A 144,179-nucleotide genomic window follows, 5' to 3' on the forward strand; every position below is an offset into this window, starting at 1 on the left:
TGCTCTGGTGCCCAGAGGACATCGTTCGAGACTCACTACGTAGAGCCTTTCACCCATCGGCACGATAGTTCCCACCTCGGGTTACGGTTGCATTTCGTACGATGTCGCAACACCACCAAGTGTAAGTGAAAGAGAAAACGGTGTTGGATGTTGATGAGTAGTCGAATAAATGTACATGTTGTAATTCATGTAGTGTACCTGGTGTAGTATACGTGTATAGTGAAATGTATTCTGCAGCTAAGCGAGTAGTGGAAAGAAAAGCTGCAGAGGCTAGGCCCGTGGGGACGCCAACCCCCAAAGTCTTAAAGAATAAGACTCCCCTTCAGGGAGTTAAAAATAAATAAATATAATTAGAATAAACTGAAACTGTCTGAAGTTGAAGTTGGTACCTAGATAAAGAAAATATTTGAATGATTAAATTGAAACAGATAAAAGGACCAAATAAAATTCATATAAATAATATTTACAATTGTTATTAAAATTTATTATTCTATTTTTTCACATTCATCCGTAACTAAAAAACAAAGCATATTATAACATAATTAATTTAACTGTTCCAAAATACATAAAAATAGATATTGTAATGTATACTTATATTACAAATATAAATAGTTAAATAATATTTAAAATCAAAAAATAAATATAAATATTAATTAAATATAATAATAATTCTTATATAATATATTCTTAACATAATGTATAATTTATTTATTTGTAATAAATTTGGTATTAAATTAATATTTTGATGATTCGATTTTATAATGAGCTACCCTGACCCCTAATATTTCCAGTATTGAAACATTAAGATAACTATATACATTATTTCATTTTTCCGTTTTATTACGTAACAAACAGACTTATTTAATTTTTTTTCTATTTATTTATTTTTATGTTTTGAAACAAAATGTTTGATATTTTATTTAGTTCGATAAATCATTAAAAAAAAAACAAAAAACCAAACAAAAACCGATGTAATACAATTTTGAAAACAAAATAAATTTTTATAAAAAAAAAAAAATAATAATAATTTTGGAACTTTACTAATAAATTTATTTTTTATTTTTATTTAAAGAAAATTCTATTTCCAATTTAAGAATCAATTTTATACATCATTGAATTACAATATACAAAATTTTATTTCAATTGCTTAACATACTTTATATTATTTATTATTTGGAAATTTATTTTAATATAAAACAATAATAATAATGTTAAATTTCGTAAAATTTTAATTTTGGATTCATAAATTATTTATATATTTTTTAATATTTCTATTTAAATTATCTTCTTACAGATTTCTTTGAAATTAAATAGAGATGTTTTTCCACTTCAAAAATATAGTACTAGTTTTCATAATTATTTGAAATTAGCGCACGTTCAATTTGTTTTTTGTTTGTTCTTTATTTTAATAATAGATTTATCAAATAAAATATAAACAGAAAATAAATTATTTTGTTTCCTACCACATTATTATTTTTAAAAAAAATTTTAGATTATTTTTAAAATCTACACCATTTACGATCTGCCTTAAATGAAGCTCCAATTCAAAACTGTTGAATTGGATTACATTATTAGCTGAATTAATTATAAATAATTAATAACAATAATTGTAATTTTTTATTAGCTGGTTTAATTATTATACATTAAATTTCTTAAGCATGGTTTCAGCAGATAATTTTTTTTAATAGAATAAAAAATAACTAAAAATTTTATATTCACCTTCCCAGCGAAAAAGATGGTTTTCTCGTGGTCTTTAGTTTTATTTCAATCCATCATCAGCAGATAAAAATAATATAATAAGTCAAAAATTAAAATAATTACAGTTATGACTGTTTGAATGTCAAAAGTATACTCAATGAGTATATACTTAGAGAAATACTTAGACTATTACTATTAGAGTAAGACTTCTACTATTACTATTAGAGTAAAACTTAGTTTTACTTACAGTGATGAGTATATACTTACAGAGTATACTTTTGACATTCAAACAGTCATGACTGTAATTATTTTAATTTTTGAGTTATATTAATTTTATCCTCTTGATGATGGTTTGAAATAAACCGAAAGATCATGAGAAAACACATCTTTTTTGCTGGTAAGGTGGATATAAAATTTTTAGTTATTTTTTATTCTACTATATATTAACTGGTTTATATTATTATTATTAAATTACTAGTCTTGAAATATATAATGAGAAAAAGGTACAAAGTCACCCCCAAGAATATCAAAATTGGAAGACGTAGAGACAACATAAATTTAAACTGCCTAGGATTCGGAGACGATCTGGCCCTTCTGGCAAATAACATACAAGAAACTAAACAACAAATAAAATCACTACAAGAGAGAGCACAAGGGATTCGGTCTCAAAATATCTTTTGAAAAGACAGAAATAATGTTAATAGAACCCCCTCTTGCAAATAAAACTTCAGTAAATGGCCAGGAGATTAAAATTGTAGATAAATTCAGGTATCTTGGAGAAATTATAATATACAATCTCAATGAAAAATCAGCTTGGCATAACAGAATAAACAGAGTGAGTAGGGTGCAGCATTTTACCTACAACAAAAAAGTCTCTCAGTAATAACAAAATTAAAACATTATAAAACCATCATCAACCAGAAATTGCAAATGCGAGTGAGACCATTTTCAAAATAATCAATACTGCAGCAATAGACAATCCTCAAAATAGAAAGAAGGTTAGTCAGAACGTGCATTAACAAAAAATATCAAAAGAATGAACACCGAAGGCTTGCTTTAAATGAAACAGTCTACAAAGAAATAGACCAGTAACCGGCACAATTAAAAAGAAACAGATCTCATTCTTGGGACACCTAAACAGAACACCAGAATATAGAATCATCAGGAAAATAAAAAAAAAATTATGGAATAGCAAAACCAACATAATATGGATTACAGAAATCAAAGAAGATATGAAGGAACTTGAAATTACACTGGAAGATTTGAAGAACAAAACAGACAAAATTAAGAAACTCAAAGACAAACAAACTAGACTACAAATGAAAATCAACAGACAAATAATAGGAAGGGTGATTTCAGACCAAGAAAAAAGTTGAGATCCGAAAAAATGAAGAAGTACTGGGCTAACAGGAAACTGAATAACCCCTCCTATAAAAATTGGGTCCAATGTAGGCCAAACAATTAAAAAAAAAAAATTATATTAAATGGACACGGTCCTCATTTTCACTTGAATTTGTTTGTTTTTTATCACACATATTTTTTCTTTTTTGTAAAATACAAGAAGAAAAAATTTGTTTTGTTATAAAAAAAAATTATTTTACCCTTTTATAAAAATTAAATTTCATAAAAATGTAATAATAAGATTTTGCTAATAAGATGTCATCTCCGATAATATTTTATGTATATGTACTATTAAACTGCAATATATTTCTTGATAATTAGGATTATTTAAAAATCAGGTTACTGAATCAATTTTCATCAGATTCAGTATGGTGCATACTTATTCCATCACTTATGAGTAACAAATTCCTTTAACAAAAAATAAATAAATATAAATAAATGTCTACATTACAAACTTTTATTATATTTACTTATCTTTGAATATAATTTATAAAAAGTGAACATATTTTTCTTTATACTACAAAAAATTGATAACAACAATATTCAACAATAAATTTATTAATTTAAAAAGGAATTTTTACGCAAATTAATTACTGTATTTAATTCAGTCAATATTTATTTTACGGAATGAACCTTCAATTTGATCTAATGAATTGAATTTTGATAATCTTTTCTTTTCATCTGTAACTAAATTTTCTTGTTGTTTGAACCATTCACGATGAGCAACCAAACCTGCATATGTGTTTTCTGTAAAAAATAAATACATAAATAATAAACAATTTTAATTGTATTTTATCTATTTGTTATAATAGTAATTATAAAAAAATATATTAAAAGTTTTTGTTAAATGTTTCTTATTCTTTGTATAAATAAACACACACAACCAAATGCCAATGTCATTAATTAATAAACAAATACTGCATCGTAGAATTTTATTATAGTATTTTATGAAATATGTAACTATTATAAGGTCGAATTTTGTCTGATATTCATGTCAATTCAATTTTTGACAATTTGCAACCTGATTTAAATCAGAATTCTCAGGCAGATTTCTAGGTAAACCCATCTTCACCAAATATCCAAACACCAAGATTGTGAAGTAACCCTAAGAAGTAGCAACTTCCTTTACCGAGATCCAGTAGAGGTTTAGAAAAAAAATTAAGGAGGATTTAACGATTAAGGGTAAGGATAAAGCTGGTAAAGTATTGCATGACTTCACCGGCAATGCTGGTCATGTCATACCTTGCAAGCTTATTCAATATAAAACCTTTCAGGTTTTTTTCTCAATTAAGTCATTAAAAGTTTTATTTTTATTTTCTTAATAAACATTCAAATATTCGTATAAAACAAAAATAAATTTTTTGTAAATTTTCAGGGCTCCTTATCAATGAGGCTTTTTTATTCATTATATTGATTATCAAAATAAGATTTAAGCATTAAAATATCCAAATACCAAATGAAAAAAAACATTATCTTGGAAGGTGTCTGCAAACAATTTAATAAAAGTTTTTTTGTGAAGAAGTAATCCTTAACAAAAAGTTAAAAAAAAAAAAGTATGACTTTTATGAGTACAATGAAAAAAATTGCTTCTTATTTTGGGTCCAAAGTACATTATGTAGGCCAAAACTGTTTAAATTTTAATTGCCCTTAAATTAACAAAGCAAAATAATTTTTTTCTTTTAATAATAAAAATGAGAAGATTTAGAGCCAGAAAATAAAAAATAAGTTATATTTTTTAGAAATGGAGAATAAATTTAAAAAAAATCTAAAAATATTCATAGGTTAAGCTTAACAGATTTGTTTAAACAAAGTTTTCCTTAAATCTAACAGCCTCTCCAACAAGATTTAAATAAACATAAAAGTTTTCAAAAAACTTTTGTGTTTAAGGAAGGAGGTTTTAATTTTTGAAAATTGTAGACATTTTTTGATAGAGAATTTTATATGTATAAAATACAAAAAAAACTATTAAAACCGAAGGGAGATGATAGAGCAAAAGAACAAAAAATATTTCAATTTTAAGAGGTGAAGATTGATTTTAAAAAAAATTGAATTATTATATATACATTATAGGTAAGAAATCTGCCAAAAAAGTGTTTTTTTTAAAGTTCTGAAAAAAATAGAAATTAATTTTTACACAATATCCATCCTCTCCCTGAACGAATTTTGAAAAAAAATAATATGATCAATGATTCATATATAGAAATATTTTTGCTAAATTTGAAGAAAATATCTTGGTTCAATCCTGAAATATAAATCCAAAATCAATCTGACACAAACATAGTACATTCATAGGTAACATATATACATTTTTTTAGTCTAGATGAACTAGTTGAACCCTAAAATGTAAATATTTGCTAAAATCCCAATATCCCATTTTGACCCAATCACAGTCATGTTTGTTCTCTAAGCTCACAAGAACCAACCAATTGATTGCTTTCAAATTTTAAGAATATATTAATGTTACCGCAGGAAAGGTTTAACGTCATAGACAGAGGCCCTAACCCCCCTTTGCTGATATGTGGCCAGTTAAAGAAATTTATTATAGAAAAAAAATTAAAAATTAATTTCTGTCATCATGGTAACAGAAATAAGTTGTGAATCTTTCATCAACAAGTCTGTGTACTTTAGTCAATGGTTACTACTATTCTGTCTTTTGTAATTAAGTTTCTTTTTCAGATTTCTATAAAGTCTGAATACTCTATTAATTGTTATTTATCATTATTAATCTCACAACCATGAGGATTACAAACATTGTGGGGTTAGAAGGTAGTGTCAAGTGAGGTAACCTCTGTGGCCCTTAGGAGTCCTTGAGTCACCCCGGGGCTTGCCTCCCCCAATCTGGGACATAGCGGTCCAGGGAGCTTCAACCCCTACACCTCATGGCTAGACTCCATCCTGGCTGGACAGTTGGCACGTGCTTTGCTGGGCTCTATCAACTAGTGTATATATATATACATCTTTATATATTTACCTTTGAGTTCATTCATTGTCATGGGGAAAGTACCACCATATTCAGCTGGTAATATTTCTTTTGGTATAAATTTATGCAAAGATGTCATATCATGATGCACGTAAGTCTGTAAAAGAAAATTCACACTTAATACATTTTTTTACCATCATATTTAAACAATTATTATATTTATAAATGGCTAATAGGAAAATGACACTAAAATTAAAAATGAAACGAATTGATAATTCAGAAATGGATAATTCAGAAATAAGGAAGTGTAAATCAAAACCGATAATAACTGATATCTCAGTACATAAGATAAATCAAAAAGAAAAAAGTTTTTACAATTTTTAATGAAAACAATATACAAAGGAATGGTGAAAATATACTTAGGATAAAGAATAATGAAAATTATTTAAGGGTCTACTTTTCCAAACAACTATTACAGAATTGGTAGAACTATATAATTTTTTTTTTAAGAATGTTCAAATAAACCTGCATTTTTTTATTTCAAGTAATATTTAATTTTTATTATTTTAGTCATACTATTTTAATATAAGCTAAAAAATAATTTTTAATATAGTGTTAAAATTAGCCTTTTTTATAAATGCCATTAATAGCATTGTACTTAACTAGTAGCTGTTTTATAAACTCTTATGAGACTATCTCTCTCTTTTTTTGAAAAAATTACATAACTTACACTTCATTTACGTTTACATCTTTCAACTTCTTGTTTCCCTTATTCCATTACTAAACACACACTTTTCAAATAATGCTAAGTTCTTATTCTAATAAATTCACTTTAGATAAATAAATAAATCTTTTATTCTGATCGGTACATAATAATCCATTATAAAGATCACATCAGGAATTAGTAAATACTACTAAATGGATAAAACAAGGACCTATCTGAGAATTTGCCGGGTGAATCAAGGAAAATCGTGGTAAACCCTTATCAGAGGACCTCACAAAATAAATAATTAATTATAAAATGATATATAGATGCAATTCAAGTTCATATTAATTAGTTAAAATATAAACACATGAAATAATGCTAAGAGATTCATATATAAAGATATTAGTTGAACTAAATTCCGGTGTTGTTTTAAACTGTTAATTAATATTATTTAAAAATTCTTATTATTTTGCTAAAAGAGAATCCTGTAATTGTATTTTAAATAAACAGGCTGGAATATTATTTAAATGGTTCAATAATTTTTTAAAAATAACAAGGAAAGTTTAATAAGAAACTTATCAAAAACGAAATATCATGTTGGTAGTACAAAAATATTTTTTTGTTTCTGATTTGAGAGAGATTTGTTGTATTTTAAGGTTAAGTGGATATTCTCGTTACTAAAGACTACACATTCATAAATATAAACATAAAAATAAGTTTACGATTTTAATAATTGGAAGATAGAAGAATATAATTGGAATTAGTGCAAACAGTTCTAAGCAGGTGAAACCTAAAGTGTGAAAATTATATTTTTTATATATTTTAATTTTAATACATATTTTTGTTGAAATACCGAAGTAGAATCATACAAAAACTAGCTGAAATACGTTTAGGAACATCATAAAAGTCAATTGAGACAGGAACCTCTGACATAAGGAGGATGTTTGGGCATGTAATGAGAATGAATAAAAATAGCAAATCGTCAAAATTCATTGAAGCAAGACCAATGAAAATATTAGGAAGAGGTTGATCTTAAATTGAATGAGAAAAGTATACTTGTATATTAATTAGTAAAACAGAAAAGATGAGGGAGAAAGGAAAAAATCATGTTACTTTGAATGCAGAGGATTTGCCTTCGATATATTTTAGAGGAAAATTAAGTGGAGCATTTAAGAATTACTAAAACAATTATTCCATTTTTTGAATAAAATTTTGGTATATGGGACCCATGATGATCTTCCTACCTACTTGGTCAATTGTAATTCAAATTAAATGACATCAATGCTATATTTTATAATCATATGATCATCAAGCCTATGCTCATGCATATGCTTATGCATATGCCTATGAGCATATGAGCATATGCTCATGCATATACATATGCCTATGCATATGCTCATATTCAGAAGTCATCGGCAGGATTTCACAAAAATCAATCAATTCAGTCTGAAGATATCAAGCAAAATGAAAGCTGATGAAAAAAGTTTTAAAAGAACAGCTTATTATCTACCATACCTGAATGAAATTATCCAAATACATAACCACTAAACTGACATAATAATGTAATAAAATAAAGTAATTAGTATAAGAATATGTCTTTGAGTCCAGAAAAAAGAAATGTAGCTCCTACCTCTTTATGGGGTTTGAATAAGACTGACACCATCAGAAAGTGCCTTAGCTTGCTCAGGGGCATTAAATTATATAAAAAAATGTCTTTCCCATCAAGTAAAATTGTGAAATACAGGATCCATAAAGTCACACCTTCCTATCTCCTTCCACAATTGTAACCATAATTAAATAGTATCAATATCCCATATACAGAAATCATTTCTACCAAAGTTCATCTGAATTGGTACATCGAGATTAGAGATATTAAGGTTTATATAAGATGTATAAACCTAAGTAGTTATGTACAAAAATTCTTACAATGCTATATAATGCTTTTTTTCAATGCTAAAATTGTGTTTTTGGTCAGAGGAGATTATAAAACATTAAAATCTCCAAAGATCCCATCATACAAAACTTGACCATATTAATATACTTTTCCTTATGCTATACTATATAGTAAAACTATGCTGCTGGAAAAGTAAAAATTTATTAACTGTAAAATATTTTATTTAGTCCATTTATTTTTATTTACATTTTGGTACAGCGCTAATTTTCACTAGTCTATCCTAGACTAAGTCTGGGGTATGAACCAAAAATGAGTTCACTAAGGGGACTAGGAGTAAATTCCGTTGTTGCAAGCAACATTGCTGGTGGTATGCTGTTATTACTATTGCCTCGATCTAAGCGACATTTACAAATTGGCTCTGTAAAATGTAGAACTACGTGTGGGGTTTATGCTTCCACGAACTCGGTTAGTTAGTTTAAAGGGCAATGATATAGGATATTCAAGATGTCCATATGAGGCTTGCAGTGAAGGCAAAAGCTGAGTTAAAAAATCACAACTGATGCCTGGCATCGGGTTGGCTTATTACTGTGTGCTGAAATCAGTTAATGGTCCACAAGACAACTCACGTTAAAGCCCATCAGGGCTATGAACGGTGGGGAGGGGGGTGGCGACCAAAAGCGTCACAAGGTGGGCATCTTCGTTCCTCTACAGGGGTTTGATGGTCCATCCTAGAATGAAATTAAAAAAATAACTGAACTAAGCCTTTGGTGCCATTAAATCTTAGTTCATAGAGCTTATATTATTGACATACAAATAAACAATATTTATGATCTTTTCCCCTGCCAGCCGTGATCAACCAACTAACTTTAATAATTTAACTTATACACTTATCAAATTGTGAAACACTAACACAACTCCATCGTGCAAGTGCCCTAAATTAGAGAAAGTCCTGTATATAAAATACCTAGTTGTTACAATTGACTCAACTTAAGGTGGGATCATCATATAATCTTTGTCGTAAACTTAAATATTAATATTAACTTAATATTTAAATTTGACAAAATAAAGAAATTAAAAGATGACAGAATATGCAGGTTAATTTACATTGCATATGGTTAGTCAGTATTACTATACTGCATAAGGGCACTTTAATAAACTTTTCTTCACAACACAGAAGTATATATTAAAAGCAGCCTTAGGAAAACTCAGGCTTTACTCCCAGTAAACAAATGTTTTAAGAATTCTGTGTCTAATAATCAGGGAATTATATATTAATAATCTATTGTTATAAATAAACAAAAATAGATGTTCATTTGTTTGTTGTAATCCATATTATACGTATTATATAGTCTACGGCCATTATTTAATACTTTTTCTGTTATAAATACTTTTAATATTATTTATTTTGTAAATTCTTGTACTAACTAAAATGTATGTGGAAGTCATTTTAAGTATATCTTGCATAAATTAATCAATTATGTTCCACATCATTTTGTACCCAGAATCTCACCAAGAAAGTCATAAAAGGTATGGATGAATGAATTATATCTACTGAAGTTTTTAATTTTGTATTCATTTAAAATCTTAGGTAGTCTTTGGTTCTTTACAATCTAATTTGATGTAACTTAGTTATTAGGTACGTTGTCTGTAATCATATATACAACATGTCGACAAGTCTATATCTTAAAATACACATTATGTATGTAACATTACGCTGTATAACATTAAAAAAACATGTAATGTCAGACGATGCTTTTTGTTAGTTTTACAACAAAGTTAAAATTAAGCATCAACTTCCTTAGCTGTTACGTTTGACATTGATTATATTTTGATATTATATTTCATATATTGATTTAAATTTTTCTTTTCTCTAATTTCATATATTTTTTTATTAATTTATGTATTTTTATTGTAAATATAACATGAGGGGACCAACTTATTGAGTTTTGCACGAAGTATAATTTAGTATTTAAAAATCATAATAGAAGAATATACACATGGAAAAAGCCAGGCGATACTGCAAGTTATCAGATAGATTATATCACGGTTAAGCAAAGATTTAGAAATCAACTAACTGACTGCAAAGCATATCCAGGAGCGACATCGATAGTGACCAAAAATAATTTAATGATAATGAAATGTAAATTGGGGTTTAAAAACCTGAAGAAAAGGTGCCAGATGAATCGGTGGAATATAGTCGGTGAAAGATAGCAAAGAATTCGTAAGGAGGTGGGAACAGATATGTTGGTCTGGGTGTCAGGGTTGAGGCCGGCTTAAGGAGCATACTACAAATTTACATGAAAATGTTTAGTAACTATACTTTTTATAATGTTACTGACCCTCTTGGACAATTTATCCTTAAGGAAAGATTTTGCCATACTTATTAATGATTCAGCAATACTTGGTGCGTTGACAATGTGAAAACCGGAATATCTTTGTGGCATACCAACCTGTTAAACAAAAAAAAATAATTATCAATTGATATAAGTGTTTAAATATTTAACTTGTAGAATATTTATAGCGATTAAGTTTTACAAAATTTCTGTTCATTTATTTAGTTAATACCAAGGAGTAAAAATAGTCAGATTGAATGACAAATAGATAAATCATTTAATATAACCTCTATTTTGGGGGGGACCATACCACTATATAAGTGGTATGGTCCCAAAATATCTTGAAAAGGAAAAAGATATTTTTTCAATTGAATCGTTGGATCCAAGTTAAATTATCCTGTTAAAAAAAAATAGAAGATTAAAATCCTTTATACTGCACTTTAGGATAAAATTTACGCAAACCTTAAGATTTTGTAAAAGCCTAATTTAGATTGAAAGATACTCCGGTAAACCTGACCTTAAATTAAAATCTATTGTAATACATTTAAAAATGTTTCTTGTTTTCCATTTTAGAATTTTTCCTTGATGCTTTTTAACAGTTTTTATTATTTGAAAAAACCGCTGAGAAAAATGTATTGAAGTACATGTGCAGCATTTTGAGCAACTCTTGTAAGATTTTTAAAAAAATGTATAATAAATTTTACTACGTGTAAAAGATTTATTATTGATTTTTTAGAACAGGTATTTGGTTTCAGCTTCTGAAAAATTTTATTTCTTGGTCAACGACTTTTGGGACACTCGGTATATAAATATATATATTTCACTTCACTAAACATATTTTAGATATACAAACGACTTCTGTTTAAATAATTCTATCGAATTTATAACTATCTGAGAATTCTATCTGAATTCTTAGATAGTTAATATAGATTTAGAAGAGATGACTGTTGTGAAAAGAAGATACTCTCACTATAAACCCATGAGTTTTTGTAGTTTTATTTTATTGTTAAATTTCGACTATTTACTTAAAATAAATATAGAAAATAAGTTAATATTCGTAAAATAATGCTGTGAGTTCTTCTGTTAGGTAGTGGATTGTCTTTTCTTTTTTTTTCAGCCTCCGAGATCACCGTTACGTATTTTTTCAGAAGACGAGATGAAATGATATGCCTGTGAAAATGTCATGTCTGACCGAATCCGGGACATCCGGATGAAAGACGTTATCACTTACACTAAGGAGGCCGACAGTTAGGCAAAGATTTAGTGAAAGTTAACCGTCAGTTTACGCTCTTCTCAACAGCTGCACTGGCCACCATTTTGAAACGGAAATTTTTTGGAAAATTGTTACATAACTATATGTCGTACCGCCAAATGATGTTAAACATAACAAAAATTTATATAAATTAGAAATTATCTCCGAATTTCATATTTTAACTTAATTATCTTTATTTGGCGATAACTTTGTTAAACACACAAACCGATAAACGCTCAAGTTAATGGCTCACTTCGCTTGATCAGAAGTGTTTTGAGATTTTTAGGAGATACTAGAACAGTATCAATTACCAATATAGAACATATTGGTAATTATAATATGTATTCTTGACGTATTCAAAGCGGATTGTTTCGTACAAAATTTGTTGAATAAGTATCACAGATAAAAAAAAAAAAACAGTAATTGATCTTATAGAACATTTCAGCTAGTATATTATTTATTTTAAAATTTCCAACTTTTTTTTATAATTATTCAAAAAACGTCTTATGACAAGACTCGACATTTTCTGTTCTACGCTAACATTTAAAATTTTTATATTGTTCTTGTTAATTTTAACACAAATATACACATATTATTTCTAAATATTTTTAAAAATTAAATTTTTTTACCGAAGTAATTTTTTTACTCTACATTACCTGTAAATTATTTGGAAATCTATACGATTCAATCAAACGATCGATTAACACTAATCCTGCAAACTTCAATATCCGGTTCACAAAACTACATTTTTTAATTAGAAGGCTTAAAAAACAAATAAATAAAATACATAGTTTTATTTCATTTTTACTCACCAATCCGCTGCTGAAGAACTTTTTTATTATAGGAATTGTCAGAGATGCAACGTGCCCGATGCTTCCACCTTGCATGTCATATATTAATATATGACTTCTACACCTTTCTTCGGAAACATGACAGTCTAACGCCATTAAACCAGATTTAAAAAGAAGAGTAGGATTGTATTTACTCACATCTGTGTCGAATATTTTAAATATACATACTCTATCGTGCTCCGGTGTAAGTTTTGGAAGCCCACAGAAAAACCTGAATAAACAAATAAATATTTATAAATCGTAAATGCAATAATTAAATACTTTATACAAATCATTTACGAAAAATATAACAAACTTTTAGGACACGTTCTACTGGTGAAATAAAGAAGAAAGTTCATATAAACATAGGCACGTAAACGCTTCGATAGTGAGTGTCGGTTGCGCAAAAATTTCGGCCTGATTTCTGTGCCTTCGATAAACTTAAGTCAAACTGTAATTCTTTGGACCCAAATTAAGGTCTAAATTTAGTACTTTTATTTGAAATCTGAGCTGAAATATTGGAAAAAAGTAAGTACCAAAATTGTAGTTTTCGTGAAATTTGCGGTAAAGGCAAAAAAATTGGAATTGAAAACAATATTTTATATTTGAAGTAAAATAATTTTATTAAATTGGATATAAACACGTAAAAATATCAAATAAACTTGTAGAGAATTTTAATTTAATTAAAATGGTATGAATAAAGCTCACAGAAACTAAATACAAATGTAAAAATTATAAAGTTCATTTAAAAACAAAAGAATTGAAAATTTTAGAGAAATAGGCAATCAAAATTAAAAAAAATAAATAAATAAAATAAAATAATTTATTACAAATCTTTAAATTTAATTAAAAATTTTATTTAGATTTGTTACATAAACCTGCAAACTTGGATGAAAAACTAAGGCACTACCAATCTGCCACAGAAATCTTACAGTTTTATTTTTTTAAATAAATTAATTCTCTTAAAATAGATACAGAAAATAAGTGCTAAACGTGATATAAAGTACGAGTACTCATAAATTCAATTGTTTCCAGTCGATTGGTTCATAAAACAGGTTTTTGTTAAGTACGCATTAAATAATTTTTCAATAATCAAAAATTTAATACAATTAAGATAAGTAAAAAGAAATCTTTCAACCGACAAAATTTTTCTATCCATAATTTTGTTAAACATTAATTTTTTATTTTAAGACAAGAAACATTATTTTTATGTTTACTGTATTTTTTGTGTTAGGTTTTGGTTTCGGTTAGTAACAATATCTGGCATTCCTCACTGGAACAATACGTAAAATTAGAGAGGAATCTTCTTACAAATAGGATTTCTTCTCATGAGTTAGCGATTACTGAAAATTAACAAAAACAATGCAAGCTCTATTTAAAGATACTTTTAATAATATTTTATTATTTATATATAGTCTTTATACAGTAATAATATTACGGAACAAAATTCCTTTCATAGTTAAAATGGGAAGATAATTTTACGAATTTTCGAGAATGTTATATCATGTTATGTTGTGTGTGTTGGTATCAAACAGCAGTTAACGTTTTATTTTTACTGTATACGTGGAGCAATCGAGATTAGTAGAGTACTGACGAAAAAAATTAGCTTTATCATACATTTTTTATCCTATTCATAACAGAAGTATTGACAACGTTAATTTTAAATTTGTTATACAACTTAACATATCATATATCACCTATACATAATTAAAATTTAACAATTTTTTTTTTGTTTTAAATAAAGTTTTTGCACTTGATGTTATTTTAGTTTAAATTTATTTACATTTTTATTTTAAAGCCAACACCAATCGAAATTTTCTGTACGTAAAATTTGCGGCTTCGAGCTAAATTGCGTTCGTTTATATATAGGTAGGTAAACAGTGTACATGGTTAACGCGTCTTCCCAAATCAGCTGATTTGGAAGTCGAGAGTTACAGCGTTCAAATCCTAGTAAAGCCAGATATTTTTACATGGATTTGAATACTAGATCGTGGATACCGGTGTTCTTTGGCGGTTGGGTTTCAATTAACCACACATCTCAGGAATGGTCGAACTGAGAATGTACAAGACTATACTTCATTTACACTCATACATATATCATCCTCTGAAGAATTATCTAAAAACGGTAGTTACCGGAGGCTAAACAGGAAAATAAAGTAAAGGTAAACAGTGTATAAAAAAAAATTTTCGGGAGGAATTGGCGAAAAAAATTCTGTCGCCAGGGGGTCGAATCGTGGCACGTGCAAGGCCAGGGAGGCAGCCTGTTTGCTGAGGGCGTTCGAGTCCAGCAGATGGCTGGATCAGGACGTTCTGTTGACGCATTGAGGATCCTCGAGGTTTATGAGGTAGGCGCGCGATTCAGGGGGTATGCGTGGGATGCATACCCAGTCCTAGAGTGAGGTGATAGAGAAGGATAAGGGTAGCCCGCTTCCCAGAGAGTCACCATGGCAACGGGGAGGGATGTAGTGATGTCTCAATGATCCAAGAGGGACCCCGTCGGAAGATCAGCTTCAAGCTGCACTAAGGAGGGGCTAGTCTTCAGCCACGTCACTTGGGACCGATCGAAGTAACTCGATTGCTCTCAAATGGTAAAAAAAAAGAAAAAAGAAAACAGTGTGTAAATTAAAATTTAGAAAAATATTTTAATTTTTGTTCCATTACAATCAGTATAATCGATTAAATAATATTTAGGGTTGAAACTGTCCGGTAGCAGTTGTTTTTTACATTTGCTTATTTTTGAGGGTTTTAGGATGTCTAGAAGTCCATTTAGGATATTTAAAAAAAATTGTTTCCCTTCTTCGTGAAAGCTTTATTATAAAAAGAACCCATCCGCAATAAAGTATTCTAATAAAAAAAAAAATTGTAAGAAATAATAATCTGCGAACACATATGATGGTATGAAATATTAAAATTATAAAAACGTACAATTAACAATGGATATGATCATTACGTAATTTTGTGATGATGACAGATTATGAACTATTTTTAAGTCGTTGTTCATTGCAGTCAATTCAATGTAAAGTGTTTACACTGCCTTCTTGATAAACTACAGAGAGATGAGGTAGATAACCTGCGACAGTGACAGAGCACAGACTACGATGAAAATTGAAAAGAGGCTGTGGCGTCAGGAATGAACTTCTGTTATGAGAGGGTTGCGTTTAGCGGTCAGAATATTCTTAGACTAGTATACGAGTATATGTGTTCGTTTTCTATAATAAATAGTATAATCGATTAGTGCTGTTTTACTGATAAATTAGACTACATCGTGTTTATTATTGCAATGAAATAAATAGTGGCACATGTTTTTCGTTGTTATTTTTTTAAAGAAAAGAAAAAACTATTAACAGTTTAAAAACGACATGAAACAGAAATTCAGTTAAAAGTTATGGATTTAACGTAAGTTAAACATAAAAATATAAATTTTAACGTAAATTATGACAATTCATTTTCAACTTATAACATACATAAATATTCATTTGTATCCGAACATTTTAACAACGATTAAGAAAAAAATTTATCTAACTGATGTAAATAACATTTAAACATAAAACTTTACATCTTGACATCATATTAAACATTTTCGTAATTATTTATAAAGTATGATCTACAGATTAGATAGATTATCTTTTTTGGTTAGAGCGTTCAGAAACTTTTTTATTTCTTTAACGCACTTGGGTTTTTTTCAGAATGATTTTTGACTTTACGAGTAATTTAATTAAAATTTAATCACAATGGAAATGAGTAATGTTATATGAATTAATACGTCTTTTATCAATCGTTCATTAATTACATGTTATTACTCAGACTACGACCGTGTTTGTGAGCGCGCGTACACGTGTGTATGTTTGTTTGTGTGGGTGAGCGTGAGATTATTTCTGTTTACAAAAGTTGTAATTTTTAAATATGTAAAATTTAATTTATTTTGTAAAATAAAACGCCCAAATAGTAAAAGAAAACGTTTTTATTCGACTTTGTTACAATCCTTACTGATTGTAATGAGATTTTTACACCGGAGTTAGTAAATATTAATACCGTTGTTATTTTTTATTAAGCAGACACTTTTCGAACATAGAATGTGATTTGAATTGAATCTATTCATTTAGTATATATCTATATAAATAAAAATTTAAATGTTCGTTTGTTCAGAATCTTAAATCTCCGAGAGTTCTTCACCGATTGCTTTGACATTTTTATACAACGTTTCCATTCGAATACGCGCGTGTTTTTATACACCTAAGATGTCACATTTGTGACAAGTAAAAACATGTTTTTTTTTTTTTTAAAAACAGCGCTATCTGTCGGACGTAAAAGCAACACACGCTATACTAAATATTTTACGATTCCATTTCAATGTTTCCGATATGTATGTCCGCTGTAGACTAAAAAACTACTGGACCGATTTACGCGCGGGGAAAAAGGAAGAAAGGAAAAAATCACAAAAGGGAAATATTGAAAAGGGAAAAATCGAAAAGGTAAAAGGGAAGAAAGGGAAAATGGAAAAAAGAGGAAAACAAGGAAAAGAAAATGGAAAGGAGAAAAATAAAAGGAAGATGGTGCGGGGAGGAAAGTGAAAGGGGGATGAAAAGTGGGAAACGGCAAAGGGGAATATGAAAAGTAAAGGGAAATGGGGAAATTGATAAAAGGGAAACGGAAGGGGGAAAAGGGAGAAATGGGAAAGGGAAAAGGTTAAATTTTGTGAAGTTCCGTAATGTTCATTTTGTTAATGTTTTTCAAACCTTCAATTTTGTTCATTTAATCTATATATATATATATATATATATTTAAATCTACCAATAGTGAAGCATTGCTGGGTCTGCTAGTTTTAGTATATTAATATATTTCCTAATATTTTTATATCAGTTAAGATGTATTTATTTTTTTGATATTTTTGTACCCCATTATTTTGAAAAATATAAAATATCATGAAATAGTTAGACCTACTGTCGATGTTTTACTTTTCTATTTGTTAAATGGTTTATTAAAAAAGAAAAGTGGAGCTATTGATCATGAAATGATCCCCAGAAACTCAACTTCTGGTATCCCCTGACTGTAAGATACAAAAATTATGGTAATAATTCTGTACATAAGTTTGTATTATGGGATCTATTTTTTATTTTTATACAGAATGTTAAGAAAGTATGCCAATCGTAAATATTCAACAGATGAACGTAGAAAAAAAATTTAACAAATGAATCTACCTCGAAACGAATTATTTTTATCAATAAGGTCACGATCCTCCAATTACCCTCGGGGGAGAACTCGAGAATTTTAAATGGAAAAGTATGGTTGTAATATATTTTATTTTTTAAAATATTGAAAAACAAAAACTTGTTCAGATTTGGGCTACAACACTATCAAAATGGTGGCTGTTTGGTAGTTTTTACAGTTAGTTTCAAAAATATTCTATAGCACATTGCAGTCAGTGATTTTATTCTGAAAAATAGATTATTTCAAGGTAGGAGAATTCGCTAAATTTAATTTTTTTAATATATTTCAATGATTTAATATGCAGTTATAAAAGTTTTTCAGTGGTTCAGGTATTAGAGGAATAAATTTCATTTAAGTTTATTCTTTTTTTTAATTCTAATGAAAGGGCTCTCATCAAAGGGGTTGGGCCTTTCTTATTTATTAATTATTTGTACAATAGCAACAATGGACTTATGCCCATTTACAGTTACTGATGAATAATAATGAATTTTTATAACACGCCTAAAATGCCATGCCTGTCTAAAACGTTACGCTAGCCTGCTTTTTATCTTAAGTAATATCATTTTCTAATATTATTCTACCTTTACGGTAGAATGGTAATACTTAAAATTTTCATCCATAATTTTATGGTTTCGAATCATTGTCAGGCTTTGTTGTTTTAAAAATATATGTAATTAGTCATAAGTTTGCAGTATCACTAGGAAAAATAAACTACACCATTAGTTTTTGATAATAACTTCCCTCACAAGAATTTTTAAAAAAATTATCTTTGTTTCAATTTTGTAATTTTTAAAATGTTAATTAAGGAAAGGGTACAGTTTTCAAGTTACCTTTGTTGAAGAGAGAAAATTTTAAATTGTTAAAAAAAAAACAATTTTTATTAAATTAATATTACTGTTCAAATTAAGAGAAGGCAATGAATGATTCTGGTATTAAGTTAATTTTTTTTTTTTAATAATGTTTTTCTTAAATATAAAAAATAAGAATTAATTCATGATTATTTAAATAAATGATATTAAACAATCATTATTTTAATAATAAGGTATCATGGAAAAGATGAGTTCTCTGATGTCGATATCACTGTTTCAATATCTGTCATTTTAATCCTTTGATATCTTCTTTTGCTTTTACTTCCTTTTTATCCTTTAGCATAGTTTTTATTATTACAACTAATTACATTTTGACTTTGGATTCGTACCTTGTAGAATTATTTTCTTAATCATTGAAAAGTTTCATTCCTTATTCCATCTATTTTCTTTTTTATCTTTCTTTTATACTAAACATTTTTTTCCAGTACTGTATCATATATCAAAATCATAAAACGTGATTTAGAGCTGTCATATACTATTTCAGTCTTTTCATACAGTTCAAACTTCTTTTCTTTATTGAAACCTTTACAATCTGATCTCCTTAAATTAAATATTATATCACCCAAATTGTTATTTTTTTCAAACAATTTCTCTTTTCACGGAAAAGTGAAAAAACACAATGTTAATGAAAAAGATTTTATGCATCTGCAGCAGTTTAATAAAAACTGGAAAAAAATATTATATTTAAACTCTTTTCAAAACAGTTATACATTCAGGTTCAGAAAAAAAAACAATTTCATCGTGTTAAATAGGGCTTGGGCACTGCTTTTAGCTTTCTTTAATGAAGGAAGCTAGAATGAAGTATTAAAACATTTAATCCACTTTTTCAAATTGATGTTCATCTGGGAATAATAATTGATATGGTATCAGAGGTTCAAGCCCTAGCTGTCATCCAAATTTTTTAAATCTCTATACTACTTTCATTTGCATAAATGAAACTTAGTATCACTTAAAATTTATCTTCTGAACACTTAGTATTTTAAATGTTCATAACACATTTTTTTTCAAGGATAAGTAAAATACAGTAATATCAGAGAGACTAGAGACCTCTTGCCACCTTAAGCCTCCTATTTCTTGTTCAGTTACAGAAAATATTTTAGTTTTGAAGGTATTGCAATGTTTCAGTCACTCTTTTTTTAACTACTTTTTTAACGAGAAAGATACTCAGTGATTTAAAGATGGACAGTCCCTCTTTTCACCCCATAGCACCTTTTAGGAAAATTTGATATCCTTCAAATTTAAAAAAAAATATTTTTCAACTATTTGAACTAATAAATTATTTTAAAAATAACATATTTTTTTGTTTATATTAGTTAGTGATGAGTTTCAGATTTTAAGTATATGAAATAATTCTCCTCGCTCAGATCTATCAAATAATCATACAAAACATACTGATCATGAAACAAATAACAATATACGTATATTGTTGAATAAATAATTTTACCATTAGTCAATTCATTAAAAAATAAAATTCTTTCTACATTTACCACTCATTCAATTATTAGACTACATTATGTAGAACGTTTTATTTGTGTGAAAAATAATTTTAGGTTTAGTTTAAAAAAAATATTTTTTAACAATTCTGCTATCTTTATAACCCAACTACATAAAATAGATTTTTAAAATAACATATTTAATCTTTTATTTCACAAAACCATTGAATTTTATTTTTGTAAATGTAAATGTTCTGTTAGTATGTAAATATGTGCACATTTAAGTTACAACAAGAAATAATAGTCAATGTTACTTTTTTGAGTGTAATGAAGTTCCTGGTACAGTATTCTCTGATGTGGATAAAGTAATGATGTCACTTATTTAACTAAATAAATCAAATATAGTAGGTAAAAATGGCATGGTGTTGTTAAAAATTATATTCTCCTTATTGAAAAAAGTAATAGGAAAAAACTCCCAATTTTCATAATAATTTTGAGATTTTTATTATTCTTGAGAATGGCTACGTCATTTTCATTAATAAATAATGACTGATTCTGGTTACTGAAAAATATTTTTCTTGTAGTATATTCTATGTATTTTTAGATAGGCAACTGATTTTTGAAGTCAAGAGTTCTAAGGTTCAAATCCTTGTAAAGGCAGTTGTTTTTATATAGTAGACTGAATTATACTGGATTTGAATACTAGACTGTGGATACTGGTGTTCTTTGGTGGTTGAATTTCAATTAATCACACACCTTTTTAACCTCAGGTCAACCTGAGTCTGTTCAGGACTGTTTACTGGTACATTTGCATCTGCAGGCCTGGCAATACGGTAGCAGTAATTGCATTTACCTATACATATATATATATATATATATATACACACACACACACACACCCAGATCTGGCAGCAAGCTGGAAAAACTGGTTGAAATATAATGATTTTTTTTTATTTTTTGCTAAACATTTTTACCTTTAGAGATGTTTTTGTGTATTATTTAAAAATGTTAACAAAAATTAAATTAAATGAAATTTTTATATGTATTGCTGTAATCTATAATCATCTTAAATTTGAACTACAAATATAAAATGATTACTAATTACTTTTTATTTGATTACCGATGTGTACATTATCCTTGTTCTAAATTTTATTGATAATATTAACACATTTAATTGTTAGTTTAAATATTTTAATGAAAAATTGTCAGTATCATTTGATCCTTTTTTTTATAATGGTATTTTCTTATAAACATGTCATGTACAGGTGACATAATTCAAAATATAATATAAGCATAATCTACCTTAACATGAATAAAAATATAAAATCACTTTTTTTTACAACATATGCTAATAAAATTAATATCTTATTTAATTGACAGTTTGAAGCAGGAAGTTTTGCCATAAACTAATTGTCAGTATCAGTTTTCACTATTGAATTACTGAACGTTATGTAATATAATTCACTATGAATTAAATTGATTTAGTTTTAAATGATACTGTAACAGATTTAGATTTATTATCTATGCTACATAAATTTTAATAAGATTGTCTACTTCAGTTACATTTTGTAAATTTGATATTGTTTTTTTTTTTTAGATTGTGATATTGCAAATACTCAATATAATATATCGTTTTGTACACATAGTGATTATTATTTGATTGATGAATATTAAAGGATTAAAAAATGAGGATTATGTAAGTTTTATTAAAAATAATAATAATAAAAATAGGTCACAGACTTTGGAGGAGGATTTAAGATTTAATAAACATGACATGTTTGTGTCAGATAATATTCAAAACTTGGATACTTGTATGCAGAATAACTTTTTAACAGTTTCAATCAATTCAAAGAGTGACATTGTATTGTTCTAGTTAGTCTAGTTATATCACATAAGAGTTTTTGTTTCATTTTTATTTCTTTTATTTTGTTCTCTTTGTTCTAATTTATGAAATAAATGTAAAGTTTTATTAAAATTATTACAGTTATGTTAGTAACACTATCGTTAAGTAGATTTTGCTGTTCAATTTATAAAAGGATGATTATATTAATTTTTAATCAATGTTTCCATTTGAGTGTGCAATCTTTGCTTTAAATAAAGAAGAAAAGAACATATGATTTCAATGCACAGGAAATGGCCTTAATATGTTTCCATTACCGTTTTTAATATATTACCGACCGACCTATAAAGTAAAATTTTAAAATTTTCTTTGCTGGTTTATGGTATATATAAACATTCGTATCTCAAAACTCATTTTCCTTACTGTTTTTGTGAGATAGGATCAGATATGGGGAACTGTCTATCCATCTTTTCATACTGTAACATTCTCCAATTTCAGTCCAATTCCTATCCATGGAGTCTTTTGTTTTCCATTGTCATCTTCAGTCTATCCTTCCTTTACAACTTCATTCTGTTTCATGTCCTTCAATGAAATTCCTAATGAGTAACTCAGGAAATATATCTCTGCTGCATATATATCATCTGTTATTTCTTCCAAAAAATAGCCTAACACTTGCAGCCAAATTACAAACTCGATCTTACAACCATCTTGTTCTAACTACTCTGACTTTGATATCCTCGTAACAACTCCTATATGAACTCAGTAACTGCTGAAAAATATATTGCAGCTAAACAAAATAATCTGTAAAAAATAATGTTATTTTTTGTTTTTGTTTGTAATTTCTCTTCTCTTTGCTTGTTTCATTGCTTCTTTGTTATTATTAATTAATTTACATTTGTTACATCATTAACTTCTACGGTTATCAGTTATATAATTTACAGCAGCACAATTTCCAGTAGAAAGTAGCAGTTCCAATCCCTGTGTACTTTTACTTTGATGTTCCAAATAAAAATTTTTTTAATTATTATTATTTTTCTTATTCAGCTACAATGACATACGCTGTTTCAGCAGTTATATATATAATGAGAAAGTATATAGATTGATAAAAATTGGTCTTTTTTAAGTTTTGTGCCTTAAGGAGACATTTAAAGAAAATTCAATTAAAAAAAAAATAGATTTAAATAAATTATAAATAATGTGTCAAAAATATTTTATTCCAATACTTGCAAGTCCAAAAAATTTATTTTTGTCAGATAGAAGTTTGTGTGATGTTGGCTTGTATTTAGTCTTATAACTCTGGATCCTGTGAGCAATTTTCTTGAACTTGGTAGACATATATTACTTTCAGAGGGAAAATATTTATTACATTTTGTAAAAATTGGAAAAAGATGTTTTGGCCAAAATAAAATTTCAAACTTTTACTGGGGCACTTAGAAAAAAGATTTTTCTTACAAAAGTTGAAGTTTTTTTTCTAAATCATCAATTACCAAAATATTTTTTTTTAATATTTTAATAGATTTTTTTTTGAATCAATATTAAAATTAAATCTATCTCACAAGTTACCCGCTGCATTTAAAATATAAAAATCTTAATCTTTTGAGAGCACTCTTTAATATTTTTTGAAAAAAAAAAATACCCAAAAATCATCACCCCGCCATTCCAAGAAAATTAAAACTTTTGTTTATTTAGAATTATGGTTATATCTTTGCATTTGTTAAAAATTTTAATGTCCATTTTTTAATTTATCACTGCTGTTGATTATTTTATTATAAATTAATTTTATCTGAATGCTTCCTCTTGAGTTTGGAAGACCAAAAAATGAAAAATAAACTTTTGCAATATCAAGTTTTTAAAGCTTAAAATGTATTGTATTAAACAATAGTCACTAAAATAATTAGGGGAGAACCCAAATTTTTAAAATAATTAAAAAAAGTTTTTTTTTTGATTTTATTTAAAATTAAATTTACTGAATATTTTATGCATCAAAAATCTTAACGAGAATTCTATACAGAAGAATTGAGAGGAGAGTGGAAGAAGTGTTAGGAGAAGACGAATTTGGTTTCAGGAAAAGTATAGGGACAAGGGAAGCAATTTTAGGCCTCAGATTAATTGTATAAGGAAGATTAAAGAAAAACAAACCGACATACTTGGCGTTTATAGACCTAGAAAAGGCATTCGATAACGTAGACTGGAATAAAATGTTCAGCATTTTAAAAAAATTAGGGTTCAAATACAGAGAGAGAGAAGAACAATTGCTAACATGTACAGGAACCAAACAGCAACAGTAACAATTGAAGAACATAAGAAAGAAGCCGTAATAAGAAAGGAAGTCCGACAAGGATGTTCCCTATCTCCGTTACTTTTTAATCTTTACATGGAACTAGCAGTTAATGATGTTAAAGAACAATTTAGATTCGGAGTAACAGTACAAGGTGAAAAGATAAAGATGCTACGATTTGCTGATGATATAGTAATTCTAGCCGAGAGTAAAGAGGATTTAGAAGAAACACTGAACGGCATAGATGAAGTCCTACGCAAGAACTATCGCATGAAAATAAACAAGAACAAAACAAAAGTAATGAAATGTAGTAGAAATAACAAAGATGGACCATTGAATGTGAAAATAGGAGGAGAAATGATTATGGAGGTAGAAGAATTTTGTTATTTGGGAAGTAGAATTACTAAAGATGGACGAAGCAGGAGCGATATAAAATGCCGAATAGGACAAGCTAAACGAGCCTTCAGTAAGAAATATAATTTATTTACATCAAAAATTAATTTAAATGTCAGGAAAAGATTTTTGAAAGTGTATGTTTGGAGTGTCTCTTTATATGGAAGTGAAACTTGGACGATCGGAGTATCTGAGAAGAAAAGATTAGAAGCTTTTGAAATGTGGTGCTATAGGAGAATGTTAAAAATCAGATGGGTGGATAAAGTGACAAATGAAGAGGTATTGCGGCAAATAGATGAAGAAAGAAGCATTTGGAAAAATATAGTTAAAAGAAGAGACAGACTTATAGGCCACATACTAAGGCATCCTGGAATAGTCGCTTTAATATTGGAAGGACAAGTAGAAGGGAAAAATTGTGTAGGCAGGCCACGTTTGGAATATGTAAAACAAATTGTTAGGGTTGTAGGATGTAGAGGGTATACTGAAATGAAACGACTAGCACTAACTAGATAATCTTGGAGAGCTGCATCAAACCAGTCAAATGACTGAAGACAAAAAAAAAAAAAAGAATATTTTAATCATTATGCCTGATGCATAAGCTCCCAACTTTTCAATAAGTTGAAAAGATTTTTTTTTTTGAAATTGTGATGCAAAAATACTAATATTAAACATCTTTGTAATTGCTTTATTTTGTTGAGCATCTTGGTTTTAAAAATTAAAAGATTTAAATATTACTAAAATAGATTTACATGTATATTCAATTCATTGAATTTCAATACTTGATTGCCATAGCTGGGAAAGTTATTCACAAGTTTTTTATAGCCAGGAAAGTTATGTGATTGCCAGCATTTTTTAAATCAAATTTTTTTTATGTTGATATCTAAATACCTTCCCATTCCTATTCATTCTCTGTTCTTTTATTTATTTTATTTTTATTAACTACTTTGATTCCTAAGATTGGTAACTAATAGATTACAATAAAATGGAATTATCCAACCGGAAATAGAACCTCCTACCAGGAATCTTTTTTTAATTTGATTATTCTAGAGTAATCGGTTTAATGAGGCTTTGACCAATGTCAAATATTCTTATTTCTTATTCTTTTACTTATCAATACCTTGCTCTCTGAAACATTCTAGTAAAGGCATTGAGTTGATAGGTGATTTAGTTTCTCTCATTCTCTTTCCTGTGGGTATGTAAATGTTCCTACCCAGAAAATTAAAGAAAGTAGAATCAGAATCAAAATAATCCACCAAATATTCTTAATGGAAGGCGTACTCTGATTGAGGAATAATTTAATTGCTTGCTCAAGTTTGATAACACTATTAAAACAGAATTTCAGAAAGCAATGTCTTTCCCAAAATCATTGTAATCCTCTTTACATATGACATCACTATCAAAATGGGTGGTCAATGGTAAAAATAGGATAGTATTAATTTTTAAATTCCTATACGAAAAAACTAGATTAAAAAAAATAATTATAAAATCTTCATTTATAGCAGCTTCAAAAGTACATAGTAACTGGAATTACCACCATTATATAATAACAGTATATTTGTGATTGTTGCACACATGTTAAGTTTTTTCTTAAGTTTCCAATATTGAAGTCAATTGTTAATTAGCTTTGTTAAATTTTAAATTTTGGTTAAGTTAGATGATAAATATTCATGAAATAGGTCACATTAATTTTATTAATTTTTATTAATAGGTCACATAAATATTAACTAATTATGCCTAAATACACTAACATCTAAAGTATAATATTAAATTTAAGAACTTTTATACAAATTTACAATGAGTTTTTAGAATATAAATTAAGTTTTCAGATTTTTCTTTTGTACTGGTAATTGTGATTCATCAAAACCAATTTTTAATAAATTAAAATTTCCATTATCTATATTTATGAATACACAAACTTTGCAAAAAAAGAAGATGGTCATTAATTATAAAAATAAAAAATAACAATAATCACTTGTATGAAATCAAATGAAAGAAATATTGGTACTTAGATATTTACTTATTAACCTGTCAACCGATAAATTTATACTTTTGGGTTATCGTTAATATCACCCGATACAATTACATAACCATTTTTATAACCATTTATATTTATTTTTTTATAAATATAATTTAACCAACCTTAACTTACGCTCGCTAACCTTGACTAATTAACACAGTAATGTTTTGAGTATTTAAATAATAAATTCAGTAATCATTACAATTATTTATTATTTAAATAATCAAAACAGTACTAGTAATTAGTCGAAGTTAGCGAGCGAAACAAGCGTAGGTTAAGTTTGGTTAGATTATATTTACAATTTTTATCTATAATTATAAGCATTTTATATTTTTAATAAGTAAAATATGTTAATGATCCTATAACTTTGTATTATTTTCAAAATTGCTGGATCATTACGACTATGGTCGACGGGCTAATACGTAAGTACCATATTATTTTTAATATTACACGTATTACTCAACCTACAAGAAATATTATGATACAATTTCTGTTTTTAGTAAATGATAAAATTAAATATTTCCTTACAGAAATAATATTATGCTATTGATGATTTTAAAAAAATAATACTAATCAGATAAACCTCAGTTTTCATTCTCATTACCTTTTAAGTCCTAGTGATGCACTCGTACGCCTATTGTCGCATATACACTTTTTGAAATTCACTGTCTAATTAACTATTTTATCTAATGATGAAATAAACGGCGAAGAAAATCATGTTGCCAGCCACTAACCTCAACTCATACGGAACGGCGGGAACGTGTACTAGTTTGTTGCAATTTGTAGACAGTGGCCGTTACAGGTTTGTTTTCGTTTATTTCTAAACGTTATTGAGACAATTTAGCGGATGAACATGAAATTTGTGAAATATTATTAGATGTACAATAGGATGGTGAGTTTAGTGATAGTGATCTAAAATCCGCATACTTTTTTAGCCGCCGACAAGTTATAGAAGACTAAGGTGTTTATAATGCAGTGCTTCTATCTCCCAAAGACAACAATCTTTACAAAAAAACGAAAGAGGACTCGACTGATGATGGTACAGTGCAATTTTCACACAAAAAAAAACTCTTAGGAAAAAACGTAAGACGACTGACGAGAAAAACTTAAGATAAAGAGCCTCCGAAAAAACAAAAACGAAGAAAGCCGAACCTACTTTACTGTGGTCTGAGGTAATTTTTGAAACTGTTATTTAACCATTTAACAATTAAGATTTTGGTATCAAAATTGATATCCCAAATGATACAGATTATGGAGATTATTTAAAAAATTTATTGATTGACAAAATTGTTGAATTAGTATCAACTGTAACTAACAGGTATCATAATCGTATAATAAAAACCATAAAACTTGCCCCTGATTCTACTCTTAGAAGGTGGACAAACACAAATGTAAATGAAATATATATATTTATAGCTGTATCACTGCTTGAGGCTGAGAATAAAAATAATTCCTTAAAATAATACTGGTCAACTGATAGATTGTTACAAACTCCCTATCTTTTCAGAAATCATGGCTAGAGATATATATATAAATTTACTAATTATGCTATATTTTTCTATTAATAAAGAACAGCCTGTTGGTGCTCATATTTTTAAAATTTCTAACCATTCTCAAAGAACTAAAATGTACTTTTCTGCTGTTTTCTATCCATTCCTAGATTTAGTTACAGATGAATCACTAGTGATGTACAAAGAGCATCATGCTTTCAGACAGTATATAAAAATAAAAAAAGTTTCATTTTGGCATAAAATTGTTAGTTTTGTGTGACTGTGAGAGAGGATATGTGATTGATTTCAGTGTATATACTGGTAAAGATACTGAAATCAATAATGTGTCTGAATTAGTTATTAGTGGAAGTGTAAACACTACACTTTTGAATCCTTATATCAACAACTGTATACTGACAATTGGTACTGTAAAACCAAATAGATTATTGATGCCATCTGTGCCAGATCTGAAGAACTTCAATTCAATTCATTTGAGAATTGGTAAATTGTGAAATTTGGTAACCATAACAAAAGCTGCATTAGCTATACATTTTAAAGAAATTAAAATTTTATTTAAAATTGTTGTACAATGTATTTCAACCTAATAGCAAAAAACCCTTACTCCAGAATTGCATAAAAATATTTTTAAAATAAACCTATTTGAAAATATAACTGAAACAAATGAACAAATGAAATCCCAGAAGATCAAGTTGAAATGGTCTCATTTCAGCTAGTCAAATATTTTTTAAATAGTAAAGTTTTCAAATTAGATCAAATATATAATAAAATAGATAAATCAGAGTTATGATTATCCAATTTATTTGAAGTATAACTATCAATAGAAGGTTCATATTCATGTTTTATTAATATAAAAGCCACTTTTTTGTTTTCCTTTCTTCAATATTTTCATTTAATTATAGTAAGTTTAAGTGTTATGAAGATTTTTACAGCATATTGTATTTACTGATTTCAATTTTATTACTAGGTTTTTAAGTTTATTTTAAAATTATTTAATGTTACCATATTGCTCTAATTTCATAAACATATAATATTTGTTCCTCACTTCAATTTTAATGCAACTACAATAATAATTTTTTTTTTTTTTTTTTTTTGCTTGATGACATCACCACATAAGCTTGAGGCTTGTGCTTGTGGTATGAAAAATGCCATGCCTGATCGGGATTCAAACCCGGAAATATTAGTAGAAAGAAACGATTCTGTATCTATTAATAATCAAAATTTAACTTCAGGATAGAAATTAAATTGTAAGTAAAGTGGTGCTTTGTTCTGAACAGCGGTTGTATATTTTATATGATGGAAACACACAAAGACATTTGTACAACTCGATACTGACCGAGTTACTCAGTGCTGTTAATGCATCAGATTGAATAATGGTTACAGTAATCTATGCAAATTCTGCTCTAGATGCACTAATGCTATTGTTTGAAATATTCATTATTTGGTAATGGCAACGCTTTTTTTTTTTTATTACTATATTTGCATACTTTTTACATCTACACAAAAATATGTTAACTTTCTTAGTGTTGATTAAGATTTTTTGAATAATATTTTATTTGTTATAGTTTCCAGTTATTATTTAACTTATAATAAAATGAGAATTTACTACAAATAATTGTTTCTGTAAAGTATTATTTTTTTATTTGATTTATTGTATATTTTAGGTGCAATTTATGTTAATATAATTTTGCATTAAATAAATTTTTTTAATAATGACTCACATGAAAATAAATTTAATGAAAAAGGTCAGTTTTTAAAATGATGATATTGTAATTGTGAAAAGAACTACTATTTGGATCTCCTTATCTTAAAAATTTTATCGAATTCTATTTGTAATTTTCATTTACTTTATAAATGGTAATGTTCATTAGAACAGTTCTTTCCCAAAATTTCAATTAATTTTAATTTTTAAATTTAAAATAACTTCACATTTGCTTGTGATGTTACATAAAAATCAAATTGTCACATAAAATATGAGAAAAAATAAACATGAAGTGACAGAGATTACAGGATAACAACATTAATCAACTTTTTTTTTGTCTTCAGTCATTTGACTGGTTTGATGCAGCTCTCCAAGATTCCCTATCTAGTGCTAGTCGTTTCATTTCAGTATACCCTCTACATCCTACATCCCCAACAATTTGTTTTACATATTCCAAATGTGGCCTGCCTACACAATTTTTTCCTTCTACCTGTCCTTCCAATATTAAAGCGACTATTGCAGGATGCCTTAATATGTGGCCTATAAGTCTGTCTCTTCGTTTAGCTATATTTTTCCAAATGCTTCTTTCTTCATCTATTTGCCGCAATACCTCTTCATTTGTCACTTTATCCACCCATCTGATTTTTAACATTCTCCTATAGCACCGCATTTCAAAAGCTTCTAATCTTTTCTTCTCAGATACTCCGATCGTCCAAGTTTCACTTCTATATAAAGCGACACTCCAAACATACACTTTCAAAATTCTTTTCCTTACATTTTTGATGTAAAGAAAATATATTTCTGACTGAAGGCTTGTTTCGCCTGTGCTATTCGGCATTTTATATCGCTCCTGCTTCGTCCATCTTTAGTAATTCTACTTCCCAAATAACAAAATTCTTCTACCTCCATAATCTTTTCTCCTCCTGTTTTCACATTCAGTGGTCCGTCTTTTTTATTTCTACTACATTTCATTACTTTTGTTTTGTACTTGTTTATTTTCATGCGATAGTTCTTGCGTAGGACTTCATCCATGCCATTCATTGTTAATCAGCTAATAAGACCATAAAAAGAACTATTAAAAAACTCACTGACAATTTCAGTTCCATATGACAAATTATTGCATTGACTTCTCTCTGAGTAGCATCAAGTAGACAAGATTCATATGCTTCAAGTGATGTGAAGAACACATCATAAATGCACAGGATATCAATAACAGGATAAATATTCTAAATACATTTTTTCAAATCTCATAAAAACAAAACACATTTAAACTATTGGGTCAAAAATAAACTTTACACACTGGTAAAAATTAAACATAAAACCTCTATTCAACACACTTTGGGAGACTAAATTATTGGACCAAGTCATACTAAACACATTCAAAAATCTTTCAGATAAATTTTTTTTTCTTTATCCTGTTTAGCCTCTGGGAATTACAGTTCAGGTATTACTTCAGAGGATGTATGAGGTTGATATGTATGAGTGTAAATGAAGTATAGTCTTGTACAATCTCAGTTTGACCATACCTGAGATGTGTGGTTAATTGAAATCAACCACCAAAGAACACTGGTATTCACGATCTAGTATTCAGATCCGTATAAAAGTAACTGCCTTTACTAGGACTTGAACGCTGGAGCTCTCGACTTCCAAATCAGCAGATTTGGGAAGGTGCATTCACCACTAGACCAACCCAGTGGGTTTACTTATAAATTTTAAAGGATGAAAACTATACCTGCACTTGACTGTTTCAAAGTAGACCAAGAAAATAAAATAACATAATAAAGATGATTTAAATCACACATATTCTTAGCTCATCTTTATCAACAAAGATCCTTTAAAATCTAATCTTTCATTCATTCTAGATTAATCAACACAATAGGATAGCATTTACAGCAATAGTCTCTGAAGAAACTTAATCTAGATTAAAAATTTCTGGCAGCTGGGTTAGTACCTGCCACTTAGTAGCTTTCACTTAAAATAAAATTAATATTTTTGTTTATTACATTCCCATCTAGGTAGCGCTACAGCAGATCTATAACTCTAGAAGAGAAAGTATTGTAATTAGCCCAATTTGGACATATGCCGAATCTTAATATTTTGATACCTAAGAAACCCAAAAAAACTGGGTTGAAATTTTCTGGATGTTAATGTTCATCATATGCATGTGTATTCGGTGTTGGACTCTAAATCACCTTATATTTCCAGAACTACTGGACTGATTTTCACCAAACTTAGTCAGATTACTTTTGTATTTGAGGCATTGATGCCATTAAATTTTCAACTTAAAAGGTCAAGGGATGAGGCAGTAGAGCAAGGTAGCCCTCAGTATCTTTAGATTTTGAAAAATTAAGGTCATATTTTTCTTAGACATGTTTGTTATCAATTAAAAAACAATAAAAAATAAATTTGGTAAATCGCACTCCTACCCCAAAAAATGCTGTTGTAGTCGCCTACTATGTTTTGACGTCACAGGTGAGCATTAGAATTAAAGAATTGAATAATATTTTAAGCGTGAAAATATAACTTGTTTGGGCCGGGTCTTGAACTCCATCACGCGGTTGACTTGGTCCTGGTGCATTAAGCATCACGGCTACACCAGTCTGCCAATCATACAAGTCAAATTTGTTCTATGTAAGTCGTGAAATTATATTAGTTTAGTTAGTACCAACCATCCCGTTAGTACCGCCACACTTGTGCAAATTAAATATGGTATGTGCGCGCATTTTAGTTAGAATCATTGAATTAAATAAACGAAATAATATTATATTTAAATAAAATTATAAATATTTTAAAGTAAGTTGTGTGTGTAAGCTAGCTATGCATCAGAAACAACTGTGTTGTCGGTTTTTTTTTCTTTAACTGTCTTGTAAAGATATGAATTACAAAACTTATTTTTATTTGATGTAACTTGGTAATGAACATATATGGACTGATCTCCCCATATATTAATCTATAATATGCAATAATTTTTTTAATATTAGTTAATAGTGATACCATAGTAATAATACTATGATGTCAGAGGTGTTACTTACAATTAAAGTCATACCTTACCAGTCACAAACAAGTAGTTAAATCTTTTTACGAGAATACACATAAAATTTAGGTTCATATTTCAAGATGTAGGGTGCAACAGAAGAGTTCTCGAGCTTTTTTCTTATTCATTAATGACCTCTCTTAAAATGAGCCATTCATTGTAACTTTCTCGAAGGTGGCACAATTATATCTTAAGAATATTTACTAAAAGGAATTGAAATTTCTATAATAGTAGATCAAAAAATAATTTACTGGATGAACTGCAACCATATAACTGTAAATATGGATAAAACCAATACATAATACTTCTCAGATATAACATCGCTAATTGCTTTGATAGAATTCCCATTAATATGATAACTATATTAAAAAAAATTTCTAGGTTTTTATTAGATAACAGATTCTCTTGGGATGATAATTCACTTAATTAGTAACCAAATCCAACCATATTGTATTACTTTGAAGCACCTTAATAAAACGGTAACCTTATCATTTCTATTAAATATTTATTATGGTTACATACATTCCTTGACTAAAGTACAAGATCATTGAAAAAGGATGAAGCAAAAAAAAAAACATCTTCCTATGTAATTGAGATAAATTATTAATTGGAACTGCAAAATAAACGGGATATCATCAAGCTCTTTTAGACGTGACTGGCTGTGACTTTGACCCAATATGCACAATGTGTGTTGAGCGTTGTGCATAAAAGTCTACTATCACAGGGAATGTTTACTTAGGCATGCTACAACTGTACGTTTTCCTGCAAGTTGACCAAATTGAATGTCAATTGTAATGTCATTACTTGGCCCTTCTATAAAAAGTCAGAATGAATTTTTAACATATAAAAATGGGCTGTCAGATCATTACCAATATTTAGAAAATTAAATGTTAACTTACACTTGTGTTTATATTTATGAATGTGCAATCTTAAAAAAAAAAAATCCTTATTCTTAAATAATAACAATATCCAAATCTACCAAAACATACAATGGAGCTCTTCGTATAATTTAGCACAATTCTTTGACTTAGTAGAAAGGTCATTATGCTTCCATAATATGCTTCATTTTTAATTAAATTGTCAAACCGTTGGAAGAAATTTTCACAGTAATTTATTTGAAATACAATGGAACAATATTATCTTTTTTAGAAACAATATTACTCTCTCAATGAATTTTTAATTAACTAATTAAACAACTAAATTAAAACCCTGAATTTTCTACATCCTGTTGAATATGTCCTTTAGAATGTACTCAAAATAATTTACAATAATGCCTTCTAATTGTGAATTACTTTATATAATTTTTTATATTTATTTTATATCCTTAACATTATTTTTTATATTTACATTTAAATAATTAATAATTTATGTTTACGTTAAATTAGGCATAATTTATTAAATTTTTATTCAGTAGCTGAGCAAATAAAGTATAAAATGACATTTAATAATTTATATATAAATAAAAGTGAAAGTAATCGGAATTGAATTATTATCTTGCATGGTATTATTATTTAAAATCATTGATTTGTTTTGATGATTTTCTAGAAATATCTAATTTATCTAGTATAGCTTTCATAATAGCTACATCGCATTTTCGTTTTATTATGTTTGTCTGCAGCTTGTTACCTCCTGATCACCAGTTGAGGATGTGGTCAAACTTCTCAACAAAATGTTGAATGGGATAATACAGTATTGTGGTTCTGTAAATATAACTGATTTGATCAGGTCTTGAACTGTTTACTTCTCTTACAGGAAGGGAAATACTAATCCTCTGTGCCGCTCGTAATAAATGTTACAAGTTTCATACTTATATAAATACACTTTGACACTTTGTCCATAATGCGTATCAATCCATGTATTTGTCCATTTATGCGTGTATATATATGCTTTGTATATTTGTATAATATTCTGAATCTTATTTAATGTGTAACTAACGTAATTATTCTACTGTTTGTGAGAATAAAATGAATTTAACACTGAAAAAGTATAATTTTTTTATGTTGTACTTAATTGCAAGAAGGAGTAGTAAATAATTTACCATGTTAAACAATATTATAAAAATAGATATTCATTTTACTTAAAGGTATATTTCTTTTCATTTTATAACTTACTTAGTAAATCAGTTGTTAATTTTTTTTTAACCACATTCTGTAATGTTGATCTATAATAAAGTAATTTGGTTTGTCTTTTTGAAACATATATATTGTGTGATGTTATGAGGATGTTAAATTGTGATAAACATGAATGTAATATTAAGAAAAAAAGTCTTACATTGTATTGATGCTTTCCACTAATTCTGGATCCAGTGGATCTCTGTTGTTGAAATATTCAGGACTTGAACCTCTTACTGAATAATAATTATCCAGTTTCATTTTTGTTTTCTCAAGACTGTTTTTACAGTAATAAAGAAATCTTTTTAATACCTTCTCATCTGTAAAGAAAAGAAAAATGCTTTGAAATATGAAAATTAATTCTAAAATTATTTAATCTTTTTAATGTTAGATCTTATAGTATAATGTATATTAAAGAAGTTATTGCTCTTAGCAATACAAAGCTAATCCACTTAAAGATTTTAACTTTTATTTTTTTAAATATGTAAAAATTTTAATGTATTATATATTAAATAAATCAAAATGTTTATGAAAAAATCTTACAATTATATTTTTAATAAATACAAGAAAAAAATTTTTAAATGGTTTGGTAATTTATTTACGGTTTGTAGTTTAAGATAAGTTCTTTCTCACATAAGCCTAAGTGTAAAAATACTTGTGTGGTATGGTTTCATTTTGGTGGATATAGTTATCTTTTAAGAATAACTACTCTTAAAACGATATCAGTAAACAACCTGTTTTATTAACTGTTATATATTTATGATTGTATACTATCTTTTGCTTAAAAAAAATGTTATACATTACTAAAAAAAAAAAAATAACAATATCAACCGATATTAAATCGCATAGAAATATTTTTTTTTTGCTAAAAATGTATTTCAACCTATCACAAATGTATTTATATAATTGGGATTTTTAATAAATTTCTATATTTTTAAAGATTTTCCACTCAATAATTTAAAATAAAATTAAAAAAGTTTTCCTTCAAAAAACCAAAATTACATTATAGTGTTTGTAAATAATAATAATAACAAACCTAACCTATTTGTATTCCCATTTAAATTGTATGAATTTGAATGCAATTTTCAAGTGATTTCAATTCACATATTCTAAGTTGCTATTTTATTTCGTACTGATTTTGTTTATTTATAATCTCCATTTATTCTGTTTTTTCATTATTTCCTATATTTTTTGTTTTTGTTATACAATATGATAAAAAATAATTATATCAAAACAATTTTTACCGTAATAATTATTATTAAATATTAATTAATTAATATTAAAACTTTCAAATTAATTGAACTTTTTTTTTTATAAAGGAATTTAGAAATACTATCAGCCCAGTGTTTATTAAAGTATCGGGTAGCATTATATAATGGTGTATTATAAATAATAGGGAACCTCTTAAGTATTAGATGAATATCATATTCAATATTTTGAATGCTTGGCTGTGGATACACACATGTTCATTGATGGTTGGGTTTCAATTAACCACACATCTCAGGAGTGGTTGGCCTGACTCTATTTCAGACATAAGTAAACATGTAAATGTTTACTGGTACATCAGGGCTGTTTGCAGCTACAACAGGGCTGGCAAGCCGCTACAAGATGTAGCTACAAGCTACATCTGGCAATAACTGGTTGCAGAAAACAAAATCATTATATTGAATCCATGTTGTGTTTATTAATTTAATACTTTATTTGATAATGTTAAAAAATCATTTTTTTATGCACTAATTTCAAAATTTGTTCCCTATTATTATTTTGTCCAGTCACTACAATTTAATTTATACACCACCACTTGAGGTGATATATTTGTTGTACGTTTCTTGTGTATCTATTAATTTTATTTATGTAATAAAAGGTTACATAGTAACACAGCACAGTGACTTAATGCCAACCTTACCCAGCAGAGATGTCAAGGCATCTGTAAACAGTCTTGTGTGTAAATTTAAGTGTATAGTCTTGGGCAGATTCAGGCCAACCACTCCTGATACGTGTGGTTAATGTAACCCCCATCAAAAAAGAACACCGGTAACCATGGTATTATTGTTTTAAATTCAATGCAATAATTACCCTAGAAGGAATGTTTTCTCCTAAAAATTTTGGCAATTTATAATTTTAGTAATAATCATAAAAAACTGCACTAAAGATTGTGATAATTTATTAATTTCAACAAACATTTAGAAGAAAATTTTTCACCAATTTAAAAGTAAATTATTTAATATAAATCATTTACTTTTTATTTTTCTTTATATTTTATTGTTCTTCAGTCAAATTCATAAGAAGTGAAAATAAAAGAAGAAAGTGTAGATTTTAAAAAGCTAAATTCATGATTGAATTGATTTTTTTACAAAGTTAATTATTGATTGGAAAGAGATCCTTTTTTGTATTTTTTTTTATCAACAATTTTGTATTTTGAATTTGCATTGATTAAGATTTTAACATGGTTTTCCTTGATCCATCCAACCAAATGTTGGAAGAAATTTTTTTTTTTGTAACTTATATTGTAGTGCATCAACCCACTCATGACATGATCTGTCTAATGTACATAATATATATAATCTTTTTTGTAACTAAAAGTATTTTTTTTAAATAATAAGTTTTTATCAAGTAGCTCAATATACGGTATTTTTTTTTTTTTGTATTTTTCATATCTTAGAGTAGAATAACTTATCTTTCTAAACATTAAAACAATATTTTATTTAACAAATAAATATAAAACTTTTTTTTCATTTTGGTCACTTTAGGACCACATTATAACTTCCTTTACCCTTTTGATTATTGTTTTTCTGTTTCTCTTCATTCTCTTTCTACGTTGTTCTTCAAATTCTTTCGACCATTTCATCTTGAAAAACGTTTAACAACATATTTGTTTTAAAGGTTGGCTGCATTTTTAATATCTTTTCTGTTATAATTTAAAATTTTAATTCTTTTTCAATATTTTTAATCCAGTTTATTTCTGTTCTCCTATTATAGAAGAAATCAAAGATTTGCTTAATTGTGTTTTTACTCATTCTGACATGATAACCAATCTTCACTTCTTTATTGTGTCTGTTATATTTTCTACATTTTCTTATGTTTCATTGTTGTTTTTAAGTTTAAATGTATTTCTGTCCTTTACAGGATGTAGAACTTTATTTTTAAAATTTTTATAATGATGAAAAGATGTTTTTTTTTTAACTTTGTTAATATAAATAATAATAATAATAATAATTCTTTATTCCATAATACATATACAAAAATGAAAGTTTTTACAATATACAGTAACATATAAGTATGATAACTGAAAAATATAAAATTAACATTAATAAACTAATTTACAAAATATCTCTTAAGTTAATTAAAACCGCAATATCCTTAATTACTACTACATTTAAACTAATTTAATTTATTAAACGTAGCGTTAAATGAATTTTCATTAAAAAATTTTAATTCTTAAAAATTAACATTAAATTCTTAGATTTGATCTAATAAAAAAAAAAATCTAAAAACAAAAAAAACAGTTTAAGAGACTAACAAAAAAAACTTAGATTAATGCTTTATTATTTATTACCGTTAATTACTTAAAAAATAAAAGTATATGAACTAAAGATAGGTGCCTCCTTAGCGCATAGCTGTGTTGAGGTCACCATCAGTTCTTAAAATAATCAGTTGAGACGGATGCTATCAAGTTTCTCTAATAAAAACACAAAGATTCATTTAATAATTATTTATAACCTAAGAAAATTACACATAATAGAACTTTACCTTCAATGTTTACACGATTACTTAACGACTTATTTAACACTTACTTACTCATAAGTTAATTACGATTATTCAATGCCTAATAAATTAGTGTCGCTCAATGAAAAATGAAAAATTTAGTTTGTTAATTAAAAAGAAATTGAATATCCTGCAACGTCAAAAGCCATAGTCTCTGCCTTTATATGGTAAGGATAAACATTTTTTAGGTTGCATGTAAATGTAAGGAAGGTTTAGTAACTAATTTTTTTCATTACTTATAATTTTAATCTTACTAAAGTTCTTAGTGTTTAAGTTGGGATTGATTCGTTACAATTTTGACAGACTAACTGGAAATCGAGCCTTCAAATTTTTGAAATAATATACAAATCCACTATCATCATCTGTTTGATGAAAAATATTGCATTTTTATTTTCTTTCGGCTAGAATATAACTTAATTCCAGGTTGTATATAATTTTGAGGATGTAAAAGAAAATGGTTCTTCAAATCCCTAAATCTTGACGTATTTCCAGTTCTAACCTACATTGTTTTATAATGCCTGGAGATGGAATGAATTACTGTTAGAATAGTATTTAGTCTGAAAATTACTTAATGATGATAAATTTATATAAATGAATAAAAAGATTTACTGCTGTTTCAGTTTGATAAAAATAAAAATTTTTACAGTAATATTGTCTTTTTGTATACTTTAATTACTGAAATGTGCGCTTATTAATTCAATGTATATATTTTTTAAAATACATTAGTAAATATCTTCATTAAATTTATTTTCTGTTAATAATTATATTAAACTATTTATTTATTTTAAAAGTAATTTATTATGTCTGTTTTATGTAAAACTATGTAGTTAAAGGATTAAAGAAACGTAGACAAATTTATCTAAATTATTCCCTTTACTAGAAAATTAAATAAGTATAAAATTTTTTTAACTTTATCAAATTTATGTAAAATATAGTTGCTGTTAAACTGAATTTAGTTTATGTATGTAATTAACCTAAACATTTTGATAATGGAAAAAGAGTTTCTAGTGCTATTTTATTACTGCTTAGTTATAGAGTAATAAAATTTGTTAAAAAGCTGAAGTTTAGTATTACAGCTCTCGTGCATTTACATATGTTTTATACACTGATATTTATAAATTTAACAATTAGTGCACTATAAAAATGTTTCATGGCAAGCATTCATTACTTACTTTGAGTACTACTTTAAGTAATTTTTCTGTTAAATTTAATAAAAAAATAAGTATGATTAAATATAAAGCCTTTATATTTGTGACTTTACTAGAATGACTTTAATGTTTTGTGATTTTACTATTTATCTGAATATTATTATTTTTATTAACTAATTATTTTGTTTGTTTCATGAGAGGTGATGCATATTTTAATCCTGTATTTGAGATGGGCTCTCTTGGGATGGTTTCCTGACATGTTATTCTTAGCTAAAGCTTGCAGTCGTTTTGATGACCGACTATAAAAATAAATTGCTGCAAAAAAAATATATATGTGTACTAATTGTGACTTAAATAAGAAAATAATTGAAAAAAAAAATTGATTTTCTATAGGAATCATAATATTTCATTCAAATCTATATATTCAGATCATATATGTTATTAAGGTTACATCATGTACGGTTAGGTTTACTAATCTGCAGATAAAATGTAAAATTTGATGTAGAATTTTTCAGGGTGGGTGAAGAAAAACTGTCGATAAAAGTTAATCAAAGTGGTCACATAGTGCAAAACTATATTATTATTATTTGTAGTAGTAAGTTCTAGGTGTGATTTCCAACTACATTCTAAAAGATTTATAATGTGTTAGCCCTTCTGGACTCTTCCATCCGAAAAAATCGGGGGAGTACCTCAAAATATTATACTGTCAGAAACATCGAATGCTTATAACTATAATATGCTGAAATAAACTCATATGTTGTCAGTATATAAAAAAAGCGCTGACAACACAGTTGTAGGGAATGTCCTACAACTATGTGCTGTTTTTGATGCACGGCTTACGCACACATACACGTACAACTTAATTTAAAATATTTATCATTTTATTTAAATATAATGTTTTTTCGTTTATTTAATTCAACGAATCCAACTAAATCGCGTGCGCATACCGTATTTAATTTGCAAGGTTGTGGCGGTACTAGCGGTGAGGGTCGGTATTAATTAAACTAATGTAATTTCACAACTTACGCACAACAAATTTCACTTGTATGGCCGGCAGACCGGTATAGACACGAAACTTAACGTTCCAGGTACCGAATGAACCGGGCGATCGAGTTCGAGACCAATGGAACCAATGCCCCATATTTTTAAAAGTAATCTGACCAAGTTTGGTCAAAATCACACCAGTAGCTGTAGAGATATAAGATCATTTAGAAGCCAACATCGAACACACGTATATACGAATATTAACATCCGGAAAATTTCCATCCGGTTTGTTGGGTTACTTAAGTGCCAAAACGTCAACCCGCCGGGTTGGTCTAGTGCTAAACGCGTCTTCCCAAATCAGCTGTTTTGGAAGTCGTGAGTTCTTCGAGTCATAGTAAGAGCAGTTACTTTTATACGGATTTGAATACTAGATCGTGGATACCGATGTTCTTTGGTGGTTGGATTTAAATTAACCACACATCACAGGAACGGTCGAACTGTGACTGCACAAGACTACAGTTCATTTACATTCATACATATCATCCTCGGTAGTAATACCTGAACGGTAATTCTCGGAGGCTAATCACGAAAAAGAAAGAAAAGGTGTCAAAACGTGAAGATCCGGTGAAAACCGCATTTGCCCAAATTGGACCGTTCACAATACTTTCTCTTTTAGAAGTATAGCTCTGCTATAGCAGTATCTAAACAGGGAAGTAGAAGAATTTGATTCTTTTTAAATAATAAATTCATCAAAATTTATTAAACTTTAAAAATATGATATATATTTATTTGTTTTTCAAAAAAGGTAAACTTGAATAAAGAGAAATGGAATGTGGTAAAAATGAAAATGGGAAAAGGAAAGGAAGGAAAAATTGAAAAAGTAAAAAAGAAAAAGTGGAAAATGTGAAACGGGAATAGGAAATGCAAAGGGGAAAGAAAAAAAGGAAAGAAGAGAGAGGGAAATCAGGGAAAGAAAAATGAGGGAATGAAAGGGAAAAGGGGAGAAAAGGAGAGAATGGTTGAGAATGAAGAGGGGTAAAAATTGTAATGGGAAAGGAGGAAAAGAAAAAAGAAACGGAAAATGTGAAAGGGAAAGGGAGAAATGGGAGAGGAAAAAGGGAATTGGGAGAAATGGAAAATAGAAGAAAGGGTAAAAGGGAAAGATTTAATTTTGTTAATTCCATAATGTTTTATGAAACTTTCAATTGTGTTCATTTAATCTATATATATATACTCAAATCTAGCAATAGCGAAGCATCACCGGGTTTGCTAGTAAATATATATATATATATATTTATCATATGCTATATAAAATTTTAATTTTTAATATGAAGAAATTATAACTCGACATAAGAATATAAATCTTGTTAAATAAAATTAAAATATTTTCCATATTAAAAATAAGTTATATCTCGTACCCCGCATTAAATTTTACATCACCAAGAAAGAAATTGGATAAAATTTACTTTGTTAAAAGCTATTTACCTCTCGTCATTCTCTTTTTCATTCGGTTTCTATTATAATATTTTTACTTAGCGTGAGTGATATTAACTTTATCCGTCGATATACTTCCTTTCCTTGGTAATTTTTATTCGTCCGGCTCAGATTTTATTCCCGGAAATTGTCTATTTTATTTTAACTTATAAAGTATGTTAAGATCGGGTTCAAGGTTTCTGAACGGAACAATATCTCCTCCGTTAACGTATATTACTTATGATACATAAATATATTTTTTAAGTAAGTAACTTTATTTAACACGATGAAAACCAGCAGTGAAAAGAATAAAACTTATGATTATTTACAATATGGAAACAACATTTCTTTTAAATTTAATTTTTACTTCCTTGTACGAAGTAAAGGAAGTATTGCGATCGCGAAAATTTCGGTTTTCAGATTTCAGCGGAAATATCCATTTTGACTAGTTTCAGTGTGACGTGTGTACGTACGTATGTATCTCACATAATTCAAAAACGATTAGCCGTAGGATGTTGAAATTTTAGATTTAGGACTGTTGTAACATCTAGTTGTGCATCTCTCCTTTTCATTGCAATCAACTGTACCAAAAGTGTCCAAAAAAACCCAAAATCCATAACATTTGGATTTTGGACTTTTTCTTAATTGCAGTAATAAAAATACTAATACTGCTGTATTGCATTGAGGAGGAGTTTTTCAACGATTTATCATAAGTTGTTTTCATTGGTTCCAGAGTTACAGCCAAATAAAATTTTAATTAATAAAATATTTTGCTGTTACAAGGGAAAGCACATCGGTTCGAATTGAATTAATTTCCTTTTTTTACCTTTTTTTAATTTAAATTTATTGATTTATTAATAATTTATTAACCTGAGAATGTAAAAAAAAAATTACAATAAATAAAAATTCAATAATAAAAAAAAAAATGAATAAAATCAGAAGTTATAATGAAATAAAATATTATGTATTTTAAAACATGTGTATATGTAATTTAACAGGCGGTCAAGGAAGTCATGTGATTCCGCATCAGATTTTTATTTATTCGATTAATTTTGTTATAATTAATTGAATTTTCGAACGTAGTAACAAAACGAGATTAATTAACTTTAATACTTCCTTCTGATATAACTGTTTTTTTTACTAATGTTGTTATACTTTTTTTTACTAAAATATTTTATTAGAAAAAAAAAAGAATTTGAAATAATTTTTTGAAAAAATTCTACATTTCATTTTTTTAAAGTTGTATTTATTTTCTTCCTATTAAGAACAATTTTTTTCCCCATTAAGATACATTTTAGTAAATTAAAAATAAACCGATTAAACGAATTAAAAAAAATCTGATGTGGAGACCGCATAAATTCCTTGTACGTCTATTAAATTACATATTCGCATTTTTAATTTTACATAAAATTTTATTTCACCCATAACTTTTAATTTTTTCATATTTTTTATCGTTATTTTTGAATTATTATTTATTGTAATTTTTTTTTTTTTTACAATCAAAGGTTAATTATTAATAAATCAATATATTTAAACTGATCTTTTATCCGGAGGTTCCTGGTTCGAAACCCGGTCGGCATGGCATTTTCACACGCTATAAATCATTCAATGCCTAACGATGGATCCGGAGGTTAAAAATATATATATATATATATATATAAAAAGTTAAAAAATGAAGATAAAGCCTGATTCGAATCGATGTGCCTTCCCCTTGTAAGATCCAAATATTTCATTAATTAAAATTTTATTTGGCTATAACTCTGGAATCAATGAAAATAAGTACCACTTATGATATATCGTTGAATAGCTCACAATAAGGTTTTATTGCTACAGTTAAGAAAAACTCAAAATTCCAAATTTTTTGGATTTTGGACTTTTTTGGACAGTTTCATTTCAGTCGATTGGAATCAAAAGGGGAAATGCACAAGTAGATGTTACAACAGTCCTACATCCTACGGCTAATCGGTTTTGAGTTATGCGAGATACATACGTACGTACAGACGTCACGCCGAAACTATTCAAAATGGATTCAGGGATGATCAAAATGAATATTTTCGTTGAAATCCGAAAACCGAAATTTTTCGTGATTACACTACTAAAAATTCCTTAGAAGTAAACAAATTTTCCACGGGAAGTAACAAATTCCTAAGGAAACGTTTTTTAATATTTCTTGATATTGAGTGTTCAAATTTTATCTACAAAAAATTAGGTACTTATTCCCTCCTCATCTTTTCTAGTAAAATTATGCTTTTATCATTTATTTGGTATTATCACTAAATGAAAATTTAATATTTTTTAATTTGAAAAATAATGACTACAGCGGTTTCAGTACTTTATTACGAATAATAATTACATTTTATTCGTAACCAGAGGGCGTGATAACAGACATGTGTGCCGAGGCATCAAGTATGTTACTAGCTACAATGTTGAATCGCCAAAGTTATAAACTCCAAACACGTAGAATGTTTATACAAAAAAAATATATATATACACGTATAGGTGTATCACGTTGTTCTTCCGGGACTTTCATAACCTATTCTAGTCGTGAAAATAATGGAAAAAATTCATATGTTCTAAAATACTTTATTTGCGAGTTACGGTTAGTGAAAGATTTCATTCGAGTTAATTCAGATCGTATTGAAATTTTTAGGACAGTATTTGTGATTTCTTATGGCTTTTGACCTGAAAAACTGAATAAAATAAATTCCAGAATCGTATTTGCAGTAGGTTTTGAGAAATGTAAGATGAAAACCAATAAATTGGCATAAAAATCCGGCTTTTTATGTTTGACGTACAATAACTTTGTTAAATAAATTAATCGGGTAATAAACACATTGTAGAGAATTTAATTCTTAACAAAATAGTATAACATAAATTGAATAAAACTTCGGAAAATTGAATAGAAAAATTCTAATTTACATTTTCGAATACATTATCCTTGGAATGAAACTCGACTGGATACGATTCACTGTATGTATTTTATATGTATATATATATATATATATATATATATATATATATATATATATATATATATATATTATATATATATATATATACAAACTAATATAACGGGTTGGTCTAGTGGTTAATTCATCGTCACAAATCAGTTGTTTAACAGTTGATTTTCGAAGTCAAAGGTTCTGAGGTTCAAATCCTAGTAAAAAATAATTACTTTTGTTCGGATTTGAGTATTAGATTGTGGATACCGGTGTACTTAGGTGTTTTTTAACCTCCGGGACCACCGTTAGGTATTTCTTCAGAAGATGAGATAAATGACAATTTTTGTAGCGTGTGGAAATACTATGCCTGACTGGGATTCGAACCCGGGAACTCCGGATTAAAGGCCGAGACGCTACTATTCGCGCCACGGAAACCGGTAAAGATACTTTGGTGGTCGGGGTTCAATAACCACACGTTTCAGGAATGGTTCATTAGGGAAATCTAGTTGAAAAAAAATTATCAGTTTTTTTATAAATTTCGAAATTAAAGGGTGGAACTACTGCTTTACATAAAAATATAATAAATAAATACTAATTATTATTTTTTTTCGCTTAAAAAGAATATAATAGAAATAAAATTTAATTTTTAAGAAATAAAACTGAAGAAAATTATAATTTTAAATAAATTCCCTGAAGTAGTTGAAATTCCAAACCAATTTCTGCTTCTTTATAATGAAATAGTTTTTACGGTTTATTTCTCTACGATGTATTATAGAAAATATATTGTAGGTGAGCAATTAGAATTAAATTAAACAAAAATTTTTATAAGTTTCATAAGAATGTTTTACATCGGAATTTTCCTTTGTGAATAATATAAAAGTAGATTTTACGTTTCCGGCCGAATTCTGGCTAATTCATAAGTCGATGAACGAGATAAAAATAGTTTTTCCAGTTATGGTCTTTCTTGTTCGATTTATTCGTAGTTTCGTTATAGGTTAGATTTTTATATATACATAAAAGGAATCGTGCGGTTGTAACTTAATTACTTCTGAATTTGGTTTATTCATTTTTCATTCTAAATTGATTTTATAAATTTTACGCGAGTGCTCGCAAGCATGACGATTCAGAATCGAAGACGATTTGATTTTTCCGTAATTAATATTATTATTATTATTTCAAAAGACTGTTAGCAATACCTCACTTTCATTTTCACAAAAAAATCAAATAATTACCATCAATATTTGGTAAATGTGGTTGTTTCACCATCCATTCTTTCAGTGTTTTTATATCTTCTTTTAAACTCTCTTCTGTCATACCAATATCCTCTTCTAATTTTTTTATTACTTCTGGTGGTGGATTTTCGTAAGGAAATAACTGTGATGATGTCTCGTTTGTCTGAAACAAAATAGAATACGATTAAAATAAAGTTAAAAAAAAATTACCAATTTTTAAAAACCTTTTAAAAATACACATATTACTTCCTGACATCACAGAGCTATGCTATATGAAGAAAAGTATGATATTCAAATGGGATATGGGTTGTTTTTGAATTTCTCGACGTTTCAATGATTCAAGGACCCCAAAAACAAAAAAAAAGGGGTAAGTTCTTATGTATGTGTGTTGGCGTATTTGAAGTTTAATCTCGTTTTACAGGAGAAACTGTTTTTTAGTTGGCAATTAGTTGGTAAAAGTTTGGGGTCAATATGTCCAAGCGGTGGGCTAGATTAGTTTTTTGGATCAATTTTCTCAAAATTTTGCACACGTAACCTTACATTATATTAAGCTTTTTTTTAGTGCATTAGGTACATGCTTATTTTACAATTTTTGCCCGCCAAATTCTTCCCTTTCCCCAAAATTGAAAAGTAATCCTTTTTATTGCATATTTTTTAACCGATTTTTTTTTTTATGTCTTCCTAAGCAATAGTAGTAGTGTAAACGACCCGCAAAATAAAATATCTCGAGGTAGGGGAATCGTTCAAAGTTTAAAAATATTGATATTTGGAAATTTTTAGAACTGTTTTTGGTTTATTTAAATTTTTAATAATAATTTTATAATAATTTTCATCATAATTCACCTCCAGCTCCCCCCTCCAAAATCATAGGTAACTTTTATTGGTTGTACATTTTCCAGTGGAATTTTCTTTAGTTTCTTTCATTTAACATAGTAAACCTAGACAAATCAAAATATTTTCTTGGGAGGTGATTTTGGGGATGGGGAGCAGATAAAATTCAAAGTATCGATTTTTTGAATTTTTGAAACTTGTTTCATGTATCATTATTTTTCCATTATATAAGAATAAATAACTAATACCAGAGAATTATTACAACTTTGTTATCAGATCCGTTAATAATAAATTTATCATATGTAAAAGTATATATATATATATACATTTGTATATATTTAATTTATTTGGGTAAAGAAATTTGTAAAAACGTTTTGCTGATTCAGATTACCAGAAATTATAAAAAAAGTCATTTATAAATAAAATATTAATTAAAATTATTTTTATACGTGGTTATAAACCTAATTAAGTTGTGATAGATAAAACCTGATACTTTTTCCTTTTTTTAATTAAAAAAAAAATTATTCTATTTTGAACAAAATGGTAGATCTTGCCATTAATTTATGGTCCTTAACTCCGTGGAAATATTTCTATGAATAGCCTAATATTATAAAGTTTTATTTAATTTATTTTTTTTAATAAAAAAAAAAAATGTAAAGTAAAGTAACGATAATAATTTCAGTTTTTAAATCGTTGTATTATTACATTTTGTTGGTTTTGTTGTCTATAAGGTATTTGTTGTACATTTGTTCTCATTTAATAGAAAAAAATGTTTTCTTGCTAATCTACAAAAAGTTGAAATTTGAAATACAGTAACGATATAAAATTTAATAGATTGATCAATGCTGTTGTATTTCTTTTTTTTTAGCCTCCAGGACCACCGCTAGGTATAGCTTCAAAGGATAAGATAAGATGGTAATTTTGAAGCGTGCTAAAAATACCATGCCTGACCGGGATTCAAATCCGGGACCGAGGATGATACCACTCGCACCACGGAGCTCGGCAGTGGTGTTGTATTGAAGGATTTTTAAACCCTGCAGATCTGAATTGATGATGAAATCTTTAAATTTATTCTTAAGGTAATAAAAAAGTGGAATTTTGAAAATATATTTTATATTAATATGAAAGATAAATTTGTACATGTATATATTTTTAATACTACGAATTTTTTGTTTCTTTTATTTCTTATAATTAATGGATAATATTTTACGTATTAAACCCGAGCTGTGGATGTTGGTAAATTTTCAGAAGGTAAAAAAATGTGAGCTTTTTGTTTGTGTTTATATTTAAGCAATTAAACGTTTGATTTTTAGAGGCAGGTACACAAAGTATAACATTTATAGATAAAAATTACTTCAGAATGAAAGAAACTTTTTTTATCTACCTCAGCATTTACTCGGTACCTCATAGGGGGTGTAAGTAAATTTGATGGTGAATTTATTTTTGGATTATTATATAATTTTTATATAAACATTTTTTTTGTAAATATATATTTTATAAATATTATATTTATATAACTCAAATCAATTTTAAAACAACTGGAAACTGATATACTCGTCCTGTAATATTGAGACTTGTATTATATACTCGTAACATTGATCACTAGTCCAGCAAATCTACAAGTTTGATTTTTTTCTAAATTTAATTTAGTTGAATATTCATTTATATAACTATTATGAATTAAAATTTTAAATTTAATTTTGCATAATTTACTTTTGTTGAATTTTAAATAATTTTAATTAATTAACCAAGGTCTTTATTAAAAAGTTTTAAGTTAATTTTTTTATTCCGAATTATCCTGTTTATTGGTTGGTCAATAAACCGATTTAAAAAATAAGTAAAACAAGATAATGAAGAAAAATAAAAAATTAAGTAGGCGAAGGTTTTCCAGTAAAAATAAAGCAAGTTTGTAAACTAGTTTTGTTTTCTAATTTTTATGACTTTTAAAAAATTAATTTTTTGATAAAAGAACAGGAAAATTTTTTTAAATTTCCTTTTTTTTTCTTGTTTTAATATACTAATTATTACACAAAATTGTTTAATTTAATTACCTGATAAAATTAAACTTTTCTTGTTTTTGCGTATATTTCTTTTTTGACCCGATATATACCGCTTATTGCCTCCGAACACTGAATAGGTATGTTGAATGACTATAATTGATTCGAAGGAGAAAAATCCTATCGGTAATTAATTCCTCTTTATTTCGTTTTATTCTGTTTGGCATTGGAAAACTTTATTCTGGAACATCTACTGATGGGAGGATAATAAAATAATATTTTGTAGATTTTGAAAAACATACCGTGTCTGACTAAGAATTGAACAAAGAACCTCCGGATAAAAGGAGAGATGCTACCATTCCGCTACTGAGATCAGTATGTTAAATTAGCTCTCTTTTAGCATGCTCCCTCTCCTTCTACTCGTTGTGTAGATAAAAGTGCACTTCTAAGATAAACATAAAACTTTTGCGAAAACAGTTTCTCCTTTCATTATAATTTCCACGTTAATTATTATGTAAACCAGAAAACTGTTCGTGGTTGGGACCGAAATTCTAAAAAAGTAGAGTAAAATGATATTGAAAAGCTGAAAACACTGTCGTAGGACTGACTGACTTTTCTGTCACGCGGTTAAAGTTGCGTTCTGGGAAAGTCCTACAACTGTGGGTTATGTCTGATGACACAACCCACAGTTTAGACGATTTACACACACAACTTAATTTAAAATACTTATTTTAATTAAATTAAATTTTCTTTCGTTTATTTAATTCAATGAATCTAACTAAAGGCGCGCGCGTGTATACCGTATTTAATTCACACGGGCGTGGTGGTAATACCGGTGACGGACGGCACTGACTAAACAAATGTAATTTCACAATTTACATAGAAAAACTTTGCTTTTATGATCGGCGGACTGGTGTAGTCGTGCTGCTTAACGCACCAGGTACAGAGTCGATAGGGGGATTGAGTTCCGAGACCCAGCCAGACCAAGTTACTTTTTTACACTAAATATTATTAATTTATTTAATTTTTCCGCTCACCCATGACGTCACAACATAGCAGACGACAACAGCGTTTTTGGGATGGGTGTGCGATTTTTCAAATTTTTTTCAGTAATTGTGATTTTTTTAAGTGTTAACAACTGTGCCTAAGAAAATGTCTTTAATTAAACCGAATCTCGAGATACTGAAGGTGAGCTTGCCCTACAGCCTCACCCCCTTGACCTTTTCAGTTAAACATTTAATAGCATCAATCCTCCATACATAGAAGTAATCTGAGTAAGTTTGGTCAAAATTGGTCCAGCAGTTCTTGAGATATAAGGTGATTTAGAGGCCAACACACACACACACGTACAAACGAATATTAATATTCGGAAAATTTCCATCCGGTTCATTGGGTTCCTTAGGTATCAAAACTTCAAGATCCAGTGTAAACCGCATATGCCCAAACTGGACTGATTACAATACTTTCCTTTTAGACCTAACTCTACTGTAGCGCTATCTAGATGGGAAAGTAAAAGTAAAACGGACTTGAATTAAGAATTTCTAAAATTTTAAGTAAAGTATAAAAATATTTCGTTAAGAATATTCTAATAATATATCTCTGGTTAATTTTTTGAATTACTCTTTTATCCTCGTTGAATTTTTGACAGCAATTAAAAAAAATTAAAAATTACCTATTTTGATGGCCAACCGACGTGATTGATAGTAACCTAATTGTTTATAATATTTTTAGTGAAAAATGTAGGTTCCATTTAGTCTACGTCTCAATCTCTCGAGAAGTAAAGTTAGCTAACCTTTATGGTACGACACTTTAATTGCTTATTATTTTATTACTCTTTAAAAATGTTGCAATTGTTACGTCAACATCAATTTTCTCGTCAACTGTAAAAGGTAATCTTTAATGACTAAAATTTTTTTTGCCATACAATTTGTTTATTTACAATCGGTTCCAAGCAAGGAACCACAAGGAACTCGTATTACGAAAAGCACATGATGAAGGATTTCCAACGAACACGCACATAATAAAACGAACATATATATATATATATATATCATCATCATCCATTTCAAGTCTGGACCTTTCAAACTGTTGCGAACTTAAAGTCAATTTTCTTCCCATTTCTTCTTGGATCTTCCAGTATTCCTGTATCCCACCGGTCAGTACTGCATTATGTTCTTCGGAAAACGACAATTATACATTCGATCCACATGTTGTTTCCAATTATTTTTATATTCGATAATTTTGTCATTCAATTTGAAAATATTCAGCTGTTGTTGCACTTCATCATTTCGTACTTTATCCCTTCAGGTAATTCCTGTAACCGATGTAAGAAAATGCATTTTAGCAGCTTGTAATCGGCTTTTATCAGATGATGTCAAAACCCGTGTTGCACTACCATCCCGATTTACCGAACTGCTATGCTTGTATAAGGTTTCATGTATCATTCCTCTTCCTGCCACCCAATGTTCTACGAGTAGTACCAAACATTTTATTAAACTTTTCCGTCTTATTTTTTACACCAGTTTCCACAAAAGGTGATATTCTGCAACCCGTAAAATTAAATTCATTCACTTGATCAATGATTTTAACCTCCATTACTAATTTACGTTGCAGCGGATTTAATCCAGAGAAAGCCATGAAAACCGTCTTACCCGGCCCGATATTAAAATTATATTCTTTGACTGTCTTTTTCAATTCGAACAAAGCACGCTCTAGATAATAACTGTTGGATATAATAACTTTATCGTCGATAAACAATAGCGTCTTTACAAAATTATTCTGATAAATGTCATCGTCAATTTTTAAAATTCTTAACCTATTTTTTCATTCTCTAATGGCGTCATCTAAATAAATACCAAACAATATAGGTGAAATTCCACACCGTTGTCTTACGCCATGTTCACCTCCTATATTCAACATTAACATTTCGCAATTTAACCGCTATTCTTGTGTCCCGGTATAAAAATTTTCAGTACCTCAATAATTTGTAAAGGAATTCCTCTTTCCGCCGTTATATTCCGTAATTTATCTCTCAATATTTTATCGAAGGCCATTTCATAATCAATAAATACTATATAAGTACTGCAGTTAAATTCCCTTCTCTTCTCTATAATCTGTTCTAATACAAAGATATTATCCGTACACGAACGTCCCTTCCGGAAACCAGTTTGTTCTTCCGGCAGCTCAGTCTCTATCATGATTCTAATTCAATTAATCAATATCCGGGATAAATAACTTATAATTAGAATTTAACAAACTTATTCCTTTATAATTATTAAGATCTTCTCTGTTACCTCTTTTAAAAATAGGAACCACCAATGCCTTTCTCCATTCCTCGTGTTCTCCTCTGTTTCCAGAATAAATCAAAGAAACTTTCTAACCGGACGTGTAGCTCCAATAGTGTATATTTAAACGATTCCAAGTTTAAGTTGTCCGTCACTGGCGCTTTCTTATTATGACTACAAGCAAGAGCCGTTTCCAATTCCTTAAGGTCTTTATTGTCTATGCCAGGAATGAGCACCCAAGGATCATTAATCGGATGAACCTCTATGTCCATTGACCAATATTGCCGACAATATTCCAATCATTTCGCAACAGAAACAAAGTGAATTCCTGCCGAATCCCGTACATCTGCATTGATATATATTATTATTATTATGCTTTTACGGCCAACATGGGACCACTTAAGTCAATTTTAGTTGGATCTTTTCTGAGAAAAGCGTGTTATTTTACTCTTTCGAGCTGCCCAGTATTTCTTCATCCGTTCAGATCTTGCTTTCTTTTCTTCATCCGTAAACACCCTCTTCGTTGTATTTTGTCGTTTGTCTGTCTTTTGTTTAAATCTAATGCTTTTATCTTTTAGCTTTGTAATTTTTCCAGTTTTATTCTGTAGGTCATTCAGGGAAATTCCCAATTCTTTCATATCTTCTCTAATTTCTTTGATCCATCCTACTTCTAGCTTTTGGAACCAGAGCTTTTCAATGATATTTCTTGACGGTCTTGTTTGCGGTGTCCTTATGAGATGACCGAAGAAAGAGATTCTTTTTTTCCGCATAGTATCAGTAACAGGCTCTATTTCTCGATACACCACCTCATTTGGCACAATCCACCATTGGCCTTCTTTTTGGTGTTTTTTATTGATACACGTTCTGACAATTCTCCTCTCTATTTTCAGAATTTTTTCAATTCGGTTTTTCTGAGTGATTTTGAAAAGGGTCTCGCTTCCGTAGGTGACTTCTGGCTGTACTACAGTTTTATAATGTTTAAGTTTTGTTTTAGCAGAAAGGCATTTTTTGTTATATGTTGACCAAGTTAATTTTTGGGATTTAATCATTTTATTTGTCCTGTTTTGCCATGTCACTTTTTCATTTAAATTATAAGTTATTATTTCCCCTAGATATTTAAATTGTTTTACTATTTTAATTTTCTGATTGTTTACCGTAATGTGCTCTATTACCAGAGGATCTATGGCCATTAGTTCAGTTTTTTCGAAAGAGATATGAAGCCCTATCTTTTGTGCTAGGTTTTGAAGGCTCATGATTTGTGTTTTGGCTTCTTGAATATTATTTGCTAAAAGAGCGAGGTCATCTGCAAATCCTAGGCGATTTAGTGTTATGGAGTTTTTCTTAGTACCCATTTTTATATTTTTGGGATTTATTTCATACCATTTTCTCATGACAAATTCAAGGGCGCAGTTAAAAAGGAGTGGTGAGAGGCCGTCTCCTTGCCTCAATCCAGTTTTTATGTAGAAGGGTTGAGAGAGTTCACCTCTGAATTTCACTCTGGACTGGGTATTGGTTAAAGTTAATTTTATCATGTTTACGAGTTTAGGGTGAAGGCCCAGGTTTCTCAGAATATTCAGCATGGATGGTCGGTGTATACAATCATAGGCCCTTTTAAAGTCGACGAAGGTGATTATTAGTTGTTTTTTCCGTCTTTTATATAAGTCCATCATAAGTTTTAAGGATATTATTTGCTCCGGGCAACCTCTCCATGGCCTAAATCCCCCTTGGTATTCCCCAAGTTCCAGTTCAAGTTGGTCTTTGCATCGGTTGTATATGATTCTCGACAGGATTTTGTATGTGCAATCCAGGAGAGATATGCCTCTGTAGTTTTCAGGATTAGTTTTATCCCCTTTTTTATGTAATGGATGGATGAGGGCTGTGGTCCAGTGTTCTGGAAGTTTTTCTTCGTTCCATATTTTCACGAGGCATACATGTAGGGAAGTTTTGACTGAATAAACTGATGAGTGTTTCCAGAGTTCTGCGACATATATATATATATATATTTCTAACTACGATCCTTTCGAGAATCATATTCCTCTGTACTATATAAATTATATTAATCCGATCAACCCAAGCACAGAATTAACAAAATAAAATAGGATGACACCTACCTTATTCCATAATCCAAGCAAGTGCGCTTTCGCGAGTACCTCGCATCATTTTATAAATATATAAATATATTTATTCTATATCATTTTTCAAATATAGAGCAACTGATGATGCGAGGTACTCTCGAAAGCGCTCTTGCTTGGATTGTGGAATAAGGTAGGTGTCATCCTATTTTATTTTATTATTTCTGTACTTGGGTTGATCGGATTAATATAATATAAATTATGTATATATATATATATATATATATATATATATATATATATATATATATATATATAAATATAATATATATATATAAAATGTCCATATATATATATAAACACATTAACTCTGAATAAAACCACATAGGTGGTTTTATTAGATATACCACATAGGTATAAGATTTAATAAAAGTCGAATGAAAAACAAAAAAAAATATATAACATCATTAAACAATAGACACAAATACTATAATCTCTACAACTAAAATGATTAATTTATAAAGAATGCTGATTATTGTACGTTATATGAAACAAGATATCCTGGTTATAAAAATAAAATAAAAAATTTATTACTTCAGGGTTCTTCTGTTAATTATAATTAAATCAGAATATCGTATGCAAAAAGTGGTTTATAATCCAACCTAATGTGGATGGTGGACTGACAGAAATTATTTAAATTTATTTTTCAAGTGTTAGTTCTTTTTTTCGTTTAAAGTATAATGGATTATATTTCTTCGCTGTTTATAATGGTATATTTTTTGTCATAGAGAGAAGTAAAATTGTTTCAGGAAGCTTATATTTGTTGGTTAGTATAAATCAGTTAACAAGTTTTGTACGTGTTTTTATATATGTATAAGTTTTACTTATACAATAATATCTAATAAGATCCTTTGGTTAAATTGTAAGATTACGTACGTCATTACATATGATCTTTATAACTAGTTACGTTCAATGCCACTAGTCCAGAGTAACCTGTTTTCAGTTTATTTCGTATCAGGTTGTTCAAGTATATGTATATGATGCTTTCAATGACGCGAACACGTTTTATTGATCACATATTACATTGTCTCTTTCACATGAGGAATTTCTTGTTTCTTTTTCCTTCTTTCTCTTCTTAACTAATCGTTATTTTTATGTTCCTTTTTATTTTAATAACATTTAAATATATAGATTATTAAAACGGGTAAATAAATATATTGCTTTGCAGTGCTGTTCTACTTTTTTATTTGATGTGATGCGTGTAAATTTCATTTCGTATACCGAAACCGAAAATATAATGTTGAATTAATTAGCAAAAAAAAAGTTGGCGTTTTCTAATTTTTTTATTTCTTTGTTTTACGTGTACAATGGTAAAAATAATCGAAGATTTATTTTAATTTTATTAAATATTTGTAATCGTTTTAATAAATTAACTATTAAATATTGTTGATCTGTAATATTTTATTCAGTAGATAACAATTTAATAAAGGATGTAGTTATTTCAATAAATAAATTAAAAATATATCTTATTTACCATTCAGTTTAACGTGTAATTAACACGTTATCAAAAATCTGTGTTCATAATTAATATAGTATATTGTTTTATTTTAAATATTAAAAGAATTTTTAGATTTATTTTAACGATCTATGAGAGATATATAATTTCAAACGTACATTGTTAAAAACGAATAAATAATAATATAATATAAATAAAATTACGGGAGCGTGGTATAACGAAAGGATTGCTTCACCTAAGGATAAATCTGGGTAAGAATTCGAACTGATCTCTGTAGATTGGGAATGAAGTTTAATAATATTTATACGGGAATGACGGTTTGTCTAACTATGATAGCTATGAAAAGGTTTGGTCTGACCTTTAAATCTACGTGGAGGTAATGTTTTCACATATAGGTCTTCTAATATACTTATCACCCGTAATCTTATATTACACTGCAACTCTCCAAGAGATATACCTCATTACGATTGATCTTCAAATTCCGGTGGTGGGGGTGGTGGGGTGGGAGAGATATTCTCTAATAACAATTAAAATGTCTTAATGACACGGGTAGTAATACAACTGTAAGAAGTTATCTCGATGAAGTTACGATATTCTATTAAACATCGATAGATGTCGTCGTTAGATTTGAGAAATGTGTCTATTGTTTGAGCTTTAGACCCGATTTCAAACTGAATCGGATAAAAAAGTTGACAACACAGTTGTAGGATTTTCCCGTCACGCGGCTAAAACCGTATTCCGGGAAAGTTAAACTTAATTTAAAATATAGAATTTTTTACTTTCTTTAATTCAGTGATAATAACTAAAACACGCGCGCATACCGTATCTAATTCGTGTGGCGGTAGTAACGGCGACGGTCAGCACTAACTAAAGTAATGTGATTTCACAACTTACATAGAACAAATTGTACGGTCGGTGGACTGGTATAGCCGCGAGGCTTAACGCCCCAGGTACCGAGTCAACCGGGCGATTGACTTAGAGATCCGGCCAGACCGAGTTACTTTTTTACCCTTTAAATATTATTAATTTATTTAATTCTACCGTTTACCTGTGATGTCACAATGTAGCAGTAGTTTAGATCATTTTTTGGGACGGGGGAATTTTCTTTGTACAGATATTGTTGTTTTTTAATTGTTAACAAACGTGCTGAAGAAAAATATGACCTTAATTATGTGAAATCTCCTGATACTGAGGTTGATCTTGTGCTACAGTCTCATACCCTTGATGTTTTAAATTGTACATTTATTGCCGTTAATGCCCATATATAGAAGTAATCTCACCAAGTTTGGTCAAAATCTGTCCAGTAATTCTGGAGATATAAGGTGATTTAGAGGTAAACACCGAACACACACTTGTATACGAATATTAACATCCGGAAAATTTCCATCCGGCTTTTTTGGGTTTCTTAGCTAAGAAAACGTCAACATCCGGTGAAAAACTCATATGCCCAAATTTGACCGATTATAATACTTTCCCTTCTACAGCTATAGCGCTATCTAGACGGAAAATTAATAATAGTATATTAGATACTCATATTCTATATGAGTTGTGGTTTGGATGCTTACAGTTCAAAGCCCTATAACAAGAGTAGTTTATTACTGAGTAATTTAACACTCGTTAATTAACAAATTTTTGTTAAATATAAATACAGCGTGGAGAATGCATAATTTGAATAAATCTTAGGATATATATCTTAAGAACAGTCTCCGAGATCAGAACCGTTGGCAATCTAAAGTTTAAGGTAGTAGAAATTCTAAAACTGAAAAATAGTTCCCATTTTTTTGTATGTGGGATTTTTATATCAGACCTTTTGAGTTTAGTAAAGGCTCTTTTTTAAATTAAGGACCAAGAACTTTCGAAGTTAACTTTTAAGGAAAATAAGTAAACAGCAAAGAGACTGGTGTATATTTTTTATTTACTGCAGCAGTTATAACCAATCATTTTATTTTTTTGTAAAGTTACTGGTAGAGTGATACTAAATGATAGTAATATGCTACGGTAGCCGGTAAGGAAGTTGAGATCAGCTTGCTGCGTATAAATCGTGAAATATATTAACATTTATTATACTCGTTTACATGTAGAGGGTTCGTTATAAAAGTTTTTCTTTAGGATTAAAAACGGTGATTGGATACAGGAAATTTACATGTGACAGCTTCTATAATTTATTAACGAAAAATCTTATAATTTATTTTCAATTCTATTTTATTTCGGTTTATATTTTGTTTAAATTTATTTATTCCACATCGTATCCCATAGTACTTTTCCGGCTATTATAGTAAAAATTTATTGTTTGTGGTAAAAAAGTGACCAGTCTAAACCGGGTTTTTAAAAAAAATATTTTTTAACTTATGAATCCTTGACTCAAAAAGTCCTATTGCATTTTTCTTTTTATTTCATAAATTTTAGTTCTGTTTGGAAACCGTTTGCGTGTTGAAATTTCTTTTGATTTAAATAAAATTAATTCTATTAAGTTAAAAATATATAGGTTTGGGGCGTTGTTACAAAGATTCTTTTAATTTACTTGGAAATGGGTTTATGAAAATTTTATTTGTGTGTCTTAATTAATTAAAAATCAATACTGTCGGGTACAGTATTGTAAAAAATTACAATTACGGTATTTCAAAAAAGTTAACTTTTATTAAATTAAAAAAAAAAAAAGAAGATAAATGCTGATGTCCGTGGCGGAGTACTAGCGCGTCGGTTTTTCATCCGGGGGTTCCGGGTTCGAATCCCGATTAGACGTGACATTTTTCATACACTAAAAACTTCTATTTCCATATTCCACGTACAAGCTTTCCTATAAGCTTCTGTGGTGAGTTCATGAAGTAAAAGTAATAAAAAAAAAAAAATGGAGGTTTAGAAAGAGATATTGAGAATGAATTTGTATTTCGCATACAAATTTAATTACGTGTATTACTACACGTAATTAAATTTTTTACCAAAATATTTCAACAGGAAAGCTCCTTCTTGAGGTTTTCCTTTTTCTTACACATTTACCTGGTGCAAGTACACTTACAAAGTAAAAATTACCTGAAAAGACATCTGATTCGCATAATACAACAATTTATACAAAATGAAAGTACTTTATTACGTACCTGTTAATATTACATAAATATTATTACAATTATAATTTATTTTTATTTATTTATTTTAACTTACATTAAGAAGAAGAACTAAAACAAACCGAGTATAAATAATTTTATGTTTTATTTAATTTATATTTTAACAGTAATTGTATTTAAAAGATGGTTGAAGGAAAAATATATTTATATGGTGTCATTAGGTATCTGCTAAAAATAAACTCTGAAACTGGATGCTTTATGGTAGTCTCACATACGGGTGCTTTGCAAGTTCAATAACAACGAATCCTTCAGTACTAAATTCTTCTTTTTTATTTATTTAAAGATTAACTTAGCTGTTTATTTCAAATAATTCTCTAAATGGTAATAATAAATCACAAGTTAAAATGTCAGCTTAAATAAATTTCGAATAAAAAAAAAATTAATTTGTTTGCGTATAAATAAATAAATAAATTTAAAACGTATTTTTTATGTGGTTTATGAAGATAACGTTAGAACAGTGAGTGGCTTTTTTAACCGATTTAAAATTTCATATCAATCCATCCTTTTTGACCAGATTTTCATTTTTTTAGTATAGTCGAGTTGGGTTGAAGATTAAAATTAATCGACTAAATAAAATTTGACAATTACCGTAAAAACCTTTATACAGATTTATTTTTGATAAATATTTTAAAGTTAAATCTTTTTAATATTTCACAATTTTTATAAAAATAATAACATTTGATTCTATAAGAATACATACATCTTATATGCAATATTCTATAAATAATAACAATAATAATAATATTAAGAAATAAAATGCAGTTTACTGATTATCAAGATAAGGAATAGTTCAGGTTTGAAGCAGTTTTAAAGTTATGAAAATAAGAAAGGATAAAAAAAACCAATAGAAGGCGTTTATTAAAAAATAAATTAAAAAAGGAAAAACGATTAGTTGGACCATAAACGGTTGGATATATATTGATTAATACGGTTTCTAGATGGATATTTCAATTAAAAGAATAAAGAAAGATGGTGAAGTTCAAATGAAGACTGTTATCGAAGGAAAAGGAAACATTACATTGTGTTAAAACTGGAAGATAAAAAAAAAGTAAGAGATGGGTGAAAGGAGTTAAAAAAGATTTAGAGAAGGGCAGAATGAAAACGATAATGATGAACGTTTCATTAAAAGTTTAAATACTGTTTCTTTACAAGGGAAATATTATTTATTTTTTGTCACCTTGAATTTGGTTTGGATTAAGATACTTCACAGTTTCGTTAGGTTTGTAATTATCTTAAATTATTTTAGCATCTACTTTTTAATAATTATTTTATAAACCTTTCTTGGTACATTATTCACTAAACTTCCAACTAATATCCAAATTAATCTGCAGTTTGCTCTAAAATTATAAATAATTTTTCTCGTTACATTTTTTATTCAATTATTTTTTATTTTTTGTCTTCAGTCATTTGACTGGTTTGATGCAGCTCTCCAAGATTCCCTATCTAGTGCTAGTCGTTTCATTTCAGTATACCCTCTACATCCTACATCCCTAACAATTTGTTTTACCAATTATTTTTAAAAACTTTCAATTTTTAAACGTTAACGTGTTTTTTTTTTGTTGGTGTATATGTCCTCTGTTTACCTTATGTAAAGAATTCTTCCTGTAAGTACACATCTTACTGGAATTCAAATGTGTATATTGAGATCTATTTTTTGCTTAACATATCCATTAAGGATAAACGGGTTCAAATGAAATTCGGTACGATGATCTCTGTATATTGGAATATGATACCATTTAATTTTGATTACGATCGGTCAAAAGAGCAAGGATATGTGGATTTTATGGGTGCTGTTCTTAAAATTTTATTTTAAGGTATATCACTTCTTTCACTTAATTTAATATCCCTAAGATAGGTAAGAAGATACTTACTGATGGTCCTATTAAAACATCCATAAAATGGGGGGAGGTGGAAAAATCCTTTTTTTTTATTTTTTGTCGGTTCTGGACTGAAAGTTACATTCTTGTACTTATTAGGCGATTCTATTTATCATATTAGTGACACTTGGTTATGTATTTGGATAATTTAATTCATATTGTGGGATTTTTAGTCTTGTTTGTTTTGTTGCTTTTTTCATCAGTTATCGTTTTAATGTTATCAGACTGCATTAACCGATTTTTATTAAATTTTATACGATGACGTTTGAAAGTAGGTCATTGGTACCATTAAATTTTGGTTTTATTTGGTCAAGGAAGCGGATAAATACAATAACTATATGTCTTGTTTCTCAAAAACCTTACTTAAAGCGTTGAATAATTTTTTGTATAATTCTTTACATGCAGCTTACATATTTTAATATTCCAATTTTCTTCCTAAGTAGTAATAATTTAGTTTATTTTTTATCTTTTTTTAATTTTCAACCATCAGCATTACTGATAGATATAACGGATATTTTTTGATAACGTGTGAAACATTTACAACTGACCAGGACTAGTACTCGGATATATATTCCTGTATGTGAACTGGCAATTTACTCCCTCGATGGTTTCTTCACGTACCGTAAGTGACGACTTAAAAGATAGTATCAAAATATGGAAGATACTTTACAGATATAACTTTCTGATAAGAAAAATAATTACTTCTTATATTTGAAAGTGATATACTTCTGAGGTTTTCCAACCACGCATATACTAATAATATATGAGAATTAAAATTGGTAATGGTCTATCAACCGATGACATTAAACCAAAAAAAATTTATTAAAATGTAAATTTAAATTTGTTCAAAATAATCGTATGACTTTTTTGTTTAACCACGTTAGGGAGTTAAGCTCGCTTGTGTGGCAGCATACGAACACAAAACTAGAAGTCGAGGAGTGTTTCGAACATATGGAGGCCTCTATTCGTATGATGATGATGTTTCAAGATGTTCTTGATGAAATAATCGTAGAACCTCAGGAAGGACAATGAACTCGGCCGGACACGGTGGAAGAGGCCACACAGACATATTTCACCGTCAGGACATGGCTTTGCAGACTCCAGCGGGTCTTGGCTGAACTGCGTCCTGGTCAGGTGCGGAGCTTCGTCGAATGATTGATGATGGTGTTGCTAACAAAGACCGGGTAAATTGACGGCGGGTCAAGTTATTGTAAGTCATCTGCTCGAGCCCTGTCCGGGGACGGCAGTGGCTCCAAGATTGACCTTGCTCGTTCTGCCCTAGTAATTTACTCGGCGGCTGGGGACCGTGAGGTGGCCTCCACTTTCTGCCGGTCGGTTCCTCAGTTGATTAAGAATGGGGTCAGTCGGGCCGTGTGTTTTTCAGGACTATCGGGGCGAGTCGGGCAACTTTTGCACCGCACAGTTGAATATTTCAATCGACGGATTGGGAAGAAACATTTTGTGGACCTGTTAGTGTCGATGTAGAAGGATTACCTTCAGGCCGGTAGGAAACGGCAGGTAGGCCCGCCGACAACGACAGTGGTAATCAAGAGGGGAAAACTTCCGCTGACCTCCTCAGCTTAGTGAAAGAAACTGTGTCGCCAGGTGAAGTCGGGGTTATCTCCGCGCGTAAGGGACAGGGTGAGGACCTCCACATCCTGGTGCGGGGCGATAGTGGTGCTGCTGAACGGATAATCTAGGGTATTTCTGCGAAGGTCGAGAGCACCACTACGACTCTCGACAGGGAGGGGCGGTAAGAGGGTCCACATCCTTAATAACGATGTGGATGTACTCACCACTCAGGATGAGTTCATTACGAAGTTTCGGAAAATCACGGGGGAGTCAGTGTCGATCAAAGTTATGTCCATGCGACCGGCCTATGATGCGACGCAGGTGGTCACTGTGGCTGTGCCGCTCATCCTTGCGGATAAATTATTGGCTGATAGACGTATCCGTACTGGATGGGTGGCTTGCAGGGTTATGAGACCCACCGGGTTGGTCTAGTGGTGAACGCGTCTTCCCAAATCAGCTGATTTTGAAGTCGAGAGTTCCAGCGTTCAAGTCCTAGTAAAGCCAGTTATTTTTACATGGATTTGAATACTAGATCGTGGATACCGGTGTTCTTTGGCGGTCGGGTTTCAATTAACCACACATCTCAGGAACGGTTGAACTGAGAATGTACAAGACTACACTTCATTTACACTCATACACATCATCCTCATTCATCCCCTGAAGAATTATCTAAACGGTAGTTACCGGAGGCTAAACAGTAAAGAAAGAAGAAGGGTTATGAGACGTTCATTTGACGACCTTTGATTTCACTGCTGGAAGCCAGGCCACAGGGTCAATTCATATACCGAGCCAGATAGTAGTGGCTACTGTTTCACTTGCAGTGAGGTCGGTCATCTGCGGAAGGACTGCCGGCGAGAGGCTCGGTGTCCTTCCTGTCGGTTGTTTGGACATGCACCCGGTGGTAGGGGATGCAAGGCTTCACCTGCGACTTGATGGTATGGTGCCTACTCAGTGTTGATGGGAGTCTGTTGGGGAGGCGTGGGAGGCTCGGACGTCCCACCATCAATGATTGGACGGGGCTCCTTCGCAGCATCTCTGTTGGGGGGGGGGGGGGGGGGGGGGGAGGAATGTAAGACCGTCGTCCAGGTGGGGATTCCCTTGGGGGTTCCCCATTAGGGGCAGGACATTAAGATCGTAGTACCGGTGAGGGAACCCCTTTGGGATCCTCTCATTAGAGGCGTGGCATGTACTGCAAAACCCGGGCTACCTGGACGGGACCTTCTGTTCTGCCGAGGTAGTTTGAGGGCAAAGGCACCCCCTCCCCACCGGAGCGGAGTTATGCTTAGATGCTGTTCCGGATGTTGAAGCGGGGTAAATGAAATTGAAAAAAAATTGTAAAATGTATTAGTAAAGCAATAATTGTATAATATTTTTCTCTAAAACATTTTATCGAATTGCCTTCGGAAATAATAATAATATGTAATAAAATATATTTTTTTTTTTAAATAAGGATTATCCCTTTAAAACTGAAAAATTTGCAACTGCAACTTATTTTTAGAATACAGGACGTAGTTATTTATTACAGAGTTCACCGAATTATTTAAAGAAAAAATAATAATATTTACATTATAAATAATAATAATAATAATTAATGACTTGTACAAATATTTTTTTGTTTATTAAATAAGGTTAATAGACGAACATGTATAAAGTTACTTCGAAATTATGCAATCATTTATTTTGATTTTTTATAGATTATTTATTACGTGTATCCCTTCCATTTTGTGTTTTTTAACACAAATATATGATGTGGACACCGCATGACTATTTTGTACGCCTATTAAGTTGCATATATACATTTTTTTACTATCAGAGGTTAATAAGTATTAATAATCAATGTATTTAAATTAAAAAAAAAGTTAAAAAGATTTGTTTACAATCACAGGTTAATAAATCATTAATTAATTAATATATTTAGATTTTTAAAAAAACGTTAAAAAAAAAAGAAATGAAGTCTGATTTGAACCGATGTGCCTTATCCTTGTACGATCCAAATATTTCATTAATTAAAATTTTACTTAGCTATAACTCTGGAACCAATGATAATAAGTACCACTTATGATATATCGTTGAAAAGCTCTCTATGAGGGCTATAAAAAAAATTTTTCCTAACTTAACTTTTCTTTTTCTTTTCTTAAATTTCTTTTCTTTTTCTTAACTTTCTTTTCTTAACTTTCTTTTCTTAACTTTCTTTTTCTTAACTGCAGTTAAGAAAAAGTCCAAAATCCAATTTTTTTGGATTTTGTGCTTTTTTGGAAACTTTTGTTTCAGTCGATTGGAAGCAAAAGAAGAGATGAACAACTAGATGTTATAACAGTTCTAAATCCAAAATTTCAGCATCCTACGACTAATCGTTTTTGAGTTATGCGAGGTACGTACGTACGTACGTACAGACGTCGCGCCGAAACTAATAAAAATAGATTCAAGGTTAGTCAAATATTTCCGTTGAAACCTGAAATTTTTCTCCATAACAATACTTCCTTTACTTCGTACAAAGAAGTAGCAAATCCTTTTCGCCACGCCGGAAGGCGGAGGTAGATTTCACCGGTGCTAATTAGGAGATAAAAAAAAATATTTCCTCGTTAAAGTCATGTCATATATATATATATATATATATATATAAAGTTTTGAACTGACGTTGGTTTTAGGGTGTGGGGGATGTGAAACGCAAATCCTTTTCGCCACGCCGGAAGGCGGAGGTAGATTTCACCGGTGCTAATTAGGAGATAAAAAAAAATATTTCCTCGTTAAAGTCATGTCATATATATATATATATATATATATAAAGTTTTGAACTGACGTTGGTTTTAGGGTGTGGGGGATGTGAAACGCGAAGATATGTCGAAATTTTTCGGAAGTCGAATCATACTACCCATTACAATAGGTAGCTTTCTTATGAAATCTACCTAAAATTGAAAGTACACTGATAAATAAACAAAAAAATAGGTATAGAGTATTGAAATTTTAGATAAAATTATAGAATATTATGACTAGATTCATTTAATATGCGTTTACAATTTTCTAATGTTATCTTTTTTACCAATAATTAGTATAGATAAGAAGGATTTCAATGACTGGAACAATTTAGAAATATGAAATCAATGATAATTTAACGCGTTGGTTATAACTACGGTAATTTCTCATTTACTCGTTTGATCTTTCTCATTTGCTAACGATGAACTGACCGCAGGTTTAGTTATACTTAATTTCCGTAGCTTAATAGAATATCCATAGAATTATGAATAATTGAATTTGAAGTATCATTAATTACGAATAATTTATCTTTTATGAGTTTGTATTTAGTTCATTATAATGTTTATGGGTATAATTATGGGAATACGTTTTTTGAAAAATATATATAAATTAAGTAAATATTAAGTTAAAAAAAAAATATTATAGTACATTTTTATTTTTAGTGGCTTAATTCCTGTTTAAAACAGTGATGGATTTTAGTAATACGTATAACAAATTGATCTATTAAAGATAAAAACTTTACTGGATTTGAATTATTAAGCCCTTCAAGGCGACTGTTAATGGACGTCACTATTTTATGTGCAATCGATATACATTGCTCTTGTTTTTTGACAGTAGATGAATTAAATGTATTATTTCATTCCGTTTCGTACAGTTCTTCCATATATTTTAACCAATATTTATTGATTATTCCTCTTCTCAAACAATATAATAATATAACAGCACGTTTCAAAATTCATAATCTAATCATCAGTCTGTTTTTCTTTTCCTTTATTTTAAACGAATATAACTTACGATTAAATTGTGATTTTGTAGCGTGCGTTGTTAAAATCGGTTTTGTTCATAAGTTCGACTTCCCATGAAAATTTTAAACGAAAGATGACAAAGATTCTGACACATATTTATGTAAAATTAAATGGTTCATCTAATTTTTAAAACAAAATATCAGTGAAAAATATGAATACATTTAACATGAAAAAATGCGGTTAAACGTCTTAAAACGATCAAACTTAAGAAGTGTTGTAGACATGACTTTCGCTTGAAATCAAAGTTGTAGAACGGATCAAAAAATAAGTTTAATCTTAGTTTATTATTCAATAAATAATAAAATATGAAATGTTATCAGATTTGCTTAACTAGTACCGTTAATAAATCCCATGTGATTAAAATATATCCGTAAATGGATTTGTTTTTCCGTAGGGGGAAGAAAAAGCTCTGCCAGTCGCCGTCAGGCCCGCACTGACGTCAGTGCGGCGCTCTTACCCGCTAAAAAACCTCCCCTCTTATTATGCAGGGGCCGGATCTAAGCTATATGGTATGTACAGCTTCTGCATGATCACCCAGGCACTCCACTATCCGAATCCGTATGACCTGAAGGCGTCCCCAGGGGGCGATCGACGAGCGACGACTCCGAGGAGCCCCCGCCACCCACCCTCAGAAGCTGGCCTCCCTTGATCGCCCGTCATCAAACTCCACGTCTCTATAGATCCGCATCTGGTCAGCCTATCGTCGCTTGTCTTCATTGGCCTTCTCTCCTATCATTGATGTGATCGTAGTCAAAATACATTCCCATTTTTTGCTGTTGCTGAGCATCACCTCGATTATATTGTCGGCTCCTTCCACACCCTGATCCTCGAGCACTACTCTTTTAAGTTGCGCCATCTAGGGCAAAAAAATACTACATGCTCTGCTGTATCCAGCCCGCCGCAATCGTGACAGCGACTTGTGTGGAATCTGCCCATCCTGTACAGGTAGTCCCGAAAACATCCATGTCCAGACAGGAACCGGGTAAATTCATAGCCTGTGTTACCTTGCTTTCGCTCCACCCAGTTCCTGACATCGCGTATAAGCCCGTAGGTCCATCTTCCTTTGTCCGAATCTCGCCATCTGTCACGCCAAGCCATGTAGAGACCGTCAATTGCTTCCTTTCTGTCCCGTCCATTCACTATTGAAGCTCTCATTTGCGCTTGCAAGTCTATGAGCGGAGCCGCCGCGGCGCTGATCGTACGATACCCTTCGATGATATGTATATTATTTAACGGATTTTTAAGTTCTCTTTAAAGAAATAAATAATATTTACTTTATTACTGATAATATTATCTGATTTCTTTTTTGATAAAATCTGACTTACCCTTGTATCAATTTTTTTTAATCTATATTTATTTCGTAACATAATTTTTAAATGTAATATAATTCACATTTTTCTGAAATTTCACTTTTTTTCTGACCTCTTGTACCGGCCCATCAGCTAAGCATCGCAAGATGCAGGAGGTATAATTTTAACTCAAACGACCTTCCCATGGCAGGTAGTGTAGCCGGTTGGATCTTTTTGTTTTCCTTATCCACTGTTAATTAGGGTACGCCGTTTTCGGCGCCCCTCACCGGTTACGGGTCTTTTCATATCTTGGCCACTCTAATGGGGATATATAAGTTTTGGTGGGGAACACTTTAAAGAAATTTAAATTTCTTTAAAGAAAAAAAGAAATTTCTTTATTTCTTTAAATTTAAAGAAAGCCGCATTAAAGAAATTGAATTCTACTTAATTTTTTAGTACCGAGAATTTCGTATCAAAAATTTTATTATGGGTATTTTATAGATTTTTTTTATGGAAATAATGAACAACTGAAAATTATTTCCATTTTGAAAGTTAAATGATTAAAGTCTGGGTTTTAAGAAAAAAAAAAACTACAGTTAATGTGTCTTAATATTTTACATCATAAGGCACTGTAAAAGTATCTTCTTAATTAAATTCTAAGCTCTAGGTTTTTTGGTTTTCTCCCTACTCCTCAAAAAAAAAAAAAAAAAAAAATATTCTGAAAAGTTCTGAAGTATTTTGATTATTTTATTTATAAATTGTTGATGGAAATTATAACATATATGTAGATTATTTCAAAATAGAATTGTTTTTAATTTAAAAAAAAAAACAATTAATACTCTCTCAGAATTGAGATTTAAAATTTATGTTTAAAGATAATTAAAAAAAACTTTTAAACACCTTTTTTTAAGTATTATAAATGAATTTCCCTCTTCCTGTTTCATATCTTGATAAATTTAATCTGTTAGGAAGAGTATAGGTCATCATTTGACAGAATAAAATTATAATATATTTAAAAAAAAAATAAATAAAATTGATGTTCATTGTACATCATAATTTATTTCATCGTTTAGAATATATTTTTTTAACTGTGAATATTATTTAAAGGGGAAATAATATTTTTATCTGTTTAACTGCTGATATTTGAAGTCGAAGTTTTTGAGGTTCAGATCCTAATAAAATGTTTTTCCCTTTTTTACTGATTTAAATATAAGACATTGAATACAGAAGTACTTTGTTGGTTGGGGTTCAATTAACCGCGTAACACAGGAATGGTCAGCCTGAATCTTTACAAGGTTGCACTTCATTTACACGACATACATATATAAACCTCATTTCATTGAGCTACGGGGATGGTTGAGTATTTTTTCACTAGTTGAACAGATTGCAACGTACAAGGAAAATAGAAAAATAAATAAATAAAAAGATGTATTTCGTTTTTTTCTTGATTATATAAAATTTCGATCGATAGACTTTTTTTCTTATTGAAAAATATAGCAAAATACTCGTTTGTAAAAATAAAAATATTAACGTTATGACTATTAGAGAATATTTATTTTCTTTCAGCTTTCTCTACTAAAAATTTGAATTGCAACGACTTGAGGAGGAGTAACACAAAGATTGACGTCGTGCATTATTGCAATAAACCGACATAAGTTTTCTTTGCAGGTGACTATCATATTTCCAGATGGTTAAAAAAGCTGTCAAAGTTAACGTTTATAAATTATTATATCTTCTTGAAATATAAATTTTATTATTGCCTAAATATTTTTCAGATATTTAAAAAAATAATTATAATCCTCCTCTATCAAATCAGAGAACAAATTTCTTTACTTTTACCGTAACAGAATACATTGGTTTAAGAGGAAGAGTCTTGTTTTGCTTCTATTACCGTTTTCAGTAAATTACTAAACCGTTTAAAAATCTTCTCACCGATTTAATTAGAATAAAATTTAAAGAATTTCTTTTTATAAAACAATATTATTCAATCGATGAATTTTGAAATCATAAAAATCAAAATCTTACTATTTCAAAACTTGTATCCTGTTCAAGATATATCTTCATTAACGCCTTCTAAATTGTGAATTATTTTGTAATTATAAATTTTTTTCTAATACATAATATCTTATGTATAACCTTAACATCATTTTACGAGTTTTATTTGAAGTAATTAATAAGAAATTTAATTACATCTACTTTTTTTTTTTTTTTTTAATTAATTGTGTATTTTGTGATACTGTTTGATGAAGACTTTACTACGTCTTCCCTTGAACTATCCAACAAAATGTTGAAGTAGTTTCTTTTTATAATCCATGGAGCAGTTTATCCATTCCTGTCGTGATCTATATAATTTATAATTATATACTGATTAGAGTAAAATATTTATTTATTAAAATATATAAACCTTACAGTTAATTATAAACGTTACAGTTAATTTATTGTATTAGTAAATTTATTCTTAATGTGTTACTGATCTATTTTGTAATTTTTGAACTTATTTCTATATATTCAGACTTTTTTTTTCATTTTTCAAATGAAATAAAATGGCATTATTCTGAAATTTATTATTACGAAAGCATCAAAATCAAAATTTATGATCTAAAACTAAAATTTATGAAATTTTTTATATAATAAGTTGTGAAAAACCGAAGATATTGTTTAATTAACTATTAATTTTATATGTGACAAAATTAAAACACCTTATTTTCCTCTCTTCTACTTAACCAGGCAACGAATTATGTATGTATAAATATTATTAGAAACAAACATATAAGTATTATATTGTAAAATAATTCTGCCCTTCTAACAATTGTAGATGTTATTAAATAAATCCTACAAAACAAGAGATAATATTAAAAAAACACTACTGGAAAAATAAAGTTGCTAACAAACATTGCTCTTTAATATAAAATAGTTGCAAATATAGGATAATTAAAGACCGTCCGGTGACAATTTTGTTTATAGAATAATATTTATTAAACACACTCTTACACATACATGTATATATTTACATACATATTTATATAGCCTATGACACTCCCGGTAACGTAAGGATTCCAACGCGACATCATATGTCTAAATCAGTTCAGCAGTTGAGCTCCTACGTGGAACATACATACATACATACATACATATATATATATATACCCTAAATACATTACACTTTTTGGGCATTCGTGTCACAATAAAAATTCAACTAAAAGAAAAACGATTACAAAATAGAATAATTATTCTGTAAATAAATAATTCCTTAATTTTATCAAACATGGCCCGTTGGTATGATTATATAATTAATAATTAATAAACCCACTTACTAACAATTTTTTTATGCGTTCAAGCGTTTTCGGAATAAAATTCCATCATCGAGAACTAAATAATGTATATAATATGTTAATAAAACTAAAACTTTGTCGTCATATGTAAATTTGTTTATGTAAACTATATAAAATACAGGTGATTTTTTAGTCCTGTTACCCAATTTTAATGTCTGGTAATTTTTTTCTATGAAAGGGAAATTTTTTTTGTGACACGAAGTTGGTAGCGCTACTCAACCGGTATAGGTACGACAGTGTGAGTTGATTCTCCTTGAGCTGTGTAAACTTTTGTGCCGTTTCCGGTCGTGTTAGAAACAGAATGTCTTTTACCATAGAACAACAAATTTTCATTCTTGAACAATATTTTGCTACGAAATCGTACGCGAGTGTAAAACAATCATTTCAAATTAAATTTGATGGTGTTCTTCTGACAGAAAATAATGTCAATTTCTAGGCTAGCAAACCTATTTTGAGAGACAGATAGTGTTTGTGACAGAAAACGTAGCGGTCGACCGACTCGCTTGACAGATGACGTTTTAGAGAATGTGAAAACAAGATTGCTCAATTCTTCACAGAAAAGTTTACGAAAACTTTCCACGCAAGTAGGTTTGTCATATTCGAGTGTTCAGAAAACCGCTAAAAAATTGAAATTGTATCCGTATCGCGTACGATTAGTCCAAGAGCTTCAGCCTCCAGATTTAAACTAGCGATTGCAATATTGCCGTCGGTTTAGGTCTCTCGTAAGCGATGACGGAATAGAATTTTTAAACACAGTGTTGTTTAGCGATGAAGCTTGGATCCTTCTCGATGGTTATGTGAACAGTCAAAACTGTCGAATTTGGGCGGTTGAAAACCCTAACGCTTTAAAAGACAAATCTTTGCATCCTGAAAAAATTGATGTGTGGTGTGCGATATCTCGTCATCGTACAGTCGGACTCATGTTCTTCGAACAGACAGTAAATGGTGAAGTATACAGGAATATTGTGCGCGAATTTGTGTCCTTCCAGGAACCTCAAGAAGGGTATTGCTGGTTTCAGCAAGACGACGCTACATGCCACACGTCTCGAGAAACCGTGAATATTCTGCAAGAGTTCTTTGATGATCGAATAATTTGCAAGGGCTTATGGCCTCCAAGGTCCCCAGACCTCACATCTCCTGACTACTTTTTATGGGGCTATATTAAATCCGAGGCCTTCAAAAACAATCCTCACACTATTGAACTTTAAGTCAATATTACAGACTTAATCACGAATATTTCCAATGCAACTCTTAAAAAGGTTTCTGCTAATATGGTGAAAAGAGTCCGTGCGTGTATAACCGTAAGGGGTGGGCATTTTTAGCATATTCTTTAACAATTATGTAAGTAATAGCTTTTTATTAAATCTCTTTTGTAAGTAACAAATACATTTTTTATTCCACCTAAATTTCCTTTTTTTTAAATTACATTTAAAATTGGGTAACAGGACCAAAAAATCAATCTGTATAACAGTGGCCGTCATGTGTTTAAAATTGTGTCTACTTAACGTCCTGTCATTATGAACGTCTCCACCGTTATGTATTGTAAACGTTATGTAAGATAACGGCGGAAAACTAGAAGGATAACTAGAAGATTATTTCATGGCTTCTATACTATAAAGAAACAACAATAATGAAAGATTGCTGGAAATCGTATTCCAATATTGCTGAAATCCTGGAGTGAGATATATTCATTAGTCTGTCAAAGCAGTGAAAATTTTGTAACACTGTTTCCGGGGCCCATACACAAACAGTAGAGAGTATGTGAGCGTCAGTTCAACGGAGAAATAAGCGTCAATTTGGACGCGAGAGATCTCGTCGATTCGTACTTCTGTTAATACCTTTGGCGAGGCCGCCATCTAGGGAACGACTTGTTCGACCAGATCCTGGAAGATATTCACGCTTTCTGACCCCCGGAATAACAACACACAATTTAGTACGCTTCAGCTAGATTAGATTCGGTTAGCTTAATTAACCCAAGTCTAGTGATGAACGCGTCTTCCCAAATCAGCTGATTTGGAAGTCGAGAGTTCTAGCGTTCAAGTCCTAGTAAAGGTAGTTACTTTTATATGGATTTGATTACTAGATCGTAGATGCCGGTGTTCTTTGGTGGTTGGGTTTCAATTAACCCCACATTTCAGGAATGGTCGAACTGATATTGTACAAGACTACACTTCATTTATACTCATACATATAATCCTCTGAAGCAATGCCTGAACGGTAATTCTCGGAGGCTAAATAGGAAAAAGGAAGTAAAGTTTTCTTTTTAGAAATGTGGGCGTCTACTAAAGGAGATTTATTATAACAGTGAATAAGATCTTTCATGGTTAAATTCTGGTATACACATTAGGTTATATAACTTTTAAATAAAAAATAAAAAGGCCTGCATGTAAAAATGTTAAAATATATTTAATAGAAATTTTTCTTTTACTTAATTTTAAGATTGGCTAATTTAATGTATACATTGTTTAAATACAAACTGAAGAAATTAGAAACTAGATGAATTATTTATTATATGATGTTTCGACTATAAGTCATATCCATTATTATGTTTAGCATTTATATTTCCTTTTCTTTTTTTTCAACCTCCGGGACCAGCGTTTATTATTACTTCAGAGGATGAGATGAATTACAATTTTTTTAGCGTGTGAAAATGCCATGCCTGACCGGGATTCGAACCCGGGGCTTCCGAATGTAAGGTCGGGACGCTACCACTCGCGCCACGGAGGCTGACACATTTATTCTTATGTATATTTACTATTTGGTAGTTTGTTTTCTTAAATCCTGTGTTTGTATAAACATATTTTACAAATAATTTGGTTTATCAAACATTAGTAGCTATAGAAAAGCGAGACTTATAAGTAATAAGTTAATACCTTTCTTTTGTTTTTAACAAATATAATTTAAAATAAGACGTTATAGTGATAAAGTGAGAGGTGATTTAGTTTTCTAATATAATATTTAAAATTTTTGGGGTTTTTAATCGCTAGGTGTTAACAATATTAGGATATTTTATGTGAAATCCTTCAATTAGTTATGAGATTTTTTATAAAACTTATTTTTTGATCTACTTTGTCTAGTAAATTTTAATGTGCTAATAGAGATATTACATTAACAACAGAAATTTTTATTTTCAATTTAGAATTTTGATACCCATGATGTACTTTCCTGTATAAAACGATTGAAAAGTTTTTAAAATCCATTACAATATAAAATATTCACTATTATTATATTAAAATAAATTATCAATATTAGAGCTAGAGTTTTCTCTACCTCCTGCTCCGCACGATGGGTGTTGATTATTAAGGTGCCACCCATTTGATTAAAGAATTTCAAAAGTAACTTTTTTATTAAGGAATTTTCATAAGTATATCGATTTTAAATCAAGATTAATTATTTAAATGTTTTTTCTATTTGTTTTTAGATTATTTCTAATTGCTGAAGTTCCTATTTAAATTAAATTCTTCGTTGTTTGTATGTAAAATCATAAAGAAAAAAAAAATAAACACAATTTAAATCACGCACTGTCATTGAACACATTATATATCAACAAAAATATTTATAAATTAAATTCCCACAATCAACCAACCCACAATCAATTATATAACAATACTCGGCGCTGTCAGCAAAAGTGTCGGAAAAAGCTTAATATACCGTCTACAAAAAGTAATACCTCTTGGATGAGGCGTACAGTGTTGATTTAAAGCTGGATTCAAAGAATAAAAAGTTATTCGTATAAGTTTAAGTTTAATAAGTTTAAGTTATAAAGTTTTTATTTAAAGAATAAAAAGTTTAGTTAGTTATACCCATGGCCTCGGAGTGATTCCGTATCTTTCCCCTAGACAGCTCCACTTACAAAGATGGCAGCTTCTGAACGGGAAGCCTCCTGGGTATTGCGCTTTGCTAATCGTATAAATCTATAGTTACAGTTCAACGTGCATACGGTAAATAGTTCAATTGTGATCTTTCAAAACAATAACATTCGTCGAAGATATAATCAGTTTGAAAAGACCAGATACTTGTGTAAAGGGAAGTAGGTACGATCGAGGGTATCTGAAGAAAATGTTGAATGTAACAGGTGTCTTTTCCGCGTAATCCTAAAAAATTTATTACGAAGGCCAGATGCGAACTACCGATGCCGTTGCTGAGGGTGAGAATGTTTTAAGTTAACGGTTACAAATGTTTCCATAAAGTTACGTTTGTTGTCGGGAGGCTTTGAAGCCTCCCGACAACGCAATACAAATGTTGTAGCATGAAGATGACAAATTTCTAAATTGTATCGTATTTAGTGATGAATAAGAGAAAATTTCATCTTTGTGGAAAATTAACATATCTGGGGGTCAGAAAATCCCCTTGAAATCTTAAAACGCAAAGGGTCTTTCCGCGTGTTTACTGGCCATTCTTTTTCGCTGATGTAAGCGTAACAGGAGTTTGTTATTTGGATATGCTGCGTATATATTTCGTTTCTTAACTGTAAGATGAACCAGAGAATTTTATTTGGAAACAAAATCAGGCGCCTCCTCGTTGGCATAACTGTACGGGATCGGTTGTATGATGTTTTCCCCGAGCGTTGTATCGATCGGCATGGATACGATGACAGACCTAGGTTGCGGTGACCTTCACACTACCCCATTCGACTCCCGTGTGATCTTTTCTTTTGAAGTTTTATAAAGTATCTTTTATATATCCCTCTGTTCTACTGATCTACCCTATGTCGTTAGGCATAAGATGAAGCAACTATCGCTTCCATTACTTCATCAGATATGCTGATTAAAGTTTGGGACGCACTCTGTTATCGATTGGATGTGCGCCGCGTGACCAGAAGGTGCTCGTATTGAATACTTGTACAGTAAAAACTGTAAGAGTTACTCTTTTAATTTATTTATGATTAATTATCGTGAGTAAACGTTAAAAGATATTAAAAGCGTTAAAAGTCTGTTGTAGTTTTTTTTTTTTACCCAGTACAAAGTAAAGAGAATCGGTACCTAGCTCAAAGAGGGAGAGAGAGAGAGAAAACTTTTTTTTACACCTTTTCTCTTTATATAAAGCGTACTGAATTTTATATAAAAAATTGTTCAGTTTACTTTTATTATCGATATTTTGATTGTATTTGGTGAACACACGATTTTTAATTTTTACTATGACTAATATTAAATATAATATTAGACTGATATAGTAATTATGAACAATATTTTAATCTGATGTTTCTTGTGTTTTGCAATAAAATGTCACTTGCACATTTTGTTCAATGTAATATTTTTAATTAAATATTATTTTTGTATACATACATACATATATATATATAGCAGTATTATTCTTACAATTTTGCTTGTTGTTTTACCCTACTATTTAGCAGAGTAGATTACTAAAGTTCAGATTTATGGTTAACGAACTTTAATACATTTTTTTGAAAAAGAGCAACAACCTTATGTATTTTACGTTAGAAACGTATTAATTCTTTATAAAATATACCGTAAGTTATTTAAAATAAGTTCATTGTTTATATTAAGGCAAGTGGACGTTTTGAATTGCTGTTATTTAAACAACAAATAAACAAAGTATAATAATTACTTCAAAAAGTCGTTACAAATTCTTGTCTGAGTAATTAACGGTAGTTAATTAAAAAGAGTGACTTTAATGAATCAATATTTGAGAATATGTATACTAACTAAAAGGTCAGTGCGCTTTATTATTTACTGAATTATATGTTAAAATCTACGCTTTATAAATTTTAAACAATAATAATCGTAATATTTACGTAGCGTACAGTCTTAATACAGACGTTAAGAACCGATAATATTTTAATTATAAAATATTTTACTCGTAAGAAGAAATTAAATTTTCTTTTTTATACAAACTTTACCCTACAGTATCAACAAGCTGTATGCCAAATTGCAATTTAATTATTGTCTTTTCCAAGATTATTACTGAGATAATTTCTTTGAATGTCTAAAAATGAAAGCGCATTGCTAACACATGTTTGGAAATTCAGGTAAATACACATATGGATCTAATCGAATTTATTCCGGTTCATTGAATATTTTATAAAGATTTTGCATCAAAATTAAGCGATGAAAATGATAATCACTCATTCGAGTAATGAGTTTTGTTCATCAAATTTACGTTTTACCAATTAAAAAAAAAAAAAAAAAAAAAAAAAAAAACATGCAGTTACAAACAAAAATATTTGTTTGATCTAATAAATTCTCAGTTAAATGAAGAACAAAAAAAAAATTTGCTCTAAATATTTACCCATAATCAATGATATGTTTAATCTTGTAGCATATTATTACGTAGTAATAGTTAGTATTAAAAAAAGCACCAAGATCCGACCTCATAATCGCTGTAGTAGATTTCAGTGTAGGAGATTGTGTGTTTCATTAAAAATATCTTAGATTCAATGTTAGAATTGATATTTTTCATATGCTAGAAAATTTCTATACTACGAAGGGTAAGTCAATTATTATCCGCAATTTAGTTTTATTTTTGTTTATGTTGGTAGTACTGTCGTGTTGCGTAGATGTCGCATGCGTGGTTTAATTGTTGTTATGTCTGTACAGATTTGATGCTGCTAATTTAGTTCCATTATTGCTGCCCTGCCGTTAACCATGGCTGCTCCGCTATCTGTTTGCATCAGAGAAGAGCAACGTTCAGCGATCCGTTTTTTGTGGTCGGAAGGTGGATCAGGAGCCTAAATTCACCAAAGACTTTCGGTACAGTACTGGAACAGTGTGTTGCCGCATCGGAGTGTCTACGAATGGATTGAAAAATTCAAAAACGGTCGCACAAGTGTGTTACGCACGACGAAGGAGCCGAACGACTGTTTACCGCCACAATGAGGAAAACATTGAGCGTGCACGTGACATGGTTTCTTAGACAGACGATGAAGTGGCACATCGTCTGCAAATTAGTCACAGTTTTACCTATGAAATCATCCACAACAGACTTGGGTTTCATAAAGTCTGTGCAAGAGGGGTCTCAAAACAACTCACACAGTCGCATAAACAAACGCGCTTGGACATCTGCCAAAAACATTTTGATCGCTATGCTAACGAACGGGACAACTTCATGGACAGAATTGTCACCGGTGACGAAACATGGATCCATCATTACGAGCCGGAGAGTAAACGACAGAGTATGGAATGAAAGCATCCAAACTTGCCCTGCAAAAAAAGTCTATTACCGTCCGCAGAAAAACTGACGTTTACGGTTTTTTGGGACTCACAAGGCCCAGTACTGGAACATTATGAGAAAAGGGGCACGACAATAAACAGTGCGCGTTACAGTGAGGTGCTTACTGCCAACCTGAAGCCTGCAATTCGAAGCAAACGTCGAAGACTGCTGTCGAAAGGTGTTGTGTTGTTGCACGACAATGCCCGTCCACATACTGCTGCCTACACTGCTGAAACGCTCCAGAAACTCAACTCTGAATTACTGGCTCATCCTCCGTATAGTGCTGATCTATGACCTTCTGACTACCACTTATTTGGTCCACTCAAAGAGACATTAAGGGGCCGTCGTTTTACCTCGGACGAAACAGTGAAAGAAGCGGTGCGTTCCTGGCTCGCAGCTCAAGCGAGAACCTTCTTTTATGAGGGCACCAGGAAGATTGTGCAACGATGGACCATGTGCGTTGAAATGCAAGGGGACTATATTGAAAAATGATGTACATGTAAGTTTCCTATTTGTATTGCAGTGAAATTTATAACTACATTGCGGATAATAATTGACTTACCCTCGTATATTACGAAAAAAATAATCTAAGTATCAGGGTTAAATGAATTGTATACAGGTTACTCTAAATTGCACGGCTATCTCTCGGAAGAATATTTGTAGTCAAAAATAAGAAAACTTTTCATATAGTTAGAGGTCAGAAAACGAGTTAGCGTTTCGGCTCACGAAATATTTAGCCCTGTTTTTGCTCCATCTGTGAAATTAAACCGTACTAAAATTCTTGGGGTACAAATTGAGGGAAAAATTAGGTGCTTCCGTATGGTTTCTTATCTAAGAAATTGAACAAAACTGGTTCCAAAACTCTAACTCATTTAGATTTTAATATAGACGGGTTAAAACGTAAAAAGGTTTTGTGGGAAAATACACGTTTTTAGGTTTGGAATAAAATAACTTCGTTAATTTATCCATAAACCAATGAAAATTTCTAGTGAAGTTTGTAGAGAATTTAATTTTGAGAAAATGGATGTAAATAAGGTCTATTAAAATTAAACATAAATTTGTTAAGTTCATCTTTAATAAAAAACAATGCACACCAATCGCAGTGGAAAATCGATACGATTTTAAACACAGCAACCTACATATAAATGCTAAAGTTTATTAAAATAAATTTTAAAGACATCTTTCAAAAATATTAAAAACGACTGATCAACAAGTAAATCTAGCATTTGAGCAGTGTTTGTACTGTAATTGTTCGCTCAGTCCAGATTTACGAAGCTATCCTACGAGCAATCTGGACTTATGGTGTGGAGTTGTGGTGGACAATAAGTAGTAACGTCTACGTCATACGACATTTCCAAAAAAAAAAAAGGTATCGAGTACACTTGCAAAGACGCCATGGTTCACACGGAACGATGAGTTACACGAATATCTGGAGCTTCCTCGTATTCGTGAGGTTGTGAAACAGTAGCGTGTTATATACCAACAACGTCTACAGAATCTTTTGAACCAGCGATCAATCTGCTTGATAACAGGGAGACATCCAAAGGTTGAAATTTCTCCATGTACTTAACCTAGGGGCTACTGAATTGCAGTTTACTATCGTCAAAACTAACGATGCTATTTTTTTTTTTTTTTTTTACTTCTTCACTTTTTTACTTCCTTGTACTAAGTAAAGAAAGTATTGTGATTGCGAAAAATTTCGGTTTTCAGATTTCAACGTAAATATCCATTTTGATCATCCCTGAATTCATTTTCACTAGTTTAGGCGTTACGTCTGTACGTACGTATATGCGTATGTATCTCGCATAACTCAAAAACGATTTGCCGTATAATGTTGAAATTTTAGATTTAACTGTTGAAATTTTGCGCCTGCCCTTTTGATTGCAATCGAACGGGCCAAAAGTGTCTAAAAAAGTCCAAAATCACAAAAGATTTTTGACTTTTTCTTAACTACAGTAATAAGCCCTCACTGAAAGCTTTTCAACGATATATCACATAAGTGGTACTTATTTCCATTGGTTCTAGTGTGAAAGCCAAATAAAAATTTAATTAATGAAATATTTGGATCTTACAAGGAAAGGCACGTCGATTCGAAACAGACATAATCTCCTTTTTTTAATTTAAATATATTGATTTATTAATAAAAATATAATAAAATAAAATTTATTTATTAATAATTTAATAATTATTAACCCGTGATTGTAAAAAAAAGTTTTTCAATAAATAATTATTCAATAATAACGATAAAAAAACAATATGAAAAAACTGAAGTTATTATTGAAATAAATTTTATATACTTTTTAAAAATGTGTATATGTAATTTAATAGGCATTATTATATATGTGTATATGTAATAGATTTGGTAAAACATCTGATTATTTATTATTAATTGAAAATTTTAATTTAGAATCGTATTAGTTTTGGATTTTCTAATTTAATTTTTGTTTAATTTTATCTACATTAAATTTAACTACAGAGTGACTGAAAAATAGACCCTCACAAGAACAACATACACGCTGAGGCATACATGCCCGATCTTTAATAAATTACAAAAAAATTCTTATTTTTAGTTCATTACTCCTCTGATATTGTCGGACAGAATGATTAACTCCAATCATTCTTTTGTTTATGTGTTTTTTTGTTGCCAATCATTTAATCCATCTTTGAAATTGATATAATTCTTCTGATCTTAATTTGTGCACACGTTCTCTAGTTCTCAAATTTTCTCCCTCTTTATATTCATCATCCTCTCTTAATCTTTTTATTCTTCCTTTGGTTTTAACATTTTCTTCCTCTTTATTTTTATCATCTTCTCTTAATGTTTTTATTCTTCTTTTGTTGCAACATTTTCTTCCTTTTTTCATTTTATTTTTTAACTTTTTTTTAAAAAATATATTAATTTATTAATAATAATTATTAACCTCTGATTTTAAAAAAGTTTTACAATAAATAATTAAATAATAACAATGAAAAAATCAGAACTCATTAGTGAAATAACATTTTATGTAGTTCTAAAAATGTGTATATGTGATTTAATAGGCGTACCAGGTAGTTATGTGGTGTCCACATCAGATTTTTGTTTGTAGCTACAATTTATTTCGTTCTGTGTCTATCAACGTCACTGTGACGACAACTTTCTACTTAAGTATAACTTATGGAAACAAATAGTTTTTAAACTATTTTGGGAAATAAATTCAAATATTAAGTTTTGTATCATTATCGTACCAATTTTGGTAATGTTATTGCCTATTATTGCTTTTCAAAGAATAAAGATAATTATTTGTTTAATATATGAACCTGCATGTATCATCATTGAGTACTGAATAGGGAAAATAAATTTTTATTTTCAGTATTTTTCTTTTATAGAATAAACAAAATTTTATGTCTAACTTATTGGGACCATTGCTCTTTCGGTTCATTTCAATAAAATAGGAATTTTTTTTTCTATTAGACATTATCCAATATTTATGGTTATTATTAACAATTAAGGAATTTTTCCTTGAAATTATTACCGCTGTGAATGAAACGTTTTTACAGTGTTGATTTGTTGTTCATTATTATTACTTTTTTAACAGATTATCTAAATAAATATAAAACTAGTTTAATTTTTAAAATAATGTTATTTACTTTTAAATTTCTAAAAAAAAAAAATGCGGAAGTTTAACTATATACTTATTGGCCTTGAAACTGCATATGTATGTTTCTAATTTAAAAATGTACAGTATAAATAACATTTTAGAATTTTTTTTTTTTAAATAACTGCAACAAAACTATTTAATGCATAAGCAAACTAATTATATAATGTATAAGCAAATTTAACTTAATAATAGATACATTATTAAGTATAAGTTATAATAATAAATACATTTTTATTATTATAACGTTTGACTAAATCTAATTGAATCGAAAGTAAGCCTAACCTTGAATTTTTTTATTACAAAAAGTAGGAGTATTTTGTATTTTATGAGTATCACTTGTAACTGAAATTTATGTTTTTAAAACAAAATAAATTATATAAATTTATTAATAAATATAATTTATAAATAAATTATATCTAATGCCTGGTGATTTTGATTTTTAAAATGCATAACATTAATTATAGATATTAAATAAATACAGTTAATTAAGATATCACTACTTGTATGAGTGAGAGTTATTTTCTCTGATAATAATGATGTATAGTTTTTTGTAAAGAGGGGAGGCGTTTCTTGTAAAGTTGTATATCAAACATTTATTTTGCGTTGAGAATAAGGAAACTTCCACTCTATATTTCTTTAGTAAACCTGATAAAGGACCCTTATTATTTCTGTTATTGTCTTCCGATTTTGTATCTGAATCGTGTATCATATCAAATTGCCAACAACTGTTATTTTATGGAGTTAAATACATCATAGGTGTTAGTAATAATTTTTCTTAAAATAGTCTTCTTCCAGATTTAGTAAAATTAAAAATTTCTCTAGAAACTAAACGTTTGTCCTTTCTACTTCCTTGTACGAAGTATTGTGATCGCGAAAAATTTCGGTTTTCAGATTTCATCGTAAATATTCATTTTGACCATCCCTGAATTCATTTTGAAAAAATGAAATTGCCGTATGCCGTTCCGGCATACGCACGAACGTATGTATGTACCTCCCATAACTTAAAACGACTGGCCGTAGGATGTTAAAATTTTCGATTTAGGACTGCTGTAACATCTAGTTGTGCCCTCTCCTTTTGATTGCAATCGTCTGAACCAAAAGTGTCCAAAAAAGCCCAAAATCAAAAAAATTGGATTTTGGACTTTTGTTAACTGCAGAAATAAGCCTTTGTGAGATCTTTTCAACGATATATCATAAGTAGTACTTATTTTCATTGGTTCCAGAATTATAGTCAAATATAATTTCAATTAACGAAATATTTGGATCGTAAAAGAAGAAGACACATCGGTTCTCGAATCAGACTTAATCTTCTTTTTTTAACTTAAATATATCGATTTATTAATAACTATGAATTTCTGATTGTAAAAAATGTTTACGATAAATAATAATTCAATAACAATACAAAAAAACAAAAAAAAATATGAAAAAATATCAGAAGTTATTAATGAAATAAAAGTTTATGTACTTTTCATTTTTTTATAAATTTATATATGTAATTTAATAGGCGTACAAGGAAGTCATGTGGTGTCCACATCAGATTTTTTAATTTTATTTTATTATTACTTATTATTGAAATACTTTAGCAATTTTCTATACTATTAATTCTGATATTTCTCCTACTTACATAAAAATTGAAGCAGTTGTTCAGAAGAGTAAAAATATTCTCAATTTCACTCTAAAATTAAAAAAGTTTTTTTTGCTCTCGAATTATAGTCATACAAGAATTTTGATCTGATAAATATAAAAAGTACTTGGGAGTCAGTGCAGAATTAATTTGTAGATAATTAAAGATATATTATTTAAAATATAAAATTTAAACTTTTCGAACGACAGACCGTACCAAAAAGCATAATGAGATGTTTCTCAGTAATTCGTGCTGCTGACTTCACACTTAAGTCATCTGATGATACTACATTTACAACACCAACGCCAACTAAAACCAAATATCAGCGATAACTTCTGGTATTTATGATGTCTTTTTTGTTTTTTCTTTTTTAATTATACATAAAAAAAGCTCCATCTTCAAGTTATACCTTCCGAAATATTTTGCCCTGATTACTGCTGTAAGGATAAAATGAAAGCATTCTAAAATTCTTGGAACCTAAATTAAGGGTTAAATATCACTGTTTCACAGGATTTTTGTTCTGAAAAATTAAACGAAATAGATCCCATAACTGTACCTCTACCAATATTTCAGAAAAATATTGTAAAAAAATAAAACTTTTGTGTTTTCAAAACAGAATTTTTTTGGTTTGACGTACAATAATTTCTTAAATATGCCAGTAACAATAAAAGAAATCTATGGAAAATATATAGAAACAAAATTATTAGTAAAATAAAAAATAAAACGATACCTTGATAGCATAATTTTAATTTTATTGTGCTCTGTTAAAAATATTAAGAAACGAAAATTAATTCATTAAATATAATTTTCAAAAAAAAAAATGGATTAAAATTTTTTTTTATTAATAAGTTGGCAATATTAACAGCTTATCAACGATTGAGATTTCTGTATTGTACATGAATATTTTTATATGCTTTCAAGATTGAGGGATGTGCTATAAAAAACAAAAGGGCGAAATTATTCGCAGTCTATACCTCGAAAACTAAGCGTTTCTATCCGACATTTATACGAACATTTTCTTTATTCTCATGTTTGGAACATGATTTAAAATTATTTTCTTTTCTTCTACAAGCATCTCCTCACACATACCGGGTCTGTAAATAAAGTAATGAGACTGGATCAGAAAAATTATTTTATTTATAATCCAATTATATATGGACTCTATCACCTTCGAAATAGTTCCCTTAAGAAGCCAAGGAACGCTTCAAACTGTTTTCCCCACTCTTCACAGCAGTGTTGAAAATCAGAAACCGGAATATCCTTCAGATGGTTGGTTACATTTTTTTTTAATGTATTCTTCTGTTCCAAAATGGTGTCCTTTGAGGTGTTTTTTAAAAGTCGGGAACTGGAACAATTTGCAGGGAATCAAGTAAGCTGAATAACTTGGTTGAGGAACTACAGGAATGTTTTTCTTTGCCAAAAACTCATTTGAGAGTGCATTCTCGTGATGCAGCATTCAGTTGTCTTTGATGGCTGGACTCATGCGGGCAACTGTTTTCTGCAGTTTTTCAAGAACTTCTCGGTAAACATATTGATTTACAGTCTGTCCTGTAGGCAAAACCTCTTTGTGGACAATGTCATTACTATCGAAAAACAAATTAGCACGGTTTTGATTTGCTCATTTTTGCTTTTTTGAGACGAGGTGAGTTTGATGTGTCCCTCTCCTTGCTCTGGCGTTTTGTTTCTCTTTCTTACTTAAAATATCCAAGATTCATCACCAGTAATAACATTTTTTAGAACAAACAGGATCAGTTTCAATTCGCCCTATACTTCCACCTTGTTATTTTGTTCAACAGTGAGGTTTTTCGGACCAATTTTGAAAAAAAAAATTTCATGTCCAGTTCGTATGTCAAAATTTGATGGACTATAGTACGGTTCATATTCAGTTGTTCTGCAATCATTCTGACAGTTAATCGCCAATCGTACCGTATCTAGCCTCTGATTCCCTCAACATTGTATCACTTTTTGACGTTTACGGTCTTCCAGGGCATGGATCGCGCACAGTTGATTCCTGACCATCTGAAAACGCTTTAAACCACCTAAAAGCTTGGTCATGTGACAGAGCGTTATCTCCGTACGCCCTTTTCAATTTTGAAAAGTTTCAGTAACATTCTCACCGAGTTTAACACAAAACTTGATTGCATAATGTTGCTCATAATTAGTACCACTAATTTTTGTAACGCACAACAAAAACTCGTTTCACGAAAAGTTTATTTACGTCTCACATTGCAATAATCGACTAAAACTATTAATATCTAATGTAAATCAGCTGTTCGTATAACTATATGTTTACTAGTAACTTTATAGTATTGCCACTTTGGCTGCCCAAAAAAAGACTAGTCCCATTACTTTATTTACAGACCTCGCATATCTAACTATATATATATATATATATATATATATATATAATTAGATGTTTAGTAGTAATAAAACATTTTCCAATTTGTATATAATTTAAGAGTATTATTAACTATTTCAGTGTATTATTGTCATAGCAAGGTCAATATTATCCTTGCTAAGGTCATTTGTTTATGACCTATAAAATGTTTTTCACAAAAACGTTTAATGTAATTAAACTTGGTCGATAGTTTTTGTCGGTTAGTAAAAATTGAAACGCAACTTGCGTAACCGGTAGAATTGCAGTACTGACCTTGTAGAAAAAAGGACCAGTACATATAAATAATTGTAATAAATTTATTTCAGGGTCTGTTAATCGAATCTTCTTGTTAGGTTCAGTTATTAAAACAGGACATGATAAACGTTGCAATTGTAGACGTATTATTAAAATAATAAATTGTAGATTTTATATTCTTTATGAATATCTTCAGGTTATTTTCATGTATCCTATTTAGCAAATGAAAAAAAAAGTTATTCTTTAATGAAACGCTATCTAAAACAGGTTTGTATTATAATTTTTACTTGATTATGGTTTATACTTCCAACGAAATATGTTGTATTATTCAAAACCAGTATTTTTAGGAATTATATGTTATTCCCCTCAAGCGAATAAACTTTTTGTAACAAAAATATATTGTCATTGATTACAGTAAACAAATTTTTATTGTTATAGAGTAGAAATATGTAACATAATTTCATTTTGATATTCAACAAAGTATTATCACGTGAGAATTTAAGAAAATAAGTTAGAAATTTAGTTTAAAAAATAATATATATAATTTTTTTAGAGAATTTTTTCAGTTTATCTTTTTTCTTTAATTTCTTTTCTTATTTTTATAAAGACTCAGGTTCTTCGCTTTTGCGTTTCTTAAGAACGATATTTATTTAATTTGTAGTCTCTTAGATCCCTTTTTTTATGAGCCTATCCTAATTTAAAATAAAAAAAATCTGATGTGGACACCACATGATTTCCTTGTACGCCTTATTGGGTGTGTAATAAACGTGTATTTGTAAATTACATATATATATATACTTTTTTGAAATGAAAAGTAAATAAAATTTTATTTTTTAATAACTTCGGATATTTTTTCATTTAAACTTATTTTATTTGAAAGTGAGATGCGATCCTCCAATTCTTTAATAAAGTGGACTGTTACACAATTGCTAAAATATTAGTTTTTGTAACATCAAATATTAATACAATTATTAATTCAACAATCTTACCCGAAATATTAGGATAGAGTAAAAGTACCTTTATTACTGTTTAAATAAATGTCTTATATCTGTCTTAATACTACGTTTTTTACATTATTATGATGTAACCATCAACAAAATAAAAACAAAAACGAATAATTAGATGTTTAACCAAATCTGATGTGGACGCCACATGACTTACTTGTACGCCTATTAAATAACATATACACATATTTTTAAAATGGAAAGTATATAAAAGTTTATTTGATTAACAACTACTGATATTTTTCATATATATTTTATTGTCATTATGCTATTATTATTTATTGCAAAAGTTTTATTTTTTTTACAATCAGAAGTTAATAATTATTAATAAATCAATACATTTAAATAAATAAAAAAGTTAAAAAAAGGAGTTGAAGTCTGATTCGAGAACCGATGTGCCTTCCTCTTGTATAATCCAAATATTTCATTAATTGAAATTATATTTGGCTATAATTCTGGAACCAATGAAAATAAGTACCGCTTATGAAATATCGTTGAAAGGCTATCACTGAGGCCTTATTACAACAGTTAAGAAAAAGTCCAAAATCCAAATTTTTTGGATTTTGATTAGGGATGGTCAAAATGGATATTTCCGTTGAAATCTGAAAACCGAAATTTTTCGTTATCACAATACTTCCTTTACTTAGTATACTAGGAAGTAAAAATTGAGCAGTTACATAAAATATTTGCTGTAGCAAAATCCGTAGCAAACATAAATAAAAAATAATTCCGTAGCAACCAAGCAGTAAGAATATCATAACAACGAGTAAATTGTAACCAATTTTAATTTTAAAAAATCATACGTTAAGGTTTAATTAGCCAAAAGGATACAAGTATCTTCAATTTATATCCTATTTTATATGATAATATACACCAAAATTCCCGACAATTAAACAAGTTTTTTTTTTTTTTTAACGGAAACGTCATATGTTTATGATAATTTTCTGATTGTTTAATTTTTTTAGTATTTGGTGTTTGATGGTGTTTTAGGCTTGTCTTTATTAGTGTTTTAATTTTTTAAGTCTAGAAGAGATTATTTAGGTACATTATCTTCTTGTTTATCTATTGTATTACGTACAGTATTCATATTGTATTGGATTAATACAGTAAGAACAAATATTTGCTATTGGAAGGCCGTGAGATCCCATTTGGTAGTTCATATCCTAGGGACTCTTTATATTCTTTCTTTTTCTGTTTAGTCTCCAGAACCACCGTAAGGGGTATTACTTTAGAGGATGTATGAGGATGATATGTAGGAATGCCCCCTCTATGAATCATTAGACCTTGCCGTTGGTGAGGGGGCTTGAGTGCTCAACGATACAGAGTAGCTGGACCGAAGGTGCAACCATATCGGAGAGGTATCTGTTGAGAGCCAGACTAAGGAATGACTCCTGAAAGAGGGCAGCAGCTCTTTCAGTAGTTGTTAGGGGCGTGAGTCATAATGACTTAAACGGCCATATCAACATCACTCGGTCCTCTCAGTACTGCACAGCTGAAAGCAATGGAAAACTACAGCTGTTTTTTTTCCAAGAAAATGTGGCTCTGTATTTTTACACAACAATAATGGAGGCGCCTTCCTTGGTAAAATATTCCGGAGGTAAAATAGTCCCCCGTTCGGATCTCCGGGTGGGGACTACTAAGGAAGGGATCACCAGAAAACTAAAAAATAGCATAGATAGGGAATCTTGGAGAGCTGCATCAAACCAGTCAAATGACTGAAGACAAAAAAAAAATGTAAGTGTAGTCTTGTAAGTCAGTCTCAGGTTGACCATTCCTGAGATGTGTGGTTAATTGAAACCCAACTACCAAAGAACATCGGTATCCACGATCTAGTACTCAAATACGTATAAGAAGTATTCACATCTTAGAGCCGTAGAAATCATTTATATTACTTTTTTAAGTAAATAAAAAAAACCACTAAGATTTTAAGTTATCATTTGTTGAAATCGTGTAGCGGCCAAACGGGAAAAATTCGGTTTTTTCATGACGCCGTTACTAAAATAGGTTGACTCCATCTCATGGCAGTCATGTCGTTAATATTATTCTCTAAATTTAAATTTTACAAATTGAACGCAAAATTATTGGAGTAGTAAATTATAAGAAACCAAATTCAGTTTGACAACGATTATAAAAAGTTGAAACCAAAAGAATGTTGTACAAATTTTATTTTCTTATTTTTGACTGTTGAGCTTTCTGAAATCATATTCATTTTGTTTGTTATTTTTTAAATATTCGTGTATTCTGTCGTTAACTTCATGAACAATTGGTGTGATTAGATAACTCTTAACTTTACTTTTTTTTAAACTATTATAATTTTAATTGTACAGCATATCTTGATTGTTTAAAATCAAACATAAATAGGTAAGATCATTTATTTTATCCCAGAAATATTGCAAAAAAAAATCAGGCGGTTGGATATGAAACACCGTCCATTCTTAAACATAGTATGAATGTCTTCAGGACTAAATAGAATCTTCATGACAGTCTTAATAAAGAGTGCTAGAACTGAATTAATATTCCGTTGCCATATAATTGGATACTTTGTTATATATCTGAATCTCAACAAAATACAGGCGATATTTAATCCTGTAAATGAGATGATAGTTTAATTCTGTTCACAACCGAGGTTGGCTGTAAAATGACCATAATAATTACCTGAGAAAATTACTCTCAGATAAAAAATGCTTCTTTTATATCAGAAAAATTTACATTAATCTTAGCCGAAAGAAAGATTATAAGGAGTGATGTAAAGAAACAATATGAGATTCGAAAATTGCAATCGGATTGCGAAATAATGATTATAATAATGTCTGTACTAAGTAAACAAAAATATAGTCTTTTGAATGAATTTAAACGTAATATCATCTTTAAATTGAAAGGGATTTTAAATTCACTGTTGAATAATAAGCATATTTTATTATCTACCTACATAATTTTAAGTACTTTTTTAATAAATTTGCCATGCTTATATATATATTTTATAATTTTTTATAATATCATAAATTACAATTATTTATTATAATTAATTTTATAATTATTAATTTAAATTGAGAATATCACAATTATTTATTTTCTCCAGTAAAAATTTCCTGATGTTCTAATTAAGTTGAACTCACGGTGAATTACCATTCTTCATGAAATGCGTACACTTATCCGGATTAATCTTCACTTTAATGGCGTTTTCATCCTGCATGATAACAGTGTGCGATATCTAGGACTGCATCTGGATAGTTGTCTGACGTGGAGGAATCATGTCAGGGATAAAAGAACGCAGCTTAACATTAAAATCACAGAGATGTACTGGTTGCTAGGCACGGGTCGCAACTACGGTATCATAATCTAACAAGCAATTTCTGTACTCGGTAATCTTGAAACCGATTTGGACCAACGGAATCCGACTGTGGGTTACGACAAGCGACAGTAACGTCGAAGTCGTACAGCGATTCCAGTACAAACTATTGAAGAAATATAACAGAAGCGCCATTGTTTGCGAAAAACACTGAAATACACAATTATTTAAGACTGTCAGTCGTTCGAGAGGAGATACGGCGATTCAGTATAAGATACAAAATGAGATTGAACAAACATTTGAACTGAATTTCGGTTATCCTCCTGAGTAACAGCGAGGACGTTAGATGTCCAAAGCGGCTGCTTATATTAGATCTGTATTTTCTCCGAGATTTGAGGTGAAAATCAGCTTCCCTACGGTGTTATGCATCGTCAAAAATCTTCATTTCGTTTCGTCACTTAATTTTGTTAGTTCTTTGTTTTGTTTCACTGTTTTTTGTTTTTTTTTTTTTGTTTGATTAGTTACGCTTTGTATGATTGTTAAGATTTCTCTTTGGTGTTTTCAGTTTTTTTATGCTCTGCACTTGATCAGTGTTCTTTGCCCTCATCTTTATACGTATTTATTTATGTTTACTATGTAAGATATTTATACATATACAATCTTAGGAATTTCAATGTAAACCCCTCTCCGCATGACATTTTTTTGTATTCAAATTTACTTTTGGTTCTGATAAATTTGACCCGTTTATAAATTAAATGTTGCGACAAAATAAAAGTGCCAATTAAAATGCCTTGATTATAAATGAATCTTTTAGCATATGATGAATAAGTAGCCTGACCACCTTGATTCTGAACTTTCTCAATGAAACGCAGAGTCGCTAGCAGGTCCACCTTCGCCGTCTAATACTAGTAATTAAAGGAAAAGTTTTTAATTAATTATTTAATTTTTTGTCACTCCTTTAATTAGTTAATATTAGGGTTGTAATCGTAAAGAATTTTGATATTTTCTTGTGATATGATTTATAACAATTTCGCATCCTGAATTATTAATTATTTAATTGCAAAAATAAAAATAAATAATGTTTTGTGTCGTATTAAAAAAAATTGTATATCAATTTTTAATACCTAATCACACTACTGCTAAAATTCTGCTATAAATATATTCAAATAATATTATGTATTAATAAATTTAATTGAAATTTCCCAACTGATACACATATCCTTAATTTAATTACATGACTAGCTAGATGCTAAAAATTTAAAAAAGATATTTTCAAATAAATCTTTAAAAAAATTAATTATCAACCCAAGTTATTTTGATTAATAATACAGGCTTTAATTAAGAAATTAAATTAGAAGAAAGTAATAGCGGGACTAAAAGAGCTGGAAATTTTAAAACAGGCAAATATTTTTTTCCCTTAGGGAGTAAACAATCAGTATAAGGAAAGTTTTCCTCTCTTATTAATAAAGGAATGTAAAAACGTTTTAACCCCGTGATTTTATTTTTATATAAGGAACGCTCATTTATCTGCCATTAATTCCCATTTCTCTGTACCTAATAAGATAAAAGTTGACATATTCACAATTAGTTGGTCCTTTTTAAATGGTTAGCAAAAACTGTTTTAACTCTAAAATTAATTAAAATTGTTTTGATCAGTTAAAAAGGGATCCCTAAATGTATAACTTTAATATTTCTCCGTGCGAAGAACGGTAAAAATGTTAAGTCGTTTCTGGTAAAACCCCCTACTTTTTACTGATCTATGAAAACATCTTTATAGAAGAAAAGCAGTGGAAAAGATATTTTTTCTTGGAGATTATTCTAAATTCTGTATAATTAAACTAATAGTTAAAAATTCAAACAAGTATTGAAAAAAGCTCTATCTTTTTTTTAAAATTTAATGGAGTCTATAACGAATTTTTTTCTTTGAATACTCACTTAAAATTGGTTTTTTCTTCTCTTTTTGAACTAATAATACATTGTACCACTTCAAATGAACTGTCTAAAACCACTCTGTCTAAAGAATTTGGTTCAATATTTTTCAACTCTAGGCAGCAATTTTTCTCTAATGTTATCATTGCTATTTTGTACTCTTATTTAATTAAATGCACTTATAAATATTATTATTATTATTATTATCTTTTTTGTTGAATAGCATAGTAAAATTTGTAAAATTTAAAATATAATTTTCATACATACTGTATGAATATTACAAAAGTAAAAATTAATCTAATAAAACCGGCGATAAAAACTTGAACTTTAGTTCACAGATAAGTTATTTTCGGATAAGTAAACTTAAAAATAATTTTTCAAAGAAAATGAAAAGTTTAATTTTAAATTAATGTTCGCTATAAATTACGAAATTAAACTTACAACATTCTCGTGAACTCTAAAACCGAAAGGGTTTTCGTTCCTCTTACGTACGCAAACGTATTTCCGCACATGGCCACTTTATTTTTCTTTAGCAATTTTATATATATATATATAAAACACACAAATACATACAGAGACATTTTGTTTTTCAGTTAGCTACCTTTATCACACTGAAGTTATTTCTTGTTTTTATATTTGATAATTTAACAAAAATAAAATTATATACTATTTTTTACAATTATTTACTAACAGGGTACTTATTTTTCACATAAAATAATTTTTGTATAGAAGGGATATTTTATCTGTTTGATTTATTACCGTTGAGATCAAAATTTATGTAATTTAATTTTAATTGTACAGATTGTTCAAAAAGTGACGCAACCTTATTGAAAAATGTTTCCTTCTTTTGTTGCTGGTTTAATTAAATAAAATTGAGGAAAACCGGTTACACAATGCAACAGAGAATATTCATTGTCTTCCAGTACATTAATGTCCCGCTTATGCTAGACCCAGAATCCCTTCAGAGATAAGTACGGTTTGGATGATTCAAACAAGTCCTTCATCAAGCGGCTGTACGACAAGTTGTAAGAGATAGGAAATGTAGCGGATGCAGGCAGAAGTGGTCGATCGAAAGTGCTAACACCAGAAAAGTTGATCGACGTGCAAACTGCATATTCTGTTAGTCCCAAAGAGTGTGTGCGATACATACCTAACCGGTCTGGTCTCTCCGTTTGTAGTGCCCTCACGGCATCGCTCAAGTATTTAAAAACGCATCCGTACAGAATTCGTGTTGTTCACGAGTGTTACCTGCAGATCCTGGAAAACGTGTAGTTTTCTTTCAGCGTTCATGTCATTTTTAACGCCAAACGAGGAAGAACTTGAAGATTGATTTTGGTCTGATGAGACGTGGTTCCACGTTGATGGATGCACAGAACGCATAGAATTCACGCGTTTGGTGTACGGAAAGTCCATATATCAGCCGCACGAATCTCCTCTGTACGGTCAAAAGTGGGTATTGGTGTGAAATTTCACGTAGGCGAATTTTAATGACTTTCTTTCATGGCACAGTGAGCGCTACATTCAGATGGTACAATAATTTGGAAACACTATACCTGCAGACCAGCTAGAGTACACGTGGTTTCAGCAGGACAGTGCTACGATTCATACATCCAACAACACTGAATTTCTTGGATCAGTTTTCATGGATAAGAGATTTCGTAGATGTTGTGACCCCCTTGGTTTCCTGATTTATCCCCTATTGACTTTTTTTTTGTGAGGTTACCTTAAACTGTTTACAAAACTCATCCTCACACCGTCTTTGAATTGCAGAGCGAAATTGAACGATGTGCCGCTGCAATTTCTCAACAAAGGTTATAACAATTTGTTTAAGAGAATTTTGTGAATCCCATAATGGAAGCCAATTTTCAACAATTACTGTAACTTACTCATTTTCCCATAACGGTGCGTCTCTTTTTGAACATTCTGCATTTATTTCAACGTTAAGCGCTAATAATGTTTTGTATTACTAATTTTATATATCCTTAATAATGTAAATTTATATATTTTTTGTGCAAGTAAGTGAACAAATAAGTAAAATAAAAATATTTGAACTATTATGCAAATGTAACATTATAAGTTCGTCCCCTAAGTAATTAAAATGTGCTGTTTCAGATGAAAATCAATTAAAATAGAAAACTGAAATGTATGTGTATATATATATTTATATATATATATATATATATATATATGTAAAATAATTTTATACAAAACAAATGAAGAGATGGTATTTTCTACGTTTTTTCAAGGATACGATTAATGTAAAATTCTATGTGTAGCATGTTCTTTTCACGTACACGGTATGTCAGTAAGTAAAAGAGAAATTTGATTTATGATGATTTATGGTGATATGGAACGTACTTTAAATAATTTGTTTTTAAAAAATACTTTCTACTATTTTTAACTTTTTTTTATAGTATTATTAACTTCTTATTTTAGTGAGGAACATTACATCTAGTTTAAAATACGTAAAGAGACGTGTGGAAAACATGAGACACCAATCTAAAGGGATATGTTCCCTTAAATAACTTATCGTCTGCAGAAACAGTATTTCTATCTAACTTTAGGGTTAACAATCTAATATAAAATGTCTCAATGTAGTGGAATAGAAAATTAGTGCTTGAGGCCTCCTGTGAAGAGATTATTAATATCAATTGATATTGATCCCCAGCCATGAGTTTATTATTAGATTCTAATTAACAAAACTTTCTCGTTTGATGACATTTTATGTAACATGCTCTCTCTCTCTCTCTCTCTCTATATATATATATATATATATATATATTTATTTCATACAAAAAAAAACCTAGGTTCTTACAGGACTTGAAATAATAAAACTGATATAAATATATTTGGAGATCTACGGGTATTACACGAATAATAATCAATCAATACAAAATAAATAAAGCTTGAACTTAAAGATATCATTTCTATAAATAAATAAATAAATAAATATATATATATATATACACAAACTAAATAAACTATGAATAATTATTTAGTTATTATTTTATATATATGTACGTGGGAGTATATATTTCCCTCTAAACTTTGAGAAACTTATTAATTTAGGTGGTGGTAATTAATTTTAACGGAATTCCTTCCGTTATATATTGTAACAGCGGTATAAGTAAGAGGAACCCACCGGTTGGTCTAGTGGTTAACGCGTCTTCCCAAATCAGCTGATTTGGAAGTCGATAGTTACAGCGTTCAAGTCCTAGTAAAGTCAGTTATTTTTACACGGATTTGAATAACTAGATCGTGGATACCGGTGTTCTTTGGTGGTTGGGTTTCAATTAACCACACATCTCAGGAATGTTCGAACTGATAATGTACAAGACTACACTTCATTTACACTCATACATATCATCCTCATTCATCCTCTGAAGAATTATCTAAACGGTAGTTACCGGAGGCTAAACAGGAAAATGAAAGAAAGAAAGGTATAAGTAAGAAGATTTCCCCACAACAGTTATAACTGATTCTGTTATATTTAATTGTAATAGTAAATTATATTCTTAATAATTGATTCTAACTGATCTATTTATTTTCCTATTCATTAAAAACATTGTTTATTTTAATATTAAATTATTATTAACAAAGTTAATTATTATTTTTTATCTTCCGTAGTAATCAATGACTAAAATAAATCTTAAAAGAACTTCCAGTTTTATAACTATTATTTAAACCATAAAAAAATGTTTTTTTTTTTTTTTAATTTTACTTTTTTTATTTAAAAACTATAGATTTTTCATTATTTATTGTTTAATATTATGTAAATTGATATATCTTTTAATATAAACTTACATATATGTTTTATTTTTACTAAATGTTTTTGCACTTATCGAAAACACAAGTTCATTGTTTCTTAAATATTTGGAAAGATTCCTGCAATAATATTAAATCTTATATTGCAGCAATTTATATTAGAATAGTTTCTTAAATAATCATTTTTTCTCAAAAATAAAAATATATATATATAAATGTTTTTTTTATCCCCTTTTAAATTAGGTAAATGTTTTTATCATAAGTTATTTTTGCTTTATTTTAATTGTGAATTACTCGTATTCTGTAAATTATACGAATTTTTTTTCGTCACTTGAATTCTGGAATTGTATATTCAACAAAGAAAATTTTTAATTAATTTAAAAAAAAAAAGCTAAAATTTTTAATGACTTGTTTTTTAAATTTGGTTTATTGATTTACTGATCTATTATCAAAGTATGATATTAAACTAAATTACAAATAAACCAAATTTGGTCCTTCGGGCCGAATGATAAAAATTTCACGTACAATTCTTGCTTCACATTTAGGTCAATCAACTAATAGTGATTCCCAAACTGTGCGCCGCCAAATATTTACAGGGGCGCCGCAAAATATTGTAAAAAATTCATAATTAATTGAAACAAGACATTTATAATTATTAATTTAATGTTAATAAAGTAAAAAAAAAATAATGTATATACACGAGTTTTATTTATTTTTAACTCTTACGAGTTTAGTCATACGTTTACTTAGGGTAGGGAGCAGTGGAAAAAAAAAATTTAAAAAGGGCGCCGCGACTCGGAAAATTTTGGGAATCGCTGAGCTAATACATTGTACTATAAGAAGCCGGTTACATAAATAAACAGTAAACAAACGTTTTAAGGTTAGATTACTATTTATAACATGTTTTGCGTTTATTATTATCTTTTATATATTGTTGAAGATCACATTATAATTTACATTCTAATAAATTGATGTTTGTTTAAAAATTTTGTACAATGATTAATTAAAGTTAAGTTTTAGATATGTAGGTTATTAGGTTCAACCCACCGGGCTGGTCTAGTGGTGAACGCGTCTTCCCAAATCAGCTGATTTGGAAGTCGAGAGTTTTAGCGTTCAATTCCTGGTAAAGTCAGTTATTTTTACACGAATTTGAATACTAGATCGCGGATACCGGTGTTCTTTGGTGGCAGGGTTTCAATTAACCACACATCTCAGTAATGGTCGAACTAAGACTGTACAAGACTGTACTTCATTTACACTCGTGCATATCATCCTTTTTTTTTTTTTAACCTCCGGGGCCGCAGTTAAGTATTACTGTACAGAGGATGAGATGAATGATTTGTAGCGCGTGTGAAAAATGCCATGCCTGACCGGGATTCGAACCCGGGACCTCCGGGTGAAAGGCCGAGACGCTACATATCATCCTGTGAAGTATTATCTGAACGGTAATTACCGGAGGCTAAACAGGAAAAAAAAAAGAAAGGTTAGCTTCGAAGTGGGCGCGCTTAACGGTGGGGGGGGGGGGGTGTGTTATGCATGGGGAGCATACCCGGACTCTGAATAGGATAGAATTGGGAAAGGTAGCCCTCCTGGGGAGGGGCATCTCGGCAATCCAGAAAGGAAGGTCGAAATGCTCTGATGAGCCACCCCGATGGGTGGACAAAGGAAGAGTCCAAAGACAGGGGACGTTTCTACGCCACGACACACGGGTGCAACCGAAGTAACGTCTTTCAGGCGGCTACCGGTCGCTCCGTGTTGTTTTAAAGAAAAAAAAGTTATTAGCTTTAATGTTGTTCGTTTAATAATTTTAACAAGACTAATATAGAACAATATGTTTCCAAGCAAATAGCTTCAAGAAGAAAAAGCGGCTATGTTTTACAAAATTATTTACGCAGTAAAGAAGTACATATATATGCTATTATGATTGAACAAAGCCTATGAACGATTCCCTTGGGTGCGTTTTCTATTTTTTTTTTTTTTACTGTACACATGTTATAGGATACTTTAAACAGATTAATACGAAACCTTTGATTAGTTGAATCTAATCGTGGCATGATCTTACAATTATGACAATTGATCTGAATAAAATAATTTTTAATTATAATATTGTGTTAGCTCCCGTTCAGAATGATACTATGGTTTTACAAATGATCGAGGGTGGAATTGATTCACATTGCTTAAAGGAGGTTTTTAGGACTAATTTGAGAATGATTGTTCGTTCTGTTTCATGATCCTTTTTACGGTAGATCTTTTCCGTCATTACCATTTATCTTTTTTTCCTTTATCCTTGATTATTGACTCTCTTGCGTTTGCTTTGAGTTTTTGTTGCCCTTCATTGGATTATTATTATTAAGGATATCAGGATCTATTTCTGTTACGTGAGTATTCTTTTATGATGACAAGCGATTTCTCTTTATTGAATGTACAGAAAAGCCCGACTGAGGCCGAAGTATTTTAGTGTTAAAATTCTACATAAAAAAAAAAATAAAACAGTTCTTTCTAATCATTTCTTATATAATGTAATTAAATAAATTTTACTCGTGAAAATCATTGCCCTATTATTTAAATATATTTAAATTTTTAAGGGTTTTTTAATTTATCAGTTTTAGTTATAAAATTTAATTTATTAATAAATAAATTAAAGTATAATAAACTATAATTAAGTATCACTAATTCTCAGGGAATAATATAGATTATATGCGTAATACGTTTTTATTTTCTTTAAAGTTTATCATTAACGAGGTTTAATATTTATAAACTATATTTATCTAAATGATTGTGTTATTTCTATTTTGTCTTTATAGAATATGCAGTTTTTTTATTCCTACAATATTAATCAATTCATATTCTTTTATTTACTAGTTAAGAACTAAGTGTAATCATATTCAATAATAATTAATTTATATTAAAGTATTTTATTAAGCGGTTTTTTTAATATAAGGTAAATTTTATAACGATTTTAATTTATTAAAGTTTCTGGAAAAAATAACTTACGCTAACATTTTATTAATTTTTCTATTAATATTTAACAATATATAATAAAAAAATCAGCCATGTTTTCTAGTTAATTTTGTTTTTACTTTTTTGTTATTTAACTTATTCATAAGTAAAATTAAACGGTTTGCCTTGAAAAAAACCGGAATATTGCAGTTCGTTTTACGTTTATATTGTTATTCAACAAACGAGACCACATATAGAATACTAAGTCTTATCTATAAGATATTCAATTTATTAAAGATAATTTTTCCTGATAATTATACACTTATAGTAATTATTATTATTAACTCCTTGTTAAACTATTCCCTATATTTTTAGCCTGTAATTTAAATTGGTGAATTACTAATGTTTATTTAGCATCTAATGAAAATAAAAGAAAAATAATATTCTTGTAGAAATTTAATGCAATTATCATTCATTTAAAATATATTTAAATTTAAATGGTGAACTTTCTTATTTTAAAACAGTTTATAATTGTATTTAACTGTATATTTTTAAGGGGTGGTGGGGGCGGGGATAGAACTTTTCTTTCATTTTCAACCTCTGGGTCTAGTGTTAGGTATTACTTCAGAGGATGAGATGAATGATTTGTAAGGTGTATGAAAATGTCTTGCTTGACCGGGATTCGAACCCGGGACCTCCGGATCAAAGGCGGAGACACTACCACTCGCGCCATGGTTGTCGGCAGGGGGGGTAGAACTTAATAAGAATTTACTGACTTCTTTCATATGATAAAAAAATATACCATCAGATATTCTTCAAAGTATTGCAGCACTATACTAGTCGGTTTAAAATCCATAGAACTAATAGATTTTTAAATATGTAATTAATAAATCTTTTTGTTATCGGTACATAAGAACAGATTTTATCATTAAGTGTGATATAATCTACATAGATCACGACAGGAAACTCGCCTGGTTGGTCCGGTGGTGAACGCGAATTCCCAAATCAGCTGATTTGGAAGTCGGGAGTTCCAGCGTTCAAGTCCTAGTAAAGGCAGTTCATTTTATACGGATTTGAATATTAGATCGTGGATACCGGTATTCTTTGGCGATTGGGTTTTCAATTAATCATACATCTCAGGAACGGTTGAACTGAGACTGTGCAAGACTACACTTCATTTACATTCATACATATCATCCTCATTAAATAGCCTCTCATTACCCGAACGGTAATTCCGGAGGCTTTTTTTTACAGGAAAAACAAAGAAAGATCACGACAGGAATGCATGGTTATTTTTCTATAAAGATAAAAAAATAATTGTTCCAGTATTTACCTAGACAATTAAGAAAAAATGTAGTTTAATCGTAATTTTTAAATTTTAATTTTAATTAAATTAACGTTACAAAATACACATTTAGTAATAAAGAAAAAATCTGATGTAGACACCACATTGACTTCCTTGTACGCCTATTAAATTACATATAAACATTTTTTTTTTTTAAATGAAAATGTGTATAGAAATTTATTACATTAATAACTTCTGATATTTTTTCATTTTTTTTTATTGTTATTAAATTATTATTTATCGTAAAACTTGTTTTACAATCGGAGGTTAATTATTGATACATCAATATATTTAAATTAAATAAAAAATAAAAAAAGGAGATGAAATCTGATTCGAACCGATGTGGCTTCCCCTTGTAAGATCCAAATATTTCATTAATTAAAATTTTATTTGGCTATAACTCTGGAACCAATGAAAATAAGTACCACTATATATATGTCGTTGAAAAGCTCTCAAAGAGGTTTAATTACTGCAGTTAAGAAAAAGTCCAAAATCCAATTCGTTTTAAATTTTGCACCGAAACTAGTCAAAATGGTTTCAGGGATGATCAAGATGAATATTTCCGTTGAAATCTGAAAACCGAAATTTTCACGATCACAATACTTTCTTTACTTCGTACAAGGAAGTAGAAAATTACTCTGTCTGTCTGGGTCTCGGATTGATACGGTTCTGGCGCGTTAAGCCTCGCGGCTACACCAGTCTGCCGATCGTACAAGTGAAATTTGTTCTATGTAAGTTGTGAAATTATATTAATTTAGCTAGTGACGACCGTCGCCGGTAAGTACCACCACACCCAAGCGAATTAAATAGGGATGCAGGCGCGCTTTAGTTAGTACTTATTGAATTAAATAAACGAAAAAAATATTATACAAAATGATAAATATTTTAAATTATAGTTGTGTGTGTGTGTGTGTGTGTGTGTGTGTGTGTGTGTGTGTGTGTGTGTATGTATGTGTGTGTGTGTGTGTGTGTATGTATGTGTGTGTGTGTGTGTGTGTGTGTGTGTGTGTGTGTGTGTGTGTGTGTGTGTGTGTGTGTGTGTCTAAGCCGTGCATCAAAAACAATCCAAAGTTGCAGGACTTTCCCGGAACACGGATTTAGTAGAGTGACGGGAAAGTCCTACAACTAGTTGTCAGCTTTTTTTTTTTTTTCATAAATATAAGAAGTTGAATAGGTTAGAATATTTTTTTAATACTCTTCTACTTGATTGATATTTTTGATTAGATAACTTAGTTTCTCAATGTTATAAATTTATCCTTACTATAAAATTACTTCAAGAGGTGATTTATTTCAAACTTGATATATGTATAATACAAATATTTAATCTAATAATTTAACCTGCATATATAGAAAAGATTACACTGTCTTATGTTACTGTAAACGTTTCACGCTAAACTTTGTAAGAAATAAAAAAGTTTTGAGAAAGAACATAATAAACAGTTTTTTTGTTAATTAAAATAGAATTTTAAAAATAATGAAAATGATAGAATTGTATGATTATTATTCTGTAATAATAGTTCGAAAAAGTAAATTTAATAAAAAAAATTCCTCGGTTCCTGAAAATAATAATTAAATAAATTTACAACTTATTATAAACTTTTTTCTCTTAAAAACATCATCTTGTTAACAGTAACAATAAATGATTCTATCTATGAATGCAAGGAACGTAGTTAGCCGATGAAGTTTTTAATTACCTGTAATTAATTGTGTTTTTCTTTTTGTACAATGTAGGAAATTAACTAATCTTTTTAAGTAAAAGACTTTCATATTGTTACATAATTATGCGGTAGGTTGCTTTTAGAATTGTTAAAGTTCCAATTCAATTGATGAACTAATGAAATTCAACCGAATTAAACTGCTAATTTACTTATTTTAATTGGAAAATAGCTATCATGTAGTCATCATCAATTTTCACTTCGGCTTTGCAGAACAGAAAATGCTAATCCCCAATCTGTAACCGGTGGTTTTTCTACATTTGTTCCAATTTACATATCCCGGGTTAAATTTTAAAATATCTTACATATTGTTCTGGATTTAATCATTAAATATTAATTAAAAATAATAAAACATTATTATTCTATATATAATATAGTATTATATTAATGCCAAAATAAAGTATAAACTAATTAAAATTACGTATATTTAATGTAGTTTATTTTTAACTTAATATTATTTATTTATATAAATGCATATTGTTTTTGTTTTTATTTGTTTTAGATTATTAACCTATAAAGGAGTTCTGTGTAAAAAATAATGCGATAAATCTAGCCAAGAGGTATGTTTAAAATTTGTTTTTTAATTACTGCTTTAATTTGCTGTTTATTTTTAATTTATTATATACTTTTGTAATCGATTTAAAGTAATCTGTTTCCTTAAAATTGTTATTTTTATGTGGAAAAGCATTTATATATTATTACATAATTATTAAATAAAAAATTATCAACGTTATTAATATTTTTTAAAAGTTAAAAATCGAATTAATATATATCAGCTACGCGTATATTTTCATAATATTTAGTTTATAAATGAGATTGCCTTTTAAAAATAATTAACTAGTTGATTTTAGTGTTGTTACAACTGAGTAATCGATTATGAAAACTGATTGTATTCTTAAGGAAAAAAAAAGAAAAAAAACGAGTGCTTTTTGTAAAAAAACAACCGATTAATCGTTTGCGCAGGTCAGTATATCTCTCGACCGGTATTTCGACATTTTTTAATGCAGTCTATTACTTCTTTTATGGGCATTAACATTCAAGTAGTACATTTTTGTAATGAACAAAATAATTGATCATCATTAGTTATTTACAATTTATTTATTTTAAAGTAACAATAGGTCACTTCACTTCAATTACTTAAGTGACTGTAATTCAATTACAGTCACTTTCTCTGATGAATTTTGAATATGAATTTTGTTTTAGCGTATGAAAAAGACATTCCTAATCGGGTTTTGAACCCGGAATCTCTGGATGAAAGACGGAGACGCTACTATTTAGCCACGGACATCGGCATTATCAGAATATTTTTTGATAAAACAGTGCACCAGAATTTTGGTAAATTAATATTTATCCCTTTGGTGTTGCGTATGTTAATGAAACACCACAAAAAATGATAATGGAATAAACGTTAAAAATTTGATGATGATAATGATAATTTGATCGTAGATGAATAAACAATGTATGAATACATTGTTATAAACAGTGTATAAACAACAATGGATGAATACAGTTGGGTTTACAACTGTATTTTGTAGTTGTTTACCGCAATCATTTGAGTTACATTACTTTAATGATTACATTACATTATAATTAATTTTCCTATAAGAAAAAGTTAAAAAAATCTGGATTTTGGACTTTTCTTAACTACATTAATAAGCCTTCATCGAGATATTTTCAACGATATATCATAAGTGATACTTAGTTTCATTGGTTTCACAGTTATAGTCGAATAAAATTTTAATTAATAAAATATTTTGATCTTACAAGAGGAAGGTGCATCGGTTCGAATCCAAATAAATCTCCTTTTTTTAATTTTTTATTATTTTTTTTATTTTTATTTTTATTTTATTTTAATTTAAGTATTTTGATTTATTAAATTATTAACTTGTGATTGTAAAAAATTGTTACAATAAATAATTCAGTAATAAGAAAAAAAAAAGGAAAAAATATCAGAACTTATTAATGAAGTAAAATTTTATGTACTCTAAAATTTAAGACAATGTAATATGTAATTTAATAGGCGTACAAGGAAGTTATATAGTATCCACATCAGATTTTTATAAAATTATTTAGTATTCCATAAATAGATACAAACTTTTTTTATGCAAAAAATTTAATAAAACATCTGCTGCTAAGTATATTATTAATTACATCGGGGCATTAAATCATTTTTTCCAGATACTAGCAGGGAATCGACCGGTTATAGCAAAAAAAAAAAAAATAATAATATTTTTGCAACTCATAATGTAAATTATAAAAAAAAACATATATATATATATATATATATATATATATGTTTTTTTTATAATTTACATTAGAAATTAATATAAATTATTTTTATTTATACCAAAAAGTAAAATTTTTTTTGTTAGTTATTTCCTTAATATGTGACGTTGCAAGGTACTTAAAGTTGTTTTTGGTTTAACAAATAGCATTTTTATAAATTTTAACATTTCATATGAAAATATTAGCATTATAAAAAAAAAAATATATAAACATTTTATCGAAATGCTAAAACCGAAGTACAAAAAGAAAGAATTTTTTTTAAAATTTGAATTCGATCCCAAATTAACTTTTAATGAGCCGTTGATATTTGTTTTTATTTAATCATTTTAATCTTCTTTATTTTTTTACTGATTTAGCGTGGTGTTTTATTCTATTTTAGTATTTATTTAAGTTAATCTTATTTTACAGTTTCTAATATCATTTTTTATTTAACACAAAGATGGGTCGAAAAAACATATTTCTTGTAAAATAAAGAACCATTCATAAGAATTTTAGAAATCTGGATCTATATAAAAACAAAAAAATGAATGTAGGAAAACAAAATAAAAAGAATAAATAATATAGTTATTTAGTATAGCGTTAGCTAGTGGGGGGCGGAATATGTATTAGTTTTTTATTCTAAATCTTCTAATTTTTTTTTTTTTAATTTTCTCGCAAAATATCGTACTTTGAATAATGCAAGCATGACGTAGTATTACTTATCATATTATATCGACATTTTTAGTACACATTCTATCGTGCACTATACACTAATTCTACTATGCACTATATATAACACAGAAATACTCACATTTGATTTGATTCATGAAATGTAGTTATGCACAATTGGTAATGTTTTACAAGTGTTGGAAATGTCCGCCGTTTTCCTGAAGACAAGTCCGTACCCTTCCCACCATAGATTTTAGTATGAATTCTATTAGGCCTGATGTCCTAATAAAAGGATTCGGACTTGCCTTCAGGAAAATAGTGGGCATTTAGAACATTTGCTTTAAGACATTACCGTAACATAATTACAACCCGTGAATCAAATCAAACTTGAGTATCTCTGTATTATAGTCCGTAATGAGATTATAGATTATGGTATCATGGTATGCCCGATAAAATCATCTCTATATATAAATTTAACTAAGGAATAATGGGGGAAATTGCTTCAGATATTTATTTGAATACAGAAATAAATATCGTCTTTGAATTAAAATGTACGCAAACGCGTTAATCTTTTGTTTAAATGATTTTTCCCATATTCAACTTAGACTTCGACTGGGAAATAAAAAAATCAGATAAGTCGGTTAGTTTGATAAGAGGTAGACTGGAATATGTATAAATATATATATATATATATTTACTAAACTTTTTTTTATCGAAGACAAAACTGGTTTCCATTGAAAAAGAATACAAGTGTATGACGTTAATTAACTGGTAATGTGATGAAGTAAATAACCTTAATAATTTATAAACAATTTAAATAAAAAGAGTTCAAATGTTTACTACCTTATCCAATTTTTACTTTTAATTTTAAAATAATTTTATTAAATTATCAAAACTGAAAATATATACTTTAGACTATTTAAAATTCTATTAAATTTTTCCATTTTTTTTTTTTAAATATCGTGGAAATATTTTGAAAAAATTTATGGAATATGGATTCTGAAAATAATGAGATATCAGTTCATATCCTGAACTGATTATATTAGTTATTATATTATTTATCCACTAATATTAATTTTATTATTAGCATAATTAAATATCTCATTTTTAACTGTATAAATTAATTGAATTATAAAAATAAATAAATTATTATTAATTGAATTAATAAAATAAAATTTCAGTAAAATTTTCATAAATTATAACTTTTTAAAATTTTACTTTTTATCCATATTTAATCTCAAAATTTTGAAATTTGGTTAAATTTTTTTCAAAATATTAAATCTTATGAAATTAGATTTTATTTTAATTTGTTTAAAAAGTAACGCAATTTCATCTAACTATTTGTGCAGCTTGTAACTAACAAATAATTTTTTTTATAAATTTATAACGAAATTAAACTCACCATTTTTAGTGTTTTTTAAGTCGATCCTTATTTTATTAATAAATGTTGTATACTCTGGTAATGCAGTAAGGATAATGAATAAGTTGGCAAACGGTACTCGTTTACTGTGTCCCGCTGGGAAGTGTTTCTGCTTCTACTCTTGTAGGTCGTGGTCTCGACTTGTCTATATGGTGTAGCTATTTGCGGTCTATCGCTGTGGTAACCAGTATTCTTATTAATGTTGTGTATCACTATACTTGCGTAAAGTATGGTATAACATGTTTACCTTTTGCAAGTTAAATTTATTCCCTCTCTACCGGTATTATTTTTATTATTGTTATTACTAATAGTAATCATGTAACAACTAAAATACTGACTGGTCCATTTACAACACTTGAACTAATTTATTAACGATCTCTTTACTATTTGAAATTAAATATTGTTGTGACCTTGGTTTTTTGTTTGTACTTTAAACTTTAAAACATCCTTTTATTATTGTTAATACATACATTATTATATAAAGAGGAAGACGTTTTTTGTTTGTTCGGGATAAACAAAAAAACTACGTGATCAATCACACCCAATTTTATCCGTGTTTCTTGCCATAACTGAAAAGGTTTGTAGATATATTTCATCTCGAAAAAACAATGTGTATATGTATACCTACACTATATATATATATATATATATATATATATAGAGAGAGAGAGAGAGAGAGAGAGCGAGTGAGCAGTAGTATATGTACAGAGTGTCCCATATAAAACGCAACCCAACCTTATATTGGTAGGTATTGAAATAATAAAAAGACATGTGTAAACGTAAATGTAATTTTTATTATTACCATCCATTACCTTACATTTAGAGTAAATGTTGGAAGTGGCCGCCATCTTCTTGAATACAAGCTTCAATTCTTTTTACAGCGTTTCTTACAACTTTTTTCAAAGATTGTGGCTGGATATTTAATACGGCTTGTTCAATATTGACTTTCAATCGTTCAAGTGTTCGTGGTTTGTTGCTGTAGGCTTTTTCTTTGAGATAACCCCCATAGAAAAAAATCCGCTGCAGTCAAATCTGGAGATCTTGGTGGCCACAAGCCTCGACCGATAACACGATTACCAAAGTATTCCTCGACGAAATCAGAAGTTGAACCTGCGTAGTGCGATGTCGCACCGTCATATTGTAGCCGGCAGTGTCTGTCTTCCTCTTCCAAGAGTGCGATGAACTGAAATAAAATACCCTGATATCTTTCTGCATTAATGGTGTACTCGAAAAAAATAGGACCGATTATTTTCTTCCGCGATATCGCGCACCACACGCCCAACTTCAGCGGGTGTAATTGTTTTTCGTGATAAACGTGAGGATTTTCAGCACTCTAAATTCTACTGTTTTGGCTGTTTACGTAGCCATCCAAATGAAACCGTGCTTCATTTGTGAAAAATAACGAATCCATAACGTTAATTCCCTCACGCAGAAATCGATGGAACCGTTGACAATATTGTAGCAGTTTTTCTTTGTCGGGCTCAAGAAGTCGATGAACCGTTTGAATGCGATAAGGTCGTCATTGTAATTGTTTGGTCGCCCGATGAACAGTTGATTTAGGTAAATTAGTTTGAGCACACAAACGTCTGATCGATTTATTTGGCGAGGCGAGTAATCGGTCTTTGATTTCAGTGACTGTATCTGTATTCAACACTGACGCAAATCGTTTGTGTTCCTTGTTATTAACAGAACCGGTCTCTCTAAATTTTGCCACTAACCTTAATACTGATGTTTTGTTAGGAGCTGGTTTATCTGGGTACTTACGGCGAAACAAATCTTGCACTGCAACCGCTGATTTTGTACTGAAGTACGACTCGACAATGAAAACACGTTCATCTAGCGAAAAATCCATCTTGTCTCTAGCAGTACACTGAACGTTATGATTGCATTGTTATTACTATCGGTAGTGTTCTACTGCGTCGCCGCGATGTTCAGATATTGGACGTGTCCATTTCAGTAACGAATAGGGGAGTAAGCTTGACTTTTGAAATTTCATGGATGAGTGATTGATGGGTTGCGTTTTATATGGGACACCCTGAAAGAATATCTATTCTTTCTACTAACTTTCAACTAAAATCCATGTTTCCAGTAGTTAATTAAAATTCCGAGTCAATCGATTTTAATTGTGGGTAAATTCATCATATTTCTAAATAGTTTTTGCACCCATATCTGAAAAACCGGTTGACCAAAAGAGTTGAAATTTGGGACAAATATATTACTAGCTTTAATATATGTATACTAGCTTAATCCTGATATTTGACCTCATCGGATAAAAGGGCTTTACGGCATCAACATTTTTAAACTTTTTTACCGACGGCAATAGCAAGCAATACAGAATGTTCCGAGATGTTTTGGCTAAATTTAAGGGACTGTTTCAGTGCATTAGAATAATAAAACGTTCATGTGGACATATCTTGCTTCAATTTCCATCTATAAGCCATTTTGTCTTTTTCAATAAAAGTGTATTTAAATAGCTTAAGAACAAATATAGATATTTCAATGAACTTTTGTGTATATGAACCCAACAGCATCTTTTACAAAATAAGTACTTTTTAAATTTTACCTTTGGAAATTAAAGATTGCGCCATTAAAATTCTTTTATTATTAATTGTTCCATAAATATTAGTTTTATTTAGTAATATCTATTTCAATAAATGGACCGTATTGAGTCGTGATGATCAGCTGATATAGACTGTGCAATCAACCCACCGGGTTGGTCTAGTGGTGAACCCGTCTTCCCAAATCAGCTGATTTGGAAGTCGAGAGTTCCTGCGTTCAAGTCCTAGTAAAGCCAGCTATTTTACACGGACTTGAATACTAGATCGTGGATACCGGTGTTCTTTGGTGGTTGGGTTTCAATTAACCACACATCTCAGATATGGTCGAACTGAGAATGTACAAGACTCATTTACACTCATACATATCATCCTCATTCATCCTCTGAAGTATTATCTAAACGGTAGTTACCGGAGGCTAAACAGGAAAAAAAAAAGACTGTGCAACCGGAAACCTGACCTCGGTGTTACAGGAAGCAGCCTGGTGCTCAACGCTTGGGGACAAGATCGAAGGGCAAGGTGAAGTGGACGATCCACAAGAAGTAACGGATCTCATTTCAAACAAGAGGCGGCTAGGAGAAAAGATATCAATATTACAGGAGACCAGAGAATAACGCATCTTTAAACAGGGATACTCGGAGGTTAAAATGAGTCCCAAAGTCCCTTAAGGAATTTAAAAATTACCTCAGTAACCTTTCATCATCAAAAAGAGACTACTACTCTTTGTGGAAGGCCGTGAGAAAACCTCAGCGGCCATCACCTCAGTTCCCTCCGCTAAAGAAGTCAGATGGCTCTTGGTCTAGAAGTGATAATGAGAAGGTTTTTGCTAGTCACATTCGATTGGTTTTTCAGCCACTTAACCAGTGTAGCGCTGGTGAAGATGAAATTCTGAACTTTTTAGAGAGTCCGATTCCGATCAGTCTTCCGATTAAGCCTTTCTTATCTAGGGCTAAAAGTGGTTAAGGTTGAGTACTAGAAAGGATTAAAAAGGAGTAGAACTCAAATAAAGCCTCTAGCTTTGTTTTTTTTTACTTAGAAAATCCTCGTTATGCTCCTGTCTAAGGCTGTAATTTATATAACTCACTCCAACTTACCCGTTGAAGTGGAACATGTTTAAAGTTGTTATGGTACCTAAGCCGGGTAAGTCAGTGCATGAGTTGTCATCGTACAGGCCAGCAAGCCTACTACCTATTTTGTCTAAGTAACAGCATATGCTATTACTTTAGAAATTGTGACCTGAATTAGAAAAGAGACAAGATCTTCCTGCCTACCAATTCGGACTTCGGGGTGGTTACTCTACCATTAAACAGACACAAAGGATTATTCGTATTGTTACCAACGGCTTGGAAGAGAAATGGTTCTGTTCGGCTACCTTTATAGATATATAGCAAACATTCGTTAAGGTATGGCTGTCTGGTCTTCCATACAAACTAAAAACACACTTACCTCAACCTTTAATTACTTGGACGGACGCTTCTCCAAGGTTAAATACAAGAAAGAGTTGTTATCTGCTCGAATGTTCCACAGGGCTCAGTGCTGGAGCATATCCTCTACTTATTTTCAATACGGACCTTCCAGTTACAGGCATTACCACTATTGCATCGTTTACTGACGACATGGCGGCAATCGTGACTGTCAATAATGATCCAAGTCAACCCTCGACTAAGTTGCGGTCTGAATTAAATCGTCTGTAATTTAATCAATGGAGTCAAATCGGACAACATTTTTTTCCTTAATTATTTTTATCTTTATCAAAAATTGTACGGTAAGTATTACTTAAATTGGTCATTATTACTTAAAAACCGTATGGTCTATTTGAAATAAAAATCCTTCAAGGCAAAGCCAGGAAAGTTATAAAAGCATTTGTCATCCTTTTTACTATTGATTTGTATATTCTAACAGAAGTATTTTATTACGTGTAATGAAATATGAATCTTGGTTGAACTCTTTGCTAATCAAAAGATTTTTTATATAATCATCTTCCACGTTTCTAAATCTATTTATCCGTTAATGCTTTCTAATTTTTTTCCAGAATTTCACTGCTTTTAATAAAAGATTATTACAGAATTCAACTTTAAATCGATTTTTAAGTACTTTCAAAAAGACGGTTCTTAATTCAGAGCTATTCCGTCTCCGTCGGAAAGTTTTTACAATTCAATCATTAAAAGTCTTATTTTTATTTTCATAATAAACGTTTAAATATAAGAAAAATCAAATTTTCCGTTATTTTTTTAAATTTTAATGTCCCATTTGAGGCTAATTTAATTGATTATAATGATTACCAAAATAATATTTAACCATCAAAATTTTCAATTTTTAAGTAAAAAAATTTATGATTTTGTTTGGTGGGGCTTTTTGACTCAGTAGGGATAATTTAGTAATTTTTTTTTATAAATAATTGATCCTTAACAAACAATAATTGATTTTCAAAAAGAAAATTTCATGGTTCTAGGAGCTATTTTATTCGATTTTTCAGGTAAAAATCATAAGAAATCTGTCACTTAATCAACCTCTTAAAAATTTCATTCGTAAATATTTCAGTTCATTTTGTCAGGGTAGGTGAAATCCGAGCGAAATCTTTCACTAGCCGTAATTCGCAAAACTAAGCATTTTATGACGTATGTTTATATGAACTTTCCCCATTATTTTCACGAGTAGAATTCGTTATGAAAGTCCGGGGGGATTCGTGATACACCATGAATCTCGGTTGAGAATAGGTTCGGTAGTGAATCTAAACGTTGTAAACGACTAGACCGGTTTCGAACACGTGCCCAATTCACAACATTTTCACACTTTTACAAGCTACAGCTCCAAAACGGTAAGTCGTACAAGAAAATTGTATAATTAAAAGTTGTCTGTTTTCTTTGTTGAGATTAACAACTTTTCCAAATGTAATACAGACGAAAAACAATTTTTTCTGGTGAAAAAACCGAAAAAACACGTTTTTTACAACTTCAGCGCCACCTAGTATTTCAATTTCAAATTATACGGCATAACTTTAAATACATTAATTGTAGAGGAGAATGTCCTCTACACTTTTTGTTTGTAAAACGTATCTCTAAAATGCATAATTAAGAGAAAAACGCATTTCAAAAACTTTTTTAGTTTTCAAAAATCTATGGGAGGGGGATATTAGAAATCTGGAGTTAAGCTTCCCTCATCACCCCTAACATATGGAAAAAACATCAATCGGTAGGTAAGGATTTTCAAATAAAAATACAAATTGACTGTACTATTATGCCACGCCTCGGTAATATACACCTCGGATAATGCAGACCTCGGATCATTTTCAACATCCACTCGTGCTACATATTTTGATTTGATGTAAGGCAGCGTAGAAAACGTAGCCTAACATAGATACATACTTAAAGACTTCGCCAAAGACCTTTCAGCTTCCGTAGCACTTGTGGGTGCAGAGGAAAATAGCTTGACCAAAACTTGTCAAGTCATGGTTGGAAATTCTGCTTGAGAATCACATTTTAAGTCTGTTGCTTAAGGATACAGAAAGAATGTCCACCAGCGATTTTGAACGGATCTTGCGCCAACTAAAATTGCCAGATTTCTGAAGAAAGATCTGGGAAGTAGCAACCACCAGTTTCAGTTCTCAAGGATTCCAAATATTCTGAAATCCAGTTCTTCAATTCACTTTTTAAATTTAATGGAAGAAGATTTTGTGTGTCATCAAGAAGGTCGTTCAAAAAATCTGGGTTCTGAACTCTGAAGGTGACGTTGCCAGAAAGATAATTTTTCAGGAAACCCTTACATTGCATCATAAATCTTCAAAATGTTTTTCTATTTTTGCAGTTTCAAAATCAAAAGGTTGATCTATTCAGAGAAGTTTGATGAATACTACATACAAGTGGTGGATGCATTTCTCATCTGTAAATTGTATGTAAAGATCTTCATTTGAACGCGTCAAAAAATTTCAACTTGTGATTTCAGATTGAATTGCCTAGGGAGCACATTACCTTTTGACAGCCAACAATTTAGTGTAATAAAGAAGAGTTTATTGGTCACCATTCAATTCGTAACATAAAGCTTCACCAAATTTAGTTTTCAGAGCACTAGATTTGACAAAGTTTACTACGTTGTTTCCTAATTTCAAAACAGTAGTAAGTGTTTCAGGCAGAGTCTTACAATCCAAAGCTTGTCAGTGTATGATAAAATGAGAACCAGTAATATTAAAATTCTGTTTTTTCACAACAAATCCAAAACGGCATCTTGTCGTGGCTTGAGAAAGACTATTTACAGTCAAAAAGTTACATAGAATAGAAAAAAAATCCTCAGATTTTGTAGTTATCTAAAGAGTTTGGGAAAATAATATTTCCTCTAGGAAGCGTTTTCCATCAATATATCTACAGTAAAACAATACATGAAAGTAATATATGTCGTCAATTGTCTCATCACATTGCATAGAAAAGAATGGAGATCTCTAACTTTTCCATTATTTGTTTTTTTTTTTTTTTTTTTTTTAATCTTGTACTATTTCATAAATTTCTTGTTTTACTGTGTCTTTAAAGAGCGATATTTTTGTAACTTTTCTTTTCAATAATACAGCATGTGGTTAGTAAACATGATTTTCTAAGTGACTTGCCAATGGTATCTGATTTCTTGTCTTTTTCTACAGCCAAAGCAAGCTTGCAAGAAACTTAAACGGTCTTTTCGCTCTCTACTTGAAAAATTCCAGCTGAATCGTGCTTTACTGGTTTAAGCCCAGTTTCTTTTTCCATCAAAAAACTCCCTTCGTTTGTTTTTCAAACCTGGATGGATTGTATCGTATTGAATAAATGGTATTTGTGTTTGTTAGAAAAAAATTTAATTGAATCAAAAATTTTTTTCTCAGATTACCACGCGTCCCCTGAAGTTTTCCTATTCTCTATAGTTGAGAGGCCATGTATTACACCTTTGTGAACTCTTATACCCGTGTGGTCTTTTTCAGTGCGTATGTTTAAGCACATAATATGTGATCTTTATATATCTATGTATGTCTTTATTTATAAATTTATATGTATGTATGATTTATTGAGGGTGTTCGTTGGAAATCCCTCATCGTGTGCTTTTTGTAATACAATTTATTTTTGGTTCTTTACTCGAAACCGATTGTTAATAAATAAGCTGTGAGGGAACAAACAACCGAAACGATACATTAAATTTCTATGTTTTCTTTTTTTACCTTGGGGCCGGACCTGCTTTGATACACACTGCTTTAACACACCACAAGAGAAAATCAGAGGCTGATTCACCTCTGTATATCTTCTGCCATCTTCGTACGAATAATCCTCACCAATATTGCGGACACCGTGTGTCACGTCCGTTGATTCCGCAGCATAGTCCGAGAAAAATAAAAGAAAAAAGTTTTTATTTGAGAAAAACACGCCAAATTTTCTTCAGCATCGGTTCCTGGAGCTTATCTATACTACAGAAATCGATCGCCCACCGTGTGTTCTACGATGTACTCTTTTCTAACGTCCCCACTCAAAGGTGGGGACGTGGGGACAGACAGCCTATGGGTCTGTCTGTCCTTCGTCAACCGATTCTATTGTTTTGTTTTAATAATTCTCTAATTAATGACTGCAAATTCGGTGCAGAATTAATACTTAGGTGATATCAATCTTCAGTAACTAATTTCTCTTTTGTGTTATTATCTCAAAGGGAAAAAGTTTATAAGAGATGTATGTCTTCATCTCTTATATTTCAATTAAGAAATATAATTTGTTTACATCAAAAATTAATTTAAATGTCAGGAAAAGTTTGAAAGTGTATTTTTGGAGTGTCGCTTTATATGGAAGTGAAACTTGGACGATCGGAGTATCTGAGAAGAAAAGATTAGAAGCTTTTGAAAAGCGGTGCTATAGGAGAATGTTAAAAATCAGATGGGTGGATAAAGTGACAAATGAAGAGGTATTGCGGCAAATAGATGAAGAAAGAAGCATTTGGAAAAATATAGTTAAAAGAAGAGACAGTCTTATAGGCTACATACTAAGGCATCCTGGAATAGTCGCTTTAATATTGGAAGGACAGGTAGAAGGGAAAAATTGTGTAGGCAGGCCACGTTTGGAATATGTAAAACAAATTGATAGGGATGTAGGATGTAGAGGGTATACTGAAATGAAACGATTAGCACTAGATAGGGAATCTTGGAGAGCTGCATCAAACCAGTCAAATGACTGAAAAAAAAAAAAATGTCTTCATTGAAAGTACAATAAAGTAGTAAATTATATACTTAACAAATTTAAACCACTGATTATGACACTATAATAATATGAATAAATTAAAAATTTATAAAATTTTAACACTAGTTGTAAAATAAAGAAGTGCTTTTACTAATATTTAGAATTAAAACCGAAAAAAACAATATATAAATCCCAGAGTATTTGTGTTAAGAAAAAACAAATTGTAAAAAAAGCAACTTAATTAAATATACAAAAGCAATTACTATTGAGAAAATAATTGACAATAGAAAAATAAGAGGAAATTTTCAGTAAACTTACGAAGTTCGACTGTTTTAATGAAAATAAAATCAAATAAACTACTTTTAAAAGCTCTTCACAAAAAAAAAGGTGTCTCTTTTTCTTTGACTTATGTTTTGTAACCCGAATGTCATCATAATCAATTTCTTGCAGAATTATATTACATTCTTTAATTGAGTTTAAGTCATTGTATCGATTTCTCAATAAACATTATTTTTCCTTTTCTTTCCCTTTCCATTGACTTAATCCCAACAGATTTAATAAAAAAAGAGAAAGAAAAAGTCCTAATTACTGTAATTGAAAATTTAAATGTCATTCTTTTAAAGTTTTTTAATGTCATTCAAACTTTTTTTTTCATTCCTTCGAGAAAATAAAAGAAAAAAAAAATTTATGATAAAAACACATTAATTAAAAACATATTAAAACATTAGAGCAAAAAATAAAAAAATTACGTTGATTTTATTAATTTTTTTTACGAAAAATTTACGTTGATTTTATTAAAATTTTCGTAGTACTGTGTTTTATGTAGTACTCTTCCAAGAATTTAGATTATGAAAATAAAGACATTATTCTTTTAGGTACACTATATTATTAAAAAAAAATTAATACAATCAACTGAAATAGAGATTAGAAATAATGATTTTTTTTACAAGTATGTATCCACTCTTATATATGTTAGAACGTACATAATAAATGTTAGATTCTACATAAGATTTGGCAAAACGATTTGTAGTTTATTTCGTTATTTCTTCAAACTACATAACCCTGTGAATAGATAAAGTTTTCCTTACACCTGAATCTGTTTTTAGATGCAGAAAAGAAAATTCCAATATATATTTGAGTTATCGATTAAACATAATTTATTCACTAAATTCTTTTCCTATTCTGGTTAAAAATATCCGGTTTACTCTAAATATTCTGAATGAGATGAACGGGTATTTGCTATCAACAGGAATTATGGAGCACTTACGAATCGTTTGAGTTGGTTTATTTGTCTAATTTTCCTGTCATTTTTATTATTCACATCCCCATTTACGTTTCATACCTTCTTTCTAAGAATATATGTTGGTTTTTGACGTACTGATTTCGCGTTGAGCAAGTAGGAATCTATAGAATAGATTCCATGGGTTTTTTCTGTTATTATTTTTTGAATTTCTTTGCCTGTAAACTAATACAAAATCTATGTTTCCTACTCTATGCTAATAGCAAACGCCTTTCTTAGAATTGAGGTTATTATTGGTTTAAATCGAACCTTAAAATTTTTCTTTATCAATTTATAATAATTTACATTTTTGTTTATTTATAAAGAATAACATAATTCTATTTTTTTTGTTTCAAAAAAATGAAGGGAAAATCTGATAAATCTTTCTTTAATCGAAGGCTGCTCTTTAGGTCGTTCCAAAGATTTTGTTTTCTGCAGTCAATAGACTGGCTTAGAATTACGTATTCTATTCACTGTTTATTGCCTGAAGGTAGAGTCGACGACACTGTGGATCATGTCCGTCCTCGTCCTCCGTACGAGGCTGAACGTACTAGATTGTCAGGGAATTTAAATTCTCTTCTTGATCTACGAGTCGACTGGAAGACTCGCAGAGAATGGACAATTGCGGCTGGTTTCCTTCTTTTCTCGCGCTCAACAGTACTGAGGGACTCTACTAAGTAAAGTAGCACCCCGGGTGGCTAGGGTCCGCCTGGACAGTTGATCGGCCGGAGCTAGACGTATGTATCGAGCCACTGTCAGATAGAATTTGCGGTTACAAAACTAAAGTAAGCTGTCGGCAGAGCGACGACTGCGCTACCAGGTGTGTGGTGACCGTTCAGCCGTGGCGTAGCGTCGTTTCGACTAGGGCATATTGAACGAGCAAACATCACTGCTGGCGGGAAGATGACTGCGCTACCGGGGACGTAGATTTCATGCTGCCGTGAGTATGGCGACATCTCGACCATATTATTAAACGAAGTAAATGTCACGAGGGACTCTACAATAGAGCTGAGTGGGAGTAGAAGGTCTGTCCGCGTCTTCCTTGCAGACCAGACCGGAGTCCTACTATTCCTAAGTCAGAGGTATGAAGTGAAAATGAGTTCGCTAAGGGAGCTACGGAACGGAACGCAAAAGTGGCGGGAGTATCACCATTTCTCCCTACGAATCGCAGAGCCTGGACAATGTCCCTTGCTGCTGTATGATTCTGTAATCGGGCGTGTTTCAAGGGTTTTCTTTTAATGTCGGTTGTAGGTTTTAAGTTTTATTTATGGACGGATTTGGTGATTTGCGTTCTATAAGGGAGCTAGAAGTAAATTCCGTTGTTGCGAGTAACATTGGTGGTGGTATGTTGTTATTTCTATTGCCTCGATCTAAGCGATATTTACAAATTGGCTCAGTAAAATGTAAAACCAGGCGCGGGGTTCGTGTTTCCGCGAACTCTGTTAGCTAGTTTAGAGGGCAACGATGTAGGACATTCAAGATGTCTATATGAGGCCTGTAGCGTAGGCAAAAGTCGAGTTAAAAAATCACCGATGTAAATGTTCACCGAGATATTTACATCGGTGCATCCCAACCGAGGATTGGCTTATTACTGTGAGGTGTAATCAGTTGATGGTCTATAAGACGACTCACGTTAAAGCCCATCAGAGCTAGGAACGGGGGTGGTGGTGTGGCGACCGGAATCGTCACAAGATGGGCGTCTTCCCCTGCGGGGGTTGGGATGTTCACTGTTTATCTTATCTCAACATAACTTTAATATTCTCGATTATCTATATAATATATTTTAATATTTATGTTCCTGAACAGCTTTTACTCTGTACATTTTCCCTTTTATTAAACAAATTAAATCTGTATGTTAATATACGGCCCACCAACCTAGCTTAACTTTACTATATTCTTCTATAGATTTTTCTCCATAATTACTTTTCTTAAGATTTCTTTATTTCGTATTTTATCAACTCACAAATTTTCAATATTCTTTTGTAATATAGAAATTCAAACCCCTTTATTTTTTTCATTTTCTGCTTTTTTAGTTTATGATTCCCTAACAACCCGTTTCATTAAACACGAAATACCTTCTTGATTCATAGATTCGTGTTTCATAATAGTAAATGTTTTTGCATAAATTATTTTGATTGTCTAGTCTGTTTTTTATCCACTCCAGCTATTCTTTTAATTTTAATGAAATATTTGGTATGTTGTGTTTCCCTTGAATGTTTAAATAATTTATTTCTTCGTTGTCTTCTTACCTGTTCAATTTATTTTTATTTTATTTCAAATTGAATATCTATTTTAGTATTAAATCATATCATTGAGATGTTTATTTTAAAGCATTTTTAGTTTTCGCCAAAATGGTAATTCCATCAGCGAATTGTAATATTTTTTCTCTCAGATAATTAATTGATTTCCCCTCTCAAATAATTTGATTTTTCAATTCTTGTATTGTTTCTTGTATATGTATATATGAGAATTTTTTAAAAATTTTTACATTAAATTTTTTTTTTACAAAGTTTTCACATAAAAAAAGAATTCGGTTTTTGTTTACATTAAGTAAGTACTTTGCTGGTAAATGTAGTAATGCACTTTCTTAATAAAATTAGAATTTTTCTAACTTTTCTTTGTTTTATTCAACTTATCTTAAACCATTTTCATATGAGTTAAATTTTCTTCAAGTTGTGTTTAAATGTTTTGTATGTTTTTTACCCATTTACAAAGTTACTTTAAACTTTAAAGATATATAGGGGTTTTCCACTAATTTCTTTGGTTTTCACCCCAGATATTTCAAAAGTTACTGCAGATACGATTCTAGAATATATTTTATTCGTTTTTTCAGACTTTTTCCATTATTTTCACTAGTAGAATAGGTTATGAAAGTCCTGGGAGAACGTCGTGATACTCCAACATATATATATATATATATATATATATATATATATATATATATATATATATATATATACACACACATCATTACATCACTCCTTTCTGAATCAGAACTTGCCTTTCTTCAACGTTTACTGAATGCAGTTGACTCTTGTACAGATTTTACTGTATTTAATTCATCTTATTTTATTTTACAGTCCAAGTTTCCTTAACAGTTCAAATAATTTGTTTCATGTTACATTATCAAAATACCTTCTTCATTTAAATAAAAATAAATTTCATTTAACGACTTAATTTTAACGTGTTAATTCCATTTAAAACTTTATTGAACATAAAAGATGGCGCCGGTAGAGTTCTGCAATCCTTTAGCATTTCATAAATTTGTCTTTAAAAAATTCATTTTTGTTCTTTTTATAATATACTGTTGAAAAATGTTAAAAAACGAAAATAGGGGTTGATTTAGAATTCAATAAGCAGAGAAAAATATTTTGATTATTTTTACTTCCTTGTAACAAGTAAAGGAGTATTGTGACCGCGAGAAATCTCGGTTTCCAGATTTCAACGGAAATATCCATTTTGACCATTCCTGAATCCATTTTGACTAGTTTCGGCGTGATGTCTGTACGTACGTATGTATATGTACGTTCGCATGTAGCTCGCATAACTCAAAAACGATTACCCGTAGCGTGTTGAAATTTTGGATTTACAACTGTTGTAACATCTGGTTGTGCTCCTCCCAAAATCCAAAAATATAGATTTTGGACTTTCTTTTAACTGCAGTAATAAGTCCTAATTGAGAGCTTTTCAACTGTGTATAAGTGGTATTTATTTTTATTGGTTCCAGAGTTATAGCCAAATATAATGTTAATTAATGAAATATTTCAATCTTAAGGGAAGGCACATCTGTTTGGAACAGAGTTCATCTCATTTTTAACTTTTTTTTTTATTTAAATGTATTGATTTATTAATAATTAATTATTAACTTCTCATTGTAAAAAAAAAATCACGATGAACAATTCAATGTAAAATAAAACTTTAATATACTTTTCATGTTAAAAAATGTGTAAATGTAATTTAATTGGCGTACAAGGAAGTCATGTGTTGTCCACATCACATTTAAAAAAAAATTGAAACAGATTCTGTTGTTCATTTATAAAGTAAAGTAACTTAATAATTATTATAATCATAAATTTTGAACCTAATGTAGATGATTTAAAAAAAAAATTAGTGGTAATAAAATAAACACTATTACTTCTATAATTTATTTTTAATTAGTTCGTAATTTTTTATCGTAAATAGAATTTTTATCATAATTTTTTATTTTACGTACGACTTTGTTATTAACTACGTAATTATTTTAGTTGCATTTCTAGTTAATAGAGAAAAGTTGAAGCAGTCCAACTACTCTGTCATTTAACTAGATTTTACGCATAATCACGTATAATTTTTTGCACTGTTTTATCTTCACTGTTAATTTTATAAAAATATCCGACCAAGGTTGTATATGTTTTACGTTGCATCAGTTTATACTGTTTTCATATTTAATTGCAGTTTATTGTTATTTCGACGCAGATACCTTGACATGTAGACAAGCGAGGGTTAACTTCACATGGTCATGTTGTTTTAATATACTATGTGCAAAAAAAATTTTCGCATATTTTTACAAAATGTATTCACGTATATTTTTTAAGATTTAATTATATTTAATTTATTTTTTTCATCTATCTGTTAGCATTTACAATTGGTACCTCATCGGGGATTTCAAGTAAATTTCATTAATGAAATTTAATTTAAGTGGAATTTATTTTTTAACTTAAAGGCATGTTATTTATTCATCAAACATTGTTAAGAATAATATATCACTCTATAATTTAATATTTAAATTCGCTAAATATTTTCGTATGTGATACGTAAATTCAACTCTTTCTTTCAGTGGAAAATCTGAGTTACTGTAATACTAAAGCTCTATTATACGTGAATGATAGTAACGATTAAGTGATAATTTAACTTTAAATGATTTGAGGATTACGATCAGTTTTTTAATTCCTAACTAAATCGTTGTTTTGGACAAATTTTAAATCTTATGTCTGATATCGTTAAGATAATTTTTATTTATAAAAATAAAATTTAGGTGTAAAGGAAGCTAAGCATATGTTTATGAAATAGGATACCGTATAATATCGGATTAGTACGTCAAGTAAAGGTGAGAGTTTGAAGCTATTTACAATTGTTTTGTTACAGATTATTTTTACTTTATATATCACTGTAATTATAGTGAGTTTTTATTGACTGAGAAAGTGGGCAGTCGGTTAACCTATTTTCTAGAGCTGTTCTGCTGTTTTTTAATCTCCTGATAACGGGTTGACATTTTTCAACAAGTTTGAGCATCTCAAACTTGGATGGATGAGACTGCTGCGCCAGCTCAACATAAAGTAGAAGTGAAGATATCTCCCATAGACTTATATGGTATCACGGATATAATGAAACTGTACGAACTATTGGAGACAGTTGTAATCAGGTCGACTTTGGATTACGTGAAATTAACAGTAAACAGCTCAGAATTAACCGAAGGACATCGACTCCTATAAACAAATAATTCAGCTATATAGAGAACACCTTCACTTGGAAGGATTTGAGAATATTCAGATAAATATTACGGAATATCCACTTCTGGGTTCCTCTCAATATTATCAAAGAAAGGGTTGAGAGTCAAGGCTATAGACTACGGAGCATTGTTAATGCCCTTCACCGAACAACTAAAGAGCCGATATCGACCTCTTTATTACTTTGGAGTGGGCGAATAATAACAAGGATATATTTAACGTAAAATATTTAACAAATTTCACCGTTAGTTTTGAGAAATCTTGATGGACACCTGGTGTATGCGGTTTGGTGGGGTCTCCAAGGAAGAGGCGAGGGCACGGATCCTGGATCGATGGCAGGAGAGATGGGCGGTGAGTCAGGCGGGTCAGTGAACCAGTCGCCTGATCCCGGACGTGATAGCTTGGGTGGGGCGACGGCATGAAGAGGTGGACTATTTCCTCATCCAGCTGCTCACGGACCACGGCGATTTCGGCAGTTACCTGCACAGGTTTAAACGCAGGAGATCAGCGACGAAGTGGACACGGTCGAGCACACTTGGTTCGACTGTGTCCGGTGGGACGTCGCGAGGAGAAGGGTTGCGGCGTTCTCACCCGACGATGTGGTCAAGTAAATGGTCAGATCCTCTCAGGGATGGCAGGAGATGGCGGACCTGGCTCACACCATCTTGGACTCGAAGGCCAAAGAGGAACCCCCTCGGCTGCGTGCGCGCCTCTGAGGAGTGGCTGCAGATGGACGACTGGTGTCGGTGTCAAAATTACAAGACTGTTGTTATTTATTTATTATTTATTAATTGGTTTGCTATTTTGTGTTCTTCATGTGTGTATGGAATTCTTGTGTGGTTTTTGGTGTATGTTTTTGACTGGTGTTAGAGGAGTATGGGTGGTATGAAATTGTAAAGTGTACTTGTTTTCATTGTCACTTACGCGCGTCCTTGTGGGTAACAGGGCGGGGTGGACAAAAAACAGTGTGGAATAAAAATATTGGGATATATGTGAGTGTGTAATTGTGGTAAAAAGAAAAAAAATATATATAACGCATCAAAAGATTCTGGAAGCCGGGGTTGAATCGTGGCGACGATTAGGGCCAGGGAGGTAGCCTTATTGCCTAGGGTGTTCTGGCTTCACTGGCAAGTGTAGTGGGGTCGGGGCTCTCCGATGATGCATTAAGGATCTTCATGGTATAAGGGGAACGCGATAAGGGGCAGCGGTACGCGGAATGCGTGCCGGCTGCAAGTAGGTTAGGGACGGGGAGGGTAGCTCCGTAGCGAAGGAGTAGGTTAGCTGTCCGGAAGAGGTGGTTGACTCACTCTGATGAGGCTTTGGGGACTCCGGTGGTAGATCCTCCGGTAGGAGGCAGTTAGGGTGGGCAGAGACTGCTGCCACGACACACTGAGGCGACCATGCTATGCCTTAACAGCCGGAGGCTGGTTGCCTTGGGGTGTTTAATAAGTAAGGAAAAAAAGATGGACACCTGGGTACGAAAGAACAATTGGAAAGGTTCCAGTGTCGACGGGCCGACCTGCCGTGCCGGAAATATAGTGGGTGGGCGGGAAGGTCTGTGGAGGCGATAGAACACTCCCCCGGATTGAGCGAGGTCGTGAATGCTTAACCGCTTATCTGATCCAGGGAGGGATTAGAAGAAAAGAAAAAAAATATATAGACACCTGGGATTGTCCAATGCATGCGATGCCAACAACATAAACGCAACAAAGATAACTGCATGAGGCCGTACCGCTGTGTTAAATGTGCGGGCTGGCATACGATTGCCGACTGCCAGAAAGGCGACAGGAATACAGGAATACCACGGCACGTGCATTGTGCTATTCAGATTACCCTGCGAATTATAAAGGTTTCAAAGTTTATAAGAAAATCTTAGAGAGAAAGCAAAGTAGGAGGAGGATACATCTTATCTCGGTTAATAAGCCTCGTGGAGTGTAGCTAAGGTTATTCAAGCCGGCTCCCCCGAGATGGTTGATAACAATTCATCCCGACAGAGGCATATATCAACCGGGCATGTGAATGATGCACTCTTGGCTACCTAGCCATTGATCACGGTTTGCAATGCCACTCTCGATCATTCGCTAAAGCGGTGGTCAATGACAAACTTCAGAATTCGTCAAAATTGGATAGCTTGATAAGTTGACAACGAACATCGAGTTTTTGATGCTGAAAATTGGAAACCACATCGGTTTGCTAACAAAAGTGATTACCAAAATTTGCTGATGGTGAGGAATCTGCGGATTGCAACTTGGAACATAAATGGCATTTTGAACAAAACAGAAGAATTAGAGTCGTTTTTCCTGACTGAACGGCTCGATATTGTTCTGATCTCCCAGACGCATCTGACTGACGGAAATTGTTTCAGTATTCGCAGCTATTCTGTATAATTAATCAACCATTCAAACGGCAGGGCGCAGGGAGGAACTGCGCTGCTAATTAGAAATAAGATCAAGCTTCTTTTACAACCGCCGTTTGGGACCAACCAAATCCAAGCGACTTCAGTTGAGCTGACAGGCTTGGACCACCTAGGCTCTCTTAAGATCTACTACCTTCTTCGCCAAGTGATGACAGATAAGATATTCTCTGAGTATTTCCATTCCAGGGTCGCTGCTTCATTTCAGGAGGTGACGGAAATGCAAAGCACATCTACTGCGGCTCTAGACTTATAACTACCCGTGGTAGAGTGCTAAAGAAGTATGTTACAAGATTAAACTCAACACTTTCTCTGGCTTGGAACCGACCTACTTACAGATATATTCAAAGTTCATGACCTGTTGGATTTCTCTTTTAGCTCGGGAGTTGGTCCTCTATACACTGAAATCAGAAATAGCACTGGCTCTATTTCCGTTCATTCTGCAATGATACTGACTCTGAGTACAATGGCCATATGTAACGGGCAGGCTCCTCACAACTGTAGGACTGACTGGGATTATTACCGGACATGCATTGAGGAGAGACTACTATAAGGGTGTACGTTTGAATTGTGCAGATGAAATCGACGACGTAATGCTACAATTGACATCTACTATGCGGGAGGCAGCAAGGTGCCCAACTTCGGTGCAGATGGATAACTTCAGTGGAGATGGATGAAGGCAGAGAAGGAAGGAATAACCTCAGGGAAGTGATGGAACTCATTGCGGAAAAAAGGAAAATTCGGAGGAGGCGGCAGTAATACAGGAATCCTGAAGACAGAACTGCTCTAAACAGGTCTGCCCAAATTTAAAATATTGTTGAGGACAGTAAGAAACCAAACATTTAGAGACATGTTGAAGGATTATGCCCCCTGGGTGAAGATAAACATTAGTTGTGAAGGGCACGAGAAAATTCAAAGGCCTCTGGTGCCATCCCCACCTATAAGATCGCCTAACGGATAGACTTGCAGCGACAGCGAAAAGGCGGAATTGTTTGCCACATACCTATGAAATTTTTCAAGCCGCACGACGAAGAGATCCTTGAGTTCCTAGATAGTCCGCTACCTCTATGTTTTACTTTGAGACCCGTTAGGGCTGCGGAAGTATCGCGAGAGGTGGTAAATTGAAGTACCCAAGGAAGGCCGCAGGATTTGATTTGGTACCGGGTAAATGTTCTGCACGTTACCATTTTCGGGAGTACTTTATATAACCCGTCTATTCAGTCTAATACTTTGTACCACACGGTTCCCCTCGGAATGGAAGTATCGCAGGTGACTATGGAAGCTGAATAAACTCGCAAATGACGTGTTTTCGTACAGGCCTATAATTTTGCTTCTTATCCTTTCAAGGATGAGGCTGTTTCTTCAAAGATTATGGCCAGTTTTAGAGGAGGGTAACGTTATTCCTGATCACCAGTTCGGCTTCAAAGGAGGTGATTCGTCCACGTTTTTTAGAAATAGATAATAGAAGTATGATTCTGCAAGCAATAGTTTCTGGAAAATTTAGAAAATAAACTGGAAGTTAGTTAGAAAAATAAAACCGCTGTAAAAGAAAAGTTTTTCTTTTTTAATAATGGTTTAGATGAGAATCTCATTTACATTTTTTTGTAGTTTCTTTATATGCATCTAAAATTTTTTAATTTTTGTCTCCCTTTTAGAAATTAGAGAATAGATGCTTAATCTATTTTATCTTTTTCGTTATTAACAGGAAAGTTTTAATTTAAAAAAAAAAAATACTATCAGATAATTTCATTGCGTCTTATCAAAGTAGAACTTTACCTTCTATCACATCTGGATCGTATCATATACGGTAAACTATGAAATTCACATTTAGTCAAGGTTTTAGTTTCTATGGGTGGTGGTTAGGAGAGTGGAGGCCAAACAGTAGTTTTACATTATTTTAGAGTTATAACCTCGCCAGAATTCGAAACTTTTCACTGAATTTTTATTTTTATAATAACTGAATGGAGAATGAAAAATAAAACACGAAATATTCTAACCCTGTTTGAATGTGTGAATACTTGTAATGGATAGTTTTAGGAGAATTCCTAAATATCACTCGGTGTTCCATTGATAGAGATATGCCTGCAAATTTTCAATACAAGGTGGCTTTGAAAAATTATTCGTCATCCCTCTTAGATAGTGAGTAGTGAGTAGTAGATAAAAGTTCTACTATCTTGTAGGTTAATATCAAAGAAGAATTTATCTGCCAGGTTTCAAGTTCTAATTTTTTCCATCTTCATAAATTACCTTTTTAATTTTACGCCTTTTAGTTTTTAAAATAACTTTCCTAAAGATAATTATTTTGCATTTATAAATTAAAGGGCAAAGGGGGAAATAGAAGAATTAATATTCATTGAGTCAGCTCTTTTACATCATCACGTACGCTCGTGTTTGTGTGACTTTATTTTTGTGTTTAGCCTCCGGAACCATCGTAAGGTATTACTTAAGAAGTTGAATGACGATGATATGTGTGAAGGTAGTCTTGTACAGTCAACCCACTGGGTTGGTCTAGTGGTGAACGCGTCTTCCCAAATCAGCTGATTTAGAAGTCGAGAGTTCCAGCGTTCAAGTACTAGTAAAGTCAGTTATTTTTACACGGATTTGAATACTAGATCGTGGATACCGGTGTTCTTTGGTGGTTGGATTTCAATTAATCACACATCTCGGGAACGGTCTAACTGAGACTGTACAAGACTACACTTCATTTACACTCATACATATCATACTCATTCATCCTGTTAAGTATTATCTGAATGGTAATTAACGAAGGCTGAACAGGAAAAAGAAAGGAAAGTCTTGTACAGTCTCAGGTCGGCCGTTCTTTGAGATGTGTGGTTAACTGAAACCCAAACAACCAAAGAACACCGGTATCTACGATCTAGTACTCAAATTCGTATAAAAGTAACGAGTTTGTGTGACTGTGGATGTATATATGTAGACTGTGGAAATACTTATATGTTTATAAGTGTTTCCTGCAGGACAAACAGCTGTTTTTGAAGGATATTTTCATAATAACTGTTCTTCCATCATAATTTTTTGTTACTTTTTGTATAATTCTTTATTTGTTAACATACCCATTAATTTTCTTTATTTAATTTATCTTGTGATTTATTCATGAATTGTGATATGACACTTACTGGATCGATTTTAAAGTTTTTCATACGACTAGAAACACTGATTGCCTGTAATTAAAAGTTAGATTTACTTTTATAAAAATGAAATCATTTAGTTCAACGTACTGCAGTGGAACGGAATTATTTCTGGCATATTTTGTATTAGATAATTTTAAACATATCCAGCCGAGAAGTTTTTTCACAATTTTGTAAAATCGTGGAAAATGCAAGATTATCTTTGTTTAATAAACTGGTAAAATCTGATTAAGGCTATACGTTATCTTCTTAAATGTGACAAACAGCATTGTAAGATTTCGAAAGAGATCACTAAATTTTTTCAGCAGTTGCTGTAGAAAGTAATTTAATAAATATTTAACCAATATTTGACCATATTTAGGTTTCATAATAATTATCCTCATAAATTTGTTAGTTTTATTATATTTTAATAACATTGACGTTTAATAAAAGAATTTAATTATATTGGACAAGAACTTTTATTTTAATAAGTTTTTATTGTAATCCCTGCAGTAGACTTTATTTTTTCCGACGATTCTTTGCCATTTGAAATATATTAACTTAGTTCATAATAATACAAAAATATCGAGGCTGATTCGTATTTTATTTGATAATAAATTATTTTTCAACGCAAATTCATTTCATTTCTTTATTTTTTTTTTTAAATACCTGAAGAAAAATAAAATTTAAACTTTTCTATATTTTTACTTAAATTTAAGAAAATGTGAAATGCAAAAAAATATTCTAAAAATATGCCCAAATAAGCTGTTAAAAAAAAAAAAAATCTTTTATTTTCTCCTTATCTTTGCCAAATTTTTTTTCTTTTTTTATTGACAAATACTTGTTGAAAATTTATCAAGAAATAATTGTTTTAGTAGGGAATGAATGCATTAAAAAAGTAAGATATTTGTCACGTTGATTTTTTTTTTTTTTAAGAAAAAAACATTTTACGTCATTATAAAACTAGTTTTAAATAAAAATTTAATTGAATAATGCTATAGAACGGACGGACGATATGCTGTAGTTCTTATACAAAAATGATTCGCTTCCCCTCATTGTCCTATAAACAAGCGAAAACACGGTAAAATTTGCTGTGTTTACCGCTACATTTTGCACACTGAAACAGTTATATAGATGTTTTAAAAAGTTCTCTCTTTTAATCCCATTTCCGGTCCCTTAATAATGTGATTTTTAATTAAAGTTAACATTTTCTAATCGAAAATAATATACCTAATTTATAATTATAGCGATGAATAAAATTGTTTAGTTTACCATTAATTTATTGAAGAATAAAATAAAACTTATTTTCCAACGTTATTTTTAAACATGTTATTAACTTCAAAACACATTGGCAAACGCTTCAAAGTACAACTAATAAAGTAATGTTAGATTCATTTTTGTTTTTTTGTTTATTTTACAACATGATGGATGATTACATATATATTTCACTAATGATTTTATTACGTAATATCTACAGCAATATTTAGGGTTTTTATTTGAATTCAAAAAAACTTGCTGTAATAACAAATCTCTTTTGTTCATCATACTTTTTAAAATGTTTGTTACTTTTATAAAATTGTCTGCCTTTGACATTTTATTTTATTCGTCTCTCAGATCCTGCTTAAATAATTTATAGTATTCAACTTTGTTGAATACCGATTAAAATACAGGTTCCAAACTATTTGAAAAATAATTTAACTTTTAAATTAACAACGAAATTTTTTTTTTTTTGAGGCCATATCGGACCACTTTAGTCATCTATATTTCATTTCCTCTTGAATTTGTGTATTAGTCTGCTGGCCTTTCGATTTTGCCAATATTTCGTCATTCTCTCGGATCGTTGCTTCCTGATCTAGTCTGTGACCTCCACTTTGTTTGCCTTTCTAATTTTTTAACGTTGAATCTATTGTTCTGAAGTGCGTAGTTAATTTTTATTTTATCACAGTGTCCTCAACCCTTAAGCCAATTTCTTGAAGATCTCTTTGGATTTCTCCAACATATTTTCCACAGGTTTTTTTGTTAATATTCCTTGTGACTAGTTGTTTTAGAATTCGGTTCTCAGGCATTCTTAATACGTGAAAAAATGAGAAATCCTTTTTTTTTTTATTATACTGAGAATCGGGTCGACTTTTAATTTGTGGCAATTCGCCAGACGCCATCCTTTTGATAAATTTTATTTAAACAAGTTCCGATAATTCCCTTTCTGTTTTAAGTAATTGGTCCGTTTTACTTTCATTCATAATCTGAAAGATTAACTACTTTTGAATTTTGGATTTTATTGAAAGATATCTTTTATTGTAGGTTTGCCAAGTTAGACTTTGCGCTCTTTTAATTTAAGTAATTCTGTTTTGCCATGTTTGTTTTTCCTTCAGTCTACAGTGAATGATTTCACCTAAGTATTTAAATTGTTCGACTATTTTTATTTCTTTATCGTTAACTTTGATTTTGCTTATACAGAGGGGATCCATGGCCATTATTTCCATATTTTCATAAGACATTTTCAGGCCGATCGGTTTATGAATTCAATCATATGCCTTTTTAAAGTCAATGAAAGTTATTATAAAATATTATTAATTTTTAAATATAATTTTCAAATTTATTTAAAAAAAATTACTTGCCTAGTTTAATGATACGTACTACTTTTATGTGATTACTTTCTTGTTATATAACTAATTAATAAACATAAATAATTCGTATTCTTATAAATTGTTTTAGTTTACATGAGGGTTTTAGTAATTTCAGTTCAATAACGAACAATCAGAAAGTATGCTTTCATATATATTTTACATAACTTGTTTTATAGAATTCTAATTTTCTTTAATATATATATCTTTAAATAAAAATTTAACAAAATTTCCGGTTATCAATAATTTATTATTTTTAACTTACATGGTAAACTCCTTACATGGTAAAAGGAGTCGAGTTTAATCTTTTTTTTTCATATTTATTACTGTCATTCAAATAATTAACTTTCAATCTTTTTTTTTTTTTCTAGATGAATTAATTCACCGCAGACTTTAAAGCTTGTACATGAGAATAGAGAAGTGGAATTTTGTAGCGTATTTAAAAATATCATATCTGACTGGGATTCGAACCTGGCACCCCTGAATGAAAGGTCAGTATGCTATAACTCCATCAAAGAGATCGGCGAATTTTGTAAGTTAACAATTAATTTTTATGTGCTCTCTATGAATATATATTTTACTTAAAAGGTTTTAGAATATTTTTAAATTGGTTTATGCTAATAGTAGAGAAAGATGAAGAGCAGTTAGGTGAATGAAACCAATTACTTTCTAGATAAATAAAATTATGTAATTACTCAATGCGTATTTAACAAGATTAATAAAAAAAAGAAAACACAAAAAAAAAAACAGGTAACTTAAAAGTTCTCACAGGCGTATTTGTCAATTCAATAAGCAACTCTTATTTAACCAGTTTAGGTTACTCTTTTTTTTTACAGTAATAAACTACTAATTGTAATAAATTAAATTAAATTGGACAAACCACGTTAGTTTTTTTTTTTTTTCTATAAAGTTCTTAAAAGTATTTTACTTTTCAAAGGTTTAAATTTATTATACTAAAAACAGCAGTTTTTAATTTTCACAAATTTATAACATTTTCTATGGTTTTCTTTTTAATAATAAAAGTTGATTTTTTTTGTTTTCATAGATTTTTTACATTAATTTTCTGAAAAATAAATTCTCTAGAAGTTTTGATAATAAAATTTACTGTTTTTTTTGTCTTTTAACAAAGTTATTTTACTTTAAATCCAGAAAAAAACGTGTTTTCCGCACCGAATTTTTCTGTTTTACGTTGAATATCTTGAAAACTACAGGATATACATTTCTGGGACCTGATTTTTGTGGTCTATGTGCAAAAGAAGCCGTCTGGTTTACCTCCTGTATAACGCCTTAAAAATTTCAGTACGACCTCATTTAACCGAGAGAACTGAAATTCGACCGAGTTTTTTCGCTAGCCGTAATTCGATAACTAAACATTTTTAGAAATTATTAGTATGAACCTTTTTCAAACTCTAGAAGTCGTTCCAAAATTATTTCCATTTCCTTCTGAAACACCATTATGAATGGATAGGTTTGATGGTGGTACGTCATGGATAAAATATGGATCGCCTCAGCATTCGCTTAGATCCATGTAAACACTAGTACATTTTTGAATAGAATAAAAATACACAACGAATTATAAAATAAATAATAGATATGATTAAAGTCTTTATTAATTGTTTAAAAACAAAAACACGTAAAGTAATATAAATGTGAAGACACTAAATATGCAAAATAAATCCCATTAGGAAGGCGTGAATATATGAATATATGAGTATATATTTACTTAAACCATGAAGGGAATGCAGGAAATTAAGTATTTTACTTTCCAGTCTAGCGCTATTGCAGACCTATACCTATAGAAGGGAAAATATTGTAATCGGTCCAATTTGGCATATGCGATTTTAACCGCATCTTGACGTTTTGACACCTAAGGAACCCCCAAAAAAAACAAAAATTTTCCGGATGTTCATATGTACGGTGTTTGGTGTCACACTTATATATCCAGAACTACTGGACTGATTTTGACCAAACTGGATCGGATTACGTCTATATATGGGGGCATTGATATCATTAAATTTTCAAATTAAAAGGTCAAGAGGGACGCGTCTGTAGAGTAAGGTCACCCTCAGCATCTCGAGGTTTCCTTTAATTAGGTTTTACTTTTTTTAGCCACATTTTTAACAATTAAAAAAAAATAAAATTTGCAAAAAAATATTTTTGCGAAATCACACCTCCACCCCAAAAAATCCTCTAAACTAGTGGCTAAAAATTCTGCGTCAATAGTACCACCCCCTGTCACCACAACGAACGCTAGTGTTACACTGACATGCGTGTTCTGTGTATGCGTGTATAAGCTGCGAGACGGGAAAGTACTACAATTGTGTTGTCAGTTTTTTTTTTTATTCTTTAATTGATATAAATTCATAGAAAGAATAATATTATTTTCGAAAAAAAAAAATTTGTTTTAAAAAAATTAGTGGGAAGATATTTTAAGTAGCTCTGGGATAAATTAAAAATGCACCGGAAGCATAATAGGCCCTTTTTGTATTTCGTCAATTATACGGAAACTGAATTTTTTTAAAGAATAAATGATTTTTTTTTTTCAAAGAATATAACCTCATGTTAACATTTTCAATTTTCAATTTACTATATATAGGTTTACATGATTAATATTTAATGACGACAAGCAGTGAATAATATAACAGTCTATTTATGCACCTCGAAAACTCTTTTTGATTTTTGACAGAATATTCGTAAGTGTAATAAATATTTAATAATGGTGACAGCCTTACCGTTTTACTAAGACGCTTTAGACAAACAGTAGGGTTTGATTTTGTTTCAGACGAAATTAAGTTGATCATTTTAACGAAAGGTTTGTTTTTCCAAGAGAAAACTCTTTCCAAAGAAATTGGACATATTTAAAAAATACTTCAGGGAGTTTTTTTAAAAATTCGGTTTATTTTTTTTTAATAATTTAATCAGTGATCTTTTTCATTTTAAAATAATTTATTTATTATTTATTGTAAATACTATATTTTTAACAAAGAATCTCACAAAATAGTATGTGTATGATAGATAAAAGTATTATATATATATATATATATATATATATATATATATATATATTTTATGCTATAATGTTACATTTTATTATAACAACAAACCACACGCAACGTAAAGTTATTACTCTATAAAATTGTTCTGAAAGTATAGATAAGAACATAGGATTTACATACGTTATAGAATAATCCTATATTTTATCTTCGCAGTTCATAAAGAACGAAAATAATGTCAGATTACTGACGTTTAGTAATATTTAAGTATATCTTTGCACAAAAACGTTTTTATTTAATCCTGTGCTTTGGCGTACTCATCCTTAGCTTGTTCTTTATTTTTCATGAATTTTTTCATCTCAAAAAAAGTATTATTTAAATTTCGAATACCCTGTAACTGCAATCAAAAATTACTTATTTTGTTTATACCTAAAAGTAAATGAATTAACGTTTTAATGTTCCTGTAATCTTATTTTATTGCAAATTTCAGTGTAATTTAAATTGACAGATAAATTATTTGTTGATGTCTATTCAAAATTTTTAATGAATAAACATAACTTTACGTATACATGCGTGCGCGTGACTCGTCACTGTTTTCATTAATTAATTACTTATCATACTGTTTAAATATCGTTGTAGCGTTGTAATAAAATCAACTTCATATCCAGTATTAATCCTAAACAACAATCAGTGTGATTGCTGTTCAAAAATATCTTGCAAATAATTATTACTTAGACGAAACTAAAGAGATGGGCATAGATTGATAATACTTCATGAACATAGGAGGAGTCAGCTGAGAATCAGATGTGGTGATGTTGGGTAGTGGGGATGACAAAGAGTGAGCTACCAATTACCTATTCTGCTTATGATTTCCGTTACACACGTGCTACAATAATTTACCAATATCCAACTTACTGTAATTCCAGCCCTTTGTACAACTTCGTTGATTGTTGTGAAATAAATTTGTGATACTATAGCATGAATGATATCTTAATTAGATTGGAATTTAAGATTAAGATACGAGGTGTGTGAGAGAAGTAATGAGATTGACGTTTTACTTATCGAAGTTTTTATTTTTTTCAAACAACAATATTATCCCCTTCAAAGTAGTTCCCTTGGGCAGCTATACACCGGCGGAGTCGTTGTTCCCACTCCTGGTAGCAGCGCTGGAAGGCTTCAACTGGTAGGGCTTTTAACTGGTTGGTCTGGATCTTTTGAATGTTGTTCAGAGTTCCAAAATGACGTCTTTTAAGAGATGTTTCAATTTCGGGAAAAGGAAAAGGTCACAAGGACTCAAATCAGGTGAATAGAGGGGTTGAGAAACCGTAGGAATGCGTTTTGAGGTCAGAAATTTCCTGATGGAAATGGCCGTGTGAGACGGGGCATTGTCATGATGAAGCATCTACTTTTTTGCAATGTCTGGTCTCACGCGAATCACTCTTTTCCTGAGCCTTTCAAGGAAACCTTTGTAAAAACCTTTGTAAATTCTTCATGAACGATACCCCTACTGTCAAAAAAGCAAATCAGCAAGGTTTTGTTCGATCTTTGATTTGCTCAGTCAAACTTTTTTCCGTCGAGGGGATGACGGAGTGTGCCACTCTTCGCTTTGTTTCAGAATCGTACTCAAATATCCGGGATTCATCACCTGTGATCACACGGTTGAAGAATTCTTGGTCATTCTCAATCCTCTCAAGAAGATCAACGCACACGTTTCTTCGATTGTCCTTCTGTTCCGTTGTGAGGTTTTTCGGCACGAATTTTGCACAAACTTTTCGCATGTCCAAATCGTCTGTCAAAATTTGATGTACGGTAAAAGTTTTTTAAATTTAACCGTTCACTCATCATCCTTATTGTTAAACGACGGTCTGATCTCACACGAACGCTCACACGCTCAACGTTTTCGTCAGATTTTGAAAATGAAGGTCACCCTTAGCGAGGTTGATCTACAACATGTTCTCGGCCTTCCAAAAATGATTTGTTCCAGCGAAAAACTTGTGCTCCTGATAAGCAATGTTCCCCACAGGCCTGTTTCAACTTTGCAAAGGTTACACTCGTGGATTCCCCAAGTTTAACACAAAACTTGATTGCACAAAGTTGCTCTAAATTCTAATACTCCATTTTCGTAACACAACTTCACTGATGGCGCTGTCAAAAATAATTTGTTGGCTGAACGGAGTTGATACTCTTATTGAAACTCATGTGGAAGGGATGAACAAACCGGTCTAGCACAGACCGGTAGACACAGCGTTGCCAGATCGCTCGCAGTGTTACCAATCTCATTACTTTTATCACACACCTCGTAAGACTTAAATTCTTATATAAAATAAAGTTGGTTTAAAGAATAGTTCATTTAATCACATGTACACTTTAAAAATTAATTAATTCTGCAACCTACCTTTATACTCGTACTCAATATCATTCCTGATATTCCAATAGATTTCAATTTTAATGACCATCAAAGGATCACGAAAATAATATATTTTAACCTTTTTCTTTCTTTCTTCCCAGAATTACTTTATGTATTCTGATTTGATATTTTAATCTTCTTCAGTTTATTTTCTGCAACTGCCTTTTTCTGTTCCTCTTGCGTGTTCCTTCGATCTATACATGAAATTTCTAAACTCATCTTCTTTGTGAGAAACTGTCCTGAGGTAAGACTGAAGTTTTGTATTTGTCTTTTCATTTGTTTAATGTAACAATGATGAATTTATACCCCAATTTTATTAAAGATTTGTTTGTTCAATCATCTTGATTCATTCCTTCTCATCACGTATCCAAGAAATCGTAATATTTTTTTTTTCTAGAATTTATTTCGATGAATTGGTACTTTGATCAATTTCTTTATTTTATCTTAATTTATAAATAATTTTTGCCTGTTTAGGATTGTAAATTTTTATGAGAATTCTTCATTCTATTTTTTTTCTAAATTTTTAAAGTAAACTGTTTCCGTACCATAAAAATTACAAATTTAATTACTGTTTTATAATGTCTGATTTTTACATTGATGGATAATTATTTTTTCTTTTTATTTTCGATTTTGGCCTCTGAAAGACTACACGTTCCAATCACCGTTTTTGCACTTTTCTCTCTATCCAATAATCTCTCATCCTTTGAGCTTGTTGCCCTCTTCTTTCTTTTCACCATTCTTGAGCATAGCTATCTTTTTTCCTTCCTTTTTCATAAAAATCCAGTATCGATTCAATTTATTAGTAAATGTTTTTGTCTGATATTTAATTTTCTAAGATGTTTTGGTTTTTTAGATCCATTTTAACCTCTTTCGTCCAATTAATTTCAGTTTTCCTTTTATAAAAATAATTAATTATTTCTTTTGTAAAACGATTTTTACCATAGGTGCCCAAAGAAAAATAATCTTCGTTTTTCCGTTGTTGTTATTAAATTTTCTGAGTGTTGGTAAATTTCTTTGTTATGTCTCAGTTTATAATCGCCGTTTTCTTAAACTGGGCCTACAATTTTTCGAATTATTCATCTTTTATTTTTTTTAATTATCTTTTAAATATATTTATTTATAGTCGAATCAACAGTTAAAGTCATTAGCGATTTATCAGTGTAATGTAACTGTACCGGTAAATCTGTAGTCTTGAACAAAATCAGGCCGACTACTCCTGAAACGTGTGGTTAATTGAAACTCAACCATCAAAGAACAGCGATATCCACGATCTAGTATTCAAATCCGTATAAAAGTATCTGCCTTTACTAGAATTTGAATATGAGAACTTCGACTTCTTTATTTTTGAACTCTTCCATTTTTAAATTAAAGTTTAGGCATTTAGGAGCGTAAAGATATTGTGGTATTATAACCGTATTGAAGTACCTGATTTTTAGATTTTGGAAAGGCATTTTGTATTGTAAATATTTTTTGTAATTCCGTATGTACTTTCCAGTTTGGAGATTCTGTATTTAATCGCATATTTTTCAAGGCCATTATTCTGAATTATTTCTCCCAGTTTTTGAATTCTTGAACCGGCTCAAGTTCGCATATTTCTTTCTGTTCCAACGAATTTGGGAGGGTTTTTTTAATTTTTTTTTTTATTAACGGTGAATAACTTCTTTTTAGATTCAGTTAAATTGGTTATTTGATTTGAGTATGAGGATTTTGTTCCTTAAATTTAGGTATAAATTAAATATATTTTTACTTTTACTCTTTAGGAAAAAAGAAAGTTTTTTTTTGTTGCAGTTTAGCAATTTTTAAATTCATATTTGGGTGAAATTTATATTTAAAAATTTTTTTTTTTGGGGGGAGTTTTATTGTCACAATTTTTTTTTTCTGTAGAAATCTGTAAGCCTGTTTTCTCTGATAACTTGTTTAAAATTTCAATTTGAGTTTTTACTGATCTTCAGAAAGGATCTCTACGTCATTTGCGAAAGCCAGACAGTTAATTTTGATTCCCGGTTTACGTTCTGATTTTATCGTCTTTATGGTTCCGTAATTCTAGGTTTCACATTCTAATAATTTTTCCTATGACAGAATTAAAATGGATATGTAATAATCCATTTTCATATCTTTGGCCGGTATTAATTTTGAAAGGCTCAGAAAAATCTCTTCTAAATTTTATTTTTGGAAATATTCCATTTAAATTTTTTTTAAATTAGATTTTTTAATTTTTCACCAATTCCAAAGCCTTGAATTTATTTATTAATATTTCTCGATCTACGGAATCGTAAGATCTAATAAACGAAATCACTATTTTGTGTTTGATGAATTTCTGTAAAGCCGTAATAAGAAAGGGAGTCTGACAAGGATGTTCCCTATTCCCGCTACTTTTTAATATTTACATAGAACTAGCAGTTAATGATGTTAAAGAACAATTTAGATTCGGAGTAACAGTACAAGGTGAAAAGATAAAGATGCTACGATTTGCTGATGATACAGTAATTCTAGCCGAGAGTAAAAAGGATTTAGAAGAAACAATGAACGGCATGGATGAAGTGCTACGCAAGAACTACCGCATGAAAATAAACAAGATCAAAACGAAAGTAATGAAATGTATTAGAAATAACAAAGATGGACCACTGAATGTGAAAATAGGAGAATTAAAGATTACGGAGATAGAAGATTTTGTTATTTGGGATGTAGAATTACTAAAGATGGACGAAGCAGGAGCGACATAAAATGCCGAATAGCACAGGCTAAACGAGTTCTCAGTCAGAAATTTAATTTGTTTACATCAAAAATTAATTTAAACGTCGGGAAACGATTTTTGAAGGTATATGTTTGGAGTGTCGCTCTATACAGAAGTGAAACTTGGACGATCAGAGTACCTGAGAAGAAAAGATTAGAAGGTTTTGAAATGCGGTGCTATAGGAGAATGTTAAAAAACGTGGGTGGATAAAGTGACAAATGAAGAGGTGTTGTGGCAAATCGATGAAGAAAGAAGCATTTGGAAAAATATAGTTAAAAGAAGAGACAGACTTACAGGCCACATATTAAGGCACCCTGGAATAGTTGCTTTTATATTAGAGGATCAGGTAGAAGGAAAAAAATTGTGTAAGCAGGCAACGTTTGGAATATGTAAAACAAATTGTTTTGGATGTGGGATTTAGGGGGTATACCGAAATGAAATGAATGGACTAGATAGGGAATCTTGGAGAGCTGCATCAAACCAGTCAAATGACAACAGAAAACAAAGAAGAATTTCTATGTCGAGTTACTGATTTTTAAATTGAAGAACTGCTCTGTATATAAACCTCATTTTTTAAATCCTCAGTTTTCTTTAGTTTTAGTTAATATTTTAAAGAAGATTTTATACGCAGCCGGTAACAGAAAAATCCCTCTATAATTATTCAGCTTTTCCTTTTCGCTCTTTTTGTGAAGGGAATGGATTAGTGCGACTTTCCATTTGTCAGGAATTTTTCCAGTTTCCCAAATTTGATTTAAAAGATTATGGAGGTTGTCAATTATCTTTGGTTTAGAAATTTTTTTAATTTCTCCTGTTGTAGAATCTTCGCCTCTTATTTAATCTTTTTGACTTTTAATAGTTAATTTAATCTCTTCTTTTGGCGTGGATTGCAGTTTTTAAATTCGGGCTTTTTATCTTTAAATGTTCATTTTCCCTTGGTTTCTTAATTGCAATCTTATCATTTGATTTCGATTATAATCCTTTAAAAAATAATTATGTACTTTTGTCATTATTTTACTTAATGGCTTATTCTCAATACTTTGCGGCCCTTTTTTTCGAAAAAAAAAACATTCTCCGAATTAAAATTGACTTTTCAGCCCGTTTTAAAACATTTTAATTAAAAACGTCTTTTATATTATTGATTCTACCGATAGGACAGACCTATTCGGCAGTTATTTATTTCCAACAAAATTCAGCTTTGTGCGGTTAATCTATTTTAATTGGACGAGGTCTATCAACCATTAAAAAAATATATCTGATATTAACGAGTATTAAAAAAAAAAATTAAATAAGATTCATGATATTTCTGTTACTGCTGTTCTTTTAACAGAAATTACATGTTTTCTACTTGCTCTTATATCATAATAAATATTTTATTTTCCCTAAATATTTGGAAAAAATTTCAATGATAGTTAGTATTATATAACAGACCTTCATTATAATGACCTAAAAGTTTAATGTATGTTTAAAAATGTAGTAAATAAATTCGTTCAACAACGGAATGTGGGTTTAGATTAAATTATGGGGTTTTGTTTAGTAATCTTCAAAAACGAAAATTACTTTTAAAAAAGAAAAGATTTTGGTTCTCTCTGATTTTGTTTAAAAGCTATGTAAGGTACATTTTAATCAAAGTCAAGAACTAATTATTTCAAAAATATATAAGATGAGGCGAAAAGCATTGAAACTCTAGTTTTACTCTGAAGCTGTAAAACAAAAATTACACGAAAAGCTTTAAAGAAATTTTCTGGTTGTCATCCTCAATCTTTTGATGTTTAATAGTGAATAAAAAACTAAATTCACGGGGGTTCCAAGAGTGTTACTGAAAATTTCAAATAATTTCACCAATATGGTAATTTATATTTTAAAGGTATCGTTGAAACAGGATAGATGGTTTAAAAACAATTCGCTTTTAGACCCACTCTATAATGTTATTTGTGCCCGATGATTTATCCAATTTTCCAAACATTCAAATTCCATTAATTCCCTTGAAGAAACTATGGTAAATGCTCAGTATTAAGATTTTTTTTTAAATTTAGTTGTATAAAAAAAAATTACTGGATGATTTTCGTCTTTTAAATAGGTCATACTGAGTAACTGTAACAGAAACCTTATAACTAAAACCTTAACTTGAAACCTTATGTATAAATGAAAGTACTACAATATTTACTTGATATGTAATTTATTTGACTTTAATTAAATAGTATACACCAAATATAATATACTTCTAATTTTTCTACTGCTACTTGCCACTGATATCTTATTTACTTATTTTTCGACTTGATTTGTTATTAAGTAATATATTAAAACAACTATTATTTATTTAGTTTACTTTTATTATCCTACATATAAATTTAAGATGAAAATCGATAAAGAATCCTGTACATATTTATTAAGATTTTAAAAGACCAATATTCATACAAGGTCACCCACCTGACTGAATACCTTTAGACTACTATCTATGAGGTCACTTGAAAACATTATTCTATGAACAATAGTGTTAATAAGAGAATAGTTATTTACTAGAATTCTCAGTGCGATACAACTAATACAAAACAACCCTGTTGAAATACGGAAAACCACCAAAAATAACGTTCCATCGGGCAGAGTGCTATATACAATGTGGCGGAGGTAATTTTTATCAGTTTATTTAATTATTTGCGAGTCGGTTTTATTTTTATATTTGTTATTTTTTATAAAATATTTATTTTTTCGATTTGTAATAATGAAAATTTTATTTCGTTATTAATACCTAGTTAAAAATCTGCCTTTTTCCGATTTGTTTTATTTTTAATAAACTTCTAAATTTTTACGTTTGTGTTTAGTTTATATATTTATTCCTACCATTTTACTCAATCGTATTCTATACAAGTCTTTTTATTTAAAACATGTATTTAATAACCATTTAAAAAATTATATTACGCATAAAATATAAAATAGTAAAATGTAAAATAAACCGTAAACACAAAATAGTTTATTGTTTAGTGTAGTGTAGTGTTTAGTGTATTGTTTGTCTTTCATCACAAATTTCTCGAAAACTACTAAAAAACAGTTCTGGGACCTATTTTTTTTTTCAGATCAGATTTTATGAAACAACTAAATTTATTCTTTACTTTAGGATAAGAGGTGCAGAAATCAGGGCTAAATCTGTCGCTAACGAAGCTGTTTTCGAATCTAGTTTATATGAACTTTCTTCTTCATTTTCACCAATAGAACTTATTCTGAAAGTTTGTTATGTTCTGTCTGTCTGTGTGTGTGTGTGTGTGTGTGTGTGTGTGTGTGTGTGTGTGTGTGTGTGTGTGTGTGTGTGTGTGTGTGTGTGTGTGTGTGTGCGTGCGTGCGTGCGTGTGTGTGTGCGTGCGTGCGTGTGTGTGTGCGTGTGCGTGTGCGTGTGTGTGTGTGTGTGTGTGTGTGTGTGTGTGTGTGTGTGTAAAACTTATAAGTTTATATATATATATATATATATATAAAACTTTACATGATAAGAGTTTTTATCTTAAAAAATAATTTGATTAAGATACTTATGAACGAATCAAGTGTGTGGACAAGTGAATAACTTATTTATAATGTCATCGTTATTATTATCACTCATTTACGAGTAACATATGGGTGCTTTATACAGGGTCCGGCATATAAACCTGACGATTTTTGAGGTGTAATAATTAAACTGTGTTTCGTACTATTAAAACATTTAATATATCAAATTAAAGATCAATTTTTGCAATTTATATTAAATTACATTGATTTTTTTTTTTGTTTGAATATAATATCGTCCAAATGTTTCCCATTACTCCTCACACACTCGCTTAACCTTATTCTCAAATTTGACATTTCTCGCTCAATCATCACTTGTAGAACCGCTCCAATTTCTCGTTGGATGGCCTCCTTGAGTTCTACAATTGACTGCGGTCGATTACTGGAGACTTTACGTTTGTGATACCCCCGCAGAAAAAAATCACACAGCCAGATCAGGTGAACGCGATGGCCAAGGAATGTCGCCAAATCGGGAAATCAAACGTCCAGGAAAGGATTCTCGCAAACATCCATTGCGATTCTCCCCGTACGGGCGGTGGCACCATTCTGTTGAAAACAAATTTCATGTCCTTCAAAGTCATTCGGTTTCGGTCGCAGAAATTCATTCAACATGTTTACGTATCGATGAGATGTTACTGTTACTCTGCGATTTAAATCCTCAAAAAAATACGGGCCGATTATGCTGAACTTTGAAACCGTACACCGCACTGTAACATATCGACTGTGAAGTGGTTTTTTAAGAATTTTCCGTGGATTATGCGAATCCCAATAACGGTAATTTTGTTTATTCACAAATCCTGACAGATGAAAATACGCCTCGTCACTTAAAAGAATAATGGCATCCTGTTGGATATTTTCGAGGATGACCTCGCAAGCTGCTTTGCGAGACGCCTGATCATTTGCATTAAGTTGCTACACTAACATCATCTTTTACGGATGGAATTTCAGGTCGGCATGAAGAATTCGTCGTACACTTCGATCAGAAATGGCTAACGCAGCAGCATGTCTCGCCGCTAGACCGCGTAACAGCTAACCTTACAGCGTTAATGTTTTCAGGCGTTCTCACACTCCGTTTTCGTCCTGTCGGTTTCATTTTTAAAACAGACGATGTGTTCCTAAAATTCTTCACCCGCAACAATATCGTATTCCTACTAGGAACAGACGCGTGTCGATTTAAATTGAAATGTCTGCGAAATAAACGCTGTGTTACAATAACCGAGTCGTTATTTTTAAAATGGCTTCGTTCACAAACGCTCGTTGTTCACCCGACCACGACATACTGGCTACTTAAATAGCATGAATAGACCTGTCGATGTACAACGATCCCGCCTTCTCATAGACAGTGGTGCCAAAATAACAATTACTACAAAATCGTCAGATTTATGTACCGGATCCTGTGTGTGTATATATATATATATATATATATATATATATATATATATATACACACCTTTTTTTTTGTTGAAATGTTAAGGTCCATTATTCTTACGAGATTTACTTTAATTTTCAAATTGAGTGTTTAAAAAACTTTTTTTAATTTTTTATTACGCATTAATCAACTTTATCATAATTTATTTCTATACTATTCAATAAAACATGTAGTGAATGCTGAAGTGTTGTGAAAGCAATAGTGAATGAGACGTGTTTTGCGTGGTAAAATATGTCACATTCATCACACACACACATGAATGTGACTTGCTTACATCCGTTACTTTGCGTAAGTCATCGCTCTTTTTGATAAATAATTCTAAAGAATCTCGCAGCGGTATCTACTTTATATATATAAAAAGTTTATCGTCTATCTTTGCCAAA

At 30.0% G+C, this 144,179-nt stretch overlaps 1 protein-coding gene across 1 annotated transcript; it reads right to left on the reverse strand.

The window, feature by feature from the left end:
• Positions 1–1,190: 1,190 nt before the first annotated feature.
• On the reverse strand, positions 1,191–107,237 carry LOC142328119 (alpha-tocopherol transfer protein-like). The gene is made up of 7 exons (XM_075371639.1): positions 107,030–107,237; positions 46,972–47,134; positions 35,588–35,747; positions 13,017–13,266; positions 10,959–11,069; positions 6,071–6,176; positions 1,191–3,846 (listed from the first exon to the last, which is right to left on the reverse strand). The coding sequence occupies exons 1-7, from the start codon at positions 107,030–107,032 to the stop codon at positions 3,704–3,706; spliced, it is 936 nt and encodes a 311-aa protein (XP_075227754.1). The 5' UTR covers positions 107,033–107,237; the 3' UTR covers positions 1,191–3,703.
• Positions 107,238–144,179: the final 36,942 nt, after the last annotated feature.

Source organism: Lycorma delicatula, chromosome 7 (assembly GCF_047948215.1).
Source record: "Lycorma delicatula isolate Av1 chromosome 7, ASM4794821v1, whole genome shotgun sequence".
Lineage (NCBI taxonomy): Eukaryota > Metazoa > Arthropoda > Insecta > Hemiptera > Fulgoridae > Lycorma > Lycorma delicatula.

Excerpts from the sequence above, each read along its gene's own strand:
- LOC142328119 (XM_075371639.1), bottom strand. Across the intron at positions 35,748-46,971 it reads ACATTTACCAAATATTGATG|ATGAGAAGGTATTAAAAAGA; the intron begins GTAATTATTTGA and ends TTTTCTTTACAG. Across the intron at positions 11,070-13,016 it reads AGTTCTTCAGCAGCGGATTG|GTTGGTATGCCACAAAGATA; the intron begins GTGAGTAAAAAT and ends TTTGTTTAACAG.